The sequence below is a fragment of the Brienomyrus brachyistius genome, unplaced genomic scaffold (assembly GCF_023856365.1).
Source record: "Brienomyrus brachyistius isolate T26 unplaced genomic scaffold, BBRACH_0.4 scaffold153, whole genome shotgun sequence".
Classification (NCBI taxonomy): Eukaryota; Metazoa; Chordata; class Actinopteri; order Osteoglossiformes; family Mormyridae; genus Brienomyrus; species Brienomyrus brachyistius.
Window position 1 is genome coordinate 100,985 of NW_026042428.1, and position 144,179 is coordinate 245,163.

Sequence of the window (144,179 nt, forward strand, 5' to 3'; positions counted from 1 at the left end):
GCGGTGATTGTTCTGGCACCTTCTAACGTGCGATGTTCTAATCCACGCGTCCTCGTGCTCACACTGCTGTTCACTGCATGGCCCCCGCCAGGGCAAGCCGGCGAGAACGGGAGCCCAAAGAGGGCCGAAAATATTCCATACGTTCAAACTGAGTCAGAGACAGAGGGGAAAAGAGAGAGAGAGAGAGAGAGAGAGAGAGAGAAAAAGAGAGAGATCTGCGTTACACCATTAGCAAAGCAGACATAGCCCCCAAATCACCATTTGTCAGGAGATTAAAGTAGGTAGAACACTCACTTTTGCTATCTTGACAGCTGGACATCTAAATACATTTGCCCTTGAACAAGCTGGGCTGTCAGGGAGCAGATATTTAAATTAGCTCCGCAGAGCATGCGATCAGTGACGACTTTAATGCCAGAATTATTTTAATCTGTAGGTTGGAAACAGGCAATTTCAAAACTGAAATGTGATAAACTTATTATTTACAAAGCAAGAAAAACCAAATCTTTACAAATAGATGAAAACATAAATGATATTAAATTTTAACACAGTTAAAACACACATGAAGAAATCCTCATTTAAGTTAGATTTCACTAATTTACCCAAAACCTTATTAGCACCAGCATTAGCAGTTATATACTACAGAACTGATTCTAAACCACTTACAAATGAATGCAAAATGACCAAAAGATGTTTAAATGCTGTTATAGAAAAATTCAGAACGTAATATATAAGCTCTTATTGACATATACTGGCAGTTTTAAGGTTAGACTTGCCAATCAGATCTGATACATATAAACATATAATCACATAAACATAGAAACATAGAAACATATATATATATATATATATATATATATATATATATATATATATATAATTGTGTGTAATAATTACACACACACACATACACACACACACACACACATGCGCACACACACACACACACATGCGCGCGCACACACACACACACACACACACACATGCGCGCGCACACACACACACACACACACACACACACACACACACACCTTATCTTAGTCACTCATTTGTGACATATTAAGATTCCTTGTTCTTCTAAATTAGCCCTAATTGGCAGAACGTTCATTTCCGAAGTAAATATAAACTATCACTGTACATTTCCGCTTCTACTGTAACTGACATTATGGTCTCAGCAACCAAAGTTTCCCATCAAGAGTTTGGATGACCCCAATTAGACGACACGTGAAAAGGACGGGCAGTGAAGCGAAGGATGCAGATAATTAATTCTGGACGTGTCCTTTCAAAAACGCTAAAAGTGAGAATTTGATATTTAATTTATTGTTGTATTACTTTTAATTGGTTTGCTCTGACTCACTCCACCAGGACAAACAGAGTGAGTACAGATCAGAGGAGAGGACAGCGGGAAGGAAGGGGAATGGTGTTAACTTTATGGACCGACCAGGAGAAGAAATCTCAATTAAATAGGGTAAATAATCCTTGTAATTACCCGGAGCCTGTGTTTGTCTGGTGCGGAACCTGGGTAAACTGTCCCTCTCATCGTAAAGCGATTTCTAATTGAAAAATTTCTGGGAGGGCAAGCCAGGGTGGGCATCTCCCGCGCCTCCATCCGCACCTTTATTATAAATAACCCATAAACATCTCCTCAAACTCAAAGGCATCCCACGTAGCACCTCTCCATCTCCGTTATCTCACACCCCCGCCCCCAGCCCCCCGTGCGACAGGGGAAGATTTGTGTAAGTTCCACCAGGCAAATAACTCTGATCCCCCATTACTACAGCCTTAATATGGTTTCAGTCATGTAAAGTAAGGACACGCGGCATCTGATTTATTCCACACGCCTCCTATTACCCCGTGCATTATTCATTGTAAAATATTTTACCGACACACCGTGCGGTGTCCTCTGAAGGAGACGTGGCTTTGTCCCCTTGTGCTGAGAGTGGCCTGATCCCTGTTTGCCCCCCAACACCAGAGACGGGAAACGCGGGACGTGGCGCTGTGAGCGCATCCCCACCAGCAGGATTCGCTAACTTGACACTTCGGGATTCCGTAATGTCAACTCACCATATAAGGACACAGGAGCGCAGAACAATTCGTGTACCCGGGGGATGCTGCGTTTCCGGGGCCAGCGAGTGATTTGGGATGAAGCAAAGATAAAATTTTAATTAAAAACTAGAAAAGGCATCTGCTCATTGTTCGCCTGTCAGTCATGCATTCAACATACAAACAATAAAAATATTTAGAACAAACAACATGTACACATCTATGCATATATATGTCACAAGCCCCATACCTGAAACGTAAAGCCCCCTTTGACCCCCTTCAGGTGTAAACGTAATGGCCAAGGGCTTCAACAAGCAAAAGTCTGTGTGTAAAATATCAAAATGGCAAACAAATAAATAAAAATACCAAACACTCAGTCGGGGCATATTTTTTTAATTAGTTCAGGACAACGATTTTGGGATTCAGCAATGTTTTATTAAGGACTAAATTAAGAAAATAATAAAACCAAGTCTAAATTTGAAGCCATTACATTTTGACATTAGTAATGGCGGTCTGGGCCAACGTCCCGCACCTTGGAAAATAAACCAGGCACAAGGAGAGAGAGAGAGAGCGTGCATGCTTCCTGCAGCTTTATATCCCTATGTGGTTTGGGGCTCCTTTGTGAAATATGACCTAAATAGGGCAAATACGGGATCCACCTTAATAGGTTTGCACTGTCCTGATGACAATTCGTTGTGACAACATTGCAGAAACAGCCTGCAGGTATTTTTTTATTATTTAAATAACATCCTGTAAAACAATGTCCCCTTGTCAGTCAGCGCTAATTCACCAGAGGCTGTGCTATAAATCTCTCAGTCGGCCAGCAAAGCACTTAACTCAGCACGTCGGTAATGAAATTAGGAATGCGAATTTAGTGCGCCGAGAACACCTAAGTACTTTCTGCAGAGACACTGAGATTTTTGCTGGTGGCAAAGTGCAACTAATCTGGATCGGTATTTTCATTATAACGCAGCCCGCAGCCATCCGCGCATCCAGCGTCCGCGCGCAAACCGGGGCCCTTTCGGAAAGTTCCGTAAAGTTCCGGGCCCGTATGGCGGCGGTGGGGGGGGGGGGCTTTTTCCTCCCCATATGCCGTAATGAATGAAGTCATTTAGCGCGGATTTACTACCGCCTTAAAACCCGATTGCCAAGAATCCGGGAATTATTCATAAGGGGGAACCGCCGTTTGTCAAGCGCCGAGTGCTGTTTTGGTGTAAATAGACGGTTTCCTCGCAGTTTATCAAGGATTATTTCATTTTTTATCATCCCATAGAACATATGACCTTTCCACTTAAGTGTCAATTTAGAGGTTTTTAATTAAAGGGAACTGAGCTCCTGCGGCTGCAATCACCTTCACTCTCACCACAATGAGCCGTAAAACGACGGGACAAGCCCGATCGAGCGGGGCTCCTCCGCAGTTCATACACAATATATTACAAGAGAAATTATGGGCAGCTACGTAAACAAATAATATTTCACTTTAAATATGCATGCAGTTGCTTTATGTCCCTAATTAACACGGCAAATAGCATAAATTCAGTCCTGCTCCGTCGGTTATTGTCTTCCTTTTTATTTTCCTTGCATACAGTTGCTGGATTCCACGAGCATTCATTCATTTATAACGCTAATAAATAATCTTGTTTAACTATTATTAGCGTACCATAATGTGTTGTCATAATAACCCATTTTTTAATCTATTTAATGACCATATTCATCTTAATTGAATTAGTTTAAATTGATATGGTGAGCAGTCTGTGCGCATTAGCTGTATAGTCATTATCATTATTATTTAGTTATTAGTTTTGGTATTGAATTAATAAAGATGTGGCATTTTGCACGCACTTGCGTTAGCCCTGTCCATCCCTTAACGAGCATAGGGTCCAAACCAGGTTCCACGCGCTTTGAGGGTGCAGATCTTGTCAGGCATCAACAGTAAGGAACAAGTCTACAGGAAACTCCGTAACAGCCGCAAGCAGCGTGGCCTGAAGAGGGCAGACCTCCTGCTCCCCTGCGCTAGAAGATCACTTTAAAGCACAGTCAAAATCAGCTGTACCGAGCAGAAGCAGCGTCCATCCATCCGGGTCACCAAGCACCTAAGCAAGACTGTCCGGTCCTCATCCGGACCTCTGACGCACGGCCAGTAACCCATGGACGTTTAAAAACCAGCTTCACAGGATATCACACTTAATCCGAAATAAAACAAATTCAATAATGTTGCTCGTTTCACTGTCAGCTCTAGGGTCCATTTAGAATTTAAAACAGTTGAACAATCACTAATACGTCCCCATTAGCGTTTCCAAAAGAGGATTAAAAACTATCCAATAAAAGCTTTTAATAATGGCCTGTCAAACAATCAAGAAGTTGGAAGCATGGCTCTGTATTGCAGGCGCAGTCTGAAGGGGCTCTATGCTCATATTGTATTTGTAATTACAGGGAGACGCAGAAAGGCTGTCACCTCTGCAAACGCTACACTGATGCTTATTTATGCCCCGTAATGATCATGACAGAGTCTTTTCTTCTCTTCACTTCCTTTAATCCTGTCTGGCCCCATTTTTTATTGCGTTTTCTGAGCCCAGCCTGGAACACGCATATCTCCGCACTCCTCGCTGCATTTTAAATAAACAAATCCGGATGTGAGGGAGGCGCGGCTAGCAACCCCCCCCCCGCGAGGAGGAGCGGGCCCCTGCACGTTTCCAAGGCATCCGGCGATCGTTTTTCCAAGCGTGGTTCTGCTGTTTGTCATGCAACCCTCAAGACGATGTCCCGCGTGCTTTATGCCGAATCACACACTCAAAGAAGCAAACAACAGACGACAAGAATCTAGGGGAAAATTAAAGAAAAACAGAAATAGCTACATAGCTAGTTGACGAGGTGACTAAGCTGGCTAATGGCAGGATTGTGGGCGTCGCTCGGCCCCACACACTCATGGTGGAGAGGCAGGAGACGGGGGTCTAACCCCAGCATGCGGCACCTTTAACACCCCTGCTAGTGCTGTCAGCCGTCTTACTTCACCGCTTCCTCTCCATTTCTGACTACATTTACAGCCACAGTTCTGTGCAATTCGTCATTATTTTCTCCGGCACTTGGCAGGTTATATATTTTTTTACTGATTAAAGTTATGCTTAATTTAGCATATTTTTATTTCGAAAGTGGCAGAAAGGGACTGTTTGACAGCATTTTATTGCAGCGTAAATTAGCTTGATGGAATGAGGGATGCAGTTTCTGATATGCAGAAAGAGGGTTGATTAGAAGACCTGGATGTTGCAGTGAGAAGTTCAGCCGCTGGCCCTACATCCTCCATCCTCCATCCGCCATACTGCATCCTCCATCCTGCATCCGCCATACTGCATCCTCCAACCTGCATCTTGCATCCTCCATCTTGCATCCTCCATCCTGCATCCGCCATCTTGCATCCTCCATCCTGCATCCGCCATACTGCATCTTCCATCTTCCATCCTCCATCCTGCATCCTCCATCTTGCATCCTTCATCCTCCATCTTGCATCCTTCATCCTCCATCTTGCATCCTCCATCCTGCATCCGCCATACTGCATCCTCCATCCTGCAGCTTGCATCCTCCATCCTGCATCCTCCATCCGCCGAACTTATCGGCTATTAACTAATTATCTGTCAGCTGCTGCTCTTTCCGCCGTGTGCTACAACACACCTGCTCCTTCATGACTGACTTAATTAATAATGTTTTAATGCTTTTCATATAATTTCATTTACTTATTTATCAGTGACATTATTTACCTAAAACCAGTTATATAGAGTGTGTGGCTTCAGAAGTGATATGTGACCCGGAACTATTTGGGTGCTTGAGATCCAGGAAGGTAACAGGTAACTCCAGTCTGCCAAAGAGTGACTATAACACCTGATTAGTTTAACTTGAGGTGAAAATGCAACCCGCTGAGATGCCGAACACATGAACTTGCAGATAGTGTGTCAATGATTGGCACCTAGGTGACTGGCACAGCAGCCCCTGCTGGTCCAACTGAGCTATTACATTTGGAATACAGCCATGAATAAGTGAAGGTGAGATCCGCTACTGGGCAGCCTGTCTGACTTTTTTAGTAACTTGGGGGATGTTTTCAGACTCTAGCATTAATGGTACGTCCGTGTGACTGAGTCGTATCGAAACACAAAACAGACTGGGCCACTCTGGCGAGTCACTACCGCAATTAAAAAGTTGTGCTCCTAAGTGCTGCCTGGGGCCGAGCCCCCGGGGGCTCCCAGGAGCCGGGAGGGGCCCTCGAGGTTACGCCAGTATGCCAATCAATGGTGGCCCCCATTAAATCTCCATCGGTTTCAATTCCAATGCCTCGGAGCCAATTAAAAATGGTTTGATTGAAAACACCCTGAAACCTTGAAAGAGGGAAGTGCACAAATGAATTTGGCCTGGGGGCCAAGCATTAGGGTTAGATAAAAAGTGTTGGCAGGAACCCAAGTCCAATCCTGTAACGACAGCAGTGAGCGGAGTTGGGCTGTGCCATGCTGCTCCGTTGGTGTAAATTAAACCTCGGATTTGACCGAGCTGTGCTCGTCATCTGACTCCTGACTGTAACACAAGCAAGTCACGTGGCGATCTTGTGTCCGTTCGCATAGGACACCCACCCACCTCATCATACCCATCACCACCCCCTATGTCTCCTTCACCACTGAAATGATGCCTTATTTGCCATTTGCACAAATACACATTTTTACACATAACACACAGTTGAGTGTCAACCTTGAGGCTAGACCAGCCCTAGCACAGCACAACTGGTGAAGGGCCGTGCTCAAAGGTCCAACGTGTGACCGTTCTGCTAAGAGTGGGATTCGAACCCAGCAGACTTGTGACAATTCTGGTGAAGATGGGATTCGAACCCAACGGGCATGTAACTATTTTGCCGAGGATGGGATTCAAACCAGTGACCTCCCAATGTCAGGTACAGCCCACCGAGCCACACACTGCCCCCCAGACTAATGTGCTTAGAATGTTCCAAAGAGCTCCATAAGTAAAAATAGCTGAAGAACGTGAAGAGCAAGCTGCTGGCAGAAAGAGCTTCTCCATCGTTTGGCATCACTCCGTCTTTCTGGTGGTCATGGTCCTTGAGCTCACCACAATGCCCACATTCCTCTAACTACAAATGAAAAACTTCAGTCAGCACAATCATACTAATTAATTCTACTTTCTGGAAGACAATGGTATTACATTTTCAAATCAAATATTAATGCATCTAAACACGAATGAGTTTCGACGGAATACGATATCAAAAGGCAAATCATAACGTCAGCATTTGGAGATGAGGTCAGGATATTGATTTACTGGGAATAAAATGTTGGGGTTTTTTTTTAGCTATTTTTCTCAAATTGGAATCTTGGCAGATTCTAGCTTCCATTATGAACATCCCACACAAAATCTCATTTCTGCGGTGTTTAGGACGCCCCGATGCAAGGCAGAGTGTTCTGCTAATGAAAAGCTAACTGACGTGTTGGGCCCCGCCCCCTTTGGGGGGGGGTCCAGTGAGTGAGCAAGTGCCTTTTTACACTCTACTTACTAAATAGCGGGAGTCTGCAATTCAGATATTTTATGGAACACAATCAGACCACGGGCATCTAAATGGATGCCATGACTGCGCCGTTCGGCTAATCCAGCGCACTTTGCGAGGCTGAGCACCTCCACAAAACGCCAGGTTCACTTAGCGTCCGTCTCCGCGGTAAAAGCTCTCAGGCCGCTTTCGTTTTCCGAAGTCGCCCCAAATAGCCGCCACGGTAATGCCCCCCAAAGTGATGGAAACAGCACGCGTCAGGCTAATGCTGGCGGCCCGGCGACAGGCCCGTTTCAGCTGTTTGTCAAATATTAACTAAGGATTGGAGTGGGGGGGACGGGGGAGGAGGGGCAAAATATCTAAACAAATCCAGGGTCTTTCATGGAACTCTCCTCTTTTAATTTCCCCAAAAAATAAAAACAGACTGACAGAAAACCAGCGAGCTCTCAGAACTCGACAGTCCATTTTTATTATTACTTTTCATAGACATAAACCGACATCGATTACAGAAAAAGGAAATAAATAAAACAAAGCTAAACTTGATGGATTAGGCTGGGAAATATGTATTTAGGGTGGCTGCAGATGGTGTCACCTTGGTCATGCTAAAAGGCCACTTTCATGCACGGCATCCTCCGTAGGCCCTGTCAAGGCGAGAATTAGTCGTCTCTGCGGTGCTCGGAGGCGGAAGGTCCCGCTTCCAGCCCGGCGACGCGCCTGACGATGGACGCATCCGTCGCAATCAAGGGATAAGCTGCTTTCCACGTGAAATCAAGACGTGATTAACATTTCTGAAGGGAAACTGTACAGAGGAAAAAAAACGCAACTTTAAGGAGACGTGTGTGAGACGTGGACAGGCTGGGGTGTGGGGTTTCTGTCGATGGATTACAGTTCTGGAAAGAAGAGCCTTACGCCCCGAAAAAAAGGTGTTTGGGGTTTTGAGTAGAAGGTTTTGCAGTGATGTCGGGCAGTAAGTCACGTTCCAGCCAGCTGACATGTTGGTGCATGGATATGTCTGGTCCTGTATTATTGTGGCTCAACCCCTATCACCTGGGGCTAATTTTAACGTGGATGAGAGGAGAGGGGGCACTCCAGGGGGCAATCAACTTTCTGCTGGTGCCCCCCATCTCCCCAGGTCAGGATGTGGCTCCCCAACTGCCCAACTGGCTTGACAGTTATAGCAGCGGCTGCCTCTTCCAGTTCCCGGGTCCTTCTCCAGTGTGTTGTTCAATTCGCTGACATGCAACGCACACCCTGCTGATGACGCACTGGCTACGAGTGACACGACTGCGAGCTAAAAACACCCAACGTGTCGGCGATTAGAGTAGCCCTTTGGGGGAGGGGGGGTGCTGGACAGACTCTCTGAGGGGGTTTAGTCCTGGTCTAACGGCCACTTAATCTGCAAATAAGCGTCTTTATCCCTTCACAGGGGAACTCACCCATGCGAGAGCAAAACACCGCCACCCCCCCCCCCCATGCTTCCCACCCCGCTGATGCCTTCCCTCCTCCACATTCACCAATCCGGGGGATTAAACAACCCCCCCCCCCTTCAGATCGCTACCGTTTTCGGTAATTAGTCGGGAGTGCAAGCTGTCAACGCACCAAATCTGCGGTGCCGCCCTCCGCCCCCCGCCCTCCGCCCCCCGCCCCCCGCCCTCCGCCCTCCGCCCCCCGCCCTCCGCTCCCCCCCCCCCCCCCAGCGCCGTGGCGCAAGTGTTGCGACCTTCCTGGCATCTGCCTCTCCAACTTTCCTTCAAGGCGACTCTCATGTCAAACCCCGGCTTCCTCGCAACAAAATCTTAATAATTAACTGGCAATTTTTAACATGATTGCGCGTGACACACCTACTCTGGTAATTATTGCTTTGAGGCCACTTGCTAATGAAATTAATGCATGCGGTGCCCTGGTGCATTACCATAACTCATTCATAATGGCCCCATTTCCAGGCGCGTTTGTGAAAAACAACATCAACAAATACGACCAGATGAAATGGCAGCGAGCGAGAGGTTGCATTAAGTGAAGTACTCGGGCCGTAATGGGTGATGGCTCTTCACTTTAACCACCGGTGAGCCCACTAATGCATTACGGCCTGATTATTATTGCGATTATTACTGTCATTGCTTATCTAGATGTACATCTCGCCAAAGCATTTTAAAATGATTCCACAATATAGAAATTAAAAGCACTATTATTGTGGAGCATTATCTTTCGGGGGGGGGGGGGAGCATCAACACCATCCAGCCCTTCCGTTAGCTTTAGCCCTGAGGCTAACATGGGTGGCCGTGACGTCCTGTCTGTTACAGGGGCGGTTCCGATAGCCACTAAGTGCCGGATTCCTGAGTGTCGGGGCATTTCAGCATCGACGGTAATGAAGGACCGTGCACAGGAGGAGATCGTGCACAGGAGGAGATCGTGGACAGGAGGAGATCGTGCACAGGAGGAGATCGTGGACAGGAGGAGATCGTGGACAGGAGGAGATCGTGCACAGAGGAAGCGTCCATTCCCCCCAAATCGAGAAAAAAGTACTAAAAACATAAAATTATAAATATGCAAATTTATAATTATGTTAGCATATAAACATATATAAATAGAGGCTTATAAATCAAGGTGTATAAAGGTCCCTAACTGTGGAAATAACGTTTCCCTCTTAGGCCGTGTAAAACTTCTCTAGAATAGAGATATTCTGTTGCCTTTCAAAGTTATTCATCGTCGATTGGAATCAGGCATCTTCTACGCTGCTGGAGATGCCTCGAGCGCAGCAGCACGAAGTCAGCAAGCGGCACAAACGGAACCGGCAGCCGCCTGTGACCTCGGCCGCCGACACTCGCTCAAGCGCATCCCGTCTGCCAATAACGGAAAGGTTTATCCGAGAACCGTGCTCCCGGCCTTGGGCCTCGACCCACCAACCTTCTGTGAGGCTACATCAATTTCTAGCATTTCACCCAAATGAGTTGGCCGGATGGATTTGCATGGGGGGGGCTGCGTGGGCTCTGCGATCATGAAATGAATAAAGATTCGGGCATTACATAGGTGCTGCGCAACGGGGCCTTAACGAAGCCTCCGACGGAGGCACCAACGTCCCAGGGAAACACAATCAGCCAATTACTCATCACAGCCATGGGTCGTGCATGGATCAATAGCGGCTCTGAGCCAGCGTGCTTCACTGGGCGACGTGGAGCTGTGGTGACGGGTGCTGGATGGAGGAGCCAACATAGCAGCATTCCTTTGGACCTTCATCTAGGGTTTTTCAGGATTCGGACGTGGCTGGGGCCTTTAGCTGTTATCGGTCCGGATGCGTAAACACAGACATACAGGGGCACAGATACGCCCTGCCTGACTAAATTGGCAACATCCTGCTGATCGGATGACACAAAGCTTTTGCTGCCTTGTGTCTCCCACACAGACTGCCTCTTACCTCCGTGATCTACGTAGCCGCGAGTCACACCAACCCCCCACATCTGCTGCGCTCCTGCAGGCGTGACTATGGGGGTTTTTGGGCTCTTTGCGCCATTTACCCCCCGGAGATTTGCCAGAAACCGGGAACGCATCTACATTTCCATTCAAACTGCCCATAAATCTGAATTTGGGAGCCACGCATAACAGTGATGGACGCTGATAAGCCGAGTTTAATAAATACAGCCTGCGTGTGATCAATGAAAAAATATAAATGTGAAAAAAATTTCAAAACAAAATGATGTGTTGTTCACAAGCAGTCAGGCCACATGACTCGGAGGCCTTAAAAGCTGCCGTTCTTTGAACTACAAATCTGGTTTAATTAGTTATCATTTTAAATGTCTCTCTCGTCCAACCAACCGAGACTCTTCTTCAGTCAGACTGACTGAAGAAAGTTTATGTCTCTCGTGAGCTGAATTACCACAGCACAACACACCCACAGATGTAACACCAAATACATATTTTTCCTTTTGTACTCCGAAAAGTGATTGCAGCGAATGTAAAATTGAAATGAAATACCAATTACCGTACATAATTTCAAAATCTATTTCAATATGACTACAGAAGGGGAGTCAAATATTTGTGTTGATGACACATCGAAAACATAAAAGCATATCCTCAGAGTAACAGTCAAAGGTCAAAGAGTGGTCACCCCGATCTCAGTCAGTCAGTAACTTAGCCCCCAGTAGTATCGGGGGGGGGGGGAGGTGTTCTGCCAAGGCTGTCTCCTAACTAGTTCCTCGCTAATTAGCTGTGTGTTATCCATGTTCTTGGATCTGGCCTTTCTCTCTGGGAGAAGACGAAAATAACCAGGTCATTTTCTAAGTAATGATTAATTTAAAATAGTTTTTTGCAGCAGTAATAGGGCAAAAAATAATAAAACAAACAGCAAAATAGAGAACAAGCACTTTTAAAATAGCACTTACGCACCAAACAGAGCAGAACTGAGCCCAGGCGAAAATAAAAAGCAGATTATTCACAGCGAAATTAGAGAAGAAAACGGACTTTAGCTGTTTTTTTTTGCCGAGAGTTCTGAGGAGTAGCAGAACACGTGTCAGAGCTCCCTGCCGACTGGCTAGAAGCACTTACAAGTCAAATCATTATTGGATTACATTTCGGGCTTCATAAAATGTGGCTGAGCGGCACTTTCCGTTGGGCACGCATGACCCGTCCTGAAGATGGATGTCAGGCTCAAGGAATGGGTCACTCGCTTTGGCTGGGCGGGGCGCCTGCGGGGGCTGCCATCACCCCCCCCTCAAGCCATAACAAAAGCATGCAGCAGACACCCTCCTTTCAGACAGACACACGATCTGCACACTGGGGTTATGTATATTTCCACGCAGGCCTACCTCTGCACATGGGCCCCCGGGCAGACAGGGCATGTCCCCCCATGGCATGTCTCTCAGGCCACGTAAATAGATCATGAATATAAATGTATCCCTCGCTTTTAATTATCTCTTAACGAGTGTCTACAATCCTGATGGTAAAAGCAGTTGTTTACCAAATTCCGACCTCACCCATGAAACAACATTTTTACACGTTTCACATATGATTCTAGTTATCCTGGAACATTCCACAAAAATTGCATCCGCTGCGGCACTGCATGTCCCGCGGGGGTGAAAGTCCCCCTCACCCAGCTCCGGTTACGTCCCTGATGGACAGGTCCCCACCTCACGAGCTTGTCATTTGGGGGGGTGGGGGGCACTGTAGGATTTCAGGACAGAGCGAGGATGCTGGGGTGGGTCTTTTGCAAGTCCAGACACTGTTCCTGGTTCTGGGAACATGATGAACGAATGGAGAGAGGCCCAGCTATCAAAAACAGGGGGATTAACCCCCCCCCCCCCTCCTAAAGCTGCCTTGACCTTAAGCTCCTGCCTTGAAGGATGCAAATGAGGGGAGGCTAAACCACCCCCCCCCTCCCGGAAAAGTGGCAGCCGTGACACAAAGCCTCACATCTGAAGATTTGTGAAATCCGTCCTTGCTTGAGCATCACCCACTCCGGCACCACCGTGTGAATCGGCCACCTGCCTGCACCGCCCCGCCTTCCGGAGCCGTCGAAATTGAGACGCTTCTGCCCAGCAGAATGATTTTTCATTGACTCCCCCTCACCACTCACCCCTCCTCACTACCCCCCTGGAGGGACCCTGCGACGCACAGTTTAATTAACAAGAGCAAACACTAGGAAGAATCAGACGCCGTTAATCATTCGTTGGGGTGGGATGGGGGGGGGGGATGTTACCCTGGCTCTGTGTGTGTGTGCATTTGCATGCGCGTGTGGTGCTGTCGGCACGGCGACAGGACGCAACCTCAGCAGGCGGCTCCCTTGTGCCGCTAGACCCGGGTCCAGCTGACCGGCAAAGCATTCAGACGCACGATTCGGACACACTGGACGAGGAAGCGCGTCTCCATTAAGCACAGCCCGCTCCCCCGCGCCAGCCCAAGGGTTAGCGTCCGCCTCAGATGTGCCACACATGAACAATCACACCCTCTGATTAGCCATGTCAGCTTGGCGTTTTGTCGCACTGAGGACGCCTTTCCACTGGATCCCCCAAAAGACGGACGTTCCCGCGCAGGGTGCTCCGAGACCGTAAGGAACACAGAGAACGAGAGCCACTGCAGCAGCAAACTGAGGACTAATAGACTATCTGTGAAGAAAATGAAGCAATTACATCAAGGAATGACAGTCCGTAATGAGCAATTAATAAGCTATTAGCGGTACGTCACTTCCGAGAGAGTCCCACACCCTCCCCGGCTCCTGCTCACTTTTATTGTTCCTGCTACACACATCTCTGGGTGGATAGCAGACGTCCACGACGTGGGGGACACGTCGGCTGAGCTTGCCGTCCCAATATTTACGATTGTGCGATGCGTGGAGGCACACACAAGCATTTAATGGTGGTAAATATTTTACCAGTCCGTGTAAATGACCACTTCAATGAGAAGGGAGTGTCTTTAAAGAAGTGAAACTGCTCATCCGCACAGGAAAAGTCTGGCACAGAATCCAGCATCCAGTCGCTTAGTAAATGGCTTCATTTAACTCTCTTCCACGCAAACCTCAGTCTGCAGCTACCTGGTTACAGGTGTTCCTGTGTAACCCACTCGCCACCAAGACGTCCCTTGGTACAAACACGCTGGCGGAGCGTAGGCATGTGGGGGTAACAGGCTGCACGCTCCGTTAGGCCACTTGTTCTGTTTGTCAGGCAAGTGTGGGTCTCACTAGGGTCACAGTATCACTAAAGTATCATCTACGCACATGAATGAGTGGTAACTGACACACTTCAAATCAGTATCAGCATATTTACTTCTTTCCGCCTTCAGTCACACAGGGTAGACCTTCCTAGCAGGCCTCCGCTGTGAGCCAGCATCACCTTCCCAGCACCCTGCAGGCCTCCTCTGTGGGCCGGCATCACCTTTCCAGCACAGTGCAGGCCTCTGCTGCGGGCTGGCATCACCTTCCCAGCAAAGTGCAGGCCTCCTCTGTGGGCCGGCATCACCTTCCCAGCACAGTGCAGGCCTCCTCTGTGGGCCGGCATCACCTTCCCAGCACAGTGCAGACCTCCTCTGTGGGCCGGCATCACCTTCCCAGCACAGTGTAGGCCTCCTCTGTGGGCCGGCATCACCTTCCCAGCACAGTGTAGGCCTCCTCTGTGAGCCGACATCACCTTCCCAGCACAGTGTAGGCCTCCTCTGTGGGCCGACATCACCTTCCCAGCACAGTGTAGGCCTCCTCTGTGGGCCGGCATCACCTTCCCAGCACAGTGCAGGCCTCCTCTGTGGGCCGGCATCACCTTCCCAGCACAGTGCAGGCCTCCTCTGTGGGCTGACATCACCTTCCCAGCACAGTGTAGGCCTCCTCTGTGGGCCGGCATCACCTTCCCAGCACAGTGTAGGCCTCCTCTGTGAGCTGACATCACCTTCCCAGCACAGTGTAGGCCTCCTCTGTGGGCCGACATCACCTTCCCAGCACAGTGTAGGCCTCCTCTGTGGGCCGGCATCACCTTCCCAGCACAGTGTAGGCCTCCTCTGTGGGCTGACATCACCTTCCCAGCTCAGTGCAGGCCTCCTCTGTGGGCTGACATCACCTTCACAGCACAGTGCAGGCCTCCGCTGCAGGCTGGCATCACCTTCCCAGCACAATGCAGGCCTCCTCTCATCTCTTGAGAAGGGAGCTGGATCACAGCTGGGGAGGCTTGAGAGAGGATGGCGCACCCCCGGCCCCACCCCCATGCATCCCACTCCACCTCACACATGCCTCAGCTGACAACCCCTCCTTCACCGGAGACCCTGCACTCGTCTGACCCCACTGCAGCCTCAGGAGGTGTTTACCCAGCACGGCTAGGGTTCAGAGCCCCCCTAATGACGTTAAACACCATCAGTCTGTGTCCTTGTTCAACAAACGCCAGCCCAACTTTGACCCCGACACCTGAACCCCCTCCTGACAAAACAAGACTGACCCCCAAAACTGACTCACCTCCACACCACTCAAAACTCTCTGGTTAATAGTCCCGCTGTGGGGTTGGGGAGTTGGTGGTGGAAGGCTGGGGGACGAGGAGATGTTTCCCAGTCCAAGCTGTAGCACAGCCGACATTTACATGTAGAGAGAAAGGCATGTGTTTCTTATCAGGCGTAAAATGCCCCTTTGTGAAACACATCAAACATAACCACATTTCCAGATGCGTTTAAAAAAACAAGGTTATTAAAAATGTCTCCCAAATGACAATATAACGATGCTCACAAAGCCCTTGAGCTCTGCGTTTTGCATATAATAGATGTTATTTCTCCTTTGTTTTATACATTTTTATAACGCCAGTGATCAGGGCATAACTCTTGTCCACCGTACAGTGCTGGCAGCCCCTATTAATATTGTTTCAAAATTCATATAGCACAAGGCTGTATGAGGACAATTCTACATGCACAAACAATAATCATATTAAAAAAGCCATAAAAACAATTTTCCCGCTGAACTCTTGACCCCAGTCAGGAAGCAGGACTAGATGAGTGAAAGGCCACAGATGAAGACGTACTTCTGTTTTGCTCTTTGTCTCTCCAGCCGAAACAGATCATTGCATGGTGAAATGTGATTTCGCCGTGTTCACCAAGCTGATCGGCCCGCATAAACATGAGACAATTTGCATTGCAGTCGCATCGAATGCGGACACGCGTCAAGCCTAATGCATTACTGTAAGACGTTAGGAATCAATTACGGAGGACATGAAAAATACGCCAGCGTAATATCGCGGTGGGAAATCGCGTACTGTACCAACCGTTATCAATCCAATTTGTCCAATTTGTGGGGAACAGATTCTGCAGGCACAGAGGCCTGACGCACGTAAACCGTTTAAAAGCTCCCACTCACGGTGCCTGGGATGAGTGAATTATTTTGCCAATTTGTCGCGTTAAATTATCGGTGAATCACACTCCTGTGTCACGTTTTGGCTCCTTTTACAAGACGCTCTTCTGCCCAGACAGGAAACACGTGAGCGTGCACGTCGGTCCCTCTGTCTTCTGCACATGCAGTGAGACGCCGAATCTCCGAACTTAGCTTGGGGTAAAAAAAAAACAGCCTTCCTTTACAGACGTATGATGTTTAATTTAAAAAAATAGGCAGTGGGACCTTAATACACAGGGGGGCATGTGAGGTTCTCCAACCGGGTGATTAAAACCGCAGTATGTATCATTTTTGTATCAAATACAGCAGGATGAATGTTACATCACAGGGGGTGGGGGGGGGTGTTACTCATGAACCCACACTCCTCCCTTGTGGACTCCAACTTCATTTTAACTAGGACAGGTTAAGTACCAAAGCAGGGTCTGGCCGGTCAGGCTCACCTACATGCCACGGTGTGACGTGAGAATGCTTGGTTTGAGTCTGACACGAGCTGGAGTGACTGATGTCTCGCTGCGCGCTATAGACTAGGCACAGTCCAAGTCTGGGAGGGCAAGCTGCCATGTACGGCCATGCAGCGAGGAAGGGGACCTGTGGGCAGCACAGGGGGTGGGGCGTGGCGTCCACCTGATGACCATGTTACTGATTGGCTGTTGCGTGCTTTTGCCCTCAGGTCAGACATGCCCATCGGCCAATAGGGGGCCAAGTGTGACTCACATGGTCTTTCTTCATCCACTTCCTGCCTACTCCGCCCGCCCCCCTCGAGGAGCTCTGGTCCTAACTGGGCAGGATCCTCAAGCTGTGAGCTGGATTTGGGAGCTAAGGAGCTGTCTGTGGGGCACTAGTGCTTGCCTGCCCCCTGATAACCAGACGCTGCACAAGGACACGGCGAAAGGGGCCCACACAGGAAGCGGGGATGAGCTGTTTTGTTTGACTGCACACTTGTTGTAGCCGAGTTTTATTGACGAGAGATTTACTACTCACTGTAATGCTACTCGTAAACAACGCTGCCAGAGTCGTTTTGCCGAGGGTTTCGTGCTCGGCGTCGGCCAGCTGGACGCCTTTCAGATTAACGTTCACTTTCGCCATGTGCCCTGCAGATTCTTACATTCTCCTGCCGATATCGAATCATTTCCGAAGAGGCAAACAGCAGCAGTGTGAAAACTCTCAAAACTGTCAGTCGTATAATTACAAGAAACAGCTTCTGCCAGCTTGTCGAGCTGCGGGAAACACGAAGATTGTGCTGATCGGCAAGTTTGAGTGCAATTTGTTTATTTCCGAATGGATGCGGTTCGCGATCAAAGCCTGTGATGCCTTCTCCGGCTCGGAGCCGACCGGCGCCCCCCGACGCCTCTCCAACACGAGGCCCAGGGACAGCGCCCCAGTTCATCCCTCAGATCTTCTCTACTCATTGGAGGCTTCTGGCAGCCAAGATGATCTTACTGATCTTTAAACCTGGAAGTCAATTAAAACACTGATCAGTCAGCACTTCTGTCTACAGAATGTCAGGTGGAGATCTGAGGTTTATGTGGGAGCCACAGCTCTCCCTCCTTTCCAAGAAAAGAAAAGCTTGGCAAGAAAAACCTTCATGACATCCCTCCACTTATACAGATCCGTGTCCAGAAATCGTCAGATCCTGAACTGAAGGAGCTGCTGTAACACTGAATGTAATCAATTCACCATCGTGGCTGCAGGCTCGGGTTCGAGTCGCTCTGTTTTTAGGCTTGTCTGTCCGTCTTTGATTCGAGCTGTTGTTTCAGCCCTCAACTCGCCATGGAAGCAGCGAAACACACAGCTCTGCATATCGGGCTGTAGTGGGCCTTCCGCCGATGGCAGGTTTACTCGTCATAAACGTGAGCCGAAAGTGAGGAATTTTGACACAGCTTGGGGCCGGGTCCTCCATCAAAGGGTTTAATTCAAGCCAAAGTTTCGCAGTATTGTGCTACAGTCTTTGTAAGCACTTATAGCGAGCGTGCAGGCAGATTCGGACGGACTGCGCTGAGATGTACCCGCGGGTCCAGACTCGGAGCCCAGGTCTGTTAATGAAGAAGTGAATGCCTCAGCAGAGCTATCAACTGGAGAACCGTACGTCACGTTCAGATTTTCCCGGCGATTGTGAAACTGTTCATAAACCATTAACACTGAAGACTGAGGAATCCAGCTCGACTCCACCCCACCCTCCCACACACACACAATTCCAGGCCCATCTGCCCCTTCAGAGACCCCCCCACCCTCAATCTGCTCTAATAATGACGTCCTATGTTGAACTATGTGTCCCACATTCAACATGAAATAGCAGAAAAAAGAGAAAAAAAACAATGGAGATTGCTGTCACTGCTGCTTGTGTACGCCAGCAAATCCTCACAGTGCCCTGGTGACCTGCACCTCATCTCTGCCTCGAGAGCGACTGGGGGGGATCGTCAGGCGTGTGTTAACCTGTCGCCTTCTGCAAAGAGCCTCCCATCGAAACGTACAGCGGTTCAGGAACCGAAAGTGATCTCGGTGTTCAGACCGCGAGCCCGGCCATCTAACAGAAACCGTAATCCCACATGATGTTAAATTTGAGTTCGCATGTTTTTTGGCCCAACTGAGATTCCGTAGATCGGTCAGAGTGAAGCGGTAAAGAACAAGCGGATTGAGTGTGTGCAGAAAGGTTTATATCTTGTGGATAAGCATTCTACCTTTCTTTATATTGTAGTTTTTTGCTTGATAATGTTAAGATTATTTAAATCTCATTGTGTAGGTAATTGTATGTATTGTGTTCACTTGTATATCGACATTTTAAGCAAACATTGGTTAGAAGAGCCTGGAAACTTTATCTGTCGTTTTTCTTTGCTTCAATATGAATATTTATCTGTAATTAACCCTTTTTTTCATGTAAATGAATGCATTTGTTTTATATATCTTGTAGTTTCCACGTTGTTGTAACGTGCTCAGTAACAGCCGGGTGCTCAGTGCACGATTTTGTCCAAGAGAATAAAAGTAAACACCCATTTGCACTCTGCAAATTATCGAAGCCAAGGACTGCGACAGAAATGTCAGCACATCTGCCAGCCCAGCGCTCTGGATCGCAGCTCCTGTGCGCTTAATGGCTGCCACTCCAGATCACTGGCGACTGCCGCCCCTCTCGCGATGAGTTTTGTCCTTGTGCTTTGCAAACACGACGTAAACAGTTTATTTTAATTACCCTGCGTGCTACTTACAAATAAAAAACACACACGCAGCCAAAAATAACCCGAGGAAGCAGAACGTAGCCGTGCTCAGAGTGCGTAAATGGCAGTCCGATTAGGCGTTCTAAGAAAGGCCGCTAATTCAAATTACAGACAGGACGTAAAATAACGACTGTGATAGTGATGGCAACTGACAGCTGGGGGGCATGACGACCCCACGACGCACTGCCGCGTGCCTCTGTGAGCCGTTAGCACACGCTCCTGCACCCCACACCCTAAGATGCATCCTCCGAGAACAGGAATTTATTTACCCCCCACCTACAAAGGCTACCACCCATGATTACATCACCAGCCTGCCCCCATTCGGACATGCCGGTGATGTCACATCTATCTTGCTCTGGCTAACCACATACTGTCACTCTTACCTGTCGCTCAGAGGTGACAATGTACCTAAACTGTCATGATGTTTTAGCTGCTTGGAAAATTTACTCAAAGGAACTTTGAATACTGTTGCCTGGATTGATTGGTTGACCTGGCTAAAGTGGATACACGTCAAGGGAGCCCCTCCATCCCAGAAATTTGTTAAACCACTACGGCACTTGCTGCTTTGCTCTTCTGTGACGGCTACAATAATTTATGGACGGTCCCTTAGCCGTAGCAATGCCATGGAAAGGCTAGTGCTGACTGAGGCAGCGAGGCAGGAATCCGCCATTGCCGTGAGCATGTCTGGCCAAGACCTGCCCCTCCTTCAAAGGGGAGTATAATAGATAATAACCACATACAGAAAACCAGAAATCTAATTAACGGGGATAGGGCTGATTGATCGATTAATGCTGGGATAACACAGTAATTACAGGAAAAATCATGGGATTGTCAAGGAATTGTCCCAATCCAGCGAGACCGCGTGGGACTAAGCCAGGATGCAGGCCCCCCCCCCCCCCCCCCCCCCGATCCTGCAGTAATGTAGTACTATGTCCCCATCCGCCTCCACAACGACTCCCAGTCCTTCTTCAGAGCCATAATTATCTGACATGCTTCCAAAGGCGCATCGCCACATCGACTGACACGAGCATGTCACGTGACACAGACTGCCACCCAGGTCAGCACCTTCTGAGGGGGGGGGTGCTGGCTGGGGACTCCCTGCAACAAACCAGCAGGCTGTTTCCTCCGACAACTTTGCTGGGATTCTCCCTTTTCAACTTAAATTAAACATAAATTACATTTTACAATCTAGCCAGGCCTGTGCATCACGGCAAAGAGACACAGATTTGAGAAAGAGTGTCTGGTGGGGGGTTTGGTAGTCTGTATGGGTGACATAAGTTTGGGGGGGGGTCTGGTGGTGTGGCTGACCAGGAAGCAGCAAGACAACCACAGTGACACAAATGTGGGGGTGTGAGGCTCTGTGATTCGGGGGCCAGACCAGGCTGTCGATCAAAACTGAGCAGTCTGAGGTGCTGTGAGGTGCAGATTTGGGCCTATGTTATGCGGGTAGCATTTTATTTTATTTTATTTTTTAATGTATTTTAAAAAGCACCTCACAGTATTCCTGTTATTGAGTATGCAGGTCCATCCATCTCCCAGCGTGAAATCAAACTGTTTTTAATACCGCTTTTTGAAAACACCCTCCAATGGCGGTGTGTCCAGCTATGTAAGATCCAAAACCGCCGCTCCTCTGCCCCTGAGAGCACTGAGAGGTTTCGGGGTGGGGGGGCCTCCCTCGGGGGATTGCCCACTTAAAAGTGTCTGGGACCCACACCCCAGCGTGTGCTGGCATGCACCCTTCCGTCTGGCAGCGGCTTTTTTGGACCGGTCCCCCCCAGCGGAATTTGGCGCGGCCCGGTCCGGCTGCCGTGTCCGCAGTTCATTAGCGGCGTGTAAAAGTCCGGTAGCTCGGCGTGTTAATCCAGTCGCAGCCTCGACCTTTTCATCCCGGCGTCTAATGACAAGACAAATGGCTCCTATATTTAGCGCGCAGCTTTGACGTGTCGTGAAAACAATCGCTATATATAACTGTGACAGCAGAAGATGAGGTGCTGCCCTCTCTTACTGTCGGATCCTCCCTGTCCGTCTGTCCGGACACCCTACCTGATTGAGACCTGTCTAAGTAAGACTAGCCCAGGTAAATGGGTGCTAGTGCTGACAGTTCATATTTCTTGGCTATGAGCCTTTGCTGGGTCATTCTCTGGTTCATTCAGAGGCTGTATGCTGGTTTTATCTACCCTTCCATCCCTCTTTTACGCCATCTTCCCCTTATCCAGTTCTCATGGTCGCGCTGAGTCTGGAGCCTATCCCGGAAGGTGGCCGAGGTCTGGATGATCATTAATACGTGACACAGATTCACTTTCCTGTTTTGTAAAGAAGGTTTAGTTTTAGCCAGTTAAAAACGAAGCCAGCGGGAGTGAGGTGACATGCATCACCAAGAGGAGGCCCCTGGAAGAGGACAGGCATGGGCCTCGCCCTCATTATCAGGAAGGTTACCAAACAGTGAACGGGGCCCCCCAGCCCAATTGGGGCCCCCCAGCCCTCGGGAAATGGGGCTTCTGCTTCCAAGCGCGTATTCATTAACGGTGTAAACACCGCAAAGTGGATTAAGACAAAACTCCACCGGCTAATTCCTCCTACCTCGGTTTTGCCGGAAAGTTCTATTTGACTGTCTGTGGCACGCGACCAGCCACAGGGAAGGACCGTGAAAGCGCATGTTCTAGCTAAGGAGAGCGACCGTGCAGCCGTCTTCCGGAAAGCCGGCGAGAAAATGCATTTTAGGAGAAATCGTTTCTGCCGTAATCCTCCTCACAGCGACGCGTGGGTACATGCCGTTTAATTCTGTCTTTACCCTGGAGGAGAACTTTGTTTGCTTATTCCGGATTTAACAGGCAAATTATGGGCTGCCTGACAGAAATGTGGCGGCACAGAGAAGCATCCAGAACTACCTCGCTGATGGTGCCGATCGGGGCTCTGATAAGGTGCTCGAGATGCGACCAGTGAGAAAAGGAGAGGAAGGACAGATTGCAGATCTAATTATCCCTCTGAGTCATCATCTTAAGTGCGAGACTCCACAAAAGAGAGCGAGTGCCTCGAGTGTCCACACAGCCATTGCTGGCTCCATCTATTTCATCATTTGCATTTTTTTCCATTTTATCTATCAGATGCTTTTCTCCAAAGCGACGTATAGCTGAGGGGTTAAGGGTCGTGCTCAGGGACTACACATCCCCCCATTTTTTTCCTCAAATGTTAGTTGTCGGGGGGCATGGTGGTGCAGTGATTAACACTGTTGCACTGTTTCACACCTCTGGTACCCAGGTTCGAGTCTGGGTTACACGTGTGTGGAGTTTGCATGTTCTCCCCTTGTTGTCGTGGGGTTTCCTCCGGGTACTCCGGTTTCCCCCCACAGTCCAAAAACATGCTGAGGCTAATTGGAGTTGCTAAATTGCCCGTAGGTGTGCATGTGAGAGTGAATGGTGTGTGAGTGTGCCCTGTGATGGGCTGGCCCCCCATCCTGGGTTGTTCCCTGCCTCATGCCCATTGCTTTGGGGATAGGCTCCGGACTCCCCACAACCCAGCAGGATAAGCAGTTTGGAAAATAGACGGATGTTAGTTGTCTTTCAAATTCAACTTATTAATTTGCGCCGGTCAGTTAGCATCGGCTGTAAGTCAGTGCATGCCTTTAACAAGTGCTGGACAGGTGCATTTGACAGAACTTAAAAGAAAATGAAGAATTACTTAATTTAGCAGCAGAGTTTTAAACTTATTAAAACAAGCTAGGTTCAGTTCAGTCGGATTTAGTTGAACTGTGGCGTCTGACGGCTGAATGGCCAGCGAAGGCAGTGACCGCATCCATAACTCAGCTCTGTGGTACATTGTCGAGGGGCGTAGCATGTAAAAACATGTTACGGGGGGGCGTGTGGCACAGTAAAGTAGGATGCTGTGCCTGCGATTGGAATGTTGCAGCCTTATAGGTGGCCTCCAATCAGCATGTACCTTACAGGTGCCTCCAATCAGCATCTGCCTTACAGGTGGCCTCCAATCAGCATCTGCCTTACAGGTGCCTCCAATCAGCATCTGCCTTACAGGTGGCCTCCAATCAGCATCTACCTTACAGGTGCCTCCAATCAGCATCTGCCTATCAGGTGCCTCCAATCAGCATCTGCCTTTCAGGTGGCCTCCAATCAGCATCTGCGTTGGATGCAGAGCTCAAAAGAAAAAAAAGGGGTAAAATTTCAGAAGGGGGGGGACAAACTCCCCTCGAGGATGAAAAAAGTTAAACAAGAAGCGCTGCCACATCGCAGATAAATAGCGTGATGAAGAGCGGCCGTCCCCCCCGGTTAATTAAATGGCAAGCACACTTATTAAAACAAGCGTCTGCAGCCATCCTGCCAGACGAATGGGGTGCAACAAGTGCCGAGGAGCCCATTAAATCTCTGCCTTAGAAGTGGACGGCGTCCAAACACACAATCAAAGGATTCGGCCGGGATTCTCTCGGATTAGAAGCACGGCAAGAAAAATGAGGAGATGACAGGACACCGTAGCGAAAGGATAAATTAGCGAGTGCATAACACGGAGGGAAAAAAAGGAGGGAAAGAGAGAGAACGGGAGAGAGAGATGGAACGAGGGGAAGATGGATCGTCTCCCAGGACCAAATGGAAAACAGCATGTGTAGACTTCACTGAAAGCTTCCCCCCCGCCCAAAATGTAAATAAAGAGAGAATGGGGTACAGTACAGGAACACAGCACCTGCCCTTTTCAAAAGGTCAGGCTGCATTAAATGTTCCTCCTTGACTTCTGTATCTACTAAAGTCCTTCTTTATTTGGGGGTGGCGTGGGGGCGGGGGGGTGTATATCTCAGTGGCTCCACCTAGCTGGCAAACCCCCTCAGTCATGTAACGTAGCTCGTCAGGTTACTATAGTCCTGCAACAAATGCGCAGCGACGTTTAACAGGGGCTGGAGGGGAGAGGCAGGAACGAGGGTGCAGCCGCAGTCGGTGCCGCGATTTCGGCCCAATCGCGATTTAGGGCGGTTTGTGATCTTTGCTCGGAATAATCACCCATTCCCAGGGACTTAACTCACAGCTAATCATCCCTCTACATGCAGCAAGGCTGTAATTAATTGAATTAATTAAATTCCAGTAATTATTCATGAATTCCTGGGAATTATTAATAAATTTCCAATGAATTATTCACAAATCATAAAAAGTAAGTGCCTTGTTGAAGTGTAGTTCATGTAAGTATTATTTTAGGTTTTTTAATCCCTTAAACTGCGAGGATGAGCCCAATTATGAGACCTCACTATATTTACCCTTAAACTGTCATTTGTACATTTTTTTTCCAAAGAAATATGCATTTGTTGGAATTATGATGAATGTGAATAAACGTGACCAGCAGCTGGACATAAAGGCTTCTCTTCGGTGACAACACTTTACATTTTCAGGAATGTTCTCTCCCCCCAAGCCCCCACTCTGCCACCCCTCTGCACTTAAAAGATATGTCACTTTAAAACATATACAGTGAAAATATCACCGTTCTCATTTATCAGAGGGAAAAAAAGCACGAAAATCAAAATGAAAGCATTAGTGGAGGCCATTTTCGATTGATTGGAATAGTCATTAAATCGCAGGCATATATAAATGGAAGGCCTTGACGGGACTTCAGGAGGACCAGGGGCCTTCTAATGGGACACAACGCCCCTTTAATGCAACGCCCCTTTAATACAACTCCCCTTTAATGTAACGCCCCTTTAATACAACTCCCCTTTAATTCCAGTTGTGCTGTCAGGCTGACACACCAGTTGGGTGCTCCCCAGTATGCGTACTTGAGCACACGTCCATGCACACCCATCTTACGTCTTCCATCGCTGAAGACCAGTTCAGTAAAAATCACCAAATGTCGTTCTTGCTCCTGCCCCAAATATTAAGGATTCATCAGTTGCATCCTCGCCAAAGGAGACCAATCCCATCACTGTGTCCCAGGTTCGGTCTTGGGAGAGAAGTTAGCAAGACCGGTCTTGTAAAAACCATAAAAACGATCTTCATGTCCTTGCTATCGAAAAACACCCCATTTCTGTTGTCCAAAACAGCTACAAACATTCACCAGGTTTTCAGTTCCTGTCCTCTGTTAATCAAGGGGGGTGGGGTGGGGGGGGTAGAGAATACATTGTTTTAGCACACCCCCTCTTCCTATCCCCAACAGTGGAACAATGGCAATAATGTCATGTGTACTGCTTTGAGTGAAAACACAGCCCAAAACACAGCACTGTGTCTGGCTTACCAACTTCCTCATGTGAGAGCACCCCCCCCACCACCACCACCACACACGCACTGTTCACCATCACTTTCTCTGCCCCCCACCCCACTATAATGACCCCCCCCACCCCACGCAGTCGCTAGCACTGAGCCCTCGCATCAGAATCGCTGGCAGACGTGATGCCGGGTGATTAGCCGTCCTGCCGCTCCCTCCTGCTCTCCGCCCGCTCTCCGCCCGCTCTCCGCCCGCTCCCTCCTGCTCTCCGCCCGCTCTCCGCCCGCTCTCCGCCCGCTCCCTCCTGCTCTCCGCCCGCTCTCCGCCCGCTCCCTCCCGCTCTCCGCCCGCTCTCCGCCCGCTCCCTCCCGCTCTCCGCCCGCTCTCCGCCCGCTCCCTCCTGCTCTCCGCCCGCTCTCCGCCTGCTCTCCGCCCGCTCTCCGCCCGCTCTCCGCCCGCTCCCTCCTGCTCTCCACCCGCTCTCCGCCCGCTCCCTCCTGCTCTCCGCCCGCTCTCCGCCTGCTCTCCGCCCGCTCTCCGCCCGCTCTCCGCCCGCTCCCTCCTGCTCTCCGCCCGCTCTCCGCCCGCTCTCCGCCCGCTCCCTCCTGCTCTCCGCCCGCTCTCCGCCCGCTCTCCGCCCGCTCGCCTCCGCCACACACAAATCCCATGCTTCACTCGCTCATTTTCCTCCCCATGAATTAATATCACTACTTGCCATATGACATCAACTTCATTAATGACTTCACTAGTCCTATAAAATTAATGTCAGCAGCAGTGTCCTCTATTAAGAAATTAAATATTTAGACCACAGGGAAAAGCCATTTTAATCTTTTTCCTGGTCAGGAACAGGGATGTTGGAGCCTCCTCCCTCGCTTATTTGGTAATCAGGATGGATTAGGTAACTGCTGATCGTTACCCGAACCCCCACAGTACATGGAAATGTACTCTTAATGTATAGATTGCCAGCCGTTTAATTTAATTAAGTTATAATACTGAAACATCACGACTTCTGCAAGTAGTTCTGTTAATTCCGGACCTGGGGTTGGGGGGTTGCATGTACTTTATTTAACAAAACTTCATAAAAGGTCACAGTTTTAAAGTATATAAGAAGTAGCTCAGTGTCAGACAATGAGTTTCAAACCCAATGCAACAGCTAAGGAAGATCGAATACGGAATAGGGCCAATGATCTAGCAGGCATCACGGGAAAATGCAGAGTCACTGAAGCAGCTGCGGGTGTAATATGGGCAGTGAGGGCAGTGCCCAGCCACGCAGCTTCACGCAGCTTCACGCAGCTTCACACAGCTTCACGCAGCTTCACGCAGCTGACCAACCACTCGGCGTTTTCTGCTGGCCAGAAGTGAAACATTCTGTTGGCTCTCAGCCTCCACCCATGAGCCTGTGTGGCACCACCCGTCAGAGGAGACCAGACTGGGGGGGGGGACAGGCTTAGGGTCAGGGTGACCATTTTAGGGTTATGGGTTAGGATAAGCCTGCTGGTGCCTGGGTGATGCTTACAGAGCAGATAGTTGTACCAGCCTAAAACTTTCTCCCCACATAAAGGTGGGTTCTCGCCCAGGCCCTGGCTAAGGCCCCCGAAAGCAGCAGCCCATACTGTCCTCATGGGGATGGCACTCTCCATTAGCGCGTTAGTGCCAGCGGTTCGTACTTCCTGTGCCGCATCCCTGACTGGGATGCACGTGTACGTCTGGGGACCGTTCCAATCTTACGACACCCTCAGTTTATTTATGCCCTCTGGATTCACTTCAGTGGTAAAAAGTCCGCAGCCAGGGGGTAAATGTAGCCAATGATATGTTGTGAATGGGTGAGTGACAGGGGAGGGGACATTTTGGGGACCAATCATATTTCCTGTCCCTGTGGCCCCGCCCCTGTACAGGCATCTGGCTTCAGGTCACTGATGCAGATTCCCTGCCTATCTGGGTTACCTTTCCCTCTCTCTCCCTCTCTCTCTCTCTCTCTCTCTCTCTCTCTCTCTCTCTCTCTCTCTGTCCAGAACTATTTAGAGACCCGAAAGTCTGTCCTGTTTCCTTGCATTCCTGCACACTTATTGAAATTTCGCTAATGGACACTATCGCTCTTGGGGGGGGGGGGGGGGGGGGGCGGAGCCGAGGACTTCCTGCCCAGCATGTCACTCCAATCAGAGCCCCCCCCCCCAGCTCAATTTGGGATAGAGAGAGCATGTAAGCTGTGTCAGCGTGCCTGTCACTGCAGAAGGTTGTCACATGCAACCCCCCCCCCCACCTCCACTAGCGCTCCCGAGTCCTGAATCACGTGGTATGAGCTTCCCATTCCAGTCTCTTCTGACACATGGGACTTTCCTCCCCCAAAAATCCCAATGGAAAAGGCCCCCAGCCCAACACCACCCGAGCCCCCTCCCCACGCTTAAATCCAGTTTAATCTGGATGGGGCTGCCAGTTAAGCGCTTCAAAATAAATCATGGACCCTCACAGAGTCACCCAGGTATTTATGGATTCTTTGTACATTATATATATGACATTTTCCCAGCTGCGGTGTGAACATTTCTGCCCCCTGCTGGCCGCGCTGCACAAGCGCTAACGTACCACAATGTTATGAGAGAACTGGCTTACGCACCTTAGCCCTAGAGGACCCAGGGATCCTGGAAGGCTTTGCCCCCACCTGGGAAACCTCACCTTCCTGCAGGAGAAGAGGAGGGCGGGGCCCCGCAGACTGATATGCCGATTGATTGGCGTCCGGACAGCCCCCAGATCACTATTGGCAGATGCAGGATAGGGCTGTAATGATTGGCTAATTAAGACAGAACGTCTTGGTGCACAGACAGGGGCTTTCCTGCGGTGTCCCCCATGTCCTGGCTGCTCTCGGGAGCCAACATGAGCGGCAGTTTGGGAAAAGCCTGGCCTGGCCCGGCCCTGCAACTTCAGCCACACGTCGGGGCGGGTTCCATGGAGAACCGGGTTCCATGGAGAACCGGGTACAGCTATGCCATCTGGGTTCTCTGTCCGTTCCTGTGACCGAAGCAGAGACTCTCGGATGTGAAAGATACCTATCGGCACACGTACGGAATGATCAATCATATCTTTTATTTTGATTTTTAGCGATGAGCTGTGTTTCGTTCCGACGACGGCCGCCTATGAAATGGTCCAGTTCTTTCCCTTCTGCAGATTTCCTGGGAGTTTGCATGCTAATTAAGCACAAGTTCATTTGTATATTCACTTCCTTTGTTATTAAAGATAATTATGTTTTTATTCTTTAAACAAGGCAAACGAACTTCACCGGAGCACATTCATTAAGAGCGGTACGCGGGCACCGACTCAGACCTCGGAAAATAAAACTAAACAAAACAAAGCTCTCTCATGAATTATTTATCTCTAATTAATTATTTAGGGGGTCAATTTCTCAGCACCTGTAGCTCTCTAACCAAGTTATTAGTCGAGGTTCTCGACCGACTAATCATGCTGTCTGGTTGGTCCGAGGCCAGCCGTACCATCGCTGAAGTATCAAACAGCATGTCTGTTACAAAAGATGCTTAATTAAGGAACCGTCGTTAACAGTGGCAACAACACAAATGGTTTCGGCAACATCACAGAGGTCAGAGGCCATGGGTACAGCTGTCGGTTTTCCACTAGGGGCCTCCAAGTGACGACCCATCTCTTGGACTCTTAGGGGCATTGCGAGGTTCTGAAGACGTGTTTTTTTTGCCGGCGGGTTCCGGTTCCGGCGGCCGCCTGGATCCACGGCTCGGCGGGGGACGCCGCTGTGATGCTACGGGAGGGCGCCGCTTAATAGTGCCTGTCATGAAATATTCTAATCTTCAGCCATTACAGGACTGGCGTGAGTGAAGAGAGCGCGTTCAGGATATAAATGAATCCTGTAATATGGATATAAAATATATAAAATATAAAATGCAAAGATACAGTCGGCTCAGATAAGGTCACGCCTAATTGGATGCTCCCCCCTCTCTCTCTCTCTCACTCTCATTCACTCCAGCTGCACCCTGTAACAGCTGCCTCTTTCAGGATATTGCATTACAAGCTGACTCCTGCTCTCTGGAACTGAAGCGTACCTTTTAAAAGACAAGGGTGCCTTGATAGGTCAGGATTTATGGTTATAAATAGTTCCTACAAACTGCTAATCTACCTCCCGGCCTCTTAAGTGCTCTTGCCTTTAAGAATTGCATTATTGCGCGACACTTTCTCATCAAGAAGTCAAACAAAGAGGCAAGAGATTTATCTAAAAGCTCACTTCGGGATGGGGGGGGGGAAAGTTGGGGGAGGGGCTTTCATTACTATTCACTCCCCGAAAGACGTGAAGTGTGCGAGTTGTGGAGTGTCTCCTGGGGGGGGAGGCGGGGGGGTTAAAAGATGAGACACGTGCGGAGATGGGGGCATCTGGGGGCCGGAGGAAGAAGCAACCCCCCTTCCTAAAAACCAGTATGAATAACTGACCAAATATGGTCAGCAGCCCCATTCTAGGGGTCTGTGGGGGGGGGGGGGATTTGGTTAACCAGGACCTTTTCTCATTACTTTACATTACAAACCCCACCCATGCAGAAAGAGATGGGGCTGCATTACAATACTAATAATCAGGTTTCCACAAGCTCCCTTGGCGTGTTATACATGGCCACAGTGTTGGAGTGCTGGTGTTACAGATCGATGGCGAGCGTGTGTCTGTTCTGCGTGGCCGGGGACGTACCCCGGTAACAGAGACATTCTCCGGCAGGTACCCTAATCTGGGGGTGTCGTGTTTTCCAAAATGACATGCAGAGAGCAAACACATGAAACTTTACAAGCTTGTTTATCACTCCGTGAAACAAGTGCTGAGATGGGAAGCAGCAGAAATGCTTCACGGATCGTCTCTGATAAGCGTTCAAACGCGGCCGCCTCTGCTGGCCGAAGGCAGCAGAAACCTCGTGGGTTTGCGAGGGCGGTCCTGCCTTTGCTCACCATGTCAATCCCGAACTTCGTAAAGTGCTTTACTGGAAAAGAAATCAACCGTCCGTCAGATTCATGAAAATTCCTGTACCTCTGCCAATAGCTTTATGCTAATACTCTGATCTGTGCTCTTGGTGAGAGCTGCAGTACAGGGCTAGAGGGCCAGGTCAGCCGGCATACAGGGCGTCTGAAGCAGATGGGGTTAAGGGTCTTGCTCAAGGCCCAAGCAACAACATGATTATTCTTCCAGTCATGGGATTCAAACTCACAACCTTCCAGCAATGGGATTCAAACTCACATCCTTCCAGCAATGGGATTCAAACCTACATCCTTCCGTGCACAGATCCATAACTCACCGAGATACATACCACCCCACCAATCAGAGTTAGCAAACATGATCTTGTGGAACAGCTGATTGTATCATGGAGTTTTACTCATTTTAGGAGTAACTGTTAATAAATTAAACCATGCAGTTTTCAGGTAGAGGGATCTTCCACACAAATCTGTGCTCTCAGTCCTCAGCTCTGTGACTGGGCAGCACCGTCGTCATATTCAAAGCCAGTTTGCAATCAGTAACAATTGTGTTTCCTAGCAAGAATGAAGATTTTTACCTTGAAGATTAAAGAAATTAATTTCCTTTTGCAATCTTGAAAATCTTCCCATGCGCAGATACAAATGCCATCACGCTGATAACGTGCATCTTAATTATTACTGATCTGTCCACTTTGCAAATTAAAATCCGTTTTGTAAACCAAAGCACCCCTGACCGCTCACCAACTGAGACCATGCCACACACTTTAAATGCTGATTCTTCTTCTGAAAAGTGGCCCGGTCTGACCTTTTCCCTGACAGAATGTTCTAGAAGCTACTCTGCCTTCTCCACCCTGGAAGGAGCGTGTGTCTGTGTGTCACATGACGGGTGGCATGTCACAGGCGCCCCTGAAGTCCACACGTGTGTGAAAAGACCCCAGTCAGTATCGTAATGATCAGCACAGAGGAATGTGGGCCTTTTACATGAAGCTGCCTTTCTGTTGAGCCCAGGAGAGCAAACTGGTCTATAGCCGTAACCAAAAGGGAAGAGGTGCCATTAAAACAGTCTAGGGCGGAATATCTATACCATTAAAACAGTCTAGGCCACAATATCTATACCATTAAAACAGTCTAGGCCGGAATATCTATACCATTAAAACAGTCTAGGCCGGAATATCTATACCATTAAAACAACCTAGGCCAGAATATCTATACCATTAAAACAGTCTAGGCCGGAATATCTATACCATTAAAACAGTCTAGGCCAGAATATCTATACCATTAAAACAATCTAGGCCAGAATATCTATACCATTAAAACAATCTGGGTCAGAATATCTATACCATTAAAACAGTCTAGGCCGGAATATCTATACCGGCGCTGTGGGCATAGAGATTCACCATCCTGTACCCGGATCTTACAACTTAAGCGGCGCACGGCGGCTCTCTGGCACCCCCCTGCCTCTGCGCAGCCCGATAATTGGTTCGAACTGCGGTGAGAGCCTTTAACCTACAGCGCCGAGAGTGACAAATGGATCCTTAATTGAATGGAGTATTTCTGAAGCGGTGGCCCAATGTGACAGACAGCTGAAAAATGGATCAGGAAGCTGTGAGCGTGGCGAGGAAGGCGCTATGGCGGAGAAAAGGGGGATCCTGCCACCGCTCTGCCCGGCGCGCCTCGCAAGAGCAGGAGGAAGGAGGCGGTGCAATGCACATGTGTGTTAGGGACACGCCTCACTGTACATGATGTGCTCAGGTGCCTAGAAATAGGCACGTCGTAGGCTGGGAATCCCAGGATGGCACATGAACTGAGGACTGGCACTTGAGACGCTCCGTATTTTCAAAGTGCGGGCTGCGCTACATAGCCGACCCACAGAGCTCATGCTAGGCAGCTGAATTAATCCGTTTATCCGGCTGGAGCGGGAATCAGGGTTCTCAGGGGTACAAAAGTAAGACCCCACCCGTGACCGGCAACCTTCGGGAGACAAATTCCGGCCATTAGCTGCTCTGCTATGCTATCCGATAAGACCGATAGCTTATTATGTCATTAAATCCCCTCCTCCCCCCAAATAACCTCCAGTCCCACCCAGTCCCACTTCTCTGTGGTTCCATTGACACCAGATTGAAGGTTCCAGAGTAGTTCTCCTGAAGCTAGGGGTCTGGATCCACACGTCCAGGTTTGGTGCATTTCCTGTTCCTGTAACACTACAGCCCATCCGCAATTACCCCTGAACGCTGTGTGAAATATCACAGCAATTAAAATAAACCAAGCCAGCCACCATCCGCTGCTCTGCCAGTCCACGGCGCAAAGTGGAGATTAGCCTTTTTTTCCAGTCAAGGGTAGGAAGTTTTGAGAGAATGACTGATTTAATCTTAGATGATTAAAAAAATATCTGATCCATCACTTAGCGATTCGTCGGGGATGGGGTTTTGATGGGGGTGCATGTCGATGGCGGTGTGTTCCTCCAGCGAAAGATAGGTGTTTATCTTGATTAGCCTTCTGCTGCCGTGCCAGTTTTAATCAGGGTAATCCAATTAAACTTGTTTCCCCATTCAAAAGTGGAGAAGCAAACATTTCAAATGGGAAGACCCGGCGTACGTCAACAGCAATCGTCTCACGGCCTGTCCCTCAAAACCACGGATCCTCCTAACATCGTTTCTACGCTAAAACATGCTCTGTTTACTTACAGTATAAAGGGATGAGAGGAACGAAGACCAGCATCACAGTCAGCCTGATTTTAAATGTATGTTTCTCCTTTAAGCAGCTTTTAGAGGATGCAGCTCTGAGCGATATAACACACAGGTTTATTAGCATGGGTGGCAAGCGGAGTGGACCTGATGTTCTCAGACATGGGAGAGGGTCCATGTGAAGTTAAAGCTTTGATTCCCACCAATCTGGTTATGGGTTTGTGGTCGACTACAAATCATCAGCAGGGCATTTAGAAAGCAGCACATAGAGTAAGACAAAGCCAGCATTTGCTCAGCAAACGCGGGGAAACACTCCGGAAGCAAGGTGAGCGTCACGCCGCTAAGCTAAGAGCTCACAGGCTTGGGATCAATCATAATTCCTTCCCATAGAAACTTCATCTTGGTTTCTGTCACACGTAGGAGGCAAGACTCAGCTGGCTGGGATTTAATAACCCCCCCCCCCATCCCATTTAAAGCTTGAACATAAAGTCATCATGACATAAATATGAGTAAATCGTACTCACGCCTCCATTAGCATATGTTTCAGCCATTTAGGGATAACTTAGATTTCTGTGGGTAGCAGAAGGCTGGGTCCAGGTATGCTGAGGTAAGGCTCTCGTGACAGTGAAGTTTGGGGGGGGGGGGGGGGGGGTTAATTTTGATTCGTCAGGGGAAGGGTGGTTACAATCCTGCCAAGCTGCTCTCAATGTTTTTAACTGCCAGTAAGGGACACCACACTTTACTAATCGCCACACTTAAAAGACACAAACTGGCCACTTAGAATGAAGCTTTCGATTGGTCAGTAAATTTAGCAAAATTTATGGGTCAGCTCGTAAAGTCCAGGCTAACGTCACCTAATTACTAGCTAACAGGCTAATTAGCTAACTAGCTAATTGCAGAGACATTTATGTACTATTTAAATCCGTGAATTACATTAAGTAGGAAAATAAAGTTACTGCATTCATCGCGTCGCAGATGCAGCTATTAAAATTCGATAGTCTGACAAAGCCGATCGTTGGATTAGATCAGATTGACTGGGCCTCTGGTGTTACGAGCAAAGTCACAGGAGAAGACGGAGGTGCGGATTAAAAAAACAGGAGGCAACAGGAGGCACGGAATGTAGAAGCAGCTCACAGCTTTCTGTGCCAAGAGGGACAGCTCAGGATTCCACCGGGCCGCTCAGCACCAGGCTGCTGCTGCAGTGCTGGGCTGCTCTGCACCGGGCTCCTGCTGCAGTGCTGGGCTGCTCTGTACCGGGCTCCTGCCGTAGTGCTGGGCTGCTCTGCACCGGGCTCCTGCCGTAGTGCTGGGCTGCTCTGCACCGGGCTCCTGCCGTAGTGCTGGGCTGCTCTGCACCGGGCTCCTGCCGCAGTGCTGGGCTGCTCTGCACCGGGCTCCTGCTGTAGTGCTGGGCTGCTCTGCACCGGGCTCCTGCTGTAGTGCTGGGCTGCTCTGCACCGGGCTCCTGCTGTAGTGCTGGGCTGCTCTGCACCGGGCTCCTGCTGCAGTGCTGGGCTGCTCTGCACCGGGCTCCTGCTGCAGTGCAGGAAAAAGGCTACTTGTTTATGGCCACGATGTTTTGTCGCAGGTTGAATTTTTGATGGATTCTCCATCGCTCCACAAATTAATCAAAGAGGCTGTGGGCTTATTATGAAACATTCGTATTAATTTAATCACACTTCACGGGACACCCGGGTCGTGCCTCATTGATCAATATCAATATTTACTTTTGCTTTTGTTTCAGTACCTCACAGGAAGTTTAATCGCTTTGCAGGTGCTGGCGGCTTCCATTTTCGTGCCTCCAGGATGAACATGCCTGAAACACATGCTGTATGGTTTGGGAATTCCTTCTACAAATTCACCTGCGGTTCCTAGAAAGATAAAGCTAAAGTAGGTGCCCCAGTGAGGCTAGACGTCATTAGCTGCATCCATTCATTCCCAAATTAAAACGCAGATGAATCTGTTTGTTACCACACCAGATGGGGGCGCTCTTCTAACCCAGGGGATAAATAAGTGGGGCTTGGAAGCCCCAGATTTTCATGTATTGTCTGTGTTTCTTTAATGGTCTTCATTTTTTAGCGAACAAGAGAGAGTTCCCGGTTAATTACCTGCTCCGCTTCCAGGTGACATCCACGGGGCTATCTGGGAGGACTGGAGATTCCCAGTGGACCAGCTAACCCAGTTCACCCCCCACCCTGCCAAGACGAGTGGGAATGGCTTCCTAGAAGTTGGAAAAACAGGGCGGTTTGCGTCTCTCATGACGTTAGTCTGGCCACCAGAAAAGGAGAAAATGTAAAACAGCAAGCGGCTTTTGAAAAGCTGACATTGAATCACACGGGAAACGTTTTCGAATGAATCACCAGACAAAGAACCTTCTGACACTGTTCTATGTCCTGAAAAAAGCAGCCGAACAAGAAAAAAAGTGTTTATTTCAATGTCTGCGTTGTAAGTGTCAAGAATTAAAACAAGACTCAGCTGATGGTGAAGACTTTATTGGTGAGACATCATGCTTAGAATAACAGAGAGTGAGTCGCGGTGCCAGAAGTGCATTAAGAACTGGCTGATCCTCAACATCATCGGCGATCGCCGTGTCCACGGCCACGAACCATGGCCTCCTGTGCATTTACCCTGTAAGTGTAGCTCCTCCATCACAGCCATCTGTATCTCTTACAAACGATGCCAACTGGACCCTCATTAGAGTCCCACATTTGCTAAAGGCAGCCAGTGTCATGAAACAGCCCCATGGATCCAGTTCAAAAACAAAGGCATTTCCGATTTCACTGTAACTATCCCATGTAGTGCCGATAAATCGGTCTTTCAGGGTGAGGAGGTAGTATTCTACCGTCTCAGAGGGGCCTGATGTTGTATCTAGATAAGGTGCCTAACCTGAATTTAAAAAAATCCCAGCTCTATAACTAGCTGTGATCTGCTTCTCAGCCGTGCATCAGCGATGAAAGTCGGTGGCTCGGCCTGGGACGGGAGTTCCTGAGGGACAGTCACACCTGCTGGACCTTCGGCGGTGACATGACTGCATGCTGACAGAGGGTGACAGGCAGTTGGTGTCTAACCCCGTGGCCGCTGGCTTGAAAACCAGCATGGTGGAATCCGGACAGGCGGATGACGTCCGCATTCCCCACCCCGACATCAACGCCGTGGCATGCGTGCAAACAGATCCGTTAAGTGCATTGTTCGGTAAGAGAATCCCCAGTATTGCCCCCCTCCCCACCCACGAAAAACCCTGCTCCCTTGTCCTTGGCTGCACCTGTCTCATGGCACAGCCCCCCCTCCCCCCCCCCCCCAGACAGTGCCAGTTGCCCAAGTGGGGGCCGTAACAAAGAGCCTGTCTTTTCTGGGGTGAAGGCGGTCTCGGAATTGCCGAGACAGCCGTGTGTGATCTAGCAACCACTTTCATTTCCGCCATAGTTGTCCAGCGGGTGGCTGGCTGGATCGTCCCCCTTCCCAAGATCTATTCCTGCTTTTTGAACTTTCATGCTTTTCCCAGATGTTCCATACACCATGATCTTTAAGAGAAATACCTCCCATTGGCCATTTTCATGAAATTCCAACCAAATGATATAGCATAACAGCACATTTTACTTGTTAAATTATTCATTTCTCCTTATCCTGAATTCAAATCCCATGTTTTCCTTTTATTTACAGAAGAAAATAAAATGAACCCTCCTAGAGGAAAGACCAGCACACTCTTAGCACACACCACAACCAGTGGGTCACGGTAACTACATTTATCTAGCTACATTTCCCATAGAGAAGTAATCAGTGTATACATCAGTATCCAAGTTCATTATCATTTTTCTAGGAAGTTTTTCTAAGTCAGTTTTTCTCAAACCAGCCCTCAGGGACCCCCAAACGGACCCTCAAACAGTCCCCCAAATGGTCCCCCAAACAGACCTCCAAACGGTCCCCCCAACCGGTCCCCCAACCGGACCCCCAAATGGTCCCCCAAACAGACCCCCAACCGGCCCCCGAAATGGTCCCCCAACTGGACCCCCAAATGGTCCCCCAACCGGACCCCCAAACGGTCCCCCAAACGGACCTCCAACTGGTCCACATTTTTGCCCTCTAGCAACTCCCAAGGAATACAAACGTGGCCCAACTGTGAATCCCCAAGTACTGGATTGAGAAACACTGGGCTAAATCACTGTCCAGCTCCACCCTGATGGTGACATCGCCGCCTGGAGACACAGCAGGAGATTCACTGGTTCCCTGAGATTACAGAGAAACCCTCTTCACTGCAAAGGCACAAAAGTGGCCAGGTCACCACTGATGTGCGTTGCTGTTTCTCGTCCTGCCGCGACTTCTAGCTACTCTTGGCGCACAAGTCGATCTTCAGTAAAAGGTCCCCAACCACCACGAGGCAGATGTCACGGCAACCGGAATGACCGCAGAGACATGTGATGTCATTACTTCCGGCATCGCACGAGCAAGTCCGACATCCAATAACGCTCTGCGAGACTCATCTCCCCAAATACGGTTTGAGATGATTGAAAACGTTTTTATTTGGAAGAGTATTCTTTTAAGCTAAGTGCTCTCCAAGATCATCCCATCTAGGAAATTCAATTGCTCCATTTTTGAAATGTTAGCTGCCCCAAATGATATCAAATCCTAATGTCTTAATAGAAACACATGGAATTGGATTGTTGACTGTGTGCCTAATGTCATTGGGGAATGTAATTTTCTGATAGTGTTTCCTTAGTCCATCTCGCAAAAAAAAGAACACAAGACTGATCAAAATTGCAATGAGTAATTTGCAGAAGTGGGCTTTAGCTCCGCTGATGGATATATTTGGGGGTTAAAAAGCCTCTTCTGCTAACTGAATGAAAGTAATGTTTCTGCATCTGATAAAAAGTCATATTAGGGGAGCTCTGACATGCCGGCGTACCGTGGTAAAGTTCTCGTAGCATCAATTAGACTTCCGATGCACTACCTTGGCTGTGTGCTCCAAGTGCAGGGCGCAACACCTGCATTTTAAAAAGAATATATTTGAGATAAAGATGCGTAGATCTTGGGATGTGTGGCTCGGGGGGGGGGGGGGGGGTAAGACTCTGTCCCCATGTTTGGGAGGTTAAATCCCAGGGCCGGCAGACTCCATTGGCCCCCCCAATGGCTTCTCGGATGTTTCTCACTGGCTGTCTCTGCACTGTGACCCCCCAAGATCATTCTCAGTTGTTTGTGACGTGCAAGGTGGGGCAGGTGAAAAGACAATTTCCCCACGGAGATGAAGTAAACTACCTCTGTTCTATTAACCGCTTTCCCTGTGCAAGGCAGCAAGCAAGCTGGCGGCTCCCCCAGCAGAGGGAGGACGGGCGACGCACCCAAACACTCCTACTGCACTGGGTTATGTTCGCTGCCCATGACATCGCTTGGGCTTTGACGGATGACGCCCATTATTACGCTGCGCACGGCCTTATCAGGGTACCGTCAATGTCCAGGTTAATTGTCAGGCTTTGAACTATTTTAGTCCAACAACAATGGAGGGTTGTGTCATCATCAGTCCCCCTCCCCATCCTCCTCTGTCCTCCTCCATCCTCCTCCGTCCCCTGGTGCTCCTCCATCCTCCTCTGTCCCCTGGTGCTCCTCCATCCTCCTCTGTCCCCTGCTTCCCCCCCGTCCCCCGGTCCTCCTCCCGCTTCCTACATCCCCTGGTCTTCCTCTGTCCCCTGGTACTCCACCATCATCCTCTGTCCCCTAGTCCTCCTCCATCCTCCTCCATACCCTGGTCCTCCTCCATACTCCTCTGTCCCCTAGTCCTCCTCCATCCTCCTCCATACCCTGGTCCTCCTCCATACTCCTCTGTCCCCTAGTCCTCCTCCATCATCCTCTGTCCCCTACTCCTCCTCCATCATCCTCTGTCCCCTGGTCCTCCTCCGTCCCCTGGTCCTCCTCCATCCACCTCCGTCCCCTGGCCCTCCTCCATCCCCCAGTCATTCTCTGTCCACCTCCGCTCCTTTGTTTGGGATCATGCGCTCGCACAAAGTGGTTTCCGCGGCTCCACTCTGTTAGGAATGTCAAGCGTACAGGGCTACAGGGTGCTAATTAGGTCGCTCTCACTGGAGACGACAGCCGCCCACTTGAGGGCGAGGGAGCGGTGAGTCACTCTCATCACAGCACACCTGAAATGCTATTAATCTGCAGCTAATTAAAGGATCCCTAATGTCAGGAGATATTCATCTAAATTTTAAAGACAATAACATCGGCGCAATCATTTTATTTCAGAAATTCAATTACTTTTTATAATAAATATTTGAAAGGTTAAGTGATTTGAGTGTGATCTCCAAAACACTTCAATCATGTTCAGACCATCTCCCTCCATTCTGAGGCTTTGATGCAAATTAGTCAATTAGGTTTTATAGATCACAAACCATCACAAAACCGGCCATGATGGTTCCTAAGCTTTGTGGATAATAGTTCTTCTTTATTTTCCTAAAGATTTTACTGAAACAATTTAATGCTCGTTCTAATTGCATTCGCTGGACCCATAAGCCAGTTATGTGAATGTGAATCTGAACATCATCAGTGTCATTACAGTCGTATTCACATTCTGTGACATTTACCTGCCATCCGCTGAAGGTCACCATTCCTGGGTCTCCTCATTCTTTACGATCGGGAAACAAGGAGCAGCCCATCGCGAAATTCAGTTGCCCTTTGACCCCCGCACTGCCCAGCCCCAGGACTTCTTGACAGGGGCCATAAAAAATTTGAAACATAATTGGATTGTTCTGGGGTGGGGGCCCAGTATGATATGCTTCCAAGGGGCCCAAAATTTCTAGTGGTACCCCTGGGCTCAGGATGCAGAAACCTGGAAGACCTACGTCCATCAAGCCTTGGGGGTGGCTGATTACACACGGAGCAGGGACCAGTGGCATCCTGACACCCCCACGTCCATGGATACAGTGACAGAGCGCAGTGACAGGACAGTGAATGAGAACAGACCCTCATCCCAGAAGCAGAAATATAAGCAAACTTAACACCGGCCCTGGCGACTCGCGGTCACTTCGGTTCCTCTGCCCTGTACACCGTCCTCCGCTGCTCCCTTCTGGATGGTGATGGAATTGGCAGCGGGTTCGGAGCTGCGTCCAGCTGCCAGGCTGTGGCGGGGGAGGGGGGGGGCTGGGGGCTGGTCACACTGGCACGTTAAATACGTCGTCAGCATCGCGAGACCTGAGTACTGAGTCAAAGCTCTGGTGAATAAAGAGTTTGGAGCCAAAAAGTTATAGGCGAGGAGTTTATTTTAATGCATGTAATGTGTTGAAGTTCTCGGCTAAGAGGGTTTATTTTACGAGGTGTCATCACAGGCTTTTAGCTGAGCTTGACTCTGAGGCCACAAACAGTCCACAGAGCTGCTTGCGGCTCATTCCTGGCACTTCAGCTCCATCCCAGGCATCCTCCCCAGGCTTCCCAGTACTTTGTCCAGTTTACCGTGTACTGCTGGGGACTTCTGAAAATGCACGTCTGCAGAATGTCAGGTGCAGGTCAACGTACCATGTGACATAGGCGGCTGCCTAGAACGCCGTCTTCTCAGGGGGGCACTGATCCGGTGAGCCAATGTTACTTTGTCTCCAGCAGGGGGTGCCGGCGGTCATGCTTGCCTAGGGCACCACATGGCTCCGAGCGGCACCGGATGCCCCGTCTGTTTGCCCGTCTATCCAAGGACAGGATCTCAGGCCTACGGGGGAAACATCCAGAAAGGCCCCAGTCACCTACTGCTAATCAGGCCTGCTGGAATTTTCTAGAACAAAACCCTAACGCAGCTGTGGTATAAATACCAGCATGCCATGGTGCGTAGCGACACGTTTGATTTACACGCTACGTCCCTGACAGAGCCACTGCTTACCTCTTCCAATAAACGGGACAATTAAGTCAAGGTTAAACATTTCAGGTCAATTCTTCCTGTTCATTAAATGTGAAGAGTAACCAGGCACAAATAAAATACCAAACCTTAGCTCTTCAATTAAGATAATGTTTTAAGTATCTCTTTAAATAGCCGCTGTGACAGACTAGCAGGGAGTCGAGGGATATATATTACAGTGCTATTAAAAGCCTTTACACGAGTGAAGACATTTATTCCTTCTGTAAATTCTTCCTTTGCTAAGTAACAAATGTTAAGGTCACTTTACAAGGGCATCCTTTCGGCGTTTAAAGGCTCCAGGCGAAGGTAAAATGAAGCATTTCAATGTACACCATCTCCTCTTTACCTGTTTACTGTTTAATTAAAGTCAACCAGTGAAAACCAGTAAAACCCAGTAAGGCAACCGGCATTAGTAGCCGTCACGGACCTGAACGGCGCCAAATACCAGACCCACCGGGTATAATTTCTGGGCCTCGGACAAAATTTCATCAACCAAGCTGTGCAGCCCCCCCTCCACCAACAGAACCCTCCATGCCCCCCCCCCCCCCCCACTTCCCAGTGGCTCGGGATAACTTTGCCAGTTGCCCCCCCCCCCAAGACAGTGAACAATTAGGCTGGCCCATGAGGTAGGTGGGCTAGTTAAAGAATTCAGCTAATGACGAGTCATATAACTGGGTTAAACTGACGGACGCGTAAGGCAGAATTTGAATATGTAATTCAGTGTAATACAGTGTAATACAGTGTAATACAGTAACGCCACCAGTGGAGATATATCACACTGCCCAGCAATGACACAATCCACTTTTAATTTGGCACAATTTTTGAGCCAAAAATATGGCAATTACACATGGAAATTACACACTGAAATTCTTCAATTACGCACTGATCTTCAGGAAAGATATCAGTTCATTACTTTATCGGCAGTACTTTGGGTTTTGACACAAACCCGCTCTCTTTATGTAAATCAGTTAACTCCTGCACAAGTCACTGAGAGAATTACAGGGCTGGGAGACTTGTTAGAGGGGGACTCTGCGTTAATTAATTCTGCTGCATACGCCAATTAGGCCGCTTGATAAGTTAGTCAGAGATGGAGGCGCCCACCACGCATTGGGGTTGGGGCTGCATAATGGGATCATGTGACTCATTATGATAATGAGGTCATGTGACTGATAATGATAATACTATCGTACAGCTGATTATAATAATGAGATCATGTGACTGATTAAGGTAATGGCACCACGTGATATGTGACTGTGCTGGTGTGATTCCCTCTGCCTAACTCCCCTCCCCAGTGCAGTGTGACAGTGCGGCGCAGTGCTGGCACCACAGTGACACGTCCTATTAATCCTCCTGTTATTTGTGGTTTGTTTTCCTGCTCACAACCTGCAGCATGGGTGTGGCCAGTTCAGGGGGGGGGGGGTTTGCAAGGTAGGGGGAGGGATTTGGTGGCGGGATGAGGACACTGCTCTTAATTACTTCCCAGAGGGGGGGGGTAGCCTGTCAGTAAAGTATGGGAAGTAAATTTCCTTTCATTAGTCGGCCTTGTTTATGGAGAGCTTCTATAAACATTGCCCCCCCCCCCCCCCCCCCCGCCCGGCCCCCCATCCCATGACCCACCACCCCATGCGAATGCAAAGACACCGGACAGATCGGTGCAAGATTAATGGCACACAATAAGTCTGCTGATTGCAGAGGAGCACTTTAATAAACTCTTCCGGCCAGAAATCATTTAATGCATTCATAGCCATGAAGCCCATTCCGTAGTCAGCTTGACCACCTCCATGGAAACACAGGAAACTGAAATTTGCCAGATAAAGAGAGAATGGAAGGTAGATAATTATCTCTACAGCTTGACAAATGAAACAATGGTTATGTGAGTACATGCTCCAGGGCCCCATACACAGGGAACTTATTTACGGCCAGCACACTGTCACCTCGTACTTCCCATAAATATTTAGTCCCGGTTCTTAGTGATGCGCAACGTTAAGATCACCAAGCTCTGCATGTAAACAGGACTAGATTTTGATGTTAAGGCTCCTATCGTGAACTGAAAGAGATGGTTCCCCGTGGGATTAGGAGGAACATCTGGAGAAAGAAGCTGGTGTGGTTTATGCTGACGTGGGATTAGAGTGCAGCTGGGAGAACCACGGAGAAGCAGATTTGTCCGACCGTGCTCAGCCTTTGTCTTCCTTCCAGAGATGTTTCTAGGTTTGTCCTTGCAGACCTTGGTTCTGCGACCTGGCAGCCAGTTAGGGAGGTTGCACGTGGAGCTTATCTCAGACGTGGTCTCCATCTCTCCATAGTTCAGTACCTGACATTCGCAGGAAGCTTTCTCATGTGGTGCCACCTGGCGATCAGTGGGTTAGGGCACCGTGCCCGTTATCGGAAGGTCGCTGGTTTAAATCCTAAGGCTGGAGTGATTTCATGGCCAGGCCCACGAACAAGGTCCATAACCCAAAGCTGCTCCAGGGACCGGCTGACTCTGCTTTCTCACAAATGCAAGTTGCCTTGGATAAAAGAATCTGCTAAATAAATAAAATGTAAAAATGTCACTGTCAGAGTTCGCGGGTAGCGACGGGCAGGCTGGCAGGAAGGAGGCAGGGAAGGACGAGGCAGGGAGGCAAAAGGCGGGGAAAACGGAGGATTTATTAAGGGGAAGACGGCTACAGGCAGAACGGGACACCATCTAGCATTAGGTAACATCATCTAACATTAACTAACATCAGTGACGGACAACAAGCGGGGCAAGACGTGGACTGAAATAGACAAGACAGGGCGAAACAACAGGATACAGCTGGGCATGATTAGGGAAGCACTCGTGGATAGTCAGGGGGCGTGGCAGGGGGCGTGGCACACACGAGGATCGGACGAGTATCGTGTCCTCACCCAAATGCTGAAGGGCGAATTTCCCCCAGGTCAGGATTAGGCCAAACCTTCAACGCTGTCGACGGTACAGTGAAGCAGTGCTTCACTTTGGGCCATCGAGCTCCCCACATTTTTAGTGACTAAACTTCAAACCGGTGTCGACAATACAGTGAAGCAGTGCTTCACTTTGGACCATCGAGCTCCCCACATTTTTAGTGAGTAAACTTCAAACCGGTGTCGACAATACAGTGAAGCAGTGCTTTGCTTTGTGGCATCGAGCTCGCCACCGTTTTAGTGAGCAGCAGAGATGCAGCTCAGGGCTTATTCACGCCGAACTTCCACCTCATCAGACTCCAGCTTCGCTCCTCTTGTCGTCCTTTGTTTAACAAAAAAACGTTTCTGCTGAACTCAGTGTCTGTCGATTGTGGTGAAATCAGTTACAGAGCCGAACTGGCACAGGACAGCCAGCAATGCCGGAGGCTGTAAGATGAGCACAGCCAGCGTCACCCTGTTCCTCTTAGTTAGCGCAACCCTTCCTCAGGTAAAAAGGCTCTTTTAGCGAGCAGCTAACACCATATGTCTATCTAAGAGAACATCAGCGGATGGTGATTTGATTCCACTCGATAATCATAGTGAAGTCAAGAGGCAAAAAAAATCCATCACACTCGTGATGCTGACCCCCCACCATATAATGGTGCCCCCCCCAATGTTTGTATACCCAAGATAAAGTCATTTACCCCAACCCTAACATGACAATTAGGTAGCCGTAATCTGTAACTTTTTCTGACTGTTTTTTTTTTAATTCCAGCCTTCACTCTTACGGTTCTCCTGCTGACATGAACAGTAGCCGATATTCAACACCACACAAACCGCAAACCGTACATTTGCATGGGGCCCCTGAGGTTCAGCCCTCTGTTGGCCAGAAATAGTCACTACACTAAATAATACATGAATTCCTTATTAGGCGATGCTTGCTCTGCTAACCAGCTACCAACTCTAGCTATTTATTTAGTTTTTAAAACAGGCTTTCTTTGTAAAGGGCTTTTTTGTATATTTTTATTATTCTGTTTCTGGGGCCAAAGTGACTTTTTTAGTAGAGCCCCTGAACATGAATGCAACACAGCAAATACACTGACAGAAGCCTTAATGTGACTGATGAGAAGCCAAGTCACATGATTAAATAGGTATAAGATTTCTCCCCTCACAGGCCTGATATCCCTCTGCTGCCCATTCGCATCATCCAGTATTCCAGTATAGGGGATTTTTTTGAGTAACCAAATCCAGTTCCCTATTTGTGATGCATTGTTTAATTTCAGGTCACCGCTGTAGGTGTATCTCCTGACCAACTCACCTGGATTTATGGAGGAGCCTGGTCAGAAGGTCTGCCACAGCCTGGAGGAGGACATGCTTAAGACATGTGAGACTTGGGGAAGATGCCTTAGGTTCTCCAGTCCTGGTCATCAGATCTTCTAGAAGAGTCTGGAATGCACTGGAAATTCGAACCTCTCGCTTATTGATTAAAACATTGTTTTAAAATCACGCCACACGTGATGAGTGAAGCTCAGTTCTTCATTAGGGTACTTCTTCTACATCTTTGTCCATATAGATTTCCCATGATTCCCGGCTTGCCCTGGCGTGGGACGTCCCCAGGCCCAGTACCCTTGTCCCGCCCCTGTGATCAGGTTGCCACACCTTGGATCCTCCTGGATATTTGCTGAAGAGGAGGGACGTACCGTGTACTTCTCCATGTTTCTAATCTGACTGAATGTTTACAGCTGCGCTGTTCATTAACACAGCCGGACTTTTCATTAAATCCTGTTTGTATCGCTCGCTCATTTTTCCCAGCTTAGCTCAGTTATTATCAGACGGCCATTAATTAAATGTTCGACTGGAAAGGATATTGATTTCTCCTGACGTTACGCCAGTTCAATAAACTATAAAGGAAATAAAACGCAAATTAAAATGTAAATCCTACACACCTCTCCGCAGTTTCATAATGCCGGTGGCACTCAAACAGATGTAACTTGAGTAAATACTCAATCCGGCCATTACACCCGTTTAATTTAACTTCTCTCAGTCATAACGCAGGCTGTGTGAAAGCAGACGGATGAACAAGTTTGGAAATAGACCGATGAGAGTGTCTGGCAAAACTAAACGTAATTATTTAAATTCAGTTATTCATAGGAATTCATCAGATTACTAATTATCATTTAATTATCCAAATGGTGCAATAAAACTGCCACAATATGAAGGATTAGAAAGGCAACCTGTTCATGCCATAACTCTTTCATTTGGCTACTGAATCCTACAGCATATTCCGGTGAGCATCTATACATGGCTTTCAAACTGTATGGGGGGGGGGGGGTTGATATCACGCCTCCGTCTGACGTGAATAAGTAAACGCAGGTCAAACCAAGCACGGGGGAGGGGGTGCTTGAATAAAATCACTGCAGACGAGGCTAGGTGAGAAATGCTGCCGCTCACTCTCAGCCAATGAGACAAACAGGAGTGGCATGGAAAAACACCCCCCCCCCCACCGGAAAGTAGCTGTCTGTCACAGATGTGGATTATGTAACATTAAGCGGGACGAGGCAGCGCCGCTTCCCACCACGCCGGTCCCCGTGTCGACTTGCCGCTCTCGCTGGGCGCCGAAACAAGTTATTAAGTCTGCCGCCAGCAATAAGGGTGATCATATTTAAATTGAATTAAATCAATTATCTTTGATGATTTCCAAATGAAAGGTAAGACAAATTACCTTCCTCCATGGCGACGCGCTCCTCTCCTTAATGTCTGGCCGGGTAATTAGTTACACTCTGAAAACGCACAGCCCCTATCAAGTCACATTAATGATTTTGTTGCTGAAATTAATGTAGATATTAAAAATTACATTTCTGACCATAATCTCCGTAACTCAAATTAAATATTAACGGTGGGCTGTCCATGGCCGAGATGGAATTTGTCCTCTGAAGTGTTTTTATTAATCAGCGGCGGTATGGAGGTGGCCCCCGTCCCATCTGCCCCCTGCCGCCCGCATCCCCGCCGTCGCTCCCCGCCATTTATTTTGCGTGGCGTAATTCTATTTATAAATGAAAAAACCTTATTAAAAGGAGACAAGAAAAATTAGTTGCCGGCGTCGGCCTGGTGGCGGCGGAGCGAAATGAGCAGGCTAAGGCAAAGTGACATTTACAAATTACCTGCTAATTTAAATGGGGGTGAGGGATGGCGCTACTGAGCTGCCCTGACGGGGGGGCCGGCCAGTGGCCACGGAGCCCCCTCCCCAACGTCCACGCGACCCCCATGTAGGACAGGGGAGGGCAGCGATGGGGTCACACCATTGTCAGGGGGGGGTGTTCCAGCTTTGGTGCTGGAGGTGTAGCGTATTCCTGATAGACCTCATTGGAACGGTACCCCCCCCCCCAGAACATTTGACACCCTATTGGCATGTCCAAAATGCGACTCACTAGCATCAGGCTCAGAAAAAAGCTACCCCACCCCGGCTCATTATGACCTGCCTGGGAACACATCTGTCCACATCTGTCTCACAGGCAGAGCCGGGGATGAGGGATAATCACCCCGTCGGCCTCTCGGCTGCTGCTTGGACCGGCCCGTTTAACCGCAGCCAAAGCAATTAAAGACAGAGCAGGTCCCCGTGCCGGTGGTGGGGGGGAGTGGAACATGAACATGGATGCAGGTCAGTTGGGGGCAGCCTGAGACTCCCCCCCCCCCCCCCCCAAGCTTGGAGCCCCCCTGGGAAGCCGACGCAAAGCTGCCGTCACGATCAGTAGAACGAGAGGGGCGACTCCGCATGCTACCTGGGGTTTACGTTTGCTCACAGCTCCACCTGCTTGTGACAAAGGGACATTGACGGTCCCCCCCACCGGATAAACCCTCAGCCGGCTCCCTCCGGTGGCCTGGTGGGGAGGGGGGGGTGTCCCCTGGACATGTGACTGACTCAAACTGTTTGCATGAAACCAGGTCCGGTATTATGACAGGTCAAGACATTAAAGATCACTGTAATTCCCACATTTTATAAACCTGAACACAACAAAGATCAGAATCAGAATAATCCCTAAAAATGTGAGCCTCCCCACCCTCACCCCCCCCAGCCTAAATATACTCAGCGGCTTTTTCAAAACGAATTTGAGAATGGACTGAGAAATTTCACAGATGAAACAGCTGAAGAGGAAATAAAAACATATGAAGTATGAAAAGAGCTAGAGAGCAGGAGAACGCGGAGAACATCCTGCTTCCCGTTGAATGTAGGCTTCAGAACTGCTGAACGCGTTCCCGTAATTAAATGTTAAGCTTTAAGGATAATAGACCTATAAATCTCATTAAATTTAATCTCTGGAGTGCTTATAGACGCGGGTCACATGCACACACAAGCAACGAAACATATTCATGACATTGTAAATGGAAATTGTTACAGAGGCAGGACAGTGTGAGCAACGACAAAAGGGCATTAAATCACATTTGAAAATAATAGCTCAGTAAATGCTTCTTTTAAAAGTGCAGCTTTTACAACAAACAAACAGTGTTGGGGGGAGGGGAGAGAAAAAGTTGTTATTTTAATGAGAACACAATTAAAGTAGCGAAAGCGTTCCAGGAGCACTAATGTTAGTCGTTCTCCAACCTTGTGCTAACTTCAATTATCACTCACCTCTCCCATGCTTTCAGATGTAATTAAAGTAGCTTAGTTGTGCTCGACGATGCAAGCAGCTCTATTTAATCGCTAACGCTACTTTCCCAAACTATTAATGACTTTCCAGGACACGTGTTTATGCAGAATTATATCAGTAATTATCTCTGCCGCTAATTCCGCACTGCTGGGCCTGCGATTCGGGCCCTGCACCTCCTGCCCAGAGAGGAAGCTGGACCCCCCCTGCCCAGTTACACATGGGGGGGGGCACAGAAGACGTGCAGCCTGACCGGTATAGCGCCAGCTCCCCAGGCAGAGTATAACGTTTAATTTACGCACGAGACCGGGACACTGCCCCGGGAAGAGAACTCCGAATGTGAATTTGAATTAATAATCCAGAAAATTTAAGGTATTTGCAGAGCTGGCTTTCTGTATCGACACCTCCTAGACAGGGCGCCCCCCCCCCGCCGCTTCCCAAAAGCCCCACTCACCTGTGCTGATTTGCTATTTTAATAACCTGCCTCTGTTTAGGTTGCCCTGGGCAACGCAGGGGTCACATGGGCAAGCCCGCCGTCATGGAGCCACAGCCTGTGTGATGATGATTTATTCAAACGCGGTTTAAAAAGCCGCAGCCTCTTCCCTCACCACCCTAATGTAGCTGCGGCCTCATTCATAACTGTCAGCAACTTATTCATCTGGTCCCTGGCTTATTAAGTCGAAAATTGTACATAAAATGCATTTTCCGGCCAGAGAGCCAGAGTTCTCATTTCTGTCAACAGATACTAGCAATCAGCTTTTTTTAAGGATCCAGGAAGGGCCAGGGAGTGGGGGGTAAAAGCACATTGTGGATAACCGGCCAGGGGGGTGTCACCTCCTGTGAGGATGCCCCGCCCCTTCGGGGGTGACCGGGGGCTCGGCAGATCGGGCAGCTCAATCATGGCCGCGGGAGGTGGGGGAGTAGCCATGACCATGACCCAAAGGGGACAGAAACACAACTAAAGAAGAACTGAAAGGAAACGAATAAATCGGAGCAGGAGGGGCAGCACTGGGCGCTAATACCGGGGCGGCAGGGGCAGAGCGTGGCGTGTTTGGACGCTCGCTGACCTCCACAGTCACATGACCACCAGATTCAAATTGCTAAGTTAGATTTTCCAACACCAGCTGCTGCAGCACCTCCCCACCCACCCACCTGTCACCCCCTCCTCCACCCCCTAGTCAGCCCCTATCCACCTCTATCCAGCCATTATTAATGAGTCTGATCCTGACCCACCCCCCCCCCCTCCACTACTTGCCAAGTCCATCAGCAGGTCAAACCTTTGACCCCCATCCCCACCCCCGCCGTCCATGTTCAGAGGTCAGCCCCAGGTGATGGACCGTGACTGATGGACCGTGACTGATGGACCGTGACTGCAGACCAGCCGACCACAACTGCAAACACAAGAAGGAGAGAGAGACCACGCCCCATGGCAGTGGCATTGCCAGGGACGTATCTGCGGAGGAGACAAGATGTTCGGTAATACGACTGAGTCACGGAGCTGTGAAGCAGACTGCCGATCCGGGAGCCAGGCAGGAGCCAAGAATGAGAGAAATAATTAGCGTGATGAAACAGGCGCGCTAATGCGTCCAAAAGGGACCAGGCACCCATGTAAATCAAGCAGCCAGCACTTTTACAGGAGACACTGAGAAAGGAAGAGCATGAGCCTTAATCAGGCACCCGAGCGCTTTGCTGCCGAGAACCAGTTACGCTCGGCTCTCTGAAAAGCCTCGAGTCTGACCTCCGAGCCCATCCACGCCATCGCTGTTTTGTATTTCTTTTTGTTTCTTACCCAAACAGGTGTCTGGTTTATCTTCAAAAGTGGCGGAGCGCGCGCTGCCGTCGGAGGAGAGCAAACAGACGGGGCCTCGCTCTCGACAGAGCGCGGCCCCCGCGGGGACCGGCAGCCAACCCCGCGCGACAATGCGCTGCCGTGGCACCTTGCGCTTCATTTACGATGCTGAAACAAAACAATGGCAAAGCAAGCTTCTCTAAATGTACGTGGCTGTCGTCGGACTGCCTGCCTGACATACACCTTCCTCCGGGTTTTTGCGGGAGTTTCACTGAGAGTCCGAAGCTCTCTGCAACAATAATAATAAGAATAATAGCGAGCAACAACAATAATCGCAACAATTATTGTTTTTATTGTCGCTGTTATTGTTATGGTGGTGGACTGGTGTGTGGTTCAGCAGGTTCTAACAGTGTCCCTGTAATCAGAAGGTCACCAATTTGAATCCCACGGTCAGTGCAAAAATTTCACCACTGGGCCATTGAGCACGGTCCGTCATCCAAAATTCCTCTAGGTACTGACCTTGCCTTCTCAAAAAATGGGTGCCGCTCTGGATAAAAGTCTCTGCTAAATAAATGAAATAATAATAGCCACCAGTGTTGTTGGGTTGAATCCCATGTTCTCTTTGTGTTGTGCAGCTCTTATCTCATTACCAGTTATGCTAACTGGTGTCTCAGAAGTGCCAGTATAGTATGACTGTGAGTGCAAGTGCCCTAGGAGGCCTCCCATCCATGGTGCCCCCCCCCAGGCTCCAGGCCCTCCAAGACCCAGACTAGGATAAACAGTCAGAAGAATGTTGGAATACAGATGAGTGCAACGGATTATAATTCCGGTCTGGTACTGGTGCATTTTTCAACAATATGGATTACAAGAAACCCTTTGACTGATGACTCTGCAATCCGGGGCCGTGACTATTTAATGGACTCCACCCTCTGTGGCCGGTGAGAGGACAGGAGATGTGAAAAAAGGAAAGTAGATGGTGTGAAACAAAGTAAGAATAGCTGGGACATGTAAGTGCATTATGTCATGGCAATAAAGCGTAACTCATTACCGCGAAGGCCTTTCAGGCAAACGAGTGAAAACAAGTTATCCTTGACCCACAGAAACTCACTAACGAATTTAGCAAAAAAAAAAAAAACCTTACAATTAACATACCCAACCTAATTAACGTTCATATTTTTTCCTTTTCTTGTTCTCTGTTCCTCTTTTGAGAAGTGCTTCATTTGAAAATATGAATTATGCAAATTGATGGCTTAGGGTAAGATGAAATTAATAGGACTTGCGCAAATTAAACAATATGAAATCAAAGAGGCAGGGAATGGGAGAAAGCGAGAGCGATTCGCTTAACAGCCCTCAACTCCAACCATTCATGCCAGATTTTTTTTTCCACAAGAGAACATCCAACACTGGTATGTTACACAAACCTGCACATCTAGGCACGGCTACAAAGCTAGTGGAAATGTGAGCAGGGAATTCCTGGGATATGTGCAACAATGGTACCTGGGACCAGCTATAATTTGAAGGGGGACACCCTGACATATTAATACGTGTCACTTTCATTGGAAGGCGAAGGAAGAGCTCCATAAACAAGATCTCACCTTGAAAGCATGTCTGGAAACAATCCAGACCGAGGTCCTCAGGATGGGACCCTGTGGACACTCATCTCACTAAAGCTAAAATCAGACAAGTCCTCAAACATCATGGTGAACATCTGCAGCCTCACTAACAGCCTGCGCAGGCTGAGCATCAAAGCGTCTGAGTAAAGTATTAACACTCATAGCCATTAGAGGGTCCTCTGAATTCATCCGTAATAATCAGCAAGGCTCTCTCCCATGGAAAACTCTGGAAGCATTCATTTGGCGATGATGGTTATTGAATGTGTTGTTTTTTTATCGTCTGTATACTTCGCTGTTAAAAAGGAAAAAACAGGCTCCTCAAGGCAAGAAAACGATATGCCCCCGTCAGCCGTGTATGGGCCCCCTGCTTGTGCCTCACAAGGGCCCCGTTCTGACTCCCCCCGCTCTAAGGAACGCTCTAAAAAAGCCCTCCCCAGTCACATCGTCCAGAGAGATCCTGCCAGATAAGCGAGGCCTCGTCTCCTCCGCCGCTGGTTTATAAATCCTGGGAGAGGTCCGAATTCCGGGAGGTCAGGGGGACCGTTAAATCTCGTACAAGGCCCCCGCGGGAACTGGCAGCGCCTCGCTAAATTAAAAGCGTGGGGCGGAGCACACAGATAAGAGCGGCTTGTAACCCAAGCCAAGGCAAACAAGGGTGGCATCGATCTTCAGCCAGAGAAACTGCTCCTTTAGCTCAAAAGGCTCCTCGTGGACTTTCCACTCTCCGAGCAAAAACACAGCCCCGCCGAACACGGACCTCCTCTCACACCGGGTCCGCCTCAGAAAGGGGCAGAACTCGCAGCAATTCCCGTCGCTGTTATTTGTGCGTTCGCCCGTCACAGTCAGCCGCTCGCTGTACCGTGAGGGATGAAACTAATTATCCCTGTTTCATTTCCACATGAAATATCTGTGACCAAACACAGTGAAATCCGGCTGGCCTAAGAAATATATTACTTCATATGAGCAGGGAAAGATCCACGTGTGATCCATGATGGTATTCTTTTTTCATCTTCGCCTAACTTTGAAGACGACGCAGAGTTACAGCGTCGGGGCAGATTTCAAGGGAGCACCTCGTGTAATGAGTGAGTAAAAATCTCGGAATTATACTTTAAGGGGACAAAAGAGTCTCGGCAGGACCACCCTGTGTTTGCCTTTCCGGGCTGTAAACAGAAACCTTTACTGTGTCTCACCAAGGGACCGGGCCAGGCAGTGGCCTGCACACGACCGCAGCCCACCAACACATTCCTCTAACGGACTCTAACGTTACGCCCAGTGCTGATGTCATACTGCAGGACATTTAATCAGTACCCAACCACACCCCCCAACACAGAGCCCCCCCCTCCATCTCTGTAAATTAAATCCACATTAAAAATGGACTATTTGGAAATAAAAAAGGGTCGCGATCGTGGCGACGCAGTGACGCGGGTAATGGGTCGCTCCCTGGGCCATTTTTAGCCCCAAATGCTAATGCGGTTTACTCTCTCCAGCGTGAGCGATAAGAGGGAGATAAAGTGCCTTCCAGCGCCTCTTGCTGGTCGGACGACGCGTTTCGCTACATTTGCCTGCCTTTCCCTCATCTTTTTCCCCGTTACGAGGAAAATCCATTTGCTAAAAGCCTCCTTTTTCCCGCTACCTGTCACAAGCCGAGAGCGACTTCACAAAGGTGCCTTTTGATCATGATTAACTGCGGAAAATCTGATTATTCCATCCTGCCGCTTTAAAGCCCCCACCGGTTCTTCATCACAACCCCCCCCACACACCAGGCTGACAATAATTGTGTTTTTTCTCTTTTCTTGTTTCAGAATCATTATATTTTTTCTTTCTCTCACCATCAAGACACCATTAGGAGACTTCGGAGCAAATTGAGACTGAGGACGGAGGGGGCCGTGCAGGCAGAGGGCATTCGTCGGTGTATCTGCGTGAGCGAGACGCGCTAATTCCACTGAGTGGGGCCCTTCATTAAGGCTGGTTCCTGCCCTACAGGAAAGAGCCCCCTATTCCTCCAGCAATAAGCAGAGCCAATCAATAGCACTTTTTTCCTTTCCTCTAATGGGCAGTTGCTGCTTTGCTTTCCCACGCCTAGAAAAACGGCAGTAAAACGCGATTCCGCCTCAGCACCCTGGCCGATAATGCACCCCCCCCCTGCTTTTTTTCTGAATGGCATTCGGCTAAATTGAGTATGGATTTAACATCAAAGGTTTCATTAATTTTTCAAATGAGATATTAAAGTCGATATTTCAAATGAGAGGTAACCTCGGTCTGATCACTTAAAAACTGTCCCATGAGTCAAAGAGACTGGCCACTACGACCAGGGAACACATTGCTGTTTCTAGGCTCCCCCCCCCCCAGTGTAGTGACTCTTTGTGGCCAACAGGGGGCCCTCAAACCTTGAGGGCCCCATGTGAGTGTTCGCTTTGAGCGGCTGGTAAGGCTCCCATTTACTGCAGAATATGAGCCGCCAGTCGAGGCCCTGATCTGCTGTGGGTTCGAGAGAGCAGGGTGGGAGTGTGGGGGCGGCTTTATTAATAGAGCTTTGGCTGTCTTCCAAGTAGGGATAACAGTAACCCCCCCCCCCCCCCCCCCAATAAGAGACCCACGCCTCATAACCCCGACACCTGATTTCGGAGGTCTGACTCACTGGCCACCGACGGCTGATGATAATTAGTACCTGACGGAAGCCAAGGGGGGGGGGGCTTAATCTAGCTCTAGAAGAAGAGCTTCCTGGTGACATCACACCCAGAGCATCACATCAAAGGGGGGTTTCTTGCAGGATACTTTTCTTATTTGATATTTTTCACCCGACAAGCTTTTGTTAGGAAACGTCCTGTTCAGACATAACCAGACGAGGTGGCTACGATTCGGACGACTTGCCACCTGCTACCAATAAAATGTGACTTAACTACACGTCGCGCCAGACCTCAGCTTCGACATGCTGGTTATCTTCCTTTCAGACTTCATGATGTGATGTGATGTTCTTCAGCGCTGCAGCTCTGACTCCACAATGGGCCCCAGGGCCCCCGATCCCCCAGGACCATCTGGAGGCCTGGATCGATTCAAGCAATGCCAGAGCAGCCCCCCCCCCCCACATTGTGGAGTGGAAGCATCTGGACGACGAGTGGCATGACCCGAGTCAGACTCGCTCGATGGTGGGTGTGCATCGCTTCCAGATGGTGAAATTCAAAAGGAAGGGAAAAATCATCCTGCCATGGGAAGAGTTAAAACAGGGCATGAGAAGACGATGAAGCTGACGCAGACCTCCAGCGCAGACCTCCAACAAGACCTCCAGCGCAGACCTTCCTTGCTAAGACAGTGGGAGGACCGGAGTCACATGAGAGTCACTTGGAGATGACATCATCAGCTAGCGTCAGTTGCACTGCGAGGAAACCCAAGCACACCTCCCTGACATGTGATGCTGTCAAATCAATCCACTTTGCACAGAATCTCAGCAGCCTCTGCTCATGAAGTCGCTCAGATTGAATCGTATTGGTGATTCGTGGTTCGAACCGTAATCCTGGCAGGATTCCACCAAGACGAACGTGAAAATCTAGGGTTTCAATACCAAGAATGCCAAGATCGTTCTCTTGGTCTTGGCAAGACCGGTCTTTCTAACTTGCCTCCCAAAGACAAACTTTGATATGTGGGGCCGGCGCAAGAATGACATCCAGGGATTTTTACTGCCCTCTGTGCTTCTGTTCCTAGAATTGCAACTGATCTTCATTGATGGAAGATATACAAAAGTGTACAGGCGTGGTGGCCGAACATTAGGAGGATTTGTCCAGCCCCCCACAACAAAAATAATCTATGAAAATCCCAGACTGCAGGGGTTAAACACATCAGCCTCCTTGTCGCTGGACCTCACCGCAGTTACGTCCCGATCTGAAATCCGGCATTCAGATAAAACGCATCCTTACGTGAATCACAAATGAAGCGTGATAAGAAGAGATGAATCTGGGGGCGGGGGGGAGTTGCGGCGGCACCTGTCCGCCCAGCGAGGGCGCCCTCGAGGGTGGTGGTGGGGGGGGGGGCGCTGCGACACCTCCCCCCCGCCCCCCCCACCCTGCACGCCTCATCCCTCATCCTCGCTGCCCATAATGTCCCTTCACAAGCGCAGTTACACCTGAACACTCTGCTGATGCCAAACACCTGGCTTGACTTTCCCACTGTCCAAATGAAAAATAAGCATAATCTGCTCCATGTGGGCACGGTGGACGGGGGACTCCGTGACAAATTGTGTCGTGTTTTTCATTTCTGCTGAATAGGAAGCGTCACGCAGCTCGGCAAGAGAGATTTAATTGTTTTTTTTTTTTTTTTTGTTACTCTTTTCTCTTTTCCCCAAACCGCAGCAGCCTGGACAGGCTGCACCTGAGGAAGATGGGGGCTCCGAAATTAAGATGGATCAGGAATGCTGTCTCGTTAGCACTCGCTTCCTAAGCATTTCCCCCCCACGAATTAGGAAAACGGCCCCCACACCTACAGGAAACGCAGGATTTCATCACGACCCACCTGGGGGTCATTAAATCGTTTCAGGAGCAACGTGGCCCTGGGGCCCTTTTTTAAAAAAATGTAGCTCTTCCTTCTCATTGTGTAGTTATGACCCCTTGCAATATTTCTAACGACTAAATGACACACATCGAACCGTCTGACCATTTCGTTGTTTGAAGCACCTTTAGAATAATTTCCAGAGAATTCCAGGCTCATGGGCCCTGACTGGGTGTCACCTCTCCTGCAGACATCTGCTCTTCACACAAGGCCTCCGGTCCAAACTCTCCTTCAGTCAGGGGCTGGATGCTTATGTGCTAAGCCTGTCATTTGTGACATTTCTACCCCGATTAGGCCCGGCGGTGCTGACCAAGCGAGAACCACCCGGAAAAACAGCCCCCGTCCCATGTCACCTGACATTTTAGCTTGCCCCAAACCCCTGTGCGGACCATGTATTTCCTAATTTCACTTAATGACAAAAGCGCGTCCTTTCCTTGCATGGTTATCATCGGCCCGCGCATTCGCTGTGAATAAGCGTGCCCCGATACGAAGGCAGAACTTTACTTTTGTTCTTTTTCAGTGTGAATGAGTGTGTGAGTGTCGACGTCTACGCTCTGACTCACCCTGAAGGTGAGAAAAAGCTGAGTAAAGATCCCGCTGATCCTGCCGGCTGAACTGCCGAATGCAGGAGCTCACAGCATCCGATTATGTACAGACGATGTTCTATCTCACGATTCGAACCGTAACCACAGAGGGTAGCTTTGCTTATTCGGCACAAGCACATTTCAGATGAACTTGTAAACTTGTACCCTCTACTGTCCTTGCATGATAATGCAAGTGTTTGTGATATATGCTCTCTCTGCTGTCTTTGTGTAATGACAGGTATGAAATGTGATTCCTCTGGGATGTGCCGTGCTGCGGAGATGAATACCCTCAACGAGGACAATAAGGTCTAACTAATTAGTTTTTGCTGATACATCCACGTATGTGTATAATAAAAGTGCATATCATAGAAATCATCACAAATGCTTCAGCTCTCCCCAATACCAGACTGATCGGGTGCTCTGGTCCAAGCAGTTAATACGGTAAACTGTGGCAGCTTCTCGGCTCAAGGTTACCCAGTAAATAAATAATTAGCTTAATGTTGTCATGTTAATGGCTGAATTAAATTGTCATGTTCAAATGAAAGGTGCCGCCATGCGTCTCTCATGCAGGACTTTACGGCGATAATAAATTAAATATGAGTGTAAGCCATCCGGCCTCCTGTTTAGTTCATTTATTTGACAGAAACGACGTCTGGTTTGTAAGTGCAGCAAAGCTGGCTAACAGGCTCATCTACACCAGCACTTCCTGATAATATCCGCCATGCGTGTGGGAAAGTGTTCCACTTTAAGCCTGAATAACTTTGTCCAGCTGTGGGGAACTTCAAAGTCCTTCATCTGGGAAATTGAGCTGTGCATCTCTCACTCTCTCTCTCTCTCTCTCTCTCTCTCTCTCTCTCCCTCTCTCCCTCTCTGAAATCCATCCTGTCCTGTCTCCTACGATGATAGCTCTCACTTTATCTTTTCCGGAAGTGGATGTCGGCAGCTTCTGGTCAGGCCGAGGCTCGCCTGGGGTGCTCTTTCGGGAGACTGTGTGGGGGTATCCCATTTGCCAGCATCCCCCCAGCATGAGGCCTTCATACACCAACGCAGGACAGGTTTAATGTCCAAGCTGAAATATTACTCGACATTATATGAGCACAAATTTCATATAAAATGTACGGCAAAAATAGAGGGAAATCCTTTTCTGATCCTGGCATAAACTAATACAGCAGTCAAAACCTGCTACCAGGGTGGATTACCCCCGGATGAGCCTCATCGCAAACTGAACACGGGCGTTACGAAAAGAGGACAGACAATTCGTGACGACCAGTCCTACTCTGTCGCCGAGGAGATGCATAGTCGCCAAGGCGCTAAATGCACTGTGCGTCAGGCGGATAACGCCCTGCACACTGGCGTATCCGCGGCAACGCTCGGTTTCGCACATTAACCCACTCAGCGAACGTCGCCGTGTACGGGCTAGCAGCAGAAATATCACAGCGACTGCTGGAAGAGAAGTGAGGAGGTGCCACCTGCTAACGAACGTGAGGAGAGGACTCGTTTAGATGCCCGCTATAGGGGACTATGGGTAAATGACACCTTAGAAGTGCGGGTCCAGCAGTCACCCCGTCAGTAAGCCTGGCGTGCTTCATGCATACCCACACCCAGGCCCAAACATAAAAGTAAAAGGAGTTCATTGAACTTTCCTAAAATATCCATAGGCCTGGCTAACTGACTCCACTGGGTAAGAGGATCAGTAAAAACGTCACCTAGTCTCACAAATGTCTCTGTCCTGCCTCTTCCAGTTGCTTCGACTCACCTCCTCTACAATCTGATTGGTTATCTCTCTGAACCAATCATTTTTCCTTCTGTCCTCTGCCCAATTAGGCATAATTGAGGCTAGACTGAGCATCCAGTCAATGCCCAGGTATGAGTGTATGCGGGACTGGAGCAGGAGCTACAAAACAACTTTGAACAAAGCCTATCTGATGTAAAATCAGGGGACATATTCATACTCAAATATAAGACCCAGAGCAATCCGAGATAAACACAGGTTCAGCACTTCTGTTGTGTTTTGATAGCGATTACGCCGCAAGCCAAAGCCTCAACGTCACCCCGCACAAAGCCAGCACTTCTGGAGGTACCCGCGAATGCGAGTGAAACGAGCAAGGCTGCGCGTTTATTAAGCGCATATCCGGCATGTCGCCACGCACCCGCAGGAAACGCCAAAACAAATATGGGGGGATCGGCACGCTAACTGACGAATGGGGGAGATTAAGGCCACCTTAATGAACTGAAACGCGGATAGGGGATTGAAAGCTAGCAGACTGTGAAGCTACTGAGAGCAAGGAAGAAAGGAGGGAATACCCAGCATGTCAGGAAAATAAATATTAACTTGGAACGGAGAAAACAAACAGCAAAGAGAAAACTGCATATTTCAGGGGAGAATCGAGTGTTTAAAAGTGTTGACAGCTTAACGAGAATGAATATGCATGCGGCAGTTCGGGGGGGGGGGGGGGGAATCTGAACTACAGGGATGATTTAATATTTAATAGATTAGAAACTGTGGCTGCTGTTAATTAGAATCTGCACATTTACAAATCAGCAGTGATAGCAAAACAAATGATGAAATATAGGAGTGTTCCCGAAGATACCAGGGAAAATGAGATGGCAGAACGAGTGAACGTGGGTGCGTTAACGAAGGCTTTGTCAGGCTGTATCAGAGGACTAATCCGCTCGCAGACCGACAGCGGAGCAAAATCTACTTTAAATATTAAAATAAGGTTTGGTAACAGCCATCTTTTCCACCAGGGTGTTTTTCAGAAACCACCTCTTAGCACTTATGGGTCATTAGACGCTCATTAGCCTGATTTGAGGGTGGGTCTTCCGATCAAACGGAGGTGTGTTTGTATTACCGTCTGGGAAACATGCACAGGTCTGGAAGGCGGGAAGCTGCTCGGATCCGAGTGACTTCCTCGTGGGGAATGCTGCATTAAACATGGTGTTTTTCACACTGAAGGTGCACATCCTCACCGGTGAAGCGATACAATGACAAAAACCTCCAAATGAAAAGGAGGAGCTGAGGCTACGAGTGACGGTCGCATTAGTTATCACGCACTTGAAATTAAGCGCGTATAAACCTACTGATGTTTGATCTGGCGCAGTGATCGCTGCAATCTGTTATGCAATCAGAATAATGCATTTGACTGGTTACTCTTGGAGATGAGCTCGCATTTACCAGGCTGACTCATTAGTGCCGTGATGGGGCCAGCAGGGAGAACTCTCCGGAAGGCGTGGAGTGACAGCGGGACACCTGATGGATTGCAGCACCGCCCGGGACAGGGGTCAGCTCACAGAGTCGTCCATTTGCCCTGCCATAGTCTGCCTTTATATGGATGTGTATACAGAGAGAGGTTTTTAACAGTGACACTGCCCCCTAGGGTTCAAAAGCAGAATACCTCCATACTCATCACGTCTGTGGAAAACTCTCACAAGGGACCTTCAACATATGCGCTGCCTAATTAAAGCACCGCGTAATTAATGAACTGACATTGTTTGTCACACAGAGGGTTATACATTTTCCTGTCAGCATGAAAATTATTATTATTATTATTATTATTATTATTGTTATTATTAATAATAATATTAAATAGACATCCATTTCAACATCCATTTTTCAGAAGAAGATTTTGCAGTATTTTTTTTTAATTTAAAATGAGTGTCCTCTAAAATCAGTAAAACTGCCTTTGGGGGAACAGCAACCAATTGCAGCAGAGAATTTCGGAACAATGGGAGCCAATGACGACGGACATTCAGACACTAATTTCGCCAAATTCGAAGTGATTTTTAAAGCCATTTCTCAGCTCTGATCCCCTTCCAACATCTGTTGTCTCTCTAAGAGCTCCGTCCCAGAGACAAGATGGCCCACATGATCAAATTGAGCCACTTATATCTCGCAGATGCCTGCATAAACTATAGGCAGATGTAACCTCATCAGCTCACGTACATGGGCAAAAAAATAAATGACCTCAAAAAAGCGGCGATGCCAGTCGCAATCTTTGGCTTTTCCCCGAAAGCGAGTAATCAGCAATGTCCGCCGCTGGCTTCTATTCGTTCCTTTTTGTTCTGACTCTCGCTGAGCCAGTCAAGGACAATCTGGTGACGAGGCCTTTTCAAGCCACGCTGGAGCATGCCCCACGTCACCCCCTTTTCAAATTAGTGAACCTATCACCAAGCGGTGAGGGGATTAGAGAGGACAACGCCGGCACGCATTTCTGCTGGAAAAGGGCAGCCATCGGCCCCCTGCTGCCAGCACGGTGGAAGGGCCCGGCCAAACAGCCCTTTATGTAGCTGAAAACCTGCTCTGTTCCCCAAAGAGCAGGTCTGCGCTAATTCTGGCTATTATGGGCCTTTTCCGTGATGTGACAGCGTGGCCGTTTAGAGCAGCGGGGCGATGACAGAGGCGGGATGAGGCCGCGGGTCTTCCTGGGCGGAACTAGCTGGAGTTTTCAAAGTGGTTGTCAACTTTCAGTGGCGCCGGGGGGGTCGTTTTTTCGGTTTCCTGTGTGGGGAGGGGGACCGTCACTCTTCCTAGACATTTTTCCAAGTCAGCGCACTGACAAACAAGGACGCCCAAGGCCGCCGGAGCGGTACGGCACGCCGCACGCTCACCGTTCTGCCTTGAAAAGGCTGCACCTGGGCTCACAGCCTTAATCACGATAAACACATCAAGTAACGTGGAGTCACAGCGACTCGTTTAACAATTTCCGCTCTTCTGCCACATTATGCTGCCTGACACGTTTCTGAATCTGGTCCTTGAGGTGCGTTTTTGGCTGAGCATTAATTGTAATTCAAATGTAATGTTAAATTCCTTTAACCTCAGTTAATTAAAAGTTCACGCTGTTTACTTAAACTTGTGCATTCTCTTACTTTCTCGTGCTTCGTGGCTCGTAGGCCGATCACGCGCCTACACCGGGCACAGTAGTGTATTTTTCTAGTCCTTGTTATGTCCCATCGTCACAAAGCACCAGCCCGGAAAGATCTAGTATCTGCATGTGCTCTTTGGGTTTTCAGCAGCCCCTGGGGGGCCATATCCTGCTGCACCTAGCTCTGGGATCAAAGTCGGGGGGGTGGCGGGTCGGGGGACAGTGAGAGACAAGGGCTCACCTTACAGGAGTCGCCCAGATAAGCCCGTCGCACCTGAAAGACGGAACCAGACCCACCCAGTTATCGAGGACACAGCCATCAACCCACCGAGCCCCATTCCCCCCCGAGTGGGAGGGGGAGCTCTCACACGAGACAAGATAAGGTACAGCTGGGACTGGGCTATGAATCTGGCTCCTGTTTGGGACGCGTGTCTGTCACTGAGAGGGGCCACTGACACTCTTACCTTCCCCTGCAGAAACCAAGGTCATTCTGCTTTTCTAAATGATCTCTTGTTGTTTGAAACAATAAGATCTAAAAGCATTTCCAGTTTTTAGACACATTTTGCGATGCCTGTTTACTGTTGCGAAAACTCCTCTTTTTCTGCCAAGGACAGAACAAATAGCCCCAGAGGCCTAACAATTAAAATGGATCCATCAGCATTTTGAAGTTTTCGACCATCCACTGATGATTTTGACCTGGTGCACAGGGACACTCCCCTGAGCATTATGACATCACCGGGGCAGTGGGTTCTCCGGCGCCGTGACGACGGCACGTGGCCACGCACCTGCAGGACGGGGTCGGCCTGTTTCTTTTGACACTCGCTTTAGCAGCTTGATGTCAGCACATGAAGGCGTGCCGTGATTTATTAGCGTCTCCCACAGACAGATCATTAAGTACAGGCTTCAGAAACAAAACCCAGCTCCAAAGATAAATCAGCTTTGTATTGAGTCCTGGCCGGTGGCCATTCAGACTGCATTTCTGCCCCACATACTGCTTTAGGACTTAATGTGTCACATCCGACAGCATGGAAAACCGCCACCCAGCTCCTCAGCTGAAGGTAGCTTCGTCTCCTGAGTGGAGCTCTTTAAATAAAACCAAACCCCTCTGTGTAATATACGGCTCAAAATTGCACCGTCATAATACTGCTTGCATGCGATACACAAGCCGAAGATGTTTGTCGATAATAATTTCACTCTTGAATTAATCACCTGGCGAAGCGAGGGAGCAGCCGTGATGTAATCCTGCCGTCTCCTGCACATTACGCTGGGAGTAAGACAAAGGATTCCGATGCGCATGCTGTCTCTAATGTCTTTACTCTGCTAATGATCTAGATTTATAACGTGGTAATTCAATATCGATAAGGCTGCGATTCCTCAGCTTCCTTTACCTTATTACCGAGCTCCGCTAAACCTGTGAGCCAGACAGACTCCAGCATGGGAACTGGGACTCGCCGTGTCTGAGGCCTGTCGTGTCTGGACTACTATATCTGAGGCCCGCTGCATCTGGGCCGCTGTGTCTGAGGCCCGCTGTGTCTGGGGCCCGCCATGTCTGAGGCCTGCTGTGTCTGGGGCCCGCCATGTCTGAGGCCCGCTGTGTCTGGGCCACTGTGTCTGAGGCCCGCTGTGTCTGGGCCACTGTGTCTGAGGCCAGCTGTGTCTGAGGCCCGCTGTGTCTGGGCCACTGTGTCTGGGGCCCGCCATGTCTGAGGCCAACTGTGTCTGGGCCACTGTGTCTGAGGCCCGCTGTGTCTGGGCCACTGTGTCTGAGGCCCGCTGTGTCTGGGCCACTGTGTCTGGGGCCCGCCATGTCTGAGGCCCGCTGTGTCTGAGGCCCGCTGTGTCTGGGCCACTGTGTCTGGGGCCCGCCATGTCTGAGGCCCGCTGTGTCTGGGCCACTGTGTCTGGGGCCCGCCATGTCTGAGGCCCGCTGTGTCTGAGGTCCAAACCTGGGGAGCCCCACACAAATGCTTGGTTTGCGTGACGGCAAACACCGTTGGTTTGCGTAAACACCAGAAGCTGGTCCTTCCAGTTAGGGTGCCATCTTCCTGAAGGATATGCCGGCTCACCAGACTAGATGCTCCCCGGGGTGGGAGCCAGGCTGTCCTACAACACACTCCATTCAGCAGCCTGGTCATCTACAACATCCTTACGTGGCTAAGCTTTAAACCTTAAAACTCTCAGGTGTCAAAGCAATGTCATGACATGCCCCTAGGGCCACGGGCGCACGCACCATGTGTGGTGCATTACGCTAGCTAAAGCGTTCAGAGGGATCAAGTGACAAAACCTAGGAGAAACTGAGAGGCAACACTAAAACAACACACAAGTGCCTTTATTTGTGCTTAAAGCTCACAGACAGCTCTGACGGGGAAGTAGTCCCCCTCTCTGAGCAGCACTGAGACCCCCCCCCCCCTTTGTTTGTGTCCCCCCCATGTTAATTTATCAGGTTTATCGTTCCGTCGTTACTCACGTCCGTTATGGACTTTTACGGCTTCTGACTAAAACCCGGGATTCCAGACCTCTCAGGCTGAAGGAGAAATAATTACAGACATCAAAACATTCCCTTTGAATGTTTGGCCGCCGCGCTGACGGTCAGAGCCTCTCATAAAGCAGCTGCGGACACGGATCAGGCCGATTTATCAGGGGGCCTGTGTATTCATCATCGTTAGCGGGACTGTAAGCAGCAGGGGAGGATGGATGGAGGAAGAGAGGTGGAACGGGGGGAGAGAGAGAGAGAGAGCAAGGGAGAGAAGGGAAGACGAGGAAGAGAGCAAGAGAGATTAACTGGTCAAGAAAAGCGTAACGCGGGAGTGCAGGCAAAGGTCAGCGGCGTGACTGGGTCACTGCTAAAGGTGACCCGGCTCGCTTCCAGCACCCAGGGACCCTGGTGTCAGTGGCACCAGCTGCAGCCCACACCCCTGGGCCCGCTGAAAGATGGAGGGTTGAAGCCCAGGTGGAGGCATAACCAGGAGCAGGCATTCATGCGAAACTGAACATTCCGGAACTTTGCATATGTGACCCTACCCCCCCCCCCCCCCGCCTCCAAGGTGAACTCAGCATTATGAAGGATGTTTTAAGAGACGACAGCGTGGCCCACCTGCCGAGACACGAACAGCATCGCTCAGTGAGCCCCCCACCCCCCCCCCCATTACGCTTCACATAAACACCCTCAGGAACGAGGCTTAAATCATTATCCCACCCTATTAGTTGCACTAATATATGTATTTGGGAGATTTATAAACTGCTATGAGTCATGGAGTGTTCAGGAAACCCTCCGTGTGACTATAAAAGGACCAAAGAATGAAGATGGCAGCGGTGGGGGCACAGGAGCTGGGGCTGAAGATCTCTGGCTAAAAGCAGGAAATCAGAGGCTTGTTTTGTATGTAATGAAATTCTGTCTCTTAAAGGCAGCGTTTGAATGAATCCAATCAAAGCATGACTACATGTCAGCGGTGCTGCCTCTTAAAGGCACGGTACAGCCAGGGTCTAGAAGAGGCCTAACAGCATCAGAGATTGCAAGCCTGTCCTCGCTATGAAGAAACCCGTCAAAGGTGCTGCAGGAACCGCTGCGAGCCTCTGACTAATGGCCAATGATTAACACATGTTAGTCTGTAAATAGACTATAGAAAACGGCACTGATTTCAGAAAACCGAATGCAGACAGAGGGGTAATTCAGGTTCAACGGGTAAAAGCACAGGACAAGATTTTGTTTCAACCAACCAGTTGAGTATAAAGAGTCATTGAAACAAAATCTTGCTTGTGGGAGTTTTACTTACTCAAAAAGGGCAGAAGGAAAATGATTGGTTGAGAGATATAACCAATCAAATTGTAGAGGACGTGGGTCCAAGCAACTAGAAGATGCAGGATCGAGCTGCCAGACAGATTGGTCCCACCTCCTCTGGTTGTCTCTCTCAACTAATCATTTAACCATCTTCCCTCAGATCATGTTTGTGTTAGTAAAACCCCCATAAGCCAAAATCTTGTTCTAGGCTTTTACTCGATGGACCTGAACTCTCCGCTTCTGCCTGCAAACGTGACACCAGCAGCACATTCCCAGACGAGCGATGTTCCCTCCGTTCATTCCGTTGAGGGGAACCGACGTTCTTCATTACCGCTAACAAGATATGCAGAAATAAAATAGATCAACTGACTGACACTGGTTCACGGTGTCACTTTTTCATGGGTTTCAGTTCAAAGCCCCGTTAAGTTTGTGGCATTGCGGGCCATTCCAGGGCTGGTTACGCTTCCACAGCAAAGATCCACGTATTGTTATAGCTGCAGAGAATAAATAATATTTTCCCAGCAGGACTGAGGCACATCAGTCCAGCGTGGCATGTGCACTTTTCTTCATCTCCTAAGAAATCGAGTCAATTTTCCTGCTCTTTGGATGCAGTTTAACGTGAACACACTGGGCCACTTAAGGAAAACATCCTGTTGGTGGCAATTACAGAACGCCCCCTTCAGGGCTAACACCTGCGGTTACGGCCCATTTCAGCTCATGGGGAAGGCACTGAGGACCCATTTCCTCCGGGTGTTAAAGCGCGCCGACACGCGAAGCTCCATTCCGGCCTACTCCCCCCCCCCGCGATGCTTGTCCCTGTAAGGGGAGATGTCTGAGCATGAGTCAGGCCTGCTTACCAAACCAGGCCGGATTTTTGCGATAAACATAGGTGTAAAGCCTTAGGAGTAGATCTCCTTTCAGATGCTGATGCTCCAGCCTTTGCTGGCTGGGCGGTCCCCTGACGAGTATTTAGTCAGGTGGATAAAACAGATGAAGGCTTTTACGGTAACCCAGCGGGGGGGGGGGCAGCGTTTCTGCTGATGCTATTGCTATTTTAATTTTCAAAACAGAAAAATTCTTTCTTCTGTTGCGTTCAGTTGACACTGGTACTGAGAGTCGAAAGACGCAGGAAAGCAGCGACCCCCCCCAATTTCAGCAATGTGTGTGTGTGTGTGTGGGGGGGGGGGGGGGGAGTTAAATGTCATAGCTCTCCCAGTATATGTCTCTTCTTTATTGTGACGCTGTTCAGCATAAGCCTGATTCAAAGTGTCGCACTGAACAAATCCCATGACATGCTGCTTACAGACTTGGGCCAGGACGGCACAGTACACACAGCATGGGGGACACACCCTAGGTGATAATGCCGGCAGGCCGGTGTCACTAGCTCCTGATGTGTTGAACCGGACTCGGACAGGATGGGCACGTGAAGCCCCAAGTGCGAATGATCAGGAGGGTTCAAGGGGCGGGCTCGGATGAAACAGAAGAAGCAGGCTGGCAGTACCCCTCCCCCCAGTGCCAGCAGAATGGTACAATCCACCAGCCTCTATCCTATGTCGGAAAGAGAGAGGTGTCGGGTCGGGTCCCGCTTCTGAACACGTCCCCCTCACCTGAGAAACGGGATTAGAGCCTATCACAGGCCGAGAGCCTACACCTTAATCTCCTAATTCGCGTCAACTTTGGGAAAATCCTTCTGCATACGGGGAGATAAAGACCGCCTCCCCCCCCCCCACTCCCCCAACAAAATCTTCCTTGGAAGGGGCAGGTAGTTGGGGCTTTGGGTAGGGTTGGGGGGGGTGTGTGTCAGTTAACAGAGTTTGTGGGCTTAAGTCCTGCTGTCAACGATAAACATGTAAACCCACCCAGTCTGGCAGCAGAGAGCAGAGCCTGAGAAGCGTCCGTCTGTCTGTGGCTGCAAGCCTCTGACGAGTCCGTTAAGTAGAGCGAAGAAAAACACCAGGAGGATTGTGGGGAAAGTTGTTTTTTTTTGTTTAATCTTATTAAAAGCTCAAAGGGCTGGCGTGTGCGGTGTCACCGCGAGTGTCAGCAGGCGGCATGGCCCTCCGCCTCACCAAGCCAGAGCCAAGATGGCAGCCGACAGACACTAATGCGCCATAATCTGAGCGCGGCCCAACGGGAAGCCCGCGGGCTGTGAAAATGTCCGCCGTGTCTCAGACGCCCGACACACACCGTCTTCTTAAAGGCCCACCACGCATAAAGGAGCCTGAGCACCCACAAATGGTGCTGGTCCAGATCTGTGATTTCCTGATTCCCCCCTGACGTGGTGGGCACTGGCGACAAGAGATCGTGGGGGGAGGGGGTACAGGTCGTGCTCTTGCCTTTCATTGGGGGGCCGATTTGCAGAGGTAGACTGGGGGCCCATAGGAAGTATGTCAGCTGCCCCCACCCCCGGTGGGAGCAAGAGTGAGTTTGGGGGCCGGGACAGGCCCACGGACTCGTCACGGACATCTAATCCGCTAATGGGCTCAGGAGGCTAGTTTTGCTGCCCCCGCCCCCACGGCATTGCCAAGGACGATGCCTGGCTGCACGCTCAGTGACTGCAGAGCCTGGTACAAACACAGGCTACCATGGGAGGGGGATCATAGCTCCATCTCCCTCAATTTCCAAAGACCCCTCCCATCACTCTGCAGTGTGAACGGTGTGAGACTTCAATATGAGGGCCCATCGCTGCTTGGGACCGTCAGCATCCAGAAACCTCTAATCAGTTGATCAGTGAGCCAATGCCCAACCCCAAACAGAGCAGGATCCAAATGCACCCTTTGCTGAGTTGTGATCCATTCAAGAGCCCCTGTATGTGTAAAAAAGATTAAAAAAGACCAACATCACCATCCCTCCCTGGCACCAGAAGATGCGCCAACGACGCTGCCCGCAGTGTCACTCTAGGTGTCGCTGATGTTGAAGGGTGTTGATTCTCCATGGACGTGAAGAAGAAGTATAGATACGTTCACTGCGAGTGGCCAGGTGTACCATCGCAGATCACAACAATCATCTAGGCCGACATCCTTTTTCCCCAAAAAAAATAAATACAAAAAGCTAATATTTGCAAACAAACGTAAACAGGAAGTAAGCGGAATTAGCCTCAAGCGAGTTATAATTACCTGACTCTATGAGGGAAAGGCCAGCTGATCAATGGCTACCTGCTACTGCATCAGGCAGGCACTGCGCTGCAGTCAGACAGGCACTGCGCTGCAGTCAGACAGAGCGGGACGCTGCAGGCCTTGGTGACAGATCATCACTCAGATCCACGCTAAAGCCAGCATGGTGCTGCTAACTCCGGCTGGACGTCACATGGCTGACGTAACTCCTCCCAGATATTTACGGCACGTAGAGCAGTAAATATCCCCCCCACTTACGGAGACGCAGCCTCGGAGGGGCGGTAAGAAACTTCTGGCGATGCACTCTCACCCGGATTTATGGCTCTGTGATTCATTGTCCCAGCCACCTTTCTGTTTTATGGCGCTTGGCCAAACAACACCGTGGGCTCCCAGAAGGTCTAAGGTACTGATTAGGCCGCTCTGCAGTCTTCAGAAAATGGTCCGTCGGTTGTCCCATAGCAGCAAATTAGACTGTGGCTTTCAGCCTTGGAAATGTCCACGCAAGATCAAAGTCAACCCCTGTCTTTGAAAACACCATCGTTTTCCATCTTGCATCTCTGCGTGATTCAGTAAAAGGTTTGGGAAACGCTGTATTAAGAACAGAACTGGGTGTATCAACTGAAAAGTTTACTTTTTATAACTTACATCCATACGCTATTATAATGAATTGTTTTATCTAATCTGAAGGCCTACAAGGTAACCTAAGAAGTACAGGGCAGGAATTAAGCTTCTTAGGGCTAAACAGCAAAACAGACCATTTTATCATATGTTTGCTGCTCTGTGACAGCCAAGTCACTGAGAGAAATGTGGGAGTTTAGGGTGCGACTGCAGTATTTCCAGAACTGCAAGCCCATGGGTGACTAGTTCTGCTCTGCAGCAAGGACAGTTTTAGCACACAGTCTCAACAGGCGCCACTGAAGAGCACCACACTTGCTTCACCTGCTCCCAACCTGGCCTCGTGGCTGCCCTGACTCCCCCTGCCTTGAGCCAGACCTGAGTCGATTCCTCTGTCCCCAACCTGGAGACCCGCCTTCTGCCAGCTGGCCCCCTGCTGGCGGTTACAGGCATACATTGACCAAAAGTCCATCCAAGGCTCCAGGGGACAGAGATACTACAGCCAGGCTGGAAGAATGACTCTGCGTCTACGTGGGTATAAAACCAGCCAGGAAACCACAATGCAATGCGGTTCGCTCTCCAAAACACCTCCCCCGCATTCTGCGGTCTATGTGGCCATGAAACACGCGCAAAGCTCACCTCCAGTCAAACAAAGTTTTTATTTAGCTAAAGTTTAGCAAGTAACCGTGAGACTCTGGATGCTAACGCATGTCGTTAAAAAACAGCCGGCATTTCAACTGGACATTAGCGCCAGCTGATAAACAGCAGAGCAGCAGATCTGGTGGGAAGAAGGCAGAGTGACGTGAAGTCTGGGTTGGTGGTAGAGACCCAGGCCAATTCCAGGCCAGGCCCAGACCCAGACCAGGGGTAAGAAAACTAGCTTGAGACTCAGCCCTCTGAAACCTTAATGATTAAAAGCGAAAGACCTTCACGGGCCTCCAAAAAGAGAGAGTGAGACATTTGCGTCCACTATCTTCTTGGTTAAAGACACAACTGTCTCATGGAAAATTAATGATCAATCTTAAGTACTAGTTAGCGATTTTCGTTCATCCAAAAGTTTACCTATTTTTTTTTGTACCACAGCTAAGTGAAAATTACCCATCTACACAAAATATGAAGCGTTAAAGTAGCTAGCATCTGGCCTCGGGTGACCTTCCACAAAGGCCCATCAGTCAGCGAGAGGCTGACATTAGCCACAGATCGAGAATGCAGTCACAGCTTTGCGGTAAAACCCTTCATTGAGAAGATTTAACAAAACAATGAAACAGAAAAGGTGAACATACAGCATTCTTCCCATTTGCATATCGACGCGAATCCGTGATCCGTCGGAAAAAAGAATAGTCAGCCTCGGTTTTTCGGGGTTACAAACCCTGCCGGAAATGCTCATTAGCACTGGCTACGCACTATTAGCACCGAGACGCAAAATAGCTAACGACGGCCGCACAGTATGTTAGTAGATTATGTAACAAAAAGGCACAGCGTCCTCTGAGAAGATGACAGCAAGCCATCAGAAAGTCTTGCCAGTCACCACCATTCGTATGTTTCTCGGGGGGGGGGGGGGGGGGGCGGGGGCTTGGTGTCACCTGGTCACCTCACTGCTTGTGCTATTTTATTGCTACAGATAGATTTAAGTCAAGTCAAGTGGGTCTTTATTGACGTTCCATCAATATACAATCCACAGCGTACAGTGGCAGGAAATAACATTGCCCAGGACCGCAGTGCGGGATGTATACATAAAGTTCAGAGACTGTAAACAAGACGGGTGCAGTACATGGGGGGGAAGGAGAATAATAGCTAATATATATAATAATAGAGAATATATATATACACTAACACGGGGGAGCTAGGGGTCCCCACACAATGTAACACATACGGTGGCTACTGTAGAAATAATAAATACAACAGATGTAACGATACGACATGGATGCAGGAAAAGGTGCAGTGTGGGTAATGTTCACTGGGTGAAGTGAGCAGTGGTGGCGGTGAGCCAGGCTTATTTAAGGGCCACAGTGGTATCCACGGCAGCTGCGACCTGCCGTGTGGGGGGTGCCTGTCAATACAGTAGGCGACATAGGCAGGCGCCTAGGGCACCATCTTCAGACGGGGGCGTCGACTTAGCATGACACAGTGAGAATGGTCGATAGTCACACCGGGGTGACAGACAGTAATGCCACACAGATGTAGGGGCTTGATATGAACATGTGCTGCCCTCAGACAGGCCCCTGGACGTCTGGGTCAGCAGTTCGGTCAGTGTGTCCCCGGGACACCTTTTTGGGGACCGGCAGAGTTCATGTCGACTGACCGCACACCACAGATTAGAGCCGTACCACTGCCTCAGATCAGGGCTTCGGAGAGGCAGTCCTACCCTGGTAATTAGGCACGTTCGGACCGCACTTTAACTGGCCTGACCTGAACTGCTTGTGGGTTCATCTCACAGCGACCTCGCAGAACAGGCCATTAATTACTGGGAACTCATCCCGAGGACGATATATATTTTAATAGCGAACAGAGGTGACTCAGTCGGGTCGGGAGAGAGAGCCGATCATGCTGGGAAAAGAAGAATTAGAGCATTGCTTTCATTTTGTGCAACGGTTTGTGAAATAGATTATCGCCGCTATAATTCTTAATAAAATGCTACAAAACCCTAGAACAACAACATAGGACAGTGTGAGGTCCCCTTCACAGAGTTTATATTAATATATACTGTACGTTTTCAGTTAACGGTAATGAAAGGTATGCTATTCTGCATCCTGACACGTACACGTGTGCTCACGTGTGAAGCGGCGTGTTTGCAGTCTGAGTTTCACGTGACTCACCCTGCCGGAGGAAACGAGGATCTGTGTTGTATCAAAATGAAGATCGAGCGGGATTTGGATCCAGCCACCGGCCGCTGTTATGATTATCGATGGCGGGTCATATTTTCCATTTTAAAGGAGACAGACGCGCCCCACGTCTGAGGGGAGCTGGGGGGGGTCCGGGCTGGCCCGCGTCTGCCATTTGTTACCCTTCGTGTAATTATCTCAGGTCACGTCTATTGAATATCTGATTCGGCTAATGAATTCCCAGGATTCATTTCTGCACCACAATGTTCTCATTGTTTCCAGTAAGATCTGCGGGAGCCGAGGTTTGCAAGTAAACTGATCACACTCTATGGTGGTGGGGGGGGTCATCGATTCAAGCCCCCCCGCACCCCCCTCTCCAAAGGCTATGCTACCAGTGGCTATTCAAGCCCCTGTTCAGTTATACTGCACAAGCCCCACAGAGCCACCCCCAGCCCCAAACCCACCACATCAATTCGCTCAGAACTTAGAGGTGTGATGTGGGGGTGTTTCGTATATGTGTGTGTGTGTGTGTGTGTGTGCGTGGAACCTGTTATTGTGAAGTTGTGGGGACCATTTTTCAGGTCCCCACAAAGATCAATGAATGCAATCAGAAAACTGAAAATGTTTTCCCCATAGAAATGAATGAGTCCCCATGAAGATATAATTGCAAACCTTGGTGCGTGTTTGTCGGTATATGGTCCAGGGGGGCGGGGCCACAAGGGCACTGGCCCCTGCTGTAAGCTACCTATTGGCCAGGGTCCAGTAGACCTGGAGAACCACCTACTTTGTCACTCACTGATTCCTAACATATCATTGGCTAATGAAACTGTTGGACCCTCTTTATGCTCCTCACCCTAAACAAATCATAGAATCTCCATCGCAATGTTCTCATACCTTGTTAAATGACAGGTGCAGGGGGGGGGTCCCCTCTAAGGATCACTATGAACTTATAATCTGGCTCCCAAACATTGCAAAAGTTTGGTCACAATAGTGGGGGTGGGGGTCTCAAAGCACTGTGTGTGGTTTCTGATGACCTCACCATAGCCGGCAGAGGGGATGCCGTGGCAACGCGTTCCCTGCTCCCCCGGCACAATCTGACTGGGGTCCTGTTAATGAGCACGAAGAATACCAGCAGATGGGGCGACCAGAAGGGGGCGCCAGCTGGCCTGGGCGGGCGAGGCGAGCGGGCAGGAATTCCTGTGGCATTTAACCAAACAAATTTCGATTTAATGGGGAAGAAAGGAAAAGTGTGGGTCAGGATTTATTCGAACCTTCCAGGATGAGCTCTGGGCTCGAGGAACACTGAGACCATTTAAGAGCTTTCCGGAAGGGAGATACTGATTAACCGGCATGATATTAAGGAGGAATTAATATCTGCGGGGGGCAGAGAGATTCAGGGATACTCTGTGCAGGGGTTATGCATACTGTACTATGTGGAAATAAGAGCCTCTACCTGCACACTGCTTGGGAAGGTGGTGTCCGAACGGGAGTATCGGGGTTAAATCGGAGGGAGCAGGACTAAACGCGGCCAACACTGTGACTCTGTTAGCCATCGTGGGAAGGGCAGTGCAGAGGCCCTCTCTCATTCGTTAGTCTGTTTTCCAATTTGTGTTTTATTTTCAGTCCACTGTCAGTCACGTGGTGATGGGGAGTCACATGAGCAGGACGGGGCACAGACAGACACACGCTTGCTGGCGTGCAGCTCAGAGGCCTCAGGTGTCCGGGAGAGACCTATGGGCCCCCAGGGGGCCCCAGCCGTTTCAGGTTTCAGGACTGAGACGCTCGTCACCTCGGCGGGTCATTTAGGGGAACGGCAGAGCTGCAGCACTGAGCTGACGGGGTCGTCCCGCACTTGGGACACCGGTGACGTCATTGACAGGTGGCAGTGGGCGGGGACATGTGAAGTCGAGCTCACACAAGCCCCGCCCCCATCCAGCTTGAAACCCTTCAGATGCAGGTACACGTTATATCCAATTTATTTGCTGGTTTTAGCATTGATATAGAACAGAAGATGGATTGTTTACTGGGTAGACCTGTTACCTCTTACGTATAGGGATGGGGCTTTAGAGAGTTTTCATGTTCTGTGGCTTTTTACCTATAATCTAGAGACACGCATGTAGGCAGTGGTGTCTATAAGACTGCCCCTGTATCTGTGCCCTGTGATGGAGGGTGTGGCATGAAAGGCACTGTGGGTTTGTCCCTGAGAGCCTGAAAACCAGAGCCGCTTGAACACGGCGTGGAAAACACCAGAATGTTTCACGGCTGGGCCCAGCCACTGAATCCAGTCATTAACTATGAGTGTGGCCCGGCTCCATTACCAGCTCAGGGCGTAACCCGAGCACCTAAAGGGACACCACACCAGTGACACTGCGTTTGGGACACCACGCCGGTGACACTGCGTTTGGGACACCACGCCGGTGACTCTGCGTTTGGGACACCACGCCGGTGATACTGCGTTTGGGACACCATGCCAGTGACTCTGTGTCAGGGCCTCCACATCAGCGACTCTGTGTCGGGGCCTCCACATCGGTGACTCTGTATCAGGGCCTCCACATCAGTGACTCTGCATCAGTGACACCATGCCGGTGACTCTGCATCGGGGCCTCCATATTGGTGACTCTGTGTCAGGGCCTCCACATCAGTGACTCTGCATCGGTGACACCATGCCGGTGACTCTACTTAGGGGCCTCTGCGACCCAAAAGATTTTTGAAATTCTGATACTTTTATCTGATGAAATTTTAAAAAGCCCCTTTTTAGGTGTCATTGTTACGTTTTGGTCTAAGAATCCTGCTTCCTAGAAGAATCCATAAGAATGTGAGGGGATACAGCTATACTCTGCTATAGTACGCTAGTATAGCAGTACTTTACTGCTAGCAAGTCATGAGAGGTGGTGCTGTTCCTACTTGAGGTCATGTAATTACCTTGATAGGATTAACCCTTTCCGTTCCAAAAATGTTCCCCTTGGTCTGGGTGTTGTGCAGAGCACAGTGGTTTTGAGATTGCAGCTTGGGGCGGGGGAGGGTCAGCCCTCCTCTTCCCTGCACCACCAGAAGGTGCCGGAACTCCACCCTCTCTCCCCAAGACCCCTCAGAGTGACACCCAGTGTATAGCTAAAATATTACATTTGCTCTTATTCTACTCAACTGGGGCTCTTTTTGCAGAACTGATGCAGCCCCCCTGGGCCTCTGATTTTCTGAAGCACTTTAAGTGTTTAGGTTTGAGTCGGATCCTCACCCAGGTCTTGGTATCTAGGGCAACAGCTCATGTTGCAATTAGTCAGATAAGACCCCCACCTTCCAGGGGGAGATGGACACTTGGTTTGCTAAATTGCTATTTGTATCCGTGTGTGTGTTTCTGTTAGTGTGTATGTGCCAGTGTTTTGTGTTTGTGTGTGTATGTGTGTGTGTGTGTTAGTGTGTGTGTGTGTGTGTATGTGTGTCTGTGTTAGTGTGTGAATGTCTGTGTCTGTGGGGGGGGAGACCTCTTTGGTTCTGATACCCTGAGCTCTGATTCGCTGGCTGATGTGATAAACAAACAAACAAACAAACATTATGAAAACAACCAAATAATCCTCCTGGGCTGCGCCAGTCGTTTGGCCAGTGGTGGCGTATTCTGGGAATAACACCCACACCGTTCTTCAAAGTTTACAAACCAATATATTAATATATTAACCTTTATGTAACATTTGTAAGTGACCCTTCTTTTACTTTTTCGGTGGATGGATTGATTAGTTTTATCGAATCAGTTCCCTGAGACTCAGATGAACGGCTTTCTCTTGTGTCAGGACCTTAGCGGTAACACGGATGTTAACTCTCAACATCCAAACGGGGGTGCCAGTGTTTCAGGCCTGAATAAAATATGAATCTATATCATCTAGCTGAGACCCAGGACCATCATGTATATAAAACCATAATAACGCGGGAATGGGAATTAACAGGGGGGGATAGAGGCAGGGATGGGATTAATCCAAATGTGGGTGGGAATGAAAAAATACAAGGAAACATTTAAATTTATTTTAATAGATGCTTTTATCCAAAGAGAGAGCATCACTCTGCCAACCCTGCCGCCCGAATTGGTGCTGAGCCAGACCCCAAAACGACTGGCAGCAGTGGGATTCAAACCCACACCCCCAAAGAGACTGGAGCCTTAATCCAGCGCCTTAGACCTTAGACAAGAAAGAAGTCAATTAGTCAGATACAACCAAATGTCTCCCCCCCCCGAATAGTATGAACGTGGGTCATTACCCCATAGGTCCCCAAACTTTGCAGCTCAGGATCTCGGAAATAAAAGTTTCAGAGACTTGAAACCAACATTTGTGACTCAGGGGGGGTGGGGCTCTCTATGATTAATCGCTATGACGTGTTGCTGTTCCCCGCTACCCTAGAGTCTCATGACCCCCACTTTGGGAGCCCCTGCACCGCTTTAGTACCAAATGCAGCGGCCATATTTACCCCCACCCAAACCAAGCATCTGCATGAGGCCCTCTGCTGGCCACAAACAGTCACTACACTGGGAAGGAGGCGGTTACCCCAAGGTGACATTTTGACTTGGCTACCAGAAACACGCCCATCCCTGATCACATGACTTTGCTGTTCCCATCATATCAGGACCGTGAAAACCCACCGAAGAAGTACCTGCTCCTTAAAGAGTTAATCATACTTTACGGCAACTTGGGAAACTTTTAAAAGTCCGCCTTTTGTAAGTGCACATAATCTCGCTCTGTGAGAGACACATCTCCCCGGCCGCTCGTCCTAAATTGCACATTTATATTCTCAAAGATCAAAATCACACGCTGTCTCCTTGCAGACTTCCAAAAGGTCCTGCTGCACTCACTCAGAGATAATCTATGTGATTTCTGCGGCTTCATAACTAGTTCCAGATTAACGTAGTGCTGTCACATATGAACTTTTCACTGCTACTATTAATGTTAAAACTCTGAGAACCACTTTGAAGTAAGTATTCCTGCGCTCAATCAAATATGGGGGAGCCCTCCTTCCCACCTTCCGGGACATTCTGAGGCACTTTAATGGGACAGGCAGAATTGTGTGTTGCCAGGCCTCTTCAGCATAAGCCAACGGTGCTCCCTTAATGGGTGGGGGGGCTAGCTGCCATTGTGTCCCCCAAAAAGCAGAAGAGGACGCAATCTGACCCCAGAATTAACAGTCCCGCCTGTCAGCTGTCATGCTAATAGAGAGCTTTCCGGGTCTGCGAATTGCTGCCATTGCGCCCCCCCCCTCCCCCTTTCATCGGGTGCTAATGGCTCCAATATCGGAGGCTCACTCAGCGCCCCCCCCACTCTGAGTGTTCTTTCCTCAGTATTTTAATTTTTTTTTTTTTGGGGGGGGGGACGGGACACCTTAAGTCGACCACTTAAATTATGCATCTCAGCCCCTCCTTCCCCCGGCCAGTAGCCCCGCCCATTTCCGCAGGGCCAGTTACACTATTGGCCAGGGGAGGGTGAGGAGTGAAGTATGGGGGGGTTCTCACCCCCCCCCCGTACGCCCATGCGTACGATTGGCATTGCAGCTTCACGCAGACAGGGACGCCATCATGTGTCTGGGCGGGGGGGTCGATGTTTGGCACAGGCGGCCTTGCACTGTTGCCATGCCGACAGGGAAGCATCGTTGCGTTCCAAAACTCCCCTGCCAAACCAGCTCAGCATCAGAGCATAATTACTACCCATCCGGCTCAGTCCCCGCGGCCCAGCAGAGACGGGATCGTCAGGACTGCAGGTCCAGCTGCAAATTTATCTCCACCAGCGTCTGCAGCCATAACAACAACGTCAATGGATTATCGTAAGACAGTCCTATAATCAGCCCATACTCACATATTAGTTTAACAAGCAAGCACAAGCGATCTCATCTCTAAATACATCATTTACTTTATCAACCGGCTTTTTATTTAGCTTTGCTTTTGATCAGCTGTTCTGGGATCAGATCCTTGAGTTGGCTTTTGTGTCTGCTTTAGCTTTCGGGTTAAGAATGGAGGGAGGGGCAGAGAGCGGACTGACCAATGGGAGGTGCATTCACTGACAGGGGGCGGGGTCAGTTCTCACCATGTGACATCAGCCGTCAGGGGGTGGAGCCTAAAGGGAAAGAAATTAACCTGGTAGCCGCACGTCTACAAGCAGGAATCTGGGAAAGAGACGTGCTGGGGCTGGGGGAGCGGCAACGATTACAAGAAATGGGGTAATTGGTCATATGAAACTGGAAGAAGATTGGGGGGGAGGAGGCAGTTTAGGGAGTCAGATTGCGTTCTCCTCTTCTGCTTTTTAGGGGGCACAAACAGCGCCCAGCTCCTGGGTGACCCGCCTACAGACACAGAAGGTTCCGGAAGAGTGTGCCAGAGGCAGGCATGGCGCCATCCCCTCGCCTTTCTGGGGGCCCCTGACATCCCCTTACGGGGTAAAACAGCAGCTCCAATACTCAGAGTCCACCTCAGGGCAGTGTCTAAGTAGGCTTTGATGGTGGGGGGGCAGGAAGGGGGGGGGGGGCTCCTGACAGATATCTGCTAACAACCAGATGCCTGGGAACCTGAGAAGGGACAGTGCTGTGTGCCCAGATGAGCAGCAGGGGTTGCTAAAGGGCATTCTGCCTCTGGGTCGGGACTCGCCGCCTGCCCTTCAGGCGGCCTTGTCCATAGTAACCCCCTCACCAATGACCTGAAGGCACAGCAGGGCCCCCCCCCCACACGCGACGGCCGGGTCAGGACGCCCTGTTATTAGTCACCTGACACCAGACGCGAGGCTTTCTAATCATTACCGTTGGTGAACTGCGCTGCTCTCGGGCTGCTTTCACAGAAATCAGAGCTACGTAACACCTCCCCCCCCCCCCCCCCGAAAGGCATGAGCTGGCTAATGATGTCGAGATATAGACCCGCAGACCCTCACGCAAATATCTGGCAATATTGGGGGTCTAGTGCAGGGGTGCTGTTCAGGTCCGTCTTCCATTTTGACGACTACAGAACGTGGCACCGTCATGGCCGCCTTGCCGCGGCGACTTGGCCCATGTTCATTATGCTAATGGTACTTAGTATTAAGAAGGAGACCTTTCTGCCAGCGGAATTAATAAACCAGCTTTTTTTTTGGGGGGGGGGGGAGTTGCCATGTGAGTCACTCTGATTTGTAGATGCGTGAGTTTCCATGCTACTGATGCCTCCCCATTCAGAAACGACGGCCTCATCTTATAAAAAGCATTTAACGTGGGTGGGTGTGGCTTCTCAAAAAAGGGAGGGGGGGGGGAGAACAAAGGCCCAGGGCCAATGTTAGGGCCTCAGACCTACGGGAACCCTATCTCCCCCCACCCAGTCAAACCTGAAATGCCCATTAACATACTCGAAACACAGAGCAACCGCACCCCCCCCATGTTAAGGACACTGGTCTGCTTTTGCCTGTGGGGGGGCAGCATCTGCACACTCTATCAGATTCAAGTGCAGGTTCCTACCCTGAAGGACATGAATACATGCAAATTACACCCACAAGATACAAACATTCATGGTGGGGGGGCAGTGACCGAGAATCCAGGCCAGACTCTTCTTCTGGAGTCACCCTGCCCCCCCCCCATCTAAGCAGCAGTAGGCCAATGCTAATTAATGAGGCCTCTGGACATGCCAGCACCTCCCCAGGGAGGTGGGTCCGAGAGGCCGAAATAGGCCCCCCCTGTGTGGTAAACCTGAATAGGGGGTGGGGGGGTCTGAGTGCATCCTGAAAATGCGTCTAAGAAATCAGAAGGATTGCGTCTGCACACATTTTCACGTGGTTGCCTAAAGGGGGCGCAGTTCAGCAGTGGAAGCTTCCAGAAGGCGGGGGCCTCGCCCTCGGTGTGCCGTGTGACGCTGACAGCCCTTGACGTGAGCCCTGTTAATGACTCAAATGGCGTGGCCTCGCATTAACTCATTATTTGCATGTCCTGGGGCCCCGACAGCCTGTCTCGTTAGTGGCCCGAGGGCCCCGTGCAGCGGCCAGCTAATGAAGGCCTGTGGCCAGTCAGGATGGAGCTTGGGAGCTGACCACCCCCGGCATGCTGGTATCACTGTACTCGCAGGACCCTGGGGAGGGGGTAGCCGGGAATTAGGGGGTCACATCCCATGTTCCAAGCAGCCATCTCCCTCCCCCCCCCAGCGCAGAAAGGCTAGGGTGACACTGAAACGCCCCCCCAAACGCCACCCTCCACAGAACACAGTACACCATAATTAAGCCACTTCTCCCCCCTCAAAAGGCAGGGGTCCCAGCTGCAGGTGATTATTGTCTGTAATGGTGAATTATATGTACTGTACATGACTTCCACTAACCACCAGGGGGTGCCAGGCGCCCCGTCTCGTTGACGGCTGCCTGACGGCAGGCCGATTATGGATTTTCCTCTCCTGAGAAGAGACCTCTGCCACTCAGTATAAAGGCAGGCAGCCATTGCTACGCGCCACACGCTACACGCCACACGCTACACGCCACACGCTACACGCCACACGCTACACGCCACACGGAGGACAACACGTGTCTCCGGTGATCCGTGACCAGCAGGAGCAGCACCAAACAAGGCTGGAAAAAAATATCTGTTGATTTCTTTAATCATTCTCAAGGAAAAGGCGGTTGCCACCCCTCCCAATCCTCCCGCCCTGCAGATTTCACACGCTTTTAAACCCTGAAATGCATGTTTAATTAGGAGCTGGTAGAAAAGGATTAACGCTATCTCAGATGCCTGACAATATTCAAATTGCCGGTTTACAGGCTTCGCAGGAGACGGCTGGCAGCCCTAATGAACGGGGACAAGCCCTGGAACCTATACAGGATCCGGTACCTTCCACACAGAAGCTCATTCAGGTTCTCGTGTCGGGGGGGAACTTGCCGGAATTCAGCCCGATCCAGCTGGGCCTCGTCATCCGGTCGCCGTAGACGGCCTTCGAAAATAATAAATAAATTCCTGCCACTAAAGAAACAGGGATTAATTTATCATTAAGGCTCTGCTTAATTGAAGTCAATTCCAAACAAACTTGAATTCAATTTCGGCTCATTAAACCGAGCGTGCCCGCCTCGCCTCCCAGAGCCCTCCGCCTGAGTACGGGGGGGCTTACTCGAGAATTATTAAATCGGGGGGAGAGCACGTGGCCTCTGAGGGCTGAGCAAGGTGCTGCCTTCCTGGCACGGTCAGCAGGGAGGAACATCTGGAGAAGGCTCCCAAAACGGACACTAAGCCGCGCAACACGGAAACGAAGACCAGCTCAATAATACTTAACGATTAAATTTCCACAAACAATGGCGACGAACGCGGGGGGGGGGGGGTTTGCCGGCATGCTCATTTGCATAATTGATGCTGCCCCCCCCCTCCCCCGCAAATGACTGATGAGGACAACAAAAGGTGTTGCTGTACTAGGGTGCAATAACGACAGAACTTCATCAAGCACCTCTCGCTGATTAATCGGCCCCCTTTTGCTCACAGCCAAGGAAAGAGAGAGGTGGGGTGGGGGGGGGGGGGGGGATAGAGGGAGGAGGCAGACAGCAGCACAAGGGACCCTGAAGGCCTAAATTGACCTGCAGTGTCTGTGTGACTCCAACAGGACACCTGCATGTAGCTGACACACATGGGGATGAAGCAGTGACTGATGGGTAACAGGCAGCATGTCCGGTGACCTCCGATACCCCACTGGGCTGCCGTCACCCTGCCCAAGACATGCATGATGACTCCATGATGGTCCCTGTTTGTTTTCATCCCTCGTGTCTCATCGACAAGCCCGTTCCTCGTTAACAGGAGTAACGTCCTCGCGAGGAGTCCTGAGTCACGATCCATGCTTAGCGAAGTAGCCTCTGCGTCCTGAGTCGTCCTGGTCCATGCTGACCGGGAAGGACTCTTGTAAACGATACTGTCACCTCCCTTTAGGGTGGTGAAATGGAGCCAGAAGCAGGGCACGGAGGGTTACTGCACCCAGCGGCAGACGTGTCCTGGCGGTAAGGTTATCTGGGATATGGCGACCCTTCTCGACCCACTCTCTCTGACACGCAGAGACACCGCGCTGGGGAACTGGCCATTCCTCGCGGCTTTGCTGTCTGACATAGGAGGAGAGCATCTCCATCGGCTGAAGGCCAAGTCTGCTGGCCCTCCAGACACAGCCGGAAATACTTCAGACATGATGCTTGACATTTCATGTTTATCTTTAAAGCAATAATGCGAGTGGTGGATGCTTGTACCTCTACCTACTAGAAACTGTAGTGAATTTCAGCAGAAGGCTGTATGTTCTGGAACTCATGTTCAAGATCACCATGACCCTACAGGAAAATGGATGGATGGATGGCCCTTTATAGAGGTTTATTAGAACATATATTCTGTGGTCATGGCTGTAGTTGTTGGGACGGAGCTCCGAAGACCCCTGCGGTGTGGATGCAGGTCTGACCGGGAGAGTCTGGAAGGGAGGCGGGGGTCCAAACCCAAGTAGGACCAGATCTTCCATTAGCTCCAGACCAAATCAAAGACAGACTATTAAGGAGAATACCTCAAAATTGTTAAAAAAAAAAAAAAAGAATGTTAATACACATTGCCTCTCGCTCCTGCTGACTATAATCCTGACTCCCTCACACTATGACTAAATCCTCATCACAGTGCTGGGAGTGCATCTGCATTCATGCAATTTTTATTTGAAGCAAATATGCTCAACGCTTCGGTCACACTTGAGCTGTTCGGTTAGCTAAGAACTGGTCCCGTTATGACAGTTTCTGCTACAACATCTGTGTTAAGCCCAACATTTATTTGAAATTTGACCCAACTCAGTCAATCGATCACTCCCTATTTTAACCCAACGAGAACCAACAAACCAACCAACAGGAGTCGGGTTAATCCAGTCAGTCCTGACCACATGAATACCCCCCCTCCAATAGGTGGAGAGTGCTTCCAGGTTTGGGATCACTCAGCAATCGATCTGGCAGGACCCGGTCTAGTCGGAAAGAAAGTTATTTAAACCAGAGCTGCGTAAATCACCTTTTTTGAGTCGCCTTTTTCAAGTTTTCATGCCCCCACCTGGAACTCCCTCATTTCCCCCACCTGGGGCTGCCCCATTTCCCCCACCTGGGGCTGCCCCATTTCCCCCACCTGGGGCTGCCCCATTTCCCCCACCTGGGGCTGCCTCATTTCCCCCACCTTGGACTGTCTCATTTCCCCCACCTGGGGCTGCCTCATTTCCCCCACCTGGGGCTGCCTCATTTCCCCCACCTTGGACTGTCTCATTTCCCCCACCTGGGGCTGCCTCATTTCCCCCACCTGGGGCTGCCTCATTTCCCCCACCTGGGGCTATCCCATTTCCCCCACCTGGGGCTGCCTCATTTCCCCCACCTTGGGCTGCCTCATTTCCCCCACCTGGGGCTGCCTCATTTCCCCCACCTTGGACTGCCTCATTCCCCCAGCTGGGGCTGCCTTGGAGACCCCTAGATACTCCACGTTTTTGCTGCCGCCCAGCCCCTTTGGAAGGGAGCACAAACGGACCAAGGACCCCGCGGACCACAATAAGAACACTAGCGGCCAGGAACCAGAACGCCACCATTAGGCTATTGGAGGAACCGCTTCACATTAGCCAAAGGCTGTGTCATCTTCCAGCTCATCTTCACCTGCCTCTAGAGGAACCAGACCAGGATGCTCCTCGAGATTCTTCAAGTGCAGCACCATGCTTGAGGCTGAGGAGACATTTCCACTTCCAGGGAACTGAGAACATGGATCTGAAATGGGATCCTGTCCAAGGTGTCTTCAACCTCACACCCTATGCCGCCTGGGATAAGCAGCAGGCCACACTCCCCTACCCTCAGCAGGAAAAGTGGATGGATGGATGGTTGGATGGATTTGAAACACCATGCCTCTTGCAGGCCTCCTCAAGCAGCATCCTACAACAGGGCCCGTCCACTCCTGGTACGCATCCCATCTTTCTGGCTGAATGATGCTGATACCTTCCCGTCATTAGAAAGGACAGGTGAAGCGCTGCTTCAGTAATGAATGGAAATGTAGGATCCTGGGATCAGAGCCACAGCAGCCAAGTAAAAGGCCCACATTTCAGCGCTCAGATCGCTCATTTTCGCTTATTCCCCCGTCGGCTGTCTTGTATAAAACAGCTGCTGTTTCATGCAGCCTCAATCCCTGACACCAAAGCCTTTTAGGTGAAAAATACTGAGCTTACCTCAGGTTTCGAGATATTAAACGTAATGCTCTGATCTATTGTACAAACCGAACACGGAACTCGGATGATTCAAAATGTTGCAGTTGCAGCTTACTGTTAAAAGCAGAATAAATGAGGGAAGTGGTGTGTAAATCTTCACAATGCCAAGCCAGTAAACAGCACTTTCATAAGACTAGGCTCACTTTGCATGAAATATCCCCACTTAGTGGCTGTTTGCGGTACAGCAGGAACTTCTCATCAAAAGAATTTAGCTTAGCCATTGAGTAACATACACACCTGCGTATTAGTGGGTAATCCGTAAGGCCAGGTGCCTCATATGATCAGAGTTAAATCCAGATTTTGTGCCCCAAAGCAGGAAAACTCAGGAGAAGATGATAAATAACAGGGACTGTTTACTCTGTTCTGCGTTATATAACACTCTTATGACAGATTATAAAGTGATATGTGGGGAAAGTCTTTGAAGCGTGTTTGCGACACTATTAAAGAAATTAAATGCGCAGTCAACCCTCCTGGACAGTCCGACACCACCATGGCCCTTTAAAATGTCAAATCCCTTTAAACCTGAGGTGGGAATGAGAAATGCCCCCCCCCCCCCCACACACTCCTAGGGTGGGTCAGGAAACCCTGTTAAATCTTCTTCTTCCTGATAGATAAGCTGACTTGACTTGACTGAACCGGTGTTTGTCGATGAAGCTTCTTGTTCAAATCCGTTTAAACCTGGAGGATGGGCTGGGGCGGGGGGGGGGGGCGTAATAGGGGCTGGGGAGGAAGGGTAGGGGCTGTCAGTTATGACAGTGATTTGACGCTCGCTTTGTTCTCGGTGTTCACGTGGCGACAGACATGGCAGCTACCATCTGCTCCGGGTACGAGCGGAGACGGTCCCCACTGTGGGTAAGACGATCCGGGGTCCGGATCAGGCCAGTCTGGCGGTGGCAGCTCTTGCATGTTTTCATGGGGCCTGAAAGCAGAGGCCTGAGCTGGCGAGGAGCGAGTGCCTCGAGCACGTCGCCGGCTCGGGCTGCCCGTACATATGCATGTCAGGGGGGCACATGGCCGCTCTCAGGCCCCCTTTCCATCATGACTATGCTTCATCACCTGATACTCCTCATGACCTTCACGGAGTGCATCTGGTTTCAAAGGATATCACATCCATGTTAACAGATATGGCCGTCTGTTAGTGTAGCCTCCCGCACAAAGACAATTATGCCTGTTAGATAATCATTATTTTCCACCGCCTGGCAGCGCCAAGTGCGAGAGTCAGGTCAGAATAAACGGATGACCGTCATCTTCACATGAAGCGCATTCTTCTGATTACATTTTTGCACATTTACAGCAGGAATCACCTCCGCTCAGACTCCCCCCCCCAGAACGCTCACCCGCTCCAAGCCTCCTAAATTGCACATTAATTTAGCAGACACGTCTATCAGGGTCAGGCAGACTGTGGATTGAGGGCGTTGCTCAGGGGGTCAACAGAGAGACGACTCCACCACTCCCAGGACTTGAACTAGCGACCTTCTGGTTACAGGCACAGCAACCTAACCAGCTGAGCCGGCCACCAGCCGCACACACTGGATGCTGGGGGGCTGCAGTGAAGCCCCCCACCCTGGAATGTCACTTTAATTAGTTGAATTACTTTGACAACATCACACCTTCCATTTCCCCATCCTGTCTTTCTTGGTATTGTGTGTCTTTTTTTTTACGACATTTTCTGATTAACTTTGCTTTCATTTCCTCTCACCTGACTTTTCCCCATTAAATCTCCCTCGGTTCACTCTTAACTCGCTCTTCTGCACATAGCCACCTCCCCGTAAACAAGCCCCATTCTTCGACATGCCACCAGTGTCCCCGCAGTGTTTTTTTAATGGTAGAAGCCACAGAGGTTCACACACTCTGGTTTTACGGAGCTGAGTGTTTTCTCAGCTGAAAGGTTACTTTAAAACCTGCAAAATCCCTGCCTATCCCTGGTGTTTAATTCTCCCTTCCTCCGTTAGAACAACACAAGCCCTTCTTAATTTCCTTTTGGCCCAAAAACAATGCATATGCCATCACAGTTGATTATTCAGATGTTTAATGAGAGACTCTGGGAATATTGATTACTATGGGGAGCGAGTTCATTAACTTGTGATGTTTTGTCTCCCCCTATTGGTTAAATTATAACAAAGCCTCCGGACCCGCCGAGAATTGAGCCTAACAACCAGAACGTGCCAGATAAATTAAATCGCAGAACTTATAAAGACTGAGCTGCAAAAGACTCTGACACGAACAAAAAAAAACACACAGAAGATTCTCCGAGACAATGAGCCTGACACCACATTGACACCCTGGAATTCTATTCACAGTTTTCACTCTTTTTAAGTATGCAAATGACCCACCCCCCCTCCCCCCCCGCCACCCCCCGTAATAACTTCGCCCGTCCCGCGAATACGTGCGGTCACCGCCATCGCAAGCCTTTCAGGGAGTAGCTGCTGGCAGCAGACCCCAGCTTCTGCTCCGGTCGGCCCCATTCGCTCTGGCCCGACGCCTGGCTAATCTCATTCGGACGACTTGTGCGCTTACTTCTTGGTTCAATCCAAACAGCAGCCCCCAGTGTCTGAAGTCGGTTTTTCCCCCCATTTATTAGTCAGGTTTCCTGCAGGTAGCTGAGCCGGCTAAGACGTGCTGTCAGAAGAGGCCGGAGCACGATGAAGGCGCGAGCCGGGTCTCCCAAAGGCCATGCGATGCGGGTACCGCCGCCTCACGCCCCTGCTTACAAGCTTATCCCATGTTTCAATAAACCAGGAGGCTGTGATGACTGTAAGACTTTGGGCTAAACGGGTACGATTCATTACCTCTACCGCCGTGGAGACGGAATCCCGATGTTGACACGGAGGCTGGCCGTTACACACGCGTTAGGGAAATGCTCTCAACGGACCATCGTCGATCTCAGAGATCTTTCTCCATTTCCTGAAGCCACCGGCCTCTTCCGTCTTCCCGCCAGTCGTCTGGAAGCCTGGCCGTGCTCCTGCGGAAACACACTCACGTAACACCTTCTCACTACTTCGCACTGCAGGCGCGCTCATCCTACCCGGACCGGCCAGAATCATTCATCCACCTCGACAAGCCAAACTCATCTCCATGTCTGACATGTCAGCAGAGCCTGGGAATGTTTCGTATCACCCTGAAGGGCAACTGTGACACCAGCAGGCTTCTAGGTAGATGGTTTCTACATCATCACAACTGGACACTCCCTACCCATGCCTGAGTCTAGTGGCTTCTCCATACATCTACCTATCTGTCTGCAGCGCTCACACGCGCATGTACGCAAACTCACACATTAAACAGGGATCTGGTGCTTTCAGGCTGAAAGCAACGCACATGTACTCTCACACTGAGAACCAGTGCATTCAACATGATTATCCAGATTAGGCCAGTCTGCTGTGGACATCGCCCCCTGGAGGGCTCAGTCTGCTAAATTCTGGCAGCTGAGCCATGCTGGGTTGCTGTACGGGATTCGCACAGAGAAGCGCGCACGACCCAGTGTGCTGTCTGCTAAACCCCACACCTGCTGTACGGAAGGGTGGAGATGCCCCCTCCCCCAGAGCAGGCCCACCACGGCCACGTCGCTGAAATCGCACAGAGTACGCGACTCTGCCAGCTGCCTGCCTGAACATCCTCCAACCTCATCAGCGCCTCAAGGAAGGTGCGCTAATTAGCGAACAAGATATATCGCCTGCAGACACTGATGCATAATAGAAGAGCATGGACCAATTATTTCCAGGCACGGGCAATGTCCAAAGATATAGGGTCATCCCTGGAGGACGAGAGCCGGATCAAGCACTGCTCTTGGTCAAGCTTCTGGCCATTGATCTGAAGGGTCACGCAAGTCATTAGCTGTCAGTCTTCCAAGTGAAAAATCAAGATGATTGCAGGTTTAAAATATATAAATTGTGTGTTTATTCACATGCGTACCTAGACAGATTGGCTCTCTTGTGTGCAACCCATTTCAGCCAAGCTGACTTTGGCTCTGAGACAGTGGAACTTGGGAATGTTAAAATAACATAATAAAATACAGATATTTCTTGCACTGTGTCGCTTTTGTTCGAGTTGCAATTTTATAAAAGCCCGAGAGAGAGGAAGGTGTTCTCTGACCTTGTACTCTACCTACCAATAAATTTATTATGCTGGAATTTACTTTCTTGATTTATTAAATTCCACAACAGTTCTGTTCACTCGCTATATTTAGCAGTTGCTGGGGAGAGAAGGCGTATAATTCGCCAGTCAGGGCCAATGGCTGCTGTGGATGTTGCAGCAAAACTTATTACAAGTTAAACTTAAGCAAAACATCTCACTATTTCATGCCGTTGGCGATAATTACAATGCTTGCATCCACAAAGGCCTTGAAAACCCACTAATTACTTTTTTTGTGCTGTTTTACTTTTATGGTTTATACTCACAATATGTATTGTTTTAGGATCGCGTATTCTGCGTAGTAATTGGGTTTCAGTGTTTCGTTGCTCTCTAGCGCCCTCTCGTGCGACAGGGTGGCACTGCCGTCTGAAAAACAGCTGCCTGTTTCCTCCGACATCCTTTGTCTCGCCCTGGACGGGGGGGAGGAGCAACGACACGGTGTTTATAACGTTGGCAGTAGAGCTGAGATCCATCTCCCTATGGGGCAACATTGTCCGGGAATGCAAATACCATAATGGTCAAATAATCAGATGAGTTCAAATCCCAAATGGAGAGTTGGTGTTGCACCCTTAAGAATGTAAAATCATCCTACGTAACTGAGTAGAGGGTGGACCCATAACCTGACTAATGTTTCCGTTAATCGTGTCATTCAGACAGGGACGGATGAGAGACCCAGCAACAGCCGTAACGTCAACAGAAACGAGGCCGTCCAGATTCAGCCCAGAAAAACAGGCGGACATAATGAGCCATACAAAGAAAAAGGAGTTCTGCTTTAATTTATTTGTCATTTAGTTTTGCTCCTTATCCCTTTTGGTTTTAGATGCATAACTACAGAACCATTGCTATAGCGCTAATGTAGTAAATACACCGAAATAACGTACAGAGTTTTAAAATGAATAGTAAAAATGCTGTAGATTATACGTATATAATGAAAGCACTGGTAAGTCTGATCCAGAAGTGATGCGACCTAGGCAATATTATTCAGTTCTGCAATGTTTATGAACTTCGCCCGGTTCCAATATTCGGCCACTAGGGGGAGCAGTAGCACGCTGTCGCTCCAAAAACTTATTCAGGCCCCGAGGAAAACGGACACTGTATGCACTGCATATACATATTATACAGAGTGTTTTGTACTGGTAAGCGTGAATCATCCATGAGATTTAATGTATAGAGGAAACTAAAAGTTACCCTCAACGAAGTAATAAAGACACGGAATCAGCGGCGGGGAAACTGATGGATGGAAACTATCTCACACTTTTGTAAAATTCAGCAAAAATGTATCGAGACGAATTTCAAAATACTCGACGCTGCTTGAGTAAATGGGAGATAAAATTTCATATAATTTAAAATGCGATTTTCTCGGGAGCTAGATTTTCATAATTGCGTGTCGTGCTTTCTCAAAACAGCGATGGATAAAACCGGACCTAACAATTAAAGCATCTCAGAATTCATTTAACGTAATAAATAAGCTACACTGGGGGCTCGACCATCCGCGGCCGTTAAGTGTCACTCCAGTCGGAGCAGATGATGCCCAAGCGGCCACACCCCACATCCACCCGTTTGGTGACATTTCTCCCATCAAACAGGAACCACTTCTGCGCAATCGGCTTCATTATAATGAAGCTGAACTCAGAAGATCCAGTCATTTGAACACCTTTCTTGATTATTTTGGTGCTTTTGCGGGCGCCGTCAGACCGACTTACGGCCGTCTCTCAGGTGGGGGCGGGGGGGACTTTAGCTGCCTCTACATTTTGGCGAAAGCTCGTTCGATATGAAAAGGAGGGGGCGATTATCACCTTTGATAGAGCAACACATGGTGGAGCGCAGGAAGCGCGATTCTTACCGCAGGAAACGTCTGGCTTTTGTCTTAAAAGAAACACCAGCGTCGCTGATTAGATACTGCAGACATGGGGTGACCTGAGCGCGGCCATCGGCTGATCCGGCCGCATCACCTTAGGCGCATCTCCCACAGTCAGGGGCTGCGGTCGCTTTGGGCTCAGGTCCGTCTGCGGCTGCCGTGACGTGAAGCGCCATCTGCTGGCGGCTGCAAGGATGGAGCATAAACTGACTGCAGCCAAGTCGGACAACTTCTACTCCTCGTAGTGTGCGAGACCTGACTGCAATGGCCGCACTGCCAGAAGGATAACGATTAAACAAATAAAGCAGCGCAACATTACAGTAACTAACAATAAATAAATCACTAACTTACGTGTACTATTAGAGGATTTATTTAAATTTAATTTTACCAGGTAAATTAACTGAAAACCAGTTCTAACTGCTTTACGTGATATTCGGCAGAAATAGCACGTAACGCTTCAGAACTTCCTGGGATTCAAACGTCATGCGTGTGACTAAACTCTACAGCCAATAAGGACAAAGTTGTGTCGTCACGGAGGCGGTTCCAGTTTGCGCAGCCAGCTGAGAGCTGCTGCGCGAGCTGTCTTAAGTCATCTTGCTCTCGCGAGGATTTTGTACCATGTGACGTTTTGCAGCGCCGGCTTATTATGCCAGACAAAAAAATCTAACCATGTGTATATGATTAACCTTATTATTTTGATGGCAAAATTCCGTATACATAAATGTAAATTTGTGAGAAGGAAGCCATGCTTTATTGCTTTTGAGAAAGAGTTCAAACAATACATTTGTTCATTTAAGTACTCTTCAAAACAAAAGTCAGTTAGAACTGTAACGGCTTGTTCTGTATTAGGAGTCTTAATATAAGTCATCCCCCCCTAGCGTTAAACTCTATATTTTATGTTTTATATTGATTTTGTTGTATATCTTCTTGATGACATTAATTAAAATAATAATAATAATTTAACCACGATGCATTGCGTCAGGACCAGAATGCATTGCGTTAAGCCAGCGCTGAAAGCGGCTGTATGAAGTCGATCGCGCCCAATGTTCACATCTCATCCAACACTGGCTGTAATTCATTCTTGGATCATAAACATGAAACATGCTCGATTGCACTAGGAAAAAAGACTAATTTAAAAGCTCAACAAAACACTGAAATTATTTAACTCTATTAGTAGGCTACCAGTACCACGCTTCTATCATTAAAACAGCATTATTACTGGGAATGGCTTTCACGAACTTCTTAGGTTCGCGATCTCATTAACAAAGAATTAATAATTAATCTTTTGATCACATTTGCTTTGTTATCGATATGAGATGCTAAGCTTTTAATTGCGAATTCGTATAAAGCATCCCCGAGTCGCTTAGTACACTAAACTAATATCTAGCCATTGGATATTGCCGAGGATTAGAGGTGTGCCTGATTACATTGTTATTGAGCTGACTCGTATTTATTTTGTTCCAGATGACAGAGGACGTAACGCACGGCACTCCAGCCTGTGACGGGTCACCGACACACGCGTATTTTATCCAGCGTAATACACACACAACATGTATCAATCACATTGTCGAATCATAGGAGGCATCTCCAGCACACCCAGGACCACAGTTAATTGTCTTTGTCAGTTTTACGTAGTTGCTGACATACGTGTTTTTCCAAAAGCATCTAGCATTACTATAATTCCTGCACATACCTGCTTATACCACGCTAGCAAACACATATTACTTATTTCTAATCATTTAACAGCTGGAAGCATGTTAAAATTAATGAACTCAAATGATTTTTATACAACCCTTTTTGCATAAAAGTTGGGGTGCTGCGTAAAATGTGAATAAAAACAGAATGCAATGATTTGCAAATCATATAAACCCATGTTTAATTTAAAATATGACAAAGACAACATATCGGATGCTGAAGCAGACATGTTATTGTTTTATGACAAATATGTGCTCAATTTGAATTTGATGCCTGCATCACATTTCAAAAAAAGTTGGGAAAAGGCTGGAAAAACCTCGTGATGCTAAAGCAAAACGCCTGGATGAATATCTCACAACTAATTAGATTAATTTGCAACAGGCCAGTAAGATGATAGGGTATAAAAAGAGGATCCCAGAGAGGTGGAGTCTCTGTGCAGTGAAGATGGGGAGAGGTTCACTGCTCAGTGAAAGACTGGTGTGGGTAAATAGTGCAAGAATTTAAGAATAATGTTCCTCAGCGTAATACTGTAAAGAATTTGGGAATTTCATTATCCATGGTACATAATATTATTAAAATATTCAGAGAATCCGGAGAAATTTCTGTACGCAAGGGAAAACTCCGAAAACTAGTATTAGACAGCTGTGATCTTCGGTTTCTCAGGCAGCACTGCATTAAAAACAGACACGATTCTACAGTGGAAATCACTGCATGGGCTCAGCTCACTTCCCAAAACCATTGTCTGTGAACACAACTCGTCACTGCATCCACAAATGCAGGATGAACCTCTACCACGAAAAGAAGAAACCATTTCTAAACATGATCCAGAATTATCTGACTTCTCTGGCCCTGAGCTAATTTAAGATGGACTGAGGCAAAATGAAAAACTGTCCTGTGGTCTGACAAATCACAATTTCAGATTCTTTTTGGAAATCACGCACACCACGTCCTCTGGGCAAATGAGCAGAGGGGCCATCCAGCTTGTTATCAGTGGACAGGTCAAAAGCCAGCATCCGTGATGTATGAGGGTGCATTAGTGCCCATGGCTTGGGTAGCCTGTGCATCTTGGAAGGCACCATTGATGCTGAACGATATATACAGGAGCAACATGTGCTGCTGTCCAGATGTCTTTTTCAGGGAAGGCCTTGCATATTCCAAGACAATGCCAAACCTCATTCTGCGTGCATTACAACAGCAGGGCTCCGTAGTAGAAGAGTCTGGGTGCCAGACTGGTCTGCCTGCAGTCCAGACCCGTCACCCGCTGAAAGCATTTGGTGCATCATCAAACAAAAAATCTGAGAGCCCCCAACTGTTAAGCATTTAAAATCCTATATCAGGCAAGAATGGGACAATGTCTCACCTTCAAAACTTCAGCAACTGGTCTCCTCAGTTCCCAAATGGTTACAGAGTGTTGTTAAAAGCAGAGGTGATGCAGCGCAGTGGTAAACATGCATCAGAGTGGTAAACATGCAGCACAGTTGTAAACATGCAGCAGAGTGGTAAACATGCAGCACAGTTGTAAACATGCAGCAGAGTGGCAAACATGCAGCACAGTTGTAAACATACAGCACAGCGGTAAACATGCAGTAGAGTGGTAAACATGCAGTACAGTTTTAAACATGCAGCAGAGTGGTAAACATACAGCACAGTGGTAAACATGCAGCAGAGTGGTAAACATGCAGTACAGTTTTAAACATGCAGCAGAGTGGTAAACATACAGCACAGTTGTAAACATGCAGCAGAGTGGTAAACATGCAGCACAGTTGTAAACATGCAGCAGAGTGGTAAACATGCAGCAGAGTGGTAAACATGCAGCAGAGTGGTAAACATGCAGCAGAGTTGTAAACATGCAGCAGAGTTGTAAACATGCAGCAGAGTGGTAAACATGCAGCAGAGTGGTAAACATGCAGCAGAGTGGTAAACATGCAGCACAGTGGTAAACATGCAGAACAGTTGTAAATATGCCACTGTCCCAAGCTTTTTGAAACATGTTGCTGGCATTAAATTCTCAGTTTTAACATTTGATATGTTGTCTTTCTTCTATTTTCAATTAAATATGGGTTTATATCATTTGTAAATCATTGCATTCTGTTTGTCTACATTTTACACAGTGTTTTGGAAACGGGGCTGTGTAACATCTACCCGCAATGTCCAATCTGGGATGTGAACCAGCAAGCCAGAGATCACAAGGTTGGACACAATAAACCGTAATTGTTGATTATTAAGATTTGAGGTTTAATTAAACCAATATATTACCATTTTACATACAAAGGTCATAAGTAATATTAATTAGTCCCAAAAGTCCTTTAATAATTGACAGACCAATGTAAAGCAAATTCAAACATAATTACCACTACATTTTGAAGAAGAAATTAATGTGATTTTTCCAGTCAGGTTACAACCAATAAAATCAGATCTCACACAGCCAATCAAAATCAGTATTAATAAGAGGGTGCATGCCCTTTTGCACATTGATCTTCTTCATGTACCAAAATCATGGAGCACCGGTCAAAAGTCTGGGTACGCCAAGCCGCCTAAAAAGGAACGCGATAGAGTGCAGCGTCACATGAACTGGCGGCCCGACCCAGACCCGTTAAAGTTTGGAGGAGTTTGAAGTCAAAGCGGCCAGTGAGGGCTCAGCATATACGTGGGACCTCCTGCAGGACAGCTGGAAAAGCATCTCAGGAGGCCACCTCATGGAGCTGGTGTAGAGGAGACAGTGGGGTCAGCCAGACCATGGGGCAATAGGGGTCCCATCAGATTCCTATCCCACAGAGTCCCCCCCCCCCCCCCCCCCCCAACAAATAAATTTTGTAATATTTTTTGTCAGTGCAAAATTCACCCATCAATCCATCCATCCATTTTCTGAAGCCGCTTGTCGTATTCAGGGTTAAGGGGGGTACCCCACAGGGGGTCCAGGAACAGCCTAGGATGGGGGGCCGGCCCATTACAGGGCACACTCACACACCATTCAGTCACACATGCACACCTACAGGCAATGTGGGGAAACCCGGAGTACCCGGAGGAAACCCCTTGACAGCACAGGGAGAACATGCAAACTCCACACACATGGAACCCTGGCAGAGATGCATTATTACATTTTTGCTATTTTATAGTCTGGTCGAATGGCTGCTTTTTAGTGCTGCCCTGATACCAAGTAGAAGGAAACCGCTTTTATTCTCTATTTTGCCAAGGTTAGGTTGATGGCCATGGCTGTAAGGAGCCTCTCTGGGAAAAGGTCACAGCTCCGGTCCCGCTGCCTGCCAGGGGTGTACTCGGAAAGCATTAAAGATCAGTCAGGCGCACAGCAAGGGTAACATACATACCGTCAACGCGAATATCACGGGCAAAACTAGGCGGAGAAAAAGAAAACTTTCAAAATAGGAATAATAATTGCGTCAGTGTAACGGTAGACAGACCCGGAGTTACAGATGTTTGAGCCAAAACTAATATAAAGAAATCCAACAGTTGTATTATTAGTTTTTAGTGTGCGTGCAAAAATCAAACATAAGGAAATGTATATATGTTTTGGGAACATTTTTTTTAATTTATGGCTTCGTTTAAGAAATTACTCGCATAATAGAGGAAATACTAGGGAGCCGCGCCGGGGCCTCGTACGGACTCCATGGTCACCTGACGAGAAGTGAATGAATTGAATGCGGTGGGGAGCGAGCGAGCGGCTGCGGAACGGAGCTGGGAGCGCAGCGGGGCGGGCACGCGCACCAGCACCAGTACGCGCACCAGCACCAGCGCCGCCTTTCCCACTTTACAGCACTCCACTACACCAGCCTTTCTTTTAGCGGCTCCCCCTTTTTACCCATCCCGAATGTGGCTTTTTAAAAGTTTCGGTGTTCTTTTTGTATTTCGGATCATTTTAAGAAGACACTGAAAGTGTTCGCCATGGAAAGTCTGGCATTTCCAGGCTGATCCATGGACCGATCGCCGTAAAGCGGATGGTTTTTTTTACTTTACTTTGCACAAATAAGGGGAGCATAAATTGAACTGGAGGGACGCTGACTGGGGCAACTTTTTGTTGCTGTTGTTGCCTTTTTTTGCGACTCACCTCCTCTCAGCCGAGTTTGATTCAAAGTTAAGAGCCAAGATGGCGGCCGATTCCGTGCAGGTAAGAAAACTTAATAACTCGGCGGATACTTTAATTAAAACGCGTCCACGCCGCTAGAAACTGTGTCCAGCCGCGCTACAAACATCGATAAATTACGGGACCGGCCATCGGCGGAGGATAAAGGTTATTTCCCCGGCTGACAGATTCCAGGAGGGATTTTCCTGCCCCCTCCCCCCAGGGAAGCAGGGATTGGGGCCTGGAAAATAATTAAACAATATTCCAACTGTTGCTCCATTGCCGACCTGCAGAGAAACGTTTACATTATATATGTTTCTAAATGACCCCCGGTCCCCGGCGGATCCCGTCTGTGCGGCTTGTCCCCTTGCATCGCTTCTTTTCTTTTTCTTTTTAAAACAAAACGGGTTACATATGTACAGAACGGACACACGGTTCGTATTATGTTCTTTCCAGTTCTTTAAACAATGCGTGTGGTTCCCTGTTAATTATCCTTTATGGTATATGAAGAGGCATTTTACACATTAAATGTTTATTTTGAGCACCGTTACGGGGCCATGTTTCCCCAGTCGGAGCTTGCAGGGCGCAGTAACGTTTATTTTTGGCAAAGCGCGTTACATGGGGCTACCCGCGGTGAGCAGTAATGATATCATTTCGCTTAAGGTCGCTTAGCTGAGATCCGAAAGCCGAGAGACGCTCGAAAACCGAACTTTTAAAGGTGTCTTCTGTCGTTTTAAGCAATGCATAATTGCCGAGTTATTTTATTATTCCATATTTTTGTGGCGTTTGACAGGCAGCCTGCAAAGCGTGGCCCGGCCGTATGGCCCCATAAACAGCTGCTTGTTCCTTCTCTCTGTCTGAAGACAACGCCTCGGCATAAATAAGCCGCGCGGGTATCGTGACGTGAACCGGCACCTTACCGCGAGCTCCAGCCCCTCTGCTGTTTACAGTAACATTCATATTATCACATTATAATCATGACCTTCTCATACAAATCAGCCTTCAGACCATGTGTGTAATTCGTATGTTAAAAAACCCTATGAATACAATTTATTTTCTGCTCGATGCACATATGTAGTGTATTGTTACACATTCCCTGTGATGGGGGCTCATTTCAGTCTGTCTGATTTTCCCCAGCTGTTATGATACTGAAGGCATATTTTACCTTACAAGCTCTAAGGTAGCTTACTAAGGCACTGTACTTTAGCGCAAATCGCGTTGGATTTTCTCTGTTTTGCCGTGTGACACTGAGGCCGCGGACCGTAATGGCAGCACTGAGCCCCGGTAACTAAATGGGGCTGCATTTCGTCTCCGTCTTTCTCATGGGATCTGATGCATTGCCTTGCGGGAGGATAGGGGGTAAGTGGAGTTCTGGGCATGTTTAAAAGTGTGTTTTAAAAATGCAACTTTTTTTTTTCCTAAAAAAAAAAAATACGGGGCATTTATATAAAATGGGAGGTTTTCCCATGGGCCGGCGACAGGATAGCCTCAAACAGAGGCAGACACGCATCCGGTGCAAGACAATAGCGCACAATTAAGCGTCCGCCCGGCAGGCAGATCGGCGTAGTGTTTAAAAAAACTTAGCTTTGATTCGTAAAGACATTTTTAATCACAATTCATTAAGATATACATTTAAATTTTGCTACATTCTGTTACATGAATGTCCTCCTTTGATCTCGACTGTGCTCTGATTTTGTGAATATAAAACGAAAAACATTCTTCCGTTTGCACCACAAAATATTTACATTTTCAAATGCACAGATTTATTTCCTCCAGTCATCTCGCATTGTGCAAGCGCACTGGGTTGCGAGCTGTCCCGCAGCGGGACTGAAACTGCGACAGGAAAGCGATACTTCCAGGTTGTGTCCAGGAGCACTTGATCGTCTGGTTGCTGTAGACCGAGCTGGTCCGTCAGGTATACTTCATAATGACAGGCTTTATCTGGAGCCAGATCTCTACTGGGAGGGCTCAGCCCAATTAATCACGCGGAGGCGGAGCCTTCTGCGACCTGGGAAGTGGGTTTGTTAGCAGAGCAGTGATTGGGCCCTGCCTCTATGTATACGTGTATTTTTTGTTTGTTTTTTTTTTTTTCTAAAATGTCATCTCTGTGATTCAGAGACCTTTGTAGAATGTCGCCCTCTCTGCTGAGTAAAGTTGATGTGACTCAGTGGATTGTTCATTTCCACTGACACATGCAAACGGGTCTGTTTTCTTTTCTTTCCCAGATAGACACCAGCTTGTACTTTCGCTTGTAATCAGTTGATGGAGGTGCTGCAGCCTGACAGGATAAATTAGCTGGTGATGATTTTATTATATGTGACGTATAAAAGCCGGGCCAGACCGTCTCCAGGGTTAAGGGCCTTGCTCATGGGTGCAGTGGGGATCTTGGGGATTGAACCAACAACCTACAGGCACCGGCCACTTTTCCTGATGCCGACCTGTCTTTTGGTCCAGGTAGAGACATGGGAGTCATTTCCCTGGGAATTTTTTTTCCTGCTTCCCTGTAGGAGGGACGTTTAAATAAGTTTTGCTTCGGACTGTAACGTCCAGGTCTTTCCCGCTAAATTGCACTTGGCAGTGTGCGGCTCCTGGGTAGTTAGACTTTGAACTTGCGTTAATCGACGTCTTTATTGATGCACCCTCATCGTTTGGGGGGGGGGGCTCGCTGTCTGCGGTCCATTCACGCTACCCAGGGGTGCCTTGCTGCGCCTGCAGGCCCCTGTTGTGTCCACGGCCCTGGGTGGTGTTTCTGGGTGGAGCTGATCATTCGCACGGTGGGAGTAAAGCCTGGGCTGTGATCCACAGGCGGTGGTTTGACTGAGTCATTTTCCCAGCATGCTTAGCTTGGAGGGTGGTGTCCAGAGGCAAAGCCCCTGTCGGTTAAGCAGAGATATTTGCGCTCTGATCCCCCCCCCCCTGCCCCCATGATTTGGGTTGGTCGGTGACCTCCACGTTACCTGTGAGTCACTGGTTACTGGAGCCCCTCCACACTGGCTCACACTGCCTGCGTCTTGGCGTCCTCAGGCCTGGGCTCCCCCGCCCCCGGATGCGCTCTCTGCACTCTTACTGCCCCGACGTGGACACTCCATCTGCAGGTGCTCTGGCATGTAGGATGGCCGAGCTGCGCCCTCTGTCCCCCTTGCTCCATCACTGTCCCCCCTACGCCGTGCGTGATCCCAGAAATCCCCTCTGCTTATGGTCTCTCACTGTTGAACGCCAGTTTTTACAGTTAGTGTGACATTGTGCGTATCTGTCCACTGCCACACAGCGGTTTAGCACAAACGGCTAATCTGCTATGTGTTCGTTTTATTTGTTACACCATATCATTTTAACTGGTTTTTTTTTTTTTTTTAAGTGCCTAATCGTTTTGTAAATATACAAGTTTGTGAGATCGAAACTGTTGTAGGAACAGCACAACGAATTGACTTAGTCAATGTCATTAATCACGTCTTAGTTGGTGCGTGTTGTTAGCACGCGTCGCGTCGTTAGCATGTGTTGTTAGCGCGTGCTGTCAGTGCCAGTCGCTAGCTCCCGTCGTGTTGGAGACCTCAGCAGTCGAGGTTTCTTCTTTCACACCTCCCTCATTCCTAAAAAATGTTCTTCTTTGTGCTTCCCGCTACTCGAGGCAGCCTGCGGCCTGAATGATGAGCTCCCACACATCTTTTCCAGTTGGGCCCTTGGTTGTGTCTTAGGAAGCCTAAAATAACCCTGCACCCAGTGAGACGCCTCTTGTGGGTGGGACCCATTCTGTGATTAGCCGTGTGCGGGAGTCACATCTGTGTGTAGGGAGTGCTCTGGGATGAGTGACGATTACATGCACATGGTGAAACGTTTAAATTGGGGGTCCATTTGTGCCACGCACTTGTTGTTGCCCCCCACCCCAACTGCTCCATATAGGGCCGCTAGGTGTGAGTCAGCATTCAGTCTGCCTGGCGCTGAGAGCAAAGTGGCCACGCCCTGACCGTAAATCCCACCAATGGCCACCGTTTGTGTCCTTGTGGCACCGCCCAGACACACCTCGGCTGAGGGGGACAGCTCTTTCCGGATTGGGCCTTTGCATGTGTGTTCTGAAGGGTGTGAACCCCACCCCCACCCAGCAGACACATGAACATAGTACAGCAGTGTGGCGGTGGTCTGCCCCCCGCAGGCTTATTTTAAGACCTTACTTCCCTGGGATTAGCTCTGGCCTGCTCACTTTTCCTGTCCACTCCCATTTCATCTGCCACTAGCGTAAGTGGGATTTTGCCTCCAAAATAGTGCCTATGTATGTCTTTGGGGGTGGGGGGTAACCTGTAATCCCGTCTTCCTCCTGGCTGCACGGTGATCGTTCATCCTGCGGAAGCTGCACCGCTGCCGACCAGGACTGTAGAAGGAACATTGCACTTGGGGGGGGTCTGTGGGTGTCTTGAAGGAGGCGGAGCTTAAGGTAACGGGCAGGGCAGGGTGGCCGTTCCCACTGACTGTCCAGGCCGGGGGTCCGCAGGCTCTGCTTTGGGCTGTACCCCCCCCGTTCATTTCCGCGCTCCTGCGTGTGCATGCGGCCTCCTTATGAATGGCTGACCGAGACCTAATGTTACGTCTCAGTCTGTTTCCAAAGCAGTAGTAGGATTTTGTTTTTTTATTTTTGGCCTTGCTCCATGTCTAACTGTCCCCACATGTGCTGGGGGGTGATTTATATTTAACAGAGCCGGCTGAGTGGACCTCCCCAGTCCGCTGTGCGATAACTGCAGGCGGCGGGGGGGTGTCTGTGTGGTGGGACCCCCCGCCCCCAAGGGCCGCTTTGGGGAGTGTGCAGTCAGACGAGATGCTTTCTTTCCGACTCGGGGTCACCTTATTACCAATGGTGGTCAAACCCAGCAGTTTTAACTGGTTATTTGGTTAGCTAGTCGAGTTTAATCATGGTAGATCATGTTAAAATATGTCCTGACTTTTTATTGGTGTGAGTTGTGCAGATATTATCTGCCTTTGAGTTGGGGCACTTTAGAGCCGCTTAATCTCGTTAGGAGGGAAATCCCTGCACCCGCGGCATTTGTGCTCCGGGCCGCCTGGAAGTCGAAGCTGTTGCGGTCGATGGCACCGTGACCGGCTCCCGTTTTGAGGTCATGGGCGTGATGCTGCTCAGTGGTGTTTGCTGAATAGCTTGTTGTGACCCATATCATCTCAGAATTCATGTACTGTTTTTAATTATTTTTAAACCTCATCTTGTCCGTGCTTTTGAGTGTCGTCATCAGAGGGTGCTGGTCTGTTTTTCCGACCGTGTTTGGGTCAACAGTTGAAATCCCACATGCTCACCCAAGGCCTTGCTCTTAAGCTGTAATTGCGCCGTTAGCCGAATAAACCGCTTTCGTCATCTCGTGATGAAAAGGTCGCCTTCGTTGAGGTCCAGCTGTCATTTTTGGCTTCTCTCCAGGCATTGTTCTATAGAACCACTAATTAAAGGCTCGGCTAATTATGTTCAGTCTGGGTTTATTAAATTTTTCCAGGCTGGTCATATAAAGTGATCTCAGCCTGCTTTTCTGGCCCTGTTGTGTTCCCTGACCTCCTCACCTTCCCGCCATATCCCAGGGTGACACTCGCAGTCGTATGGTGTCGGAGCGCTTCAGCCTGGGCCACCTCCATGACCTCTCTGACACCATGGTGCAGCAGAAGCTGGACGATATCAAGCGGGAGATCCGCAAGGAGCTGAAGATCAAGGAGGGTGCAGAGAACCTGCGCAAGGTCACCACTGACAAGAAGAGTCTGGCCTACGTGGACAACATGCTGAAGAAGTGCAACAAGAAGGTGGAGGAGCTGCACCAGGAACTGCAGGAGCTAAATGCCCACATCGTGGTGAAGGACGCCGAGGACCTCATAGGTATGCTGGTCCTGGTGGCCTTCCGGTCTCCCTGCATCCTTTAGCTTTACTTTCACTAGCTAGATTATTTCATTTCATTGGCCTTCTCTGATTGGTTGGAAGGTACTTTGAAGAGCTACTTGACGTGGCCAATCAGGAGCGATGCTGAGAAATGCAGAGCCGGTGATTGGCTGGTAACAGGGTTTCATTCTGTGTCGTCCCACTCGGCTCGCCTTGATGCGGGAACAGTCAGCAGCGGCTGTTAAGTCTAACCTGGGTGCGTCGGGGGGGGGGGGGTCTTTGTGGGCATTTAGTGATTCACGGGCTTGGCGAGATTGTGTGAAACCCGCCGCTAAAGGGTCAGACGGCCAGCATCTCAAAGCCAGATCTGCTCAGGTCGGCTTTAAGCTTGTAAACATGAATTTGCGTATGACTGCCGGGGGTGGGTGTGGTTTGGTGTGCTCCACCTTAGTGCTGTGGTGGCGGGAGGGGCTACCACATGGGTGGGGGAGGGGGGCAGCTATTTTCAGCTTATCAGTGTGGCCTCCAGCTATGCCGCGGCTTCTGGAAAGGAAGCTCTTCCCTGATAAAAACTCCCAGGTCTCCGACCTCCGTATCCGAGACGGGATTCGCTGGTGACCTGGTGCGCCAGCCGTGCATTCTGGGTACAGGAGGCTGCCTTTGGCCTTCCTTTTCATAAGGCCATTGGTATGTTTGTCGTGTACAGCTGAGGAGATGTTTGGCTGTAGAACGGGAAGCCATACTGAAGCGCGTCGGCTGATTTATTGACACGTTGATGCCGTACAAAGTCCCCGTGAACTTTTATTGCTAATGGCTGCGCCTTCGTTCATCACGATGCTCTAGGAAGTTGCTCAGTCCCGTCCCTCTCGTTCCTTCACCTCCCAAATTCATTGGGGGGGGGAGAGAGACTCGTAAATCCGGTCTTTGCATCACCGGGTGTCACTTCAGAGGTCTGGCTGCCCACGACGGGTACTGTGTGTGTGTGTGTGTGTGTGTGTGTGTGTGTGTGTGTGTGTGTGTGTGTGTGTGTGTGTGTGTGTGTGTGTGTGTGTGTGCGCGCGCGCGCGGTGTTTCCCCTACCATTATATTAGGGGGGTGCCCCACCCCCCCTTGAAGGCCAAGTTAATTTTATTTATTTTCTATATAGCGCCAGATCACAACAGAACTCATGTAAGGTCACCTTTCCTATAGAACTGGTCTATACATTCTCCTTTTATCAAACAAACTAAATAGCCTCATGTTATTTATCTTATTTACACTATAGCTTGTCATTTTTCTCTCTGGCGGTCATGCGTTTACAATTCTCCTCTGCTCTTGGTATCGCGCGTGGCGGAGCGCCGCCCCTAAGAGGGCGTACAGACACACACACGCACACTCAGGTGAACACACTCCCGCCAGCGGACAGAGAGCGCGCCTTGGGAAATATGTCGCCGGCCACCTGAAAAGCAGACGAAAATATCTGCTCCCAGGGTGCTGAGAACTGCACACTTTTTGTCATAAAAAAAATTCTGATGTTTAGTTCAGTTGTGATATTGACTGCTGTCATTAAAAGATGCACATGAACACCATGAATCCTCATGGTGTCCGTCTGCCCCCCTGTGAAAATCCGCCGGCGGTCCGTGATAATCCACCCACGAGCACTGACGCTCAGCCCCGGGGGACTCGTGATGGAATCCCTGGAGGTCCGGTCCTGCCGCTTGCAGCCCAGCCGACAGAACAGGAACGTCGTTCTCAGGGCTGCAGGGATGCAGGGTGGGGCTTTAGCATGCAGAACGACAACAGGCCTCATGCTGCCACCTAGTCCCATCAGGCCTTCATGGCCGCCTCGGATGGGATTCCCGACCAGCACGTGCTTAAACAACCTTCCCCACGGCCTGTGTGGCCCTAATGTCTGCCCGCGTGTGACACAGTGGTCAGTTAAATGGTGAAACCTTGGTGGGGGGGGGGAGTTGTATCGTCTAATCGGATGTTTTCGGAAGGATGGGGGACCATCGTATTGTCATCAGACGCCCCCCCCCCCCCCAGATGAAGGGCAGCAGCTTTAGCAGATCGCCGGCGTCCCGCTCCCTCCCACCGAGCTGGGCGTCTCGCAGGCTCTTCCCGTGAGCTGAGTCACCACGGATGGGGAGGGTCGTACAGCAGGCTGGCAGGAAAAGTCTGGGGAAGCTTTGCAACTGAGTCATTTGTTGCTCTGACTGGGTGCTGGGTTTGCGCTTGTTGCCACCCCCCACCCCACAGTACTCGGGGCCATTTTGAAACAGGGGGCTTCTGTGTGGCTCTGGGATTGGGCCCCACCCACCTTTCACCCCTCCCACACTCCTGACGCCGTTCCAGGACTGACGTCATCTGCCCCCACCAGGGTGGCACCCCCTGGCTGTGTTCATGCACCCGTGTTCCCCCCCCCCCCCCATCACACACCACCCCCATCACACCCGGCTGCTGGAGTCCATGATTTATGGGAATCCGGCCAGACCACCGCTGCTCCTCGAGGGGTCACCAATTCCGCTGATCCCCCGGCTGAGCATGCCGAGTCAATGCAGCGGCAGACTTCCAAAATAGGAGTGGACCAGCGCCGCATAGACTCTGAACGTCTGACGCTAAGGTCTCCGCAAGGTGGAGCGGAGCAAATTCCCCACATTTCTGTTTTACGGCTGTGCCGGTTGTAACATCGACGTGTTCAGCGCGCCAAAGCCGGATTCCGCCTGAGCTCTCTGGCTGGGCTTGGATGTCGGACTTTTTTTGGGGGAGGGGGGACTGAGAGACCCTCCCTCTGAAATATGGCTGCATGCTGTAATGTTTCTGTATATTTAGGAGACGTTAAAGGTTACCGCAGAATCATCGGCACCTTGTCTGTTTGCATGATATTTTAACGTGCCAGGTGTACCAACCCGGCGTCTCCCTGCCCTTAGTTTCTGCGCGTCAAACATGTTGCCATGGTGATGTCAATTGCAATGCGATGCTGGCGGGTGACGCCCGGTGTCCTGTGGGTGTTATGCTCCTTTGCCACCCTGATCTGTGTTCCCGCCGTCTACCCCCCCCTCCCTTTCTCCTTCAGGGAGGATGGGGGTCTCCTACAAGCACCCAATAGCAGCAACCTCGACCCCCACGGAGCTTCCCTTGGTGGGGGGCGGGGGGGCATACCAGCCAGGCAGCATAGAGGTATCAGGGCAAAACGCCAGCCTGCTGCCCCCCCCAAACACTGGGGAAGCCTCTCAGAGCCACAGCCTGGTTTTTAAAATGGAAACACATCCTTGATCATGAATCATATTAAGCTCCTCCAGTGCAGTTTCCCCCACTGATGTTTATGTTAGCTAATGCTAGCGACGATTCCCTGTCCTTCTGCCAGCTGCTACCAGTGCTTGATGGGGCCCGTTAACCGCCCGACGGGGAGAGGAACAGGCTCAGCTTGTTTGCAGGTTTTTGTTTTCTACCTTTGTTGACGGGTGGTTACGTACTCTCTCTCTCTGCACAGGGGGAGCGAGGCCAGGCCCTGCTGTTTGCCTAAGAGGTGTGCTCCAGGCCCTTGGCTCAGCCTGGGAAACTCTTTCCCAATGACTGTGTCGAAGCCCAGCGCTCTGCCATGAACACCAACAGGCCCGACTTGTCCGTACAGGTTCCCCAGCAGTGGACTAATCTGTCAGGGGTGCTTATTGCACAACACGCTCCAGATAATTAGCTCGTGATGGAGAAAGCTGAAAGCCTCGACCTAAATTTTGAGATATGGGAGTGTGTAATTAGATCTTGAGACGTAAAGCGAGCTCCCTAAAACGGGAATACATGTGTGACCATTAAACCGAAGCCGGAGCGCTGGAGTCCTCCACTGGTTTTAGCGCTAGCGTGTTAGAGCTAGCGTGTTAGCTTTAGCGCCAGGCTAAACCCAAGTGGCGTGTTTGCCAGCGGGGGGTATTTGCACGAAGGCGGCGAGACGAAACCTGATGCCATCCTGGCTGACAGGCGTGAAGGACTCCACACCTTCTCGGGTTACCCACTGGGGCGGCCGTCTCGCTGTCTCCACTGCTGGGGGGTTAAGGCCACATTGCACCCCAACTCCATAAAAACGGGCCCCGTTTACGGACGTATCTGAGCAGGGAAGCCAATTCAGGAAAAGCACTTGTCAGGAGTTCGATGTCAGAGTTGAATTCGAGTTTGGCTGCTTAGATGGTTAGGGGAGCTACCTAGCGTTAGCTTTTCTCCACTGTAGCTTGGAATGAAGCTTTATTTGCCTTCAGTATTACTGTAGGCACATTGTAATGTGCCGGTCTGTGTGTCCCGTAATTTGCTCTCCTTTTGTAAGACATACTTATAGTGTGAATTTTGAGCTCTGAACATAAAGTGGGACTGATTCCAGGATGTGACACTCTGGGAGGCCTTCACCTCTAAGAAATACAGGATGAAATGACTGATATCCCTGTAAATAGGCTCTGGAATCGCCTACAGCATAAGGTCGTTGTCCATCCTGCGCTCGTGACGAATATCTGGTGGGTTTAAGGGCCCGGCAGAGTTTTGGCGCCGGGGGGGGTGGCGTGGGTGTGGTGTGACTCTGCGAGCCCTCGTCTCCCACCAGACCATAACATGACAGCTGCATTTCCTTGTGTGTGTTTTGCGTGTTTCTCAGAGTGCCCCCTCACGCCGGACACCCCGAAGAGCGAAACGTGCGCGTCCACCAACAACAGCCGACTGGCCGCCCTCAAGCGGCAGAACAACATCGAGCTGAAGGTGAAGCAGGGAGCCGAGAACATGATCCAGATGTACTCCAACGGCTCGTCCAAGGTGAGCCGCGACGGCTTCCCGCGCTGTTCCGGATCCTTCCGGAAACGTGCGCGTGCATGAGCGCACACAGCACATCGTATAAAACTGGATTAAAGGTTTCGTCTGTAGAAATTGCTAGCAAATTCCATTCAAAAATGGGAGCAGATGTTGGGTGAAATGCATTTTGGGACATTTGGAGATAAAAGGCCCCTCCCTCAACATACATAATGCCTTTAAAATCGTACGGGGGTGCCCTGTAATAGGTGCTTATGATCGTGGAGCTTTAGAGATCTCCAGTTTTCATGCTAGTGGAGTATTAAACAGGTGTATTGTCTCTGCTGGAGAAGAGGATGTAGAAAAGGTCATTTTAAAGTTAAGTGCTATTACCAAAGGAACTTGTTTGCATTACGGAGGACGTCAGTTTCTGCGCAGACGCCCCGGTTTCATTGCCCTGTGTTTGTCCTTTATTTATTGATTTAGTGGAGACTTTTATCGAAAGCGACAAAGCAGGGTCAGGCGGTCCTTGGAGCAATTGGGGGTCCGATCCTTGCTCTGGGGCCCAACTGTGGCATAACTCCGCCGATGCTTGGATTCGAACCAGCAACCTTCTGATCACTGCCAATTTGAAAAACCTGCCCCAACAAGTGCTGACAAAGGCCGTCGCGGGCGGATGCCCGGCCACGTGTGACTGCCCGTTAGCGCGGCGAGCGTGGAAGGCCTCCGTCGGGCTCAGCGGGTAGCTGGAGACACTGATTACTGTCCGCCTTGGAGTCTCACCCCTCTGGTGGAGGAGGGGCAGCTGATGGCCATTTATGACAGCTGTTTGTTATCTGCAGTGCTAGAAGTTAATCTTTCACTGTGGGATGAATCCCCATGCTGACGGGAAGTGACAGTACCTCAAATGTGGGCTAATAAAGTTCTGCATGTTTGGATCCAGCCCTTATTTAGCCAGTCCAATTAAAGGTGGCCTTGAGCTGGAGATCAGCTCGGCCCCATTTCTGCCACTAAGCTGCTTAGTCAAACGGCCAAATAGAGGTCAAGCTCTGGATGGATGGTTCTTTCTGTCCTTGTCAACCGTGAAGGTCAGTCACCTTCCCACGGGCCGAAAATGAGCAGCGTTAATCATTAAATGATCATGCTTTTATTTGCCATTTACACAAGTACAAGACCAAGGCTTGAACCAGCAATCTTCTGATCACAGGCACAGGAGACGTAGCTGAGCAGGGCCCCACTAATCCACTAGCCGCTAATTAGCAAAGCTAACTTCTCACATATGTTCCAGTCTGTCATGAGTATGTCTGCAGCAGCTATCAGGGACGGTGTTGGCAAGTTATCTGACAAGTTATCTGGTTAAGCAAGAAATCCTGCTTTGGCCCCTGGTCATCCTGCTTCATTGGTCTATAGCTCTGTCAATCAGAAACTGGAAAATAACGAGCCGAGACCCTCTTTCTCCAGGTTATCGCTCCAGTCCTACGAAACTAAATTGCTGAGCAGGTTAAAATTCCAGCTCTCTAGGTATGTTTAGGGGTTTCGGAGCCCAAAACCAAACCGAAGCTAAATTCATAGAATAAAACTTAGCCGTCAGCTTCTGCTACATTTTTTAGCGGTTACGGTTTTGAGTTATCAGATGAAACTTTAGAATTGGCAGTTATCGACGGTATCTTTTCAGTTATCTACGCCTATCAGCGCCCGTTAGTAACGTAGCTCTGACTCTGTACCCCCAGGGGTCATCGTAGCTTCTCTATTCTGTTTTTAATAGAGTTTGTGGGTCAAGCTCATCACTCAATATTTACTGGCTAACAAGGGGCTCATGCAGTTACATGGTTTGAGTGGCGGTAAACGCCGCTGCCCGGTCCAGGTTACCGTTTAACTTGTGAATGACGTCATACACCTTAATCAGCAGGTACATCAGCACTCTGCCTCGCTGAGATTCCGAAAGCTGTAGCCTACGTGTTACTTCCAGCTCTTTTTTTTTAATACATACCACCGGTTTTCAATCATCCTGTATCCCACCTGACCGAGCAGACTTGTGGCTAGGTACAGCAGCCTTAGCCATGCGCTGAACTAGTTTCAGTGTGTTCCTGTACGGCTGCTTTATACTCACTCATGATAAGATCCTTCAGTAGAGAAGAGCAGAATGCTGTGGTGGGGGTTGGGGGGTGGTGACTCTCCAAGAGCGGCCCCAGGGGCCGGGAGAGTCCCACATCCTGTAGGAAATGACACCAGCCTCGTGTCAACCAGGAAATGACAGCCCGTGTCACCTGACAGGCCGTCTCCGCGGGAACCGAGGGAGGAATTTCGTATGGAATTTTGTTTATTTGTCAGGCGACCCTGCTGGCTGGTGATACTTATTAGGACAGGCTGAGGACGCCTTCCTTTGCGGCTTTTTCTTTTGTTTTTAAGTAGCCACAACTACCTGACCTTTTCCCAAGTGTGAATCTCTTTCGTAGCTTAGTAATCAGTTATTTATACTAATTTATGGACACAAATGTTAACTCGGTAAAGGATACAATCCAATTAATAAAATAGCCCCTCCGAAGCTGGAGGTTAAGGGTTTTCCCAGGGGGTCCAACAGTGGCATCAGTCTGCCAGACCCTGGATTCAAGCTGACAATCATCTAGTCGCAGGCATAGAGTTTCAGTCCACTGAGCCACAAGCCATCTCATCATATGAGGTGCTGCTTATTTAACATGGATTTATCAAATGGAAATTCCCAGGTCATGTGTGATTTGGTTCTCAATGCTGACTGGTCAAGAGCCCGTCCTATCAGCTGTGACCGGCTGCACGGCCGACCAATGGGGCGCGTCTTTACGTCCCCGTTCCCTTCACCAGGACCGCAAGCTTCTTGCCACCGCGCAGCAGATGCTGCAGGACAGCAAGATGAAGATCGAGTTCATCAGGATGCAGATTCTGAAAGCCAGCCAGACCAACGAGATGGGCTTCGAGAACAATGACGGGATTGGTAAGCAGCAGTACCGGCTAAACCCAATAGGCATCCTGGGTGAACAGCTTGCCTAGGGTGTCACGTGGGCTTTGACCGGGTCGATGGGGTCAGCACTGGACCGTTTGTCTGCGAGTTGAGATGAGAGGTCAGTGGTTCGGTGAGTCCGATGGGGTGTAGACCACGTCCGCATGGGTTTCCTTAAGTACAACTGGCCCACCGTCTCTTCCCCAGCCAAGCCGATCATCAGCCCGCTGGACCTGCGGCTCGAGGAGCTCCGGCATCATCTCCGCATCGAGTACGCCGTCACCGAGGGAGCCAAGAACGTCATGAAGCTGCTGGGGTCCGGCAAGGTCACAGAGAAGAAGGCCCACTCTGAGGTAGGCAGCCCCGTCAAACCAGGAGGGCGACGAGGACCTCCACTCGACGGGGGACCCCCGCATCCTGACATGATGTCCGGTTAGCACCATAGAACTCGGGCTGGTCATTCAGCTCTTAAGGTTTCCTGTATGACGGACAAAATTCTGCGAGTAAAAACTGTTTTGTTTAGCGAAGCCACAGAGTTTAGCATTCTGCTTACAGTGATTATTCACTCGGGCACTGCAGGCATGTGGGTTTGTGACTCGAGTGTAGATGTTACTCTTGTTGTGCTTTCAATCATGAGGGTAAAATGATTGTGTGGCGTTGAATGTCTGGTATCTGGGTGGCCATCGGGTGCCAAAAAATAATCCCGCATCCCATTAAACGCCGGGCGCTCTCTCTCCGCCCTCCCTGTCATGCAGGCCCAGGCGAGGTTCAACGAGTCCAGTCAGAAGCTGGACCTGCTGAAGTTCTCCCTGGAGCAGCGGCTAAGCGAGCTGCCCAAAAACGACCCCAAGTGCAGCATCATCATGGAGGAGCTGGCGATGGTGGCCTCTCCGGCGCTGAGCCCCCGGCAGAGCATCATTTCCACACAGAACCAGTACAGCACCGTGGCCAAACCCGCGGCATTAACAGGCAGGAAATTTTATCCGTATGCTTTGGTGTGGATTTATGTGGTTTAGTAACATCATGCGGTTGTTAACTCTTGTCCAGTGCCGCTGTGATGTTTCTGCGCTGAGATTCATTGCTGAGTAAACATCTCCGCAGCACTCTGTGGAGGCTCGGTGCTTCTTCTTGGCATGTTTGGCCATCATGTCGCCCTGTGAGGGTGTCTGGACAGTGCCAACGTCTCCTCAGTGCCTGTTAGGAAGGGATATCTCTGTCCTGCAGTTTACACAGCGCAGTCTCAGCAGCGACCGTCGCATCAATCAGCCACCGGCATCTATGGGAATGAGCGTGCATTTTTATCGGTGGGAGGGACGATCTGGTGGGGCTCTGCTGTACTGCTGTCATTGACCCCGCCCCCCACCTTGTAGGCACACTGGACGTAAGACTGATGGGCTGCCAGGACCTCCTGGAGAGCATCCCGGGCCGGTCCAAGGCTGCGCCGGTGCCGCTGCCAAGCTGGAGCCCCAGCGACACGCGGTCCTCCTTCATGGGTCGCAGCACCCGCAGCAAAGTGGGGGGGAGCCGCAGTTTCTCCAAGACAGACGACCTGTCCAGTTGAGTGAGCGTCTCCTGTTGGACACTTGTATGATTTTATTTTTCCGTAGCCCGTAGCCTCTGCAGTATGTCCAGGTTTGCTTGGACAATACAGTTGTTCACTCACTGCATTCTGGTGATGTAATTTGCCTGTAGTCCCTTTGTGTCCCATTGTTTGTTTGTGTCGCATACAGATGAGATCAGTGCTGTGCTGAAGCTGGACAACACAGTGGTGGGACAGACCAGCTGGAAGCCTGTAAGCAACCAGTCCTGGGACCAGAAGTTCACTCTGGAGTTGGACCGGGTAAGATCACCCTAATGTGCCACTGTGGTTGAGTGATATGGGGGGGGGGGGGCAACAGTGCTTAACAACAGGATGTGATGTTTGAGTAACGGGATGTTCAGTGGTGTTTGGTAGACGGTTCATTGTAGCGTTGGTGTCTATGGGACTCTTGCCTATTGGAAGTTGACTTCACTGTGCTAAGACTCCACCTTCTAAAAAAAGGAGAAAAAAAAGGAACTGTGGCTAACTTTGACGTGATCTGTCTGAAAAAGCATGGGAGGGTTGTGTGATCGGCGATCAGCTGTGAAACGAGGCAGTTCCAGGCCTGTTTTGGGCCGACAAGACATAATGCCAAACCCTGATTAGTGCTAATCTCATACCGGCTAATAATGCCGTACACAAGTCCTGCTCCTTATCTGGGGTTGTGCAAGCAGCCCGGCACCTCCTGACACTCCAAGTGCGGCCCACGTGCTGTGCCTTGGGTCCCAGGCGCCACTGGACCCGGAAAGCAGCTTTGCCCCCGATGACATAACGGCAGCTTTGTGGTCTTTATTCAGATAAAGTCTTTGTGGTTCCTCTAGCACCCCGACGTGGGATGTAAGAGATGTTCAGGCATTGATGAGGGTAAACATTGCCATTGGCCCTGTTCCCATCTCTCGCTGCAGTCCCGAGAGCTGGAAATCTCTGTGTACTGGAGGGACTGGCGGTCCCTGTGTGCTGTCAAGTTCCTTCGGCTCGAGGACTTTCTGGACAACCAGCGCCATGGCATGTGCCTCTACCTGGAACCCCAGGGGCACGCTCTTCGCAGAAGTAGGTCCCTCTTTTCAAGCCCCTTTCCGGCGGGGGAGATACCACCTCTTAACCTCTAACGTCACCTCTGCAGGTTACATTTTTCAACCCTGTCATTGAGAGGCGACCCAAGCTGCAGAGGCAGAAGAAGATCTTCTCAAAGCAGCAAGGTGACTGCCGCAGAATACTCATTTTCATGGGATCAGGAATTCAGAAAAAGCAGAGAAGCGCATGCTAGCTTCACTGAGGTGTCAAAACCGGTTCTGCAGACTCTTAAATCAGGTGCCCAGGCAGCCCGAGGCACTGGTGACCAAGTTGGGTTGCTGTAGTGGAGGAAAACTGAAAGGAGTTGTAGTGGCCTGTTGACCCAGCTGACTGATGTCCATGCCTGTCCTCACCCCCCTGCACACAGGAAAAACGTTCCCCCGTGCGCCTGAGATGAAGATCAACATCGCCACTTGGGGGCGGCTCATTAGAAGAGCCATCCCGTCCGTCAACTACTCCTTCAGTCCCCAAGTGGCCGAGCTGCAGGTGGAGCCAGCGTCCCCCGTGCAGCCGGAGTCCCCACCCTGTATCAGGTAGTGCCGAGCTTTTCCCCCAGTCAGTTCCTCCTCGGTTGCATTAAATGTTCCTCTTCCTCTTCTCTTCGTGTCGAGTCATGCTGTCACGCTCCGCCGTGTGTGAAGCGCCATTGTGTGTTCCTCGGGATGTGTGCAGGCCGATGCTAAGGGCGCACGAATCGTAGCGGAGGAAATTGTGACATTCGAGATGAAGTGATAAGGTTTTGGCTTGGAGGGTCATGGAAATGACGCTCGTGCGTGGGGGCGTGTTTCCGACGGACGTGTGCGGATGCGGGGAAAGGTGACATGCGTTCAATGCCTGCAGCGGCGACCCCAACGGTGACCAAGCTCGATTTTGACAAGGAACTGCCCCCTGCGCCCAAACGGAACTCTCACCCCCCTGAGATCCACGAGCCACCCCCTGAGAGCAAGACCCCCGACAAGGATGAAGTCAAGGTAGCCGAGGCCTATGGTGGACACCCCCGCCCCCTCCCCCAGGGGCACACAAGCCCTACTGTCTTATCAGTGTCAATATTAAAATTCTATATCTCATTTTCATCTGTGGTGGTGCTACCGTGAGATCTGACTTCGTTTTCTCCCGATAAACCCACCCCCTCACTCCCACTAACAGAAGGCTCTGGAAACGTTCAACTTCCTGGATGACAGGAATAGCATAGTAGTTGAACCAGAAGACGACACCGTGGCAGGGCAGGAGACGCAGAGGTCTGATCTGGAGCTTACGGCAGAAATTAGGTGAGGAGACCCCCCGTAGGCCATCTCTGTGAATTACAGGTTTTTTTTTTTTTCCTGGACAATCTCGTTGACTGAATCTCGTGTTTGGTGTCGGATATATGCAACAGCGCATTCTGCATCTCTTGTTGATGCCCCCCCCCCCCCCCTTTCCCTCAAACCCACCCCCCTCATAGGGATGAAGACCAGTTCCAGTTCAATCTGAGCGACTTCAAATGCATTGCGGTTTTAGGCCGCGGTCACTTCGGAAAGGTAATTTCATGTTTGGTAAACTTCTGTTCATAAGAAGCCACAAATGAATAGAGATCTTTGCTTTCCATGACGGTGCTTGGTGAGCCAGAGAGGAAGTGGGTGGCTGCCGTGTCATTGGGCTCCATAGAAACCGCCCTTTGGTTTGATAGGTTTTACTGGCCGAGTACAAGATCACAGGGGAGATGTTCGCCATCAAGGCCTTAAAAAAAGGGGACATCGTGGCTCGAGATGAAGTGGACAGGTACGGAACCCCGGCTCGATTTTATTTTTTTTACCTTCTTCCAAAGTCCCTTCGGTTGTTGATGTGTCTGTCCACCCCACCGCAGCCTGATGTGCGAGAAGAGGATCTTCGAGACTGTGAACAGCGTACGTCACCCATTCCTGGTCAACCTCTTCGCCTGCTTCCAGACCAGAGACCACGTGTGCCTTCGTGATGGAGTACGCGGCCGGCGGCGACCTCATGATGCATATCCACGCCGACGTCTTCTCCGAGCCCCGGGCTGTGTGAGTGGCGACGCTGTGGTGCTGGGAAAATCCTTTGGCGGATCTCGTGGATTGTCTTTGTCAGAGCGATTCAGAAACATGCCTGATATCTGCACCAGTATCAGGTACCCATGGCTGTTCGTTTGCTTTCCCTACAGATTTTATGCAGCCTGTGTGGTGCTGGGACTGCAGTTCTTACATGAACATAAGATAGTATACAGGTAAGATCGGCTCGCTGTCCAGAACACAAACGCCCTCTCCCACACTACTTCTTGAGCCCTTATAGAATAGCCAGTGGTACTGTGACCTTGTATTCTGTTTTTCCAATTTCATTCATTTCCTTTAGCAATTCGGGAAAGCAGCGTCAGACAGTCCCAGCAGCGGGGGGGGGGGGGGGGGGGTTAAAGGCCTCGCTCAAGGGCCCTACAGTGCTGACCCTGGGATTTGAACCCGCGATCTTCCAATCAGGCCTAAACACTGCCCCAGTCGCCTCCCTCGGGGACTAACCACTCCTGTTTCCTCCTCCTAGAGATCTGAAGCTGGATAATCTACTTTTTGGGACACCGAAGGATATGTGAAGATCGCCGACTTTGGCCTTTGTAAAGAAGGTATGGACTCCATCTTAACCATAAATGCCGGTGCTCGCTAACGGACAGCTCTCGATGTCGGCCGTTTTGACACCATGCTCTTGCCAAGGAATGGGATTCCGAGACCGGACCAGCACCTTCTGCGGAACGCCGGAGTTTCTGGCGCCTGAGGTGCTGACAGAGACGTCCTACACGCGGGGCGGTGGACTGGGTGGGGGCTTGGAGTGCTGATCTTCGAGATGCTAGTCGGGGAGGTGCGTGGTTCGGCTGCTCTGGCTTCAGGAAACTCCCCCCACCTTTAAAAACTAAAGCTAAAGCTATAATGTAAATCCGGTTATGTGACAGTACACAGCGAGCAGTTTGTATCGCTTATCCTCTTACCCTGTAACCACAGTCCCCTTTCCCCGGCGATGACGAGGAAGAGGTGTTCGACAGCATCGTCAACGATGAAGTCCGCTACCCGAGATTCCTCTCAACAGAAGCGATTGCCATCATGCGAAAGGTGTGTGTCAGTCTGCAGTTGGATGTTGCATCAGGAGATGTTTCACATGATCTCTTTATCTTCAGCCTGTTTCGTGGGAATCGTCAGATGTGCTGATATTTACAATTACGGCGTAATTGGATGCTTCCCCTTGTGTGATTCATCCTTCCTCTTCCATGTACCTCATCTGCAGCTTCTGAGGAGAAATCCGGAACGGCGTCTTGGAGCGGGGGAGCGTAAGTGAAAAGGGTTCCTTTCTTCAGGGTACGTCAGCGAAGCCCGAGGCTCGTTCTTGGCTGTTAGCTGGACAGGCAGCCGGCCGCTCTTACCTGCCCTCTTCCTGTTCTTCCCCCAGACCGTCGACTGGAACGGGCTGCTTGCCAAGAGGGTGAGACCTCCGTTCATCCCGACCATCCAGGGCCGAGAGGACGTCAGTAACTTCGACGAGGAATTCACCTCGGAGGCGCCCATCCTCACACCGCCCCGGGAGCCCAGATTCCTGACCGTGGAAGAGCAGGAGCTGTTCTTCGACTTCGACTACATCGCAGACTGGTGTTAGCCCCCAACCCCCCCGCCCCCCCCACGACACTGTGAACCGGCACAGCTGCCTGTAGCTCCCACCAACCTCTCCTGGCGAAGATCTGCCGTTCCTCTCCAGCCTTCTGTTGCACCCTGTGCCATTTATGGGACCCACAAGTATTTTTTTTTTATATAAACACAATGAAGACTATTTCTAAGTGAACTGCCTTAGAAGCAGGTGGTGGTGACCTCACAGGTGTGATCATTTCATATCGTCTGAGCACTGGGAACATTTTCGATGAATTAGTGCAAGAACTGACTTCTCGACCAATCGCAGAGCGGCGCCTACTTCACTCTGAGATGCCTTCACCCTGCCATACCTCTGGCTTCTCAGACAGTTGGACTCCATCCAAGGCAAACTTACGGACATCATTGCATATTTTCAGCGAGACCGGAGGTCCCTCCAAAGTAAGAGGCTATCAAATATTGACATTCTTTACATCAGACTCAAGGTTTCCCCAACTGACCCTTTTCCCGCCGGAACGTTAATTTCATCCTTGCCTCATTTTTGTATTTATTGCGTCTGTTTTTAATATGCCTTATGTGTTTTTCGTCGATTTTTAAAAAGCCTCCGATCGCTAATGGACAGGTACAGAGAAGCTACCGGAGCTGGTTGCCAAATTGTCGTATTTTTGTATCCATTTTAAATCGGAATCGCAGCAAAAAAAAAAATCTATTGGCCGGGGAGAGCTTAATTTTAAATGAAACGGGGGAATCAAAAGTCCTGTGTGACCATCATTGGGAAACAAACTGTATAGTTTTTATATTGTACTTTAGTAAACCAGCATGTTGGATCTGCTGTAAAGGGGGAGACGCATTTTTACACATAGATATGTTCGGTATTTCAGCAATGGAATGATGTCAGAAGATGAAAGCCATTGTGGACCTCTGTAACGGAATGTAAAAAAATGTATATTCAAAGTGAAGTGTATATTTTAGCGTTGTGCATGCCAAAGCAGCCCGTCTTTTTTTTTTTTTTTGGGGGGGGGGGGGTTATTATTTCCAGCCGGGACAGGGCAGAGCCAGGCCTCTAGCGATGCCAGAGAAGCAGAGCTGATCCGGGACCAGCCAGGTCACATGCCATGGCTTCATTCGGAGAACAGGAGCGAGATCGTCGTAATCGTCTGGATGTTCAGGGGGTCTCAGCTCTGATGCTGTACAGTAAATGTTCTTAAAGATGAATCACTACAGGGTGGGAAGGGGGGGGGTGTATTTACACATTTACATTGAAAGCACTAATTTTACCTGTAGTTTTGAAAGTTTTAGCTTACTTGTGAAAAGGTTGTAAATACCTTCTATATACTGTACGCTAAACTGGCTGCTTGAGCACACGAGTGATGGTTGTGAAAGGTTTGCCACTGCCTGGTCCTGCAGGGCGGCGGCAATGAGCGCGGGGTGCTAAATATTTTACAGTTATTATGCATATTGTGAATGCACAAATTAAACATCTGTAGCAGAGATGGCTGGTTCTTCGTCTTGTGTTTATGGGTTGGGAGATTGTAAATTAGCTTCAGAATCAGAAACTTAAACACTGGAGTGTAAGAATATTAAGGTCGGAGTTGCCTGGTGGGGGGATGACGTCCCGTGTGTGTGTGTGTGTGTAGGTAGGCACCTTGTTTGGACTTGATCATGTCACACTGAGGCAGTAGCTGAGCTCCGCGTGACTGGCTTTTATTTAAAGCCAAAGCACAGCCCTCAGGTGAAAATGTTCCAGTTTCTGGAAAAAGGAAATTTTACCTGTTAGACTTGTCCAACCAGGGGGCGTGGCCAAGGTGCGTGCATAAGTTTGACTAATTTATACATCGGTAGCCGAGGAGTGGGAGGGACACAGATGGGGACCCCCCTCCCCCCAGCACTGGAATACTTGAACGATGATACATTTTGCATTGCCATGGGGACCAGCTCCATGAGACGCTTATATTGGAGCAGGCTTGGGGGGGGGGGGGGGGGGGTCACAGTGCGGGAACAAAGTCCCACCATTGGGCCCTTCAATCCAGTGAGCCACACCCTGCCCCCAACATGAAGCCCCCAACATTCCCTGCGTATTTCATAACAATGGGGGAATTTACGGAATTTACCGGCAAGCGGAAAGGTCAGTTGGACTGTAGCATGAGCCACAAGAAGAGAGAGTTATGCTGTCTCCCTTTGGGATGCCCCCCTCCCTGCCCCACAGATGACTCACCAGGCAGGGAAATAGTGCTTGTTGGAAAGCCTGTTTATTATTTTTTTTAAATTTACTAAGTATATTGCATACAACTAACAAAATATAACTTGCTCATTTCCTACAAAAAGAAAGTGTAAATACAGTATGAAACCAGCCTAACTGCAATCACCAATTATAGTTGCGAATCGGACATATATACAGTATGTACACTAACGAGATTTAGGAGACGAGTTCGTTAAAGCTTCGGAATGCATTCTGTACACTTGTACACCCGGAAACTTCTTTACAAAGATTTGAATTTCACCAGCAAAACAAAAGTTAAGTTTCTTAGAAATTGAATTTCTTAAAAAACTCCTAAAAATACAAAAAAAAAAAAAGGGAAAACATATCACAGCGCGGGCAACTTATCGACGGGGGGTGTCGAACTTGAAGTCTGGGGGAAAGAGGTCGGCAGCTCGGGGGTATATCAGCCTATAGGACTGTCGGATGGTGACATCTGCCACTCCAGCGATGTCTCCGATTTCTGAGGGGGGAGAGAAACATGTTATTTTTATTGTCATTAACAAAAACCAATGACTTGATCCATCTGCAAAAGATCTGGGACAGATATCTAGCAACATGGGGGGGGGGTGTTCAAGAATAAGATCCATGGGTCTTGAACCAATTGCCACCCTGAAGTAGTCTTGCCTGCATACTTCCCCATATGGAACCAAATGTAACCAGGAGCACAGCTGGTGTCATGTGGGTGGAGTTAGGGTTGGTGTTGGGGGGGGGGGGGGGGGGGCTTGCCTTTCTGGGTCTTCTTTTCAGCAGACGCCTGGGAGGCCATGTAGATGGCGGCTGCTGCCACGGAGATGGGGCTGCGGCCGGGCACCAGGTCCAGCTCCACGGCCTTGCGGGCGATGTAGGTGGCCGCCATCTGCACCTGCTTGGGCAGCCCCAGGTTAGAGCAGAAGCGAGACATGAAGTCGCCGGTCGTGATGAGGTCCACGCTCGTCTCCAGCGCCTTCAGGATGAGCTTGAAGCACCGGCCGATCTCCTTCTTGGAGATCCGAGACACGGCACAGATCTCTGTGGGAGGACACGCCATCAGAAAGGGGAACGTTTGTGGCAAACACCTTCTAAAAGGGACAGAGAAGAATGTCTTCAGCGGTCAGGAGACGCTTGAACGCACCTTTGAAGGTTCGCGGGACCCCCTCCTGTCGGCAGGCGATGTAGAGGCAGGCCGAGGCGATGGCGTCGTTGCTCCTGCCTTTCAGGCTCTTCTGCTCATAAACTTGCTTAAACAGGTTATTTGTTCGGTCCTGGAGGGAATTACGGAAAAGGAGCATTTCCGTCAGAAACGCCGTGTGAAAGGACGTGCCGGTCTGGTGGGCTGCAGGCGGACACTCACGATGATGTTGCGGGGTAGGTTGATCCTGTCGGCCATGGTGCTGATCTCCTTGAAGGCGTTCAACATGGCCCGATCCGAGCTGCTCATGGTCCGGCGGTTCTGATACTTGGAATTGCCGAACTCGTCGAAGCTGGCCGCACCTGTTCCCTGCATGGCGATAAATCGATCATCCCGATGTGAATCGGTGAAATTAGCTGGTGATTACAGAAGGCAGGCCCAAAAACCACCAGTGGGCTCAGGGGTTACGCGCTGGTGTTTTGCACCCTGGTTCCGGTACCTTGCTGATCATGGTGGTGAGGTCCCCGCCATTGAGCAGCGGGGTTCTGCGCATCGCCCACTCGGGACGGGTCTTTTGTGGCCTTCTCGTTGCTGAAGGTCCTCCACTCTGACCCAACGTCGATGACGCGGTCCCCTGCGGGGAACCGGGACCATCACAATCACTTCTCATTTATGCAAAAGCAGGGTGAAACAGTCCCAGGAGCAAATGAGCGTTAGGAGCCTTACTCGAGCTGAAACGTGGGGAGGGGGGCTTCTGCTCAAACAGACTAGTAGAAGTGCTGCCAGACAACGGACTCTGGGAAATAAATCGGCAGCCGGACTTAGACTCGACACACTGCTGCTTTCGAGGGTCCAGGCACTGGATCTGAGATGGTAATTACTGGGGCCCTGAACGGAATGTGAGTGATCGCATCATGCCGCGCCAAAGCGGGGGCCTGTTGGGGGCGCGGGTGATGCAATTCCTCACGTTGTCAAGACCGACCTTCCAAATTTAAACTATGAGTCATTTCCTCAGAGTGAGGGGGAGGGTGGGTCCTGTAATGAAATACACCCTGGGCAGATTCCTGACCCCTACTGGTCATACCGGGAATTGCACTTGTGTCTGCAGGGTCAATAGAGATCATAACACAAGGGGTAACCAGCTAGGGGGCGCCTCTCAGTTGTGTACAGGTAACTTGTAAAACGAGAACGACCACAGCAGACAGCTTAAGGATTATGGGTAATTTATGTAAATTAAGTGGCTGTGTCGAAAAAAAATGGAGCTAAGCATCTAATTTACAAATAATAAAATCAGTCCACTTCCTTAACAAAAAGACCTCTTTGCACGTCTCGTCATGGACATGTTTACTACCTGAACACCAGCTCTCACCAACTATTTTCACGATAGGATTCGCTGCCAGCCTTCTTCAGAACACATTTTGTACATTTGCAAACATGCTGAAAACAATATTAAAATGCCTAAAAATGGAACGTTGAAAACCAAACAAGTCACTGAATGTCAAAGTAGCACTTGCGAGATCTGGAGCTAATTCCCCAGCCTGATGTGGCCACCATGTGGCCATCTAGGGAATGACAGACTAGACCATTCAACAATTTCAGCCTGTTCCTCAAATTTCTGCACACGGAAAGGAAATTGTATGGAGCACAGGGCACAGATTTAAGTGGTGGCCTAATGGTGAGGGACGTGCACTTGTAAATCGAAAGATTGCCAGTTCAAATCCCCAACCAGCAAAGTACCACTGAGGTACCCCGAGGAATGTACCGCCCCCAAGCATGGTACTGCCCCCAAGCACTGCTCTCCGGGCGTCAAATAAGCTGCCGCCTGCAGTGTGTGAACGGAAGGCCAACCTCTTCCCACATACGGATTATAATGGGTGTCTTGGTGACATAAACCCCCCCAGCCTGAGAAGATCCAACTCTGACCATCCCCCCCACCACCATATTGGTCTGTGACTGGTCAATGATGACATCACTAACTAGAATCTACTGGACAGACCAACTCACCAGCAATTGTGCTAGCAGCAGGCTAAACAGAAGCACCCCCCCCCCCAACACACACCTGTTTTTGACACATACATTGTTAGCACTGAAGGGGTCTGGGCAGCCAGCTGACCTTTGACCTCTGTAGAGTTCTTTCTACTGCAGAAGTTTGTTCCTCTCCTACATTGTTTTGACCATTTCCCTCATTTAAGCTCTTTAAGGCAACTACACAGAGAAACGCCCTATATAAAGGCTGAAAGGATAAGGGTGACTAAGCAGTTAGCTCTTCTGAATGGATCCGCTGGCACACCCCAGAAGTGAGGCACGTGTCGGGTAATGCAAAGCAGGAACTCACAGATCACTGCCTCATCGTGCGCAGATCAGCGGCCCACACACGAGCCAGACCTCTGAAAACCCAGCTTGTTCTTTGCTGTTGCCCCCTGCTGGAAGGATGACTACTCATCATGCATCAGATGTGCAGAAGCACATCTCCCCCCCCCCCACTCTGCAGCCAACTATAAGATCATACTTTTCCTTGACTTATAGTTTTGGCTAACAGCACCTGGAAAAACACTGACGTCCCACTGATATCGCGCACATAAAAGGATACTGCTGGTAACATGAATACCGCTAACAATATTTAGCTGATGTCCAGAATAAGTCTTCTAAAAAAACACACCAGTCTACCTTCTCAGAACAATAATTCAGGTCCAAAGATGCCTGGTGCTGAAACTCTGTGCTATACTGATGACGGATCCCTAATAGTACAGAACACAAGCCATCCCCATTCAGACACAATCAATATTTAGCTGACGGAAAACAGAGATGATCTGAATCCACAACATATCTAACGTCACGTGACTTGCATCTCGCCACTCAGACAGAAAACACCAACCCCATCTAGCTAGCTGAAGGCAGCGTTACTATTAATACATATACTTTAATGTTCATGAGATCATTTTACAATGTTTAATGTAACAAGGCAAGCTAAAATAACTAATCACTCTGACAGAGCATTACAACAGCCCAAGGATCACGGGACTCCGTGGGAACCCAGGTTCACTTTTAACACCAGGGAAAGATACGGGAAACAGGTGGAGACGGAAGAGAAATTAAAAAAAATGCCTCTCTATCGCCACCAGCGGGCGACTCACTGGTGACTGACTCAAGAACACATTTGAATCTTACGAAAACAAGTACTACTTTCACAAAAAGCAGATGTGCAGTATTTCCATGTTTAAGGAATTAACATGTTAATCCTAAGCTTGGTTAATATCTTAAAGAACACCTAATTATTTCAACAACTAGCAATGTTTGCCTAACTCCACAAAAAAAATACAAAAATTATTTGCAAAACGGGATGAAAAGTTTTAATTACAATAAGGACTTCCCATTGGACGATTTCTTTGAAATCTTTGTGGACTCCCATCGGAATAAAAGAAAACTAAACATCTAGAGTCAACGTCTCGCTTGAAGTGCAGCCTCCGCTGCCGCTGAACAGGGCGGGGCGATTCCACGATTGACCCACAATACAAATAATAGATCCTCCTCTAATAATAGACAGCAAGGAGCCCGACCCTGTACCGACAGGCACCCCCCCAGCGCCATCTTTGTTCTTGCGTCCTACATTTGTGCCAGAACCACCCAGATGATGGCAGCAGTCACAAATCAGGCCCTTTTTGTCATGCCGTCTCATTAAATTTTAAACCTAACCACAACCAGACAGAAAAGACCCCCACCCTGCCAAATCACACACGTTTACAAACCCCCTGACAACAAAGACACCGCCCCAAACACATACGACAACGGGTTAACGCTATTCTGCATTAGACAGACAGCGGCTCCCTGAGTCGCAGACTGATACATGGACCCCCCTATGACCCGTGAGGGCATTTATCAGCGGCACGACATGTTCGTACCCAGGAAAGTGGCAGGAAAAGCATAAGGCGCGGCATTTTTAAAAAACGGACAGAGTGACGTAGTGAAATCGGTGTCGAGCCGCACAGCAGCATCGTTAAAAGCCTTTCTAATTAATTTCTCTCAGCAGGTTAGTCTGACCAAGAGACAAGTCGGACAGCCATATGTAGGGCTGGCCCTGGGGGAGCGCGTCTGTTCCGAAGACCACATACCCACAACGAGGCCACACTCGGGGCAGATCATGTCTCCCGCTCGGTAGTCCTCCACCAGCAGGGCATCGGGGTGGTTGGGGCACTGCACCTTGGGAAGGGGGTCTCCACTGTGAAAGGAGAAGGGGTTTTAGCATCAGCTGGAGAAAGCAGTCGTGACTCATGTGCTAAAGAGCGAGTAAATAGAGGGAGTTTGCCATGAAGTCCCTTAGAGAAATATTTTCTGTTCGGTGAGGGATTTCTCTCTCTGCTGTGCAACTGTAAATAGTTAAGCCTCTGTTAATAGACTAAGGGCTTTTAAATTTAATGATTGAGGATAATTTTACATTTTTCTAAGTAACGTCATGCTAAAGGTAAACCTAGGCGTGAAATGATTAAACGACCTTTAACGACGTTACCGACACCACAGGTCTCATAGGGAATAACAGACAGACACGCCACACCTTAAACCTGTGAATCACAAAGCACAAAAAGCGCAGCTCACCAGCAGCCTCCTGCTATATTTAGACCGGGCATTTGTCTGTTTCAGCTGCTGGGCGTCATTGGCTTCTCCTTTGTTTTATTATCGCAGACATTTAAACACTTGTTGAGTTCTACCGCAAACAATCCGGTTGACACGGCGGAGCGGCACTGGGGCGCACAGGTCAGCCGTAAGTCCGCCAAGGAAAAGGAGAAACGGAACCGAAAGGGAACCCGGCCAAGTATCGGCGGCAGATGGGGGAGAACCACGGAAGCCGAGACGGGAAACAGGGGACAGACCAGCGAACAGCAGCTCCACTGTGGGCTGCCCGTGTGCCGTGTTGCCCGTGTGCCAGCCGCCCCGGAGCCCGCACCGTCCCAGTCGGCCCCGAAAATCTCTATATGTACGCCGGTGAATACGCCGCGGTACGTCCGGGATGACAGTGTCGCTTAAAAATGTCTAACAAAGCAAGTGGAGAGGCGCCACGGGGGGTCACGGAGCGCCGGCCAGCAAGCCGGAGCCACACGGCATCGCGCCGGGGAGCCGCAAACGGGCCGCGGCTCCATGACACCTGTGATTGAGCGAGCGGGACACAAAGTGTCCGCCTGTTTATCGCCGAAGCCCGACATCCGGCAATCAGGGGGCTGTTCCACCGGACAGAGAGCTCGCGAAGAGGCTACAGAACAATAAGCACCCGACTACACAGATGGGTGAATGTTGGAGAAATGACGCATTATAAAAGACGGATATTCGTGAAGGGGGGGAAACCACCTACCGGCTCGTCGACGCCATATTGCCTGCTCGCGAAGTTACTAGCAGTAGCTGTTAACAGCAGCGACGTCTACATGTATATATAGCTTTGCCAGCGTCACGTGCTCCATCGTCTACGGGGCATCGAAAGGCACAATCCGTACGGAAAGTCACAAAGGAAAATTCAGCTAATATTTACGTACTTTTCAGCATCATTCCTTAAGGCGCCGATTTTATTTTTTTAAAGAAGTTACATCTTGTAACAACATCTAGGGTAATTTCAGAGTGACTTCACCGTTCGTCTCTTGAGCAAGGAACTTAACCTGGCAGATTCTGCTCTTTGATCCTCACTAGTACGTCGATTTTCACAAAAGCATCAGCTAAATAAATACACGTGTCAAAAACCAGAGTATGTATGGAGGTCATTAGTATGGAGGTTTTAACAGCAGTTATTAAAAAAACAGTGTAACTAGTATAGCGTAAAAACTAGTATAGCATATAGTCCTTTTGGATGTTATATTTGCTGATTCATTCTTCGATGTGGGGGAAACGTTATACGAAGAACATAAAGAAAACACTTCGCAAATTGGCAAACAAGAGAAAAGCAATTTAAATTAATTATTGATTAGGCCTACAGCATCTTACTTACAAACGGTACTCAAATAAGTAACCGTAGAGAAACATCTGGGCTGGCCTCTGTAAAGGGCATTTCCTGAAATATTCTTAATATTAACTAGGTTTTTTTTAACTATAGGTTTTTTTAAGCCAGCTAACCGCCTCAAGCCCTCTCTCAGACAGAGTGCTTCTAAAACTGAGATCGACCAACTAAACTGCCTTTTGAGGTGAACGCAATGATAACAACTAAATGTAATGTTTATTTTCACATACCTGCTGCAAATGATACTTTAAAAACTTTTCATCGGTAGTGCAGATAATGTAAGGGGAAAACCAATAATAATGGAAGGGTAATACTGAAGGATATGAAGTGTGAGGCAGCCTTGTGTAAGAAGGACACTGGCAAAGGCTACACGTCACACCAGGGATCGAGACTCGCACTTAACATCTTAGAAAGCTGGACTTCAGCTTGTGTTTAAACAAACAATTACTGTGCAATCAATCAAGCACGCACTGTGGCCACAAAATACCAAATTGATTATTTTTAGTTTTATTTTAAAAATTACTTGAATCCTCTGCCTTAGTATTTAAAAAAAACGAAATCATTGTTTTTATTTTTTGACATGAATGTCAAAACATCTGGATGACCAGGACATGACTTGGAAATCCAGACATTAGGAGGACACAGCCCGTCCCTTAGGTGGCGCCGGTCTTGTCATGGTGCACTAGTTCCTTAGATGTTCCTCCCACTCCTGCCACCGATGTTGGCGTTTCAGGAGAGGGCGCCCCCAGCGGCAGCGAGGGTAAGTAGCGGCTCCGTCCGCTTGTGGCTCGCTGTCGTTGCCGCTGCTCAGTGGTCAGCACCTAGCCTGAGAGGTAATAAACATCAGGCAGTGCTGTTTCACCTCTCGCTGGTCCCCCGGAGAACATTCAGGTATAAAATGATACAAAGAAATACTAACTCATTCATCGTGCTTCCATTCCGGGATAAGGTTGGCAGACCCTGTTAACATTCCATTATTTTTAATAATAGAATTTTTTAATTATGAGGTTTCTGGATATTTAGCTTGCAGATCGCGGCCCCCGTCATAGCTGCGTTTTACACTCCTTCCCAGTGGGACCGCTAACCCCAAGACGCTAACCTGACCCGCAGAAAGGCTTCCATGCAGCTGCTATGTTCCCTGAAAAGTCTCTTTGTTTCACACGGACAGAGGGGGCGTTGTCCTTGTGAGTCTGCCCCGGTAATATCTCCCCCTGTCCCTGCATTGCAGATCGCTCCAAAAACACGCCAGTCAGGTTAAGTCCTCAGGACTTGTCAATGGGGCTCATCATTTCTACAGGCGACATAAGCGGCGATCTTCCCGAGCTGCCCTCCAAGACAACGTGGAATTATGCAGTGAAACTCGCCTCAGACACCACAAGGACTCTGACCAGCTGCTTTTCCACCTGCAACACGGGTGAGAGTCAGTAACACAGAGTGTCATCCTCCTTCTCCTACTGCAAAATCGCCACCTCGCCTGGGCGTCCTGGACACAAAAGGACCTTGATCCTGATCCCTTATGATGCTTGCGGTATATCTCTGGAAGCCACAGGGAATGTCATCACTGTTACATAAGGCCGCTCCAGAAAGCATGCAGTCAGCACCCCCCCATGAAACTTAGCCTTGGTAGGTAATTACAGACATAAACATGCAATACCGACTGATATTGGGGCGGTGTGGCCCTGGTGGGTTATACCTCTGTGCCTGACATCAGTAGGTTGCCAGTTTGCGTCCCGACCTTGGTACAATATTCACATATATCCATGGGGCCTTTGAGCAAGGCCCTTAACGCCAAGCTTTGCTCCATGTGTGTGTCTGTGTGTGTGTCTGTGTGTGTGTGTGTGTGCTTGTTACCTGTGCAAATGACAATTAAAAGCGGCATTTGAAGTTACGCCCATAAAAAGAGATCCAAATAGTAAACATACTGCTGTAACATTAAACCAAAAAGTGATACTTCAGCAATAATTTAGCACAGTGTGTACATGGGGCATGAATGTCATAAAAGTGATTTAAAGTGAGTGTACGCGCTGTGGCGGGTGTCATGTGAGGTCAACTTCAGGTCACTGTAGCTGAGATGGAAAAAATACCGGAAACCGTGGTCTGCTTGATTTAACAGTGTGAACCAGTGTAGTAATACTTGGGTTAAACTAATCAGTGGCTGATGGGTGCATGACGGCCCCGCCTCCTGAGGTTCCGTGGGCGTATCTCAAAATGGCTCAAAATGACAGTTTCTCTGGGTCTGATCAGTGATTAGCGATGAATATCGCAGTAAATCAGTGATCGCAGATTTCATTTTGAAGGATGTGTGGTTTTTAATTGATGTGATGTGCTTATCAAACGCTCCTTATTAAATCTCTCTGCAAACCTCCGATCCACGCCACATACATGCGAAGAGCAGAGTGGAAAGACTCATTTACTACAAAATGATCTGAGCAACCGGCTATCTGCCGTTCCAGTAGAGAGAGCCAAAAATGTGCCAAAGTAGCCCTGATGCTACAGATAGCTAAAATTCCCTAGTCCGATTAAGCCCCAGTGTCTCTGGAGATATCATAATTAGGATCTAAGGAATTCCAGCCATCTGGACTGTACGACTGTCCCGGAGCACATGCACAGTTATAAAGTTCTGAAGTGTGAATATGTTTAAGCATTTCACACAAAACATTCTTCAGTTATATGTTTTCATATGGTGTAAAATATGCTAACTATGCACAGATTTAACATAAAAGGGAACACATAACCCGATATCTGAATTTTACTTACAAAATTTAGTTGTAAATGTCAGTGAATTTCAACGTTTAATTTAAATTCAGCTGCGGCTATACTCAAAGCCAGCAGCAGGGGGCGGTAGATCCATAGCGGTTGACAAAGCGGGGACCCTGACTGTTCTCTCACTTGAACGGATGGAGTGTCTTGTGCTAGCAGGGTATTATCGTAATAGCGTTACAAATGCTAGTGAGATCCCTTGGGGGGGGGGGGGGGCAAACCACAAGCACCAGAAGTACAGTTCATTCTCATGCTGGATTCATATTTCATGAAAGGGAAAAATGTACTTAGGCCTTGTGTTTTTGAAAGCAGCTTTTGATTTCTAGTGAGAATGGAATGATAAAAGTAAAGACCTTGAGCATGTAATTAACTAGATCGATCTGTATTCATTTCTAATGAAATTAATTAACACGACTAGAAAGGGTTTTTATTAAAGTTGAACTGTATTAATTAAAACAAATAAAAAACTGAATTTTTAATTTGAGCCGTGATTAATAATGCATCGCACCAGTAATAATATATTCCCCATGTACTTCTTTCCGCTTATTGTAGTGTGTTTTTAGGTGTATTAACTATTTTCTTCAACTATTTTAAAAATGCTATTTTAAAAAAGTTATTTAATGCATATTTTAAGGCATTCACAAATGAAAAATTCACAAACGTCCCATTAAAAATATTATTGCAACGAAAATATTAAGGCTCAAATAAACAAATACTTGCTGAAAACAAAAAATAACCTTGTTTAAAATGCAGACTGTAAGAACTCGGTTGATAGTTGCTAGAATTTCGATTTATGTTCTAGTCATATACTGTTTCACGTATATCCCATCCATTGACGTCCCCTTCCTGTGTAATTGGAGCCGAAAATGCCGCACTGGAGAGGAAGGAGGGGGTTATAATGAATCGAACGGAAGTCAACGTTGGGATTTCTGTCACAGCACATTGATGATGTATATTTAATGAGCCTACAGGAGATCCCACGCCGACGTTACTGCTGCAAGCTGAAATTCCTGGGACTGGATTTAAAACGGGGTACAATCTTTTTCAGCGCCTTAGGTGCAAATCAGACGGTGCTCAGCGTGAATGAATAATTCACAGCCATGCACTTAATTACAAACGATCCGGCAAATAAGCAATGTTCACGAGTCGCGTGAGTTCGGCCATCATCGTGAGCCAGGGCCCCAATTTGCTGTTAGTCTTCATGATATTTACTATGCAAGTGGAGTCAAGTAGGGGCTTACGAGCTGAAACTGTGACAGGGAGGTCAGGTCAGCCAGGTAGGGGGGTGAGAGCGATCGCTGCACTGGGCGAGGTCTTCGCAGGGCGGCAGCTCCGCGTGGCCTCAAGTCATCGGCAGGGCTTCCGACTGCAGGTGTTTCAGTCAGCAGGAGGAACTTTCCAGAAAAAGAGCAAATACGATAATCTCCAATTAAATGGTCTTAAAAACGTAGTCTTTGATTTTTGGGTCGTATTTCCTCGATTTAATACTGAAAAACTTTTATTTTCTTTAGCCTGTTTGTTATAAAAACAGCCAAAAGCTGACTGAGATAAAATACCTTGAAGAAGCAATTTGGTGTTTTGGCATCAGCGTTTTTCCCACCTAATTCCTGTTGATAATCATTGTATTTCCCCAGTTCCAACTGTAACCAAGTTAGATTCGGGTTTTTTTTTTTTTTTTTAGATTTATCATGCTCCTAATTTATTTATTACCCCAACCTCCCATTAAAAATGAATCCTGGTTGATGGGTTTTCTCACAGCATCTTAGCAGCCTGTGCCTTTTGGGTGTAATTAGTGAAATTAAAGTGAATTTCTAATTTCACTCGTTACCCGTCACACCCGCTCCAGTGGGCTTCCGCGCCGAGTCTGAGCGCTCGGCAAAATCGCACTCCGCCGGGATCTGCTGATTACAAACTACAATGAAACGCCCCAGGGACACTTTCTTTCAATCTTTTCATTTTCGGAATAATTAAGTGCATTTCCATATACCCTTTGGAAAAGTTTGACTAATACGCCCTTATATTCGATAAATATTGAACATGCCCCGTCTAAAACGAGCCTGTTTTTTGTGTCTATTTGTTAATGTGTTATTTAGCTGTTCACTCCCATCTTCGAGTCCTTAAGGGCCAATATCTCTCCGTTTCCCAGCTGCTCAGCAGGACTTTGCCTCAGGAAGTTCATCCCTCGAGGCAGACACTTCCTGTTGGTCTACAGTCTGGCTTGGACTCTCGCCCAACCAAAATACAGTGATCCATAGGTATAAAAAGGTATCAAAGATGGATTAATCAACTCTTGCTTTCAGATGTTAGTCAATCCTGCCATTAAAAACGTAAAAGCGTCATTTAATTACAATAAATAAGCACGCTTGGAGTGACATCATGCACATCCGCGGAATTAATTAGTCACAATCTCGTCATCTTGCGTGTTTGAACCCATGAACACATCTCAGTTCTTCAGTTACCTTACTTTGTCTGGACTTTGAATCACATGGCATTAAATCTGGGCCGGGGATCCGCGCTGAATCACGGAGAAACAGTAGAAGATGTATCACAATACAGGTCGACAGTCTGGGCAGCGGCGGTGATTCAACCGCGAGGTAACTTAACCGTTCAGGATTGCCTTGGAAATCACTGGCACGGATCACCTTCAGGGTTGTCGATTTAGCTGCTCCGCTGCCAGAAGAGGCCGAGGTCCATTGTCCGGGATGCCAGCCACCCAGCTCATGCCCTCGTCACACTCCTGCCCTCGGCAAAGTGCTACCAGTGCATCACTGCGATAATCACCCATCACAGGGACAGATTCTGCCCTCAAGCCATCGGGTTGCTGAACACCCGGTGACCTGCATCACTCCCTTCGTCACACACCCACTGTACTGCACACTGTTAATATACCACCTTAACTTTATTAACTATGCTGTTGTTGCTTTCCGCTGCTCATCATCATATAGCACTGTCTGTTTATTACTCACACAGGGGTGCTGCTAGAGATTTTGGGCCCTCAATCTAGACCAATTAAGAATGAAATATTTTGGGGCCCCAGTCAGTCAGGGGCCCTTGGAATGACCCTAGCTTCCCCCTTGGTTACATATTCTCATACTGCACTGTCTCGTTCTGTATCGCTCTGCTGTTCCTCCTCTCATTCTTCCAGGCTCTTGTCTTCTTCCCTGCCATTGCGGAATATGAATTTTACCGTCTCCTCCAAACATGTGACAATACAATTTGAAACTGAGGACAGATATGATTCTCTAGAGATGGAATAAGTTCATCCAGCAGAGTTCCAGAGTGAAGTTTGGATTGTTCTTTTATTTAACTACACATCTGATTGGTGGCTCACATTTCATCCAAATAACATGTGTGACACAGAGAGGGAGCGGAAAGACAGGCTCGACGATGAGGCGTAAATATAAAATAAGGCTGAACTTGTCATCCCTGCCTTGCCTGTGAGAGGACCTTGGAGAAAGCAGGCTGGCATTTAATGCGCTCTTAGGTGATTCACCTCGGAGAGCAGTCAGAGTAGAGGCAAAAACAAAACGTCTTCTCTTCCAAACTGCAATTAGCACGCACTCTGATTGCTGATCTCCACTTACTCCACACCCACGCATCTGTGTCCTGGAGCGTTTTATAAACACACCCTCACGTTTACCTTCTCCGATTCCAGAGTGACGCAACTCCGGCAGAAGCCCTGTCAAACGGCGTTCGCATGTTCCTTTTATTCCCACGTATATCTGCGCAGGCCAGGTGAAAATTATACAACCGGCAGCCATCTTCCCGTGAAGTTATTCGAAGCTACAGCAGCTTGGAGTTAAATGAAAATTACTATCCCGTGATTTACCTGTGCTGATAAATGTACTTCGTTTTTTATGCACGGTATCGCAATCACTCATATCATTAATCTTCCTGCGAAATCTGGACTGTGAAATGTGTCTCCAATGCAACACTGGCAACAAGACTAATAAGCTTTGGTCAGGACTAAGTCCCAAAGTAAAACAAAAAAAAGACAATTTCGCGACTGTCAGCACGTTTGCTCAGACCTGCATTTAATCTACTGGCGTCCCTCCTGAACTCTCTGTACTGTGTCGTTTAAGTGGCACGTTGATAACAGCCCAACGTTTCATTAACTTCACAATGACCAGTATGCGGTCTCTCTGGAATCTTTAATACCCACGAAATCGCCACGGAAACAGTCGCCTTCGCTGTGCCCAGAGCTGTGTAATTTTGCAGCGGTTCATCGCTGTGCCTGTTTCTAAATGTTTCTAAAATCGTTTTGCATTATTTTTCATCAGATCTCACATTTTCTGTTCTGGAATGAATGTTTCCTTAAAAACCATGTTAATATTATTTTGAAACAACATTAGTTACAGAAACTCCTTTACTGTGTAACACCAGAAGAATCAGATTTCGAAAATCCGAGCTGCAAGACGTCTCTCACAGCTGAGGGGCGAAGTCCATGTTGTTTACAGTCCATGTAACAGTCCATAACTGTTTCATTTCAATAGATATCTGTGTGATGCTCTGTCCCTGATCAAAGTCGGGAACTCCCATTGAGTTTCCTCTACTGCGGAAGCAACATAACTAATTTTGATTAATTGTTGCTGTTAGTAATCCGTCCATCCTGTGTGGCTCAGCCGGTCAGGCCTCTGTGTGTGTAACCAGAAGGATGTGGGCCCTAACTTGGCAGAACCGTCATCTCCATTGGGCCCTTGACCCCCAAAAATGCTGGGAAAATGTCTGATCCTGTGCTTGGACCCCAAGTTTCAATCTCAACTGTAAATGTTTGTATGTCTCAAAGGAGTGTAAGTCAGGATACGTGAAAAGAAGCATTCCAATGTAGCTGTACGAATAAAGCATCAATTCATTCTCATATTGGACAGCGGCCAAAGCTGTTAATACTATCTCCAATAAATCGTCTATCAATTAGCCACAAAACATCATTTACGCACAGGCCTATCACTGGCGATTCGTACCTTTTTTTTCTTCATACGTATCGTTACGTATTTTTATGCTTTAGTCCCGGAAATCGAACGGCGAGACTGTAATGTTTCTCAGCGAACTTCATTCATTTAGCACGCAAAGCCACCCATTCTTAATGCGTTTGTATTCTACATCTTTTTTTTTCTAACAGACTTTACAAACCCCTGCAAACTTTCAAACGTCATTTATACCCAATCTATATATTTAAGCACAAATAGACGTTTCTCCGCAGCATTAGCTGTGAGATTTCTTGAGAAAAATACATTGTAAATTATATGCGTGTGTGTGTGTGTGTGTGTGCGTGTGCTCAGTAGTCCGCCGCATTCCCGCAGGGAAGCCTACACACCTCAGTCCGTATTTATAGCGCTTTACGGTCTAAATTATAGGCATCTGCTGCCCGTTACACTGACACAGAAAGGACGGGAGGTGGGAGCGGATATTCACATGGACGTGTCGTCTCGAATTACAACTTATTTGAGCGAAAGGAGAGGCGCCCCCCGTTGTGTTCGGGGCGGCGTTGGGGAGTTTTTGCAGACTGGAGCCCCCGCCCCGCCGCCGGGATAACGGGGACTTGCAGCGGCCGCACTGCAACGCTGGGAAGGACGCGCGGTGACGGCCGCCCGCAGCGCCAGCACAGCCCGGCCGAGGACGGTGAGAGCAGCTTTCTGCCTTTTAAAACCTGCTTCGGGCAAATGTGTGTAGAAGGGAGGCGCGTTATTTCATTAAACTGTACATTTAAACGCGAATAATCGGGAATAAAGTCCCACGCAACAGATGACCATGAGTCTTCATAATAGTGTAGTCTGGCAAATGTGGAAATGGTAGTTTTAAACAAAATGCTACATTTTCTTTTCTTTTTAAGAACTACACACAATGTAAAGTACGTGTCTTTGTGGCCGCTAGACCGCTCTCCTTGTGCCACGGTTTAAATGCCCAGATTAGCTATATAAACAATTCGTGGCGATCGGATCCGCCGCGTTGAATGAAACGGTGCGCCGGAGTGATGTAACTGTCTCCAGCCTAGTTTGTTTCCAGTCTTACCACGTTTAAGTTCTTATGGTTTCTGGTTGTTGAATTGTTTCGCGGTATTGTCCAGCATGACTCGACTTAAATGAAATGACCTTATTCTGAGGCGTGGGAAGGGGGGATCTCCATTGATGGATAACAATAGCCGCGAGTTGGAGCAGACGAGACAGAAGGATCACTGCCTAGTAAAAGTCCAGCCTGAACCCCCGAAAAGTTTATGAGTCGAGGAGCAGACAAGCAGCAAATGTACAAGATAAATTAACACGTACACTGTGCATGCGGGCTCCCTTCACCGGCCTGAAAAAGCGCAAATAACGCCCACAGAGAGCTGACTTTGTTCCTTAGGAATGAGTAAGCTATGAATTGACCCTTATTTTGGTTATGTCCTGCAGGAAAGAGCAGATGTAAGACATGGGTGGTTAGTGAAGAGCTATTAAGAGCAAATAAGGAGAGGGTTGATTTTGCATCATACTAAGGCATGAAACTGCAGTACAGCCTGATACTGTTGTATTTCCTGTATATTTAAGAAAGTAGGAACACATAAAAAAATACTATTTGACAAGAACTCAGATCCTGTTTGAAGGACAAGCAAGCTATCTCAGTAAGTTTAATATTATTATTTGTTATAATGATCACACTTGCTGATTAACTTTTTGTTTTGATCCACTATTTAAAGGCAAAGCCCTCCCCCCACCCCCCAGAAGTGGCGTTGGCCGACAGTGGCTTTCCTGAGCTCCCTGAGCGTTTCTTTGTCTCTGCATCATGTCCATGTTTTTCCGGCTCTTGTGACGTTTCACACGACTTTTATACGAGTCACTCCACTGATAACTATTGTTCCACAACTGGGTGGTCGCGGTTCTCGGGAATGTTCACTGCTGTCCACCAATGCTTTTTATGTGAGATTTTTATGGGAAGAGGGTTCGGATGGCAACATACCATCTGCTGGAGATGATGTGCCTTAACGACATGCAGTATGCAGTATGCAGTATGAGAAAAATATACCCAGAATTATACAGCATCTCTGAAAGCTCCTGTGAATTAAGTCCATGGGAAAATACCTCATCTTTGATAACTCAGGGGATTTAGTGGATTATAAACAGTCAAACAGGCGTGTTTATCTTGAAAGGGTGTGGTTATCTAGAGCATGCACACGAACGGATGTGCCGTGATAAAATGAGCTCTCTCTCTCTCTCGTCTTTCGTGTTACTGTCTGAAGAAGTTTGATCTCGTATTCTGTTTTGTGTGTTTGTCAATCACTTTCAATGGCCGTCAATTTTATCTTCAGATCCAGAACAAAAGGCTGCCGCCATCTTTCTGCTGCCGTGAGGTAACATCTGTGAGACAGTGAGTACCTTTCGCAGTGTTACTCCAGGATAAATCGGGGTCTAAGTATGTAGAAACATCCAGACCTGCAAATGCAGGGTGTGTTAAGAAGCCAGTGACTACATAAAAATACATACATTTTAATGAGGTTATAAGTAATAAGTGAAATACAGATTCCCTGATCCATGTTTCAGTGTGTCTAGTTATATATTTACATTAATGCTATTCTTTACAGCAGAAATGTTTACGTTTAAAGCTATTTAATTGGGCAGTATGTGCATGTTTATGCAGAAGAAAGACACTATTTAACATTAGGATATATGCCCATGAACAGTAACACGGTAAAAAAGTAACAAGAATTTCTCCCTCCAATTAACTTAATTAGTTGATTGAGTTAGTTGATCGATGAGGTATTGATAAGCCAAAATGGTACAATAGTTGTTAAGTTCAACAAATGTATGGGTTTGTTGGATGGATGCTGCAATACTTGATGACTTGATGGGAGGTTCAGGAAGCAGATACTGACAGACACAGTATCATGCTTTGCATCCCCTAGAAGCAGAACTTCTGCTTCATAATTTTCCTTTTGGTTTTTTAGAAGTCGTGTTTCTTTTTTTAAGAATCAGCAGATTCTCCTTATACAGCTTCAGTCTGTTTGACCAAAAAGGTAAACAGAGTAATCAGGCAGGCGGAAGACTGTCCACGTGACCAAACTGTTGAGCAGAAAGATGGTCCTGGAGCTCTCTGATCGCACGAGTGAGGTCACAGTTCAGCCCCACTCCTACTGACGCCTCGAAAATAAAGCAGAACGGCTGCTCAGATTGCTTTGGGATGCAGGAAACGTGGCGTTTCTGAGTGCTGAGTCACCAGCACGCCGGATATGAATAGAGATACTTTATTAAACACCGTAGGGAGATTCTCTTTCTGCCTACCTCACGCGGCTCCCCATGGGGGGCACAGACACATATGCAGGTGAGGGCAAGCTTGGGGGGGGGGGGGGTCACAGTGTGGGGTCAGCCAATGTGCAGCACCCCTCGAGCTGGGAGTTACGGGTCTTCATCCAGGACTGATGGACGTGCGAGGGTTCTAGTGAGGCCGGGGTCTCGAACCGGCAACTGGCCCATCACAGGCACAGAGGCAGCCTGCTGAGCTGCGCACTGCCCCCAGTGGGGGTCTGACCCTCCCCTTTAAATCCCACACATCAAACCACGCCACATTTTAGCAGACTCTGTTAGTGGATGGAAATGGCAGACTTATTGAATTAAGTGTTGTTATCGCTTTCTAGTCTTTTCCAGTAACTGTGACTCTCACCGCAGTCTGTTAGAATAGAGAGGGGTAATTTCTAAGATAAATGCAGTACAAACAAGGCTAAATTTAGATGGGGCCTATGCTGCCTGTGATATAAAACGACATTTTTTGTTACCTTTTAAAAACAATAGTGTGGCCTTAGTCTGGGCGGGGGTGGAAGCCGGACTGGCCACGCCCCCTAACGAGGCCCAGGCGTGCCGGGGGCCCCTTTGTCAGAGCTGTCCTCATTCTCCCGGCAGGAACCATGATTCCCGTTACGGAATTCCGCCAGTTTATGGAACAGCAGCCGGCGTTCCGGGTGCTCAAACCGTGGTGGGATGTCTTCACAGACTACCTCTCCGTGGTCATGCTCATGGTCGGCGTGTTTGCGTGTACCCTGCAGGTAAGTGCACCCCCACCCCTCCACTGGACTCCGCAACCTCCCACCTTGTTTCACCCAGTATCTGGTGTTTCCTGACACCATCTGTTGCTACACTGTTCGCCGCCCTGCTGGTTCAATGTAAATATCCCCACATAAAGGGTTTCTGGGTTTTTTAGAAGGATTTATAGCTGTTTTTCAGGCTGAGTGACGACCGGAATGTTTTATAGCATCACAACATTTCAATTCATGCTGATATTTTTGTTTTCATGTAGATGTGATTATGTGCAGTATTATATATTTCCCGTATAGCTTTTACTTTTTCTCCATTTCTGTAGCTTTGCCTCTCTTAAAAAACCCTCCATTTTAGCTCATAAATAATTAGCGCCCCCTTGGCCTGTTTCCCCTGTAAGTGTTTCCACCGCCATTGTGTGTCGTTCGTTATGTTTATTACATTGTACACAAAAGGAAACATCTGCTTCGGAGCCCCGGCCTAATCTCACGCCTCCCGATCCGTCACCGCCACTGCCTGATGTGTCTCAATCAAAAAAAAAAAATGCAGAGATTGACCTGTGAATGCAGAGATGCCCCTTCATGCTGTGGGCTCATGGATGGCATGGTGCCGACATACGAGTTTAGCCAGCGTGGCAGGAGTTGGTAACAAGAGAAGAGGGGGTTGCATTTCGTCCTTGGCACCATGGACCGCCCCCCCGTTTTACGGGCTGGTGCCCGGAGCCCTAGCAGCACATTGGAGCAATTAAAGTCCCTCCTAGTTACTTGCTGTATATATTTAGAAAGGCAGCTCTTTGTTCACATGGCGTCTCCCGTTCTTCATAGACCAGGCAGAACACAGAGAAATTTTGTTACATCTTAGGAAATCTGAGCACGATTGTGATGCAAGGTGGATTTTTTTTTTCATTTTACAGAAAACTTCTTCCCCATGGGGAATATTCTGGTACGTAAAGTTTCATGCAAAAAATCGTACAGTACCAAACGGATCACGTGGCGTAGACAAATAAACAGAGGAAAATAATATCAAAATACATACACAGTCCAACGAAATAGAATATCCTGAAAAAATGTTACCTCCCCCTAACTTAAAACAGAAAATATTCACCCGAACCTCAGGCCAGCAGCATGCAAGGCAGCAGGAAGATGGTTAGGCAACTAATGCACCTACTGTCCATCTTCAAACCTCCTGAAAGCATCTGACTAGGTTCTCAAGCTAAGCTGAGGCAACTGGTGTCTGCTGATCAGTGCCTCCTAGCTTCGCCTGGCCTGCGATTGGCCGGGCAGCCAAAACGGCTGTTTTTGTGGCCTGATTGCGAGGCTGGGCGGTAATTAGCTTTCTCTGGAAGAGACGCTGGCTGTTCTGGGTTACGAGGGACCCGAGGCTTTATTAACGGATATGGCACTTAATGAGCCAAACTGCGATCTGGATTGAATTATATTCCAACACTCGTCTGAAGTCTGAAAAGAGAATGTTTCTGCTTATGAGCCCTGACATTTCTGCAGCTACTGTGAGTGCAGATCAGAAGAGGGATTGACTTCCCTCTCTGCTGGTCTCTGTCTTCCTGATAATTGCTTCTTTCCTGCATGACTCACATGTTGAGTTATGGAGTTTGGCACACGTCGCCCCAACGCAATCTATGCTGCCGTGTAACCCCCACCCCCCCCCGACAGAGCGCCATGTAAACACCATCTACTAGAGGCTCCCCACTTTCAAGCACCGGTGATAAAAAAGTCATTTGTAATAATCAAAGTCCTTTGCAGGAGATACTTTGAGGTGAGGGAAGATTTATGGCAGCTTGGTTTGTTCTTATTTACCACGCAGTCTAATAACAAACAACCAAATGAGAAGAGATGCAAAATCTATTACGGTTAATTATCATGTAATGTGCTGACAATGCCTACCTTGGTCCCATTGATTGATTAAATACCCCTACTGATGGGATCATGCTGGGAGGGGTTGGAGGACAATGGGGCAGAAGATGCCCCACCGGGGGTGAGAATGGAATGGGCCATAAGATTATCGATTGTTCTCCTTCTGAGTGGAGATTTCCCGTCTCTGCTGGTCTGGGCCGCCTCCCTCCTGCAGGAGCTGTGAGTGAAATTTCGTCGGAATGCACTGGAGCTGCGGGGTCCCTGCATTCTGGTTTGGATGGTGCATGTGTCTCTGGTTCATTCAAAAAAACTGTCATCCATACGGTTTATGATACTTGTCCTTTTGGTTGGTTTATCATGTCTTGCTTTCTGTCTCGTTCCAGATAATGCAAGACAAAATCATCTGCCTTCCACAAAGAGTACCCCCACCAAACCAGACTGTGGCCTTGTCAAATCCCAGTGATGGGACACTGGCCAACTCCAGTGCCCCCCCTGCACTAGCAGTTAATGAAATGAAAGGCCTGAAGACTAACCTCGATTTTCAGCAGTACAACTTCATCAACCAGATATGTTACGAGACGGCACTGCACTGGTACGCCAAGTACCTTCCCTACCTAGTGCTCATACATACCATGATCTTCATGGTTTGCAGCAATTTCTGGTTCAAATTCCCAGGGTCCAGCTCCAAAATAGAACACTTCATTTCCATCTTAGGGAAGTGCTTTGACTCGCCCTGGACCACCAGGGCTTTGTCAGAAGTTTCCGGGGAGAAACCAGGGGACAAGGGTAAAACGATGGTCACGCAGAAGTTCAGCATTCATGAGGATGTGACTACGGACAACACGGAGGAAGAGGAGTCCGTCAGGTCCATACCGGAGAAGGTGGTCGTCGACAAGCCAGATGCTGGAGTCCTGGACAAAAAGGAAGGCGAACAAGCTAAGGCCCTGTTTGAGAAGATCAAGAAGTTCCGTTTGCATGTGGAAGAGGGGGATTTGCTTTACATCATGTACGTTCGCCAGAATGTTCTCAAAGTGCTCAATTTTCTCCTCATCATAGGATACAACTGTGTGATGGTGTCAAAAATGGAGGTCAGAGTAAACTGTACGGATATCCTGGAAATGACTGGTTACAAAAATTTCTCGTGCAATCACACTAAGGCCCATTTGCTCTTCAAGCTAACTTACTTCTATCTGTGCTTGGTGGGCGTCTACGGATTCACTTGTCTTTATACGTTGTACTGGCTCTTCCACCGGTCCCTCAAGGAATACTCTTTTGAGTATGTGCGCCAGGAGACGGGGATCGACGACATTCCCGACGTACGGAACGACTTTGCCTTTATGCTCCACATGATCGATCAGTACGACCCTCTTTACTCGAAGAGGTTCGCCGTGTTTCTGTCAGAAGTCAGCGAGAACAAGCTGAAGCAGCTGAATTTAAATCACGAGTGGACGACGGAAAAATTACGGCAGAGGTTGCAGACCAACGGCAACAACAGGCTGGAGCTGCAGCTCTTCATGCTCTCTGGTCTTCCAGATACTATTTTCGAAGTAAGCGAGCTCCAGTCTTTGAAGCTGGAGATCATAAACAATGTCACCATACCAGCATCGATCTCCCAGCTAAAGGAGCTGGAAGAACTGGCTTTGTACCAGTGCTCCCTCAGCATACACAGTGCTGCTATTTCCTTCCTGAGGGAAAACCTCAAGGTGTTGCATGTCAAGTTTGACGACAGCCGGGAGTTGCCGTCGTGGGTCTATAGTCTGCGCAACCTGGAGGAACTGCACCTCATTGGCTCCCTGAGTCCCGACATCTCCAGGAGCATCACGCTGGAGTCCCTGCGCGAGCTGAAGTGTCTCAAGACCCTCCACCTAAAGAGCAACCTCTCCAAGATCCCCCAATCAGTCGTGGACGCGTCCAGCCACCTCCTCAGGCTCTATATACACAACGACGGCACCAAGCTGGTCATCTTCAACAACTTGAAGAAGATGGTCCATCTGGTGGAACTCGAGCTGGTGCACTGCGAGCTGGAGAGAATTCCCCACGCCATCTTTAGCCTCACTAACTTGCAAGAGCTTGACCTGAAAGAAAACAGCCTCAGGTCCATCGAGGAGATCCTCAGCTTCCAGCACTTGCGGAAGCTCACGTGCCTGAAGCTGTGGTATAACAGCATCAGCCACATCCCTGAGCACATCAAAAAGCTGGGCAGCTTGGAACGCCTTTATCTAAGCCATAATAAGATTGAGGTTCTCCCCCCCCAACTTTTCTTGTGCCATAAGCTGCGATACATCGATCTGTCTAACAACGAGATCCGATTCATTCCCCCGGAGATTGGTGTCCTTCAAAGCCTTCAGTATTTCGCAGTCTCCTGCAACAAGATCGAGAGTCTCCCAGATGAACTGTTCTTCTGCAAAAAATTGAAAGTCCTTAAATTAGGCCGGAACCTGCTGACTGTGCTTTCTCCAAAGATATCATACCTGGCTTTGCTGTCACACTTAGAACTCAAGGGCAATCATTTGGAGAGCTTGCCACCTGAGCTTGGCTCCTGTCCGGCTCTGAAACGCAGTGGCCTTTTCGTGGAAGATACTTTGTTCGAAATGTTGCCTTCTGATGTCAGGGAACAACTCGGGGATGACTGATATCACTCCAAATGTCTTAAGTGGATGATTATGAATGATGCACAGTGGCAGTTTCTACAGGTGTATTATTGAACCCCAGTGTTACATATATAATTCAGGAGTCCAAGTAAACCAGACTGTCTGTATCTTCCTTTAGTAGGTAGCCTACGTTTAGTAAAAATGTATTACTCTGCATTGCAGACGGTTTTTGGCTAGAAGCCAGGACAATTTCCATGAATTGAAGAAGGAATCGTGATCTGAGTATATAAAAGCAGAACCTGGTAATAATACCGGCTGCCAGTTCGACGTGGAACTGCCTTCATCAGACCATGGGCACTGAAAAAGATTTCAAGACTTGAACTTCAAGAATTTCTTCAACTTGAACCCATTGACCATTAAGAATAGTATCTACTGGAATTTTTAAATTATGCTTTTTGGAATTGATTTTTTCCCCCTGTACCTTATGTTGTACTATCATCCATTCACTGACTGATTCCTTTTCCAAAGGACAGTAATGTTTTTTCCTTGGAAGTCATCACACGTAGCTTGTTGGTACCAATACAAATTATTTTAATTTTCCTCTGCTTATTGGATAATGGGGGTAAAACAATTGTTTCACTGTCTATTCCACACTAGCCATAGCTAGTTTACAGAATACCAGGTACCTATCCAGGATAGTTACGTATCAGTCTTACGTTTTATTGTGCCATCGGTCCAAATGGGTTTTTTAGTCAGGGTGTATTGGGTCGTATCTGGTTGATTCAGCTGTTTAGGTAAACATGTTATGTTTAAATCAGCAGCAAACTGTGCGTGTTGAGTGCAGATGCGACTCCAGATTTCTAACTGGCAATGTAAACTTATCTCCTGATCAGCCCAGTAGTCGCCATCATGTGGCACAAAAAACAGTTCATGCTCACGGTAGATTTTATGTTTTCAGTTCCTGCGTAGGAAATGGGTTTGGGTGCTTTTTACTGTCCATATGTAAGTGTTTAACGTTGATACCCTGCTGTTCCTGCAATTTACTCAGAGGACAAACCAAGCTGATTTTAGGGGGAGGGCTGTTGTACAGATTTTTCCACTATTTGCACAGTTACTCATATTCCTAGAATCAAAACAATGAATTGCTGGTTTATGGGCGGCGTGAGCATTCGAGACGCTTTCATGTAGCCTGCTTTGGCAGACAATGCATCCACACTGACATGTAGGGTTTTACCCTCTTTGCTTGTCTGTAGATGAGTGTCTGATTTCCCTCACAAAGACTCCAATATAAGCAGATACTGATGTGTAATTGGAATATCTGACTGGAGTCATTTGCCATTGGACAGCCTGCAGAAATAGTTATAAAACATATAAATATAGACTGATTTTTGGGAATTGCTGTACCAGAACCAATCGCACTGTGCTGGTAAACAGGAACTTTTTATTCCAATAGTTGCTTTTTACCCAGAGGAAGACGTTTTAAACACTTAGAGCTATTTTCGTCTCTTTACGTGATTCATTATATCTGATGTTGCTTGTAAAATTCAGCCCATAAATTACCCTGCCAAGTCTGCGATCTGCAACGTGACTTACAATGTAATAGCGAGACCCAGAGAGCAGACCGTCGTGCTGGTGAATGGAGAGATGGGTAAAGAGACACCCTTGTGGGGGGGGGGGGTGCAGCTCCCTTTAAATCCCTTACAGCCTGAGGACTGGAAGGCAAGACTAAAGTGGGTCGTTTTGTTGCCGCAAATAAAGTTATTTGACCTGTATGTGCTCTGACACACAAAGGCTGCACCCACTAACAGACTGTTTATATCTTTCTGTTCTGCTAGCAGGCTAAACCCGCATAGAAACCTTTAACCTGCCTGAAAGTTGAAGAATACTGTCAAGCTATAATCTTTGATTAGACTGGATAGATTTCCCTGAATTAGTGCTGCGTGGAGGGACAAGAACCTTAGTGTAGGTACGGTACTTGTGGTAAATGACATTTTGATGTAGTTTGTTGCTGTTTTTACATGAATAGTTTGAACCAAGATATGCGTATTACATGTGTAGGTATTAGATGATGACCAGGGGCCTGTTTCACGAAGCAGGATTTCTTGCTTAGCCAGATAGCTTGTCAGATTTAAGGTAGCCTAGGTTTAATGGCCTTTATCTTTGTTCGCTTATGTTTAGCCCAGACTACCTTAAATCCAATAACTTATCTGGCGAAGCACAAAGTCCACCTTGGTGAAACAGGGCCCTGGGGTTGGTTAAATC

The 144,179-nt window shown here is 49.0% G+C and overlaps 3 protein-coding genes and 1 long non-coding RNA gene across 6 annotated transcripts in view; 2 read left to right on the forward strand and 2 right to left on the reverse strand.

Moving 5' to 3' along the window:
- Positions 1 to 35,560: 35,560 nt before the first annotated feature.
- LOC125728081 (uncharacterized) lies at positions 35,561 to 89,280 on the reverse strand. Of its 2 annotated transcripts, XR_007388917.1 has the most exons (4): positions 89,155 to 89,280; positions 87,550 to 87,722; positions 40,954 to 41,137; positions 35,561 to 35,674 (listed from the first exon to the last, which is right to left on the reverse strand). It is a non-coding gene; the product is annotated as an uncharacterized LOC125728081 (long non-coding RNA). The 2 variants fall into 2 exon arrangements; XR_007388916.1 differs by lacking the exon at positions 35,561 to 35,674 and having other exon boundaries at positions 40,486 to 41,137.
- Positions 89,281 to 96,115: 6,835 nt separating this feature from the next.
- On the forward strand, positions 96,116 to 117,850 carry LOC125728077 (serine/threonine-protein kinase N2-like). Its single transcript, XM_049005143.1, is given in 27 exon segments — positions 96,116 to 96,564; positions 102,085 to 102,373; positions 106,989 to 107,143; positions 109,955 to 110,084; positions 110,298 to 110,443; positions 110,846 to 111,059; positions 111,461 to 111,646; positions 111,821 to 111,930; positions 112,575 to 112,700; positions 112,702 to 112,719; positions 112,793 to 112,868; positions 113,111 to 113,269; positions 113,584 to 113,714; positions 113,890 to 114,011; positions 114,185 to 114,260; positions 114,410 to 114,501; positions 114,587 to 114,686; positions 114,688 to 114,764; positions 114,902 to 114,964; positions 115,273 to 115,300; positions 115,303 to 115,351; positions 115,440 to 115,529; positions 115,532 to 115,584; positions 115,725 to 115,832; positions 116,005 to 116,047; positions 116,050 to 116,075; positions 116,167 to 117,850. Coding segments are annotated over 27 exon segments (2,892 nt in total). The 5' UTR covers positions 96,116 to 96,543; the 3' UTR covers positions 116,371 to 117,850.
- A 734-nt stretch (positions 117,851 to 118,584) lies between these two features.
- gtf2b (general transcription factor IIB) lies at positions 118,585 to 125,139 on the reverse strand. The gene is given in 9 exon segments (XM_049005142.1): positions 118,585 to 118,969; positions 118,971 to 119,077; positions 119,344 to 119,625; positions 119,729 to 119,858; positions 119,948 to 120,094; positions 120,225 to 120,266; positions 120,268 to 120,359; positions 123,835 to 123,941; positions 125,067 to 125,139. Coding segments are annotated over 9 exon segments (951 nt in total). The 5' UTR covers positions 125,084 to 125,139; the 3' UTR covers positions 118,585 to 118,942.
- Positions 125,140 to 133,766: 8,627 nt separating this feature from the next.
- The window catches only part of LOC125728079 (volume-regulated anion channel subunit LRRC8C-like), an 11,863-nt gene continuing 1,450 nt past the window's right edge, over positions 133,767 to 144,179 (forward strand). Inside the window, exons 1-4 of one of the 2 annotated variants that reach the window (XM_049005147.1) lie at positions 133,767 to 134,078; positions 135,739 to 135,797; positions 137,324 to 137,466; positions 139,710 to 144,179. The exon at positions 139,710 to 144,179 is cut by the window's right edge and continues 1,450 nt beyond it. In XM_049005147.1, the coding sequence (XP_048861104.1) occupies positions 137,329 to 137,466; positions 139,710 to 141,959 (2,388 nt within the window). In that variant the 5' untranslated portion in view covers positions 133,767 to 134,078; positions 135,739 to 135,797; positions 137,324 to 137,328 and the 3' untranslated portion in view covers positions 141,960 to 144,179. The other variant, XM_049005148.1, reaches the window with a different exon arrangement.